General features: G+C 44.9%; 1 long non-coding RNA gene across 1 annotated transcript; it reads right to left on the bottom strand.

The window, feature by feature from the left end:
- Positions 1-47,498: 47,498 nt before the first annotated feature.
- Positions 47,499-114,494, bottom strand: LOC130360828 (uncharacterized). Its single transcript, XR_008890815.1, has 3 exons — positions 114,379-114,494; positions 106,989-107,174; positions 47,499-47,817 (listed from the first exon to the last, which is right to left on the bottom strand). It is a non-coding gene; the product is annotated as an uncharacterized LOC130360828 (long non-coding RNA).
- Positions 114,495-133,468: the final 18,974 nt, after the last annotated feature.

Genomic DNA, 133,468 nt, shown 5'->3' with positions numbered 1-133,468 from the left:
TCATTATTACACCCCCCCCATACTCCTCATCATCATTACACCCTGTCCTCCTCCTCATCATTACACCCCCCTCCCCATACTCCTCATCATCATTACACCCCCCTCCCCATACTCCTCATCATCATTACACCCCCCCCCCATACTCCTCATCATCATTACCCCCCATTACATCCCCCCCCCCCCAAACCTAGCTCTACTCACCTTCCTGAGCGGTGCTGCGGTGTGAAGCTGGAGAGTCTGCTGCTCCTGTCACTGACAGCTGCAGGGGATAAATCGCGCGGGGTCAGAGGCTGTGACAGGTCACGTACTTGCCTGCACTGCTCTCATCAGCCCTCTGCCTGTCCGTCTGACCCTGCTGCAGCAACAGGGCCCGGGCGGTTTTAAAAAAGTGCTGGCAGCGGCGGGCCCGGAACCTGTTGCTACAGCATATAGTATAGTGAAGTGGCAGGGGGCTATGGGGCCCGGTCGCGATTGCGACCCTTGCGACCTCTATAGCTATGCCACTGAATATATCAGGGGACCATACAGAGATTTTTCACATGATGTATTTATACCTAGGACTGTGTCTATAACAAGGGGGCATCCTCTACCTTTAGAGGAAAGAAGGTTTCTACACCAGCACAGACAGGGGGTTCTTTACTGTAAAAGCAGTGAGACTGTGGAATTCTCTCTCGGAGTAGGTGGTCATGGTGAACTCTGTAAGAGTTCAAAAAGGGTCTGGGTGCATTTTTGGAGAGTAATAACATCGCTAGTTATGTAAACTAGATTTATATGTACAGAGAGTTGATCCAGGGATTTATTCTGATGCGATATTTGGAGTCGGGGAGGAATTTTTACCTCTAGAATGAGGGTTTTTTGCCTTCCTCTGGATGGCTGCTTGTCTTTTTTCAACCTTATGAACTATGTAACCCTTTCACTGTATGTGTGCTGTTAGTTAACAGGAATACCTTATGGCCAGTATCCTGGACACAAGAAAATATTAGACATTATAGACATTTGTGGACTGATATTACTGTAAATGCTACAGCCCTAATGTAGATATAGACATATGTACATTATGTAGTATTAGTTAACTATGTGTGACAATTAACTTTATGTGGTTCTTTAATCTTTATACCTGTCTGGGATTTGGCCTTGAGTGGACCATTGGAACCTACGTAGCACCACTTATTGAGAATCAGGAACGCCTACTTCTTCGGGAGCTCTTGATACAACTTGAGTTGAAGCAGGCTCTCTTTCATCCAATTCTAGAGTAGGCAGCTGTTCTGGATTGGCAGGACTTGGACTTGTTGGCAGAGACATTGGTGAGACAGGTGGTCTGGAGACTGGAATATAGACCGGCGCCAACGGTGACAGGACGGGGGCTGGTGTGGCGACTAAGGTTGGTTGCACCGGTCCTGAAGTTGGCGCGATACAAATGATTGCAGTTTGGCTGGGAGAGAACATTGGAATATCCATGGATGGATGGATCCCCTCTCCTGGCATGTACTCCCTTGTGGGTCTGACTGCTGGAGGGGAAGGTACGGGGAGCACAGGTAGGTCTTCTTTGTGACATAGCTTAATTCCATTACATAGTTACATAGTTACATAGTACAATGGACAGCTTGCGGCTCATACCAGAGTTTCAGTACCTCGTACACGTCAGAGTCTGGATAGGGTACGGCCGTCACTGTGTATGGTTCTGTCTCCCAGATAGAGTCCAGTGTGTGAGTACTCTGGAACTTCTGCAGCCGGACTTTGTCACCTAGCTGTAGGGGTTTGGCGACATGACGGTTATAATCTTGCTGTTGTCTTTGTTGAGCCTCGCCCATCTTTTGCCAAAAATCTCTTTTGCTTCTAGGATCCTTCTTTGATGGTCCAAAACCCACTTCATGGAGGCTTGCGGGAAATTATTGAATGGAGCCCGAAGCCCAAACGTCCGGTCTTTCAGCAGCTGCCCATGCCACCCCTTCATCAGGTAGAAAGGGGTGTACCCTGTAGAACAATGGACAGTGTTGATATAAATCTCCAACAATTTGGGCAACAATTGGGGCCACTCTTCATGCTTGGATACAGAAGCTGCTCCCAACATGTGGATGAAGACTTGATTGATGCACTCACAGAGCCCGTTCCCTTGAGGGTGGTGAGCTGTAAGGCATGGAACTGACACAGCTCCTGGAAGAATTGGGCCTTGAAAGCCATTCCACAGTCCGTTAGGACAGACTCGGGGCACCCAAAGGTTTGCACCCAGTTGGAGTAGAACATCTGGGCTGCTGTCTTGGCTGTGAGGTCTTTAACGGGTACCACGACAACCCATTTGGAGTACTGATCCACCATGGTGAGAGCATAATTGTACCCGGACCGAGTAGGAGACAACTTGACTTGGTGACGTTGCAGACTGCACAATCACTGCAACATTTCTCAAAGTCGAATAAATAAGGCAGTGCAGAGGCAGTGCAGCTCAATCAACAATCTACTCCGAGGTTAACTGGTAGGTCTGAAAAACCCCAAAAGACCCAGAAATGCACAGGAGAAAATATATAATCAAAGATAATTATATGACCAGTCCTCAAAAAGTAGTGAAAAGAGAAAAAAGAAAAAAAAAAAAAAAAAAAGGAAAGAACAAAGGATAATGGTGATAGTGATTAGGATAAATATATACAATAATATGTGAGTGAATGAATACAAATTTGAGTGGAAAAATAGGGGTGATGAGAATGAGCTATTAAGGGTGAGTATAAAGGGTTTATAAGATATCAAAAAGAGTGAATGAGTGCAGAGTGATAATCCAAAAAAATGGGGATAATGAAAATATTAGTAATTACTAGATATCAAAGATGAGAAATAGTGTATATAGATAATTAAAATGCCTGCAAAAGATAATAATCTTAAACAATCATATGCATTTATTCAATGATAACAAAATAATAATCAATGCCTGAGCAGGGCCCTTGCTCAGGTATGCGATGTGAATATTACAAATGTATAATGATTAAAAAGTGCCAACTATCTCACAAATGTGGAATTAAAAATAGTCCTTTATAGCCGAAAAAAAAGTCTTATAGAATAGGTTTGTGTGAATAGCAGCAGTATTGAATGTATTGTCCAGCGATCAAAGAGTCTGTTTAATCCAGTAGCACTCCAATGTAAAACACAGTCACTTTCAACTGTAGCAAATATGTTTCAATGTTTCACTTAGAAGATACAATGTGATTGATCACTGTTATCCACTTAAGTCCAACAAGTGTTTGTAGGATACAAGTGTTAGTAGCAAAGTATAGTTACAGTTGCTAAATGAAATCAGGCACAGTACCTTATAGTTGTATTCACCGTGATAGTCGGCAGCTGAATGTCTCCAGAGTTTCAGGCTCCGGGGACTGTGGAAGTCCAGTGCCCACACGGACCAAATCGATCACCACCCTGACATGGGTAGGAAGGTACCTTTAGTGCAGTAATTGAAAGGATGCGATAATCCAGATAAATGAATCGCTTTGGTGTAAAGCACTGGATTGTAGACCGTAGGATAAATATGCAAATGAGCAGGAGTATCGTGCTTAGCACAGCTCAGTAGGCAGTCTGTAGGAAAATCGGCAGCGGCTGTCCGACGTCCTCGTGGCGTGTGAATAGCGCGCTAATTCACAGTGGTCCACTAGTCCGGGTCCTGCAGCGCTGTCTAGGCGGTATTGGCTGATAAATATGTTAAACAAGGTTGAGATAGATATGGCTCATAAATATAAAATAAGGCTAGATGCGTTTCACGACGTAATGTCGCATTCTTCAGTAGCCTGATTAGATTAATCTTTTACACGCTATTTACTCTGCACTCATTCACCCTTTTTGATATCTTATAAACCCTTTATACTCACCCTTAATAGCTCATTCTCATCACCCCTATTTTTCCACTCAGATTTTTATTCATTCACTCACATATTATCGTATATATTTATCCTAATCCCTATCGCCATTATCCCTTGTTCTTTGCCTGACAGTAGCCATGGTCTTGTGGACTCCAAAGTGTCCAGACTGATCATGATATGTGTTGAGGACCATCGCCGCATCTCTTTGGGGAACCAGAATCTGATGAAGTTAATCACCAGAGACCGGATCCAAAGAATTTCGGTACAACAGTCCCTTATGCACAAACAGTCGCTTCCTCTGCCGCCACAGACATTCCAACTCGTAGTCACACTGGGCCTGGCGTAGATGGGTTGATACCTTTTTCATCAGGAGGTAGTCCAACAGATCCCCCATGACTTTCATCTTGGACCTTCTCGGACCTGGGTTCGCCATCCTCAAGGGCAGTCACAACATTCTGATTCACGAACTTCTGTTAAAATGGGGGCATCTCCACATCTTCCCACTCGTCTTCGACAGGTGTTTTTTGCCGGGGGTGATCCGAGACAGTACATCGGTGTTGACATTTGACTTGCCACTCCTGTACTTGATGGTGAAACTGTAATTGGCCAATCTTGAGGCCCAACGCTGCTCGATGGCACTCAACTTGCCAGTATTCAGATGGGCCAAAGGGTTATTATCCATGTAGACATAGAATGCCGTGGCAGCAAAGTAGTCCTTAAACCTTTCAGTCACGAGAAGTTTCAGCTTGAAGGAACTGTAGTTTGCATTGTTTTTTTCTGCTCCTCGCAGGCTACGACTGGCATAGGCTATCAAACACTCTTGCCCTTCTTGCACTTGGGACAGTACAGCTCCCAGACCTTCAAAATTGGCATCAGTATATAGCCAGAACGGCTGACTGTAGTCTGGAAACGCCAGGATGGGTGGTTCTGTCAGCGGACGTTTAAGAGATCGGAATGCTGTCTATTGCTCTTCGGCCCATTCAACAGGTAGTCTTCCACTGCAGTTCTCCTTCATCGTACCCTGCAGGAGCACTGTAAGGGGTTCTGCAATCTGGGCAAAATGGGGAATGAAGCGGCAAACCCCAGGAAGCTTCTGACATCTTTCATCGTGCGTGGGGTAGGCCAGTTCTTGACAACCTCCACCTTTTCAGGATTGGGCTGGACTACCTCGGCGCTGACGACATGACCTAGGTAGTGTACATGGGGCTTAAGCAAATGACACTTCAACAGCTTAATCTTCAACCTATATTTTATCAGAACGTGGAAGACGTCTGACAGATGACTGAGGTGCTCTTGGTAGGACTTGGAATACACAATGACATCGTCCAGGTACAATAGGACACTTTGAAAATTCAGATGGCCCAGGCACCATTCCATCAGTTGCTGGAATGTAGCAGGGGCATTATAGAGCCCAAATGGCATACTTTTAAACTTGAACAGTCTCATGGGTGTCACAAAGGCGGTCTTCTCTAGGTCATCCATGGCCATAGGCACTTTCCAATATCTACTGGTTAAGTCCAAGGTGGAGAAGTAAGCAGCTGACCCAAGGGCTGTGAGTGACTTTTTGATTCTGGGTAGAGGATAAGGGTACTTATGCGTGACATTGCTCAACTTCCTGTAGTCAACACAAAAGCGGATAGTTCCGTCTTTTTTCTTGACCAGAATAAGGGGCGCCGCCCAGGGACTCTGACTTTCTTGAAAGACGTCCGCCTCTTTCATATCGTCCAGCATCTTCTTCAGTCTGATACATGCCTGGCGCGACCGGATGGTGTCTTTCTTTAATAGGTGGGCTGTCGCCGGTTAGGATTCTGTGTTGGATCATAGACATATGTCCAAAGTCTGTAGGGTGTTTACTAAAAGCTTTGTGGTACCTTTTGGTGACGTTGATGACTCCCTTGACTTGATCCCTTAGGGTAGTATCATCTCCTACTTGGAGTTACGCCCACCAGGGATCAGGAGTACTTGCACCGGATCCTTCAGCCAATTGGGCTGCCCGCTGTCAGGCCACCTTGCTTTCTGTTAGGATGTCCCTTTATTCTATGAGATACAGCTGGGCAACTGGGGTGTATTTAGGTAACACAGTAGCAGCATCAGACTGATAGACTTACCGGACTGGGACTCTCCCATTGGTAACTGTGACAAGGCTTCTCACAGCTCGGACAAGGGGATGATCTTTCAGTTGCATAGGTTCCAGAAGGGCTTGATAGTCCAGGACATGCACGGCACCAGATGATGGTCTCTGTGTTAGGTTGCAAGGTCACCGACCTGATGTACCCGCACTCTACAGATTTCACCTTGCTTGTTGGAAAACTTCAGCTCCGCCTGTAGAACTTTCAAGTGGTGCTGCGCAGCCAGCTGGCCTCAAGGAGACATGTAGGGGAGAGAGGCATGCAAGGAATCTACTATTTCAGCAAAACAGTTTTTTATAATGTTCATCCCCAATATAAACTCAGCAGATCCCTTATCTGACACATTAATTACAATCACTCCCTACCCTCTAAGTACAAGTTCTCCCAACTGAATGGTTAGCTCCCAATATCCATGTCTGGATATTGGTTGCCCGTTATCCGCCACTACTCTAAAGTCAACATCATCAAGCTCACACAATAAACTAGCATCCCAGTGCTTATAAAAAAAAAAAATCATTTTTAGGTATAGTAGACACTTGTGACCCTGTATCTATCAGTGCCTCCAACTTTACACCTTCTAAAATAATTTTTACATAGGGGCAGGAGGCGACATAAAGTGCGAGTCCTGACTTAGTTCGTTCTGGCTTTGGACCTGGTGACTGTCTTCCTGAGGGCCGGTCCATGACCTCAGGGGAAATCCATTTAGATCCCAACACTGCATCTGCCAATGTCCTGACGTATTGCAGTAAGTACAAAGGGGCCTTTGAGTCCCCAAGGGCCTATTGGGTGGACAGTTGCGGGGGTTGAAAGTGCGGGAGCAGGAACAGGGACAGGTTTTCTATGTGGGGGCTGTTCACGGTCAGGTGGCCCAGGTGGCAAGCTCCTTCACCGCCTTAGTCAACTGTTCAATGTCCTGCTGAACACTTTGTAGGTCAGAGGCTGAGGGTGACTGGCAAAGCAGATGATAATGGGGCAGGGATCGGTGATGGTGGTGGTATGGGCCTAACTACCGCCCCTAGTGGCTCTTGGACAGTGGTACAAACTTCCTCTAACTCAGTCCCAGACTCAATCACTTAAACAGCCAGTCTCTTAAAAGTGGGGAAGGACAAATTAGGGTACCATGGTTTTGTCCCACTTATTATGAGCCCCATCAATAAATCTGTCCATTAACACCTTGTTGCCCTGCTCAGGAGATATACCATCTAGTTTTTGAACAGTCTCTAGGGCATTTTGTAGGGCTACGGCATAAGCTCTTAAAGTCTCACCTGGCTTCTGTCGCCTTTCATACAGCTGGAGACGTACCTCTAACAGAGAATGTCACTCAAGTACCTGTTACAGGCTTTCAAAGATCTGCTCTACAGTTGCCTTCTCGAAGGCTGGCCAGGTGCAGACTTACTCTAATGATGACCCCTGTAGTTGCCCTGTGAGCAATGGCTCCTGTTGATTAGGAAGGAAAGAGTAAAAGGCAAACAGACTCTGGATCCTTTCCTTGAAATCCCTCAGGGTGAAGGGGCTCCATTGTAGGTAGTGAGGACAGGGTTCCCCATGAATGCTGGTGCTGACGCTGGGACACCCAGGTTGTTGATGTGGACTGCAGGCAGGACTGGTAACATTCCGTCAGCTGGGGCAGCAGATGATCCAGCTGCTGTAGATGAAGGGGCAATGTCACTTGGTTGATCCAGAGAGCTGGGTGCCAACATCCTGTAGACTTTTTGAGTTGCGCTATCACTTTAAGAATAATTGAGTGTGCTGTCACTTTAAGAAGAATTGAGTGCACTGTCACTTTAAGATGAATTGAGTGTGCTGTCACTTTAAGAAGAATTGAGTGCACTGTCACTTTAAGATGAATTGAGTGCGCTGTCACATTAAGATGCTGGCTGAGGTGCTGCAGCGGCCTAGTCTTGGCTGGGGGGAGCACTCTGGGGGCGATGTATCCGGAAATACTGTTGGGCACTAGGGGGTTAACGTGGCTATTTACCAGCACAGGAGACTGGATACTGATGCCCGCAGGTATTTGCAGAGTCTGCGCTGCAACGGGTGCCGGGTAGTAGACAGCAGAGGCGGACGCAGCCGCCGGAACCTCCAATATGGCTGCGCCCAGGGAACTTCCTGTTTCAGTCCGACTGGTAAAGTCTTCCCCTGTAAAACACAGGGTGGATCTTTGGTTCCTCCTCGCAACACTAAAGAGGCGTCACCATTGGGGACTGATGGGGTGGAGCTGCGACTGCTCTCGTGCACGGGAAACAACTGACCAATTAAACCCTTTAAGGTACCGACTCTTTGCACTCCACAGCAGCAAAGTACGGTCTTTCCTTCACCTCCCCCTCCATTTCAGCGCCACTAGTAAAACATTTCTCAATTACAAAGTCCCGTACACTTTCTGGCGCAAACTTCTGTCACATTGGCATGCAATTTTTGCAAACAGCATTGGACACAGTTCAGACTAGGGGGGAGGACTTGTGGCATATGGTGCACACCTGTATCCTGTTTGTAGGACGCCAAAAGTTGTGGTGTCAGTGGGGTGCAATGCAGGGCAGATGTAACCCTGGGGGCAGATGTCATTAAAGGAGATATCCAGTGCTGAAAAACTTATCCCCTATCCTAAGGATAGGATTCAGATCGCGGGGGCTCAGACCGCTGACCCCCTGCGATCTCCTGTATGGGGCCCCGACAGCCCGCGGGAAGGGGACGTGTTGACCACTGCACGAAGCCACGCCGGACACGCCCCCTCAATACAACTCTATGGCAGCGCAAGAGCGCTGCCTTTGGCAATCTCAGTCTCTGCCATAGTGATGTATTGAGGGGGCGTGTTGGCTGCCGCTTCGTGCTGTGGTCGACACCCACTATCTGGCCAGCGAGCCGGGACCCCATACAGGAGATCGCAGGGGCCCCAGCGGTCGGACCCCCCACGATCTGAAACTCATCCCCTATCCTTAGGATAGGGGACAATTTTTTAGCACTCGACTACCCCTTTAACCCCTTCTTGTTGTGACTCCAGGGCGTGGTTTAGCCTTAACCACCCGAAGGTAATATCACTGGTTCTGGGCAAGGACCTCAGGAACAAGAGCTAAGAGCTCCAAGAAGGCTAAGAGCTCCAAGAGATAGATTGCAGTCCCTCCCCTGGTTTTTATAGGGGAGCTTAGCAAGGATCTCATAGGTCACTTGGGGGGTAACCTGGTCACTAGTGCCTCCTGGGTAACAAGCACATGGTATAATATTTAAATCAACAGTACACTAGTAATACAAACATATATACCATAGGGTTTACACTTTAAGGGGGTCCCTGAGGACATGGAGGAACTCTGCCTGACAGGGTAGGAGAAATGTATGGGGACACACCATTCCCTACTGGGCCACCACATATATGTATAAGGATTTGGATGGTATGCTGATCTAAGTCCTTACTAAGGGACAATATTTTCTCCAAACACAAAACTAGACAAATCTGAAAACCGAACATATCTGAATAAAGACCTTTCTTTTTTGCTATGAAGTTATTAAAAAAAAAAAAAAAAAAAAAAAATATATATATATATATATATATATATATATATATGAAAATGAAAAGGTATACCTCAACTATGAGAAACATAATGAGAAAAAAATCCAGAAAATCACATTGTCTGATTTTTAAAGAATTTATTTGCAAATTATAGTGGAAAATAACTATTTGGTCACCTACAAACAAGCAAGATTTCTGCCTCTCACAGACCTGTAACTTCTTCTTTAAGAGTCTCCTCTGTCCTCCACTCTTTACCTGTATTAATGGCACCTTTTTGATTTCATCAGTATTAAAGACACCTGTCCACAACCTCAAACAGTCACACTCCAAACTCCACTATGGCCAAGACCAAAGGGCTGTCGAAGGACACCAGAAACAAAATTGTAGACATGCACCAGGCTGGGAAGACTGAATCTGCAATAGTCAAGCAGCATGGTACTAAGAAATCAACTGTGGGAGCAAATATTAGAAAATGGAAGACATACAAGACCATCTGGGGCTCTAAGCAAGATCTCTTAGTGAATGACCTGCAGAGAGCTGGAACCAAAGTAACAAAGGCAACCATCAGTAACACACTACGCCGCCAGGGACTCAAATCATGCAGTGCCAGACGTGTCCCCTTGCTTAAGTAAGTACATGTCCGGGCTGTCTGAAGTTTGCTAGAGAGAGCTTTTGGATAATCCAGAAGAGGATTGGAAAAATGTCATATGGTCAGATGAAACCAAAGTAGAACTTTTGGTAAAAACTCAACTCGTCAAGTTTGGAGGAGAAAGATTGCTGAGTTGCATCCAGAGAACACCATGCCTACTGTGAAGCATGGGGTTAGAAACATCATGCTTTGGGGCTGTTTTTCTGCTAAGGGACCAGGACGACTGATCCATGTAAAGGAAAGAATGAATGGGGCCATGTATTTGTGAGATTTTGAGTGAAAACCTCCTTCCATGAGCAAGGACATTGAAGATGAAACGTGGCTGGGTCTTTCAGCATGACAATGACCCCAAACACACTGCCTGCGCAACGAAGAAGTGGCTTTGTAAGAAGCATTTCAAGGTCCCGGAGTGGCCTAGCCAGTCTCCAGATCTCAACCCCATAGAAAACCTTTGGAGGAAGTTGAAAGTCCGTGTTGCCCAGCGACAGCCCTAAAACATCACTGCTCTAGAGGAGATCTGCATGGAGGAATGGGCCAAAATTCCAGCAACTTTGTGGGAAAACCTTGCGAAGACTTACAGAAAACGTTTGACCTCTGTCATTGCCAACAAAGTATATAACTAAGTATTGAGATTAACTTTTGTTGTTGACCAAATACCTATTTTCCACCATAATTTGCAAATAAATTCTTTAAAAATCAGACTTTTATGGATTTTTTTCTCATTATGTCTCTCATAGTTGAGGTATACCTATGATGAAAATTACAGGCTTCCCTCATCTTTTTAAGTGGGAGAACTTAAACATTTGGTGGCTGACTAAATACTTTTTTCCTCCACTGTATATCATGCATCCAGCAAACCTTGTATAAACTCATCCATCAGACTGCTCCTACAGCTAGTAGCTGAAGATGCTGTACTGGACCACCATACCTCAAATGTCAGGGGCCTATATCTACGGTCATGAAGCCATTTAGCTGTTGTATCTATAATAAGACCACCTTAGTCTACTATGGGCTCCTATTATGCTTTTTTACATCTCATTTTATACAGTCATACATTCTTAGAAAAACTGCAGTGTTCCAATGCATATTTTAGTACAGTTGCATTCATTACTAGAAATAATAGTATGCTGTGCCTTAAAGTACCTAGGGACATCCTAAGCCTCAGTTCAGTTTGCATGTAGGCATTCTTTGCAGTGTGTAGGAGTCCTATGGGAAATACGCTACAATCATTCCAATATTGACATTAGTTACACATTATATGGCATTGTTACTTAGTTCCTTGCCAAGTGTTGACCATATGCACCAACAACATTGGACATGAAGAGTTGTTCATCTTCATCATGCACCTCCCTTGGTTGCATAACTGGGATTGTTATCAATCTACGGCTCTTCCTAGCTTGCTTGCCAGTTTCCATGCCAGAAAGAGAAAAGAATTGGAAAAAAATCTTTTGATTTCAGGCCAACTAATTTCTACTCTATGGAAAATTCCAAGACTGATTTGTTTAGAGAGTTTATGCACAGCTCTTTTCTACATTACAAAACATGATAACCCTGCTGGCCGCAGGACTGTTTTGTACTGTGGAAAATGGTTTGTAGCAATGGGCACTGCTTAATCTCAAACATTGAGGTTTTTTTTTCATGTACACTTTAAAGTACAGCATCTTACATAAAAAAAAAATGTAATGTACAATGTAAAGTAGCGAGTGCAAAGCCTGTGTAACAGTGATTAATGTTTTGTCCTCTCAAAATATCTCAACATACAGCCATTAATGTCTAAACATTGGCAATAAAAGTGAGTACACACATAAGTAGAAATGTCCAAATTGGGCCATTAGCCATTTCTCTCCCCATTGTCATGTGATTCTTCAATGTTACAAGGTCTGTTGCTGGTGATAAACTGAGCAGTAGTGTCATGTGACGGGCCCTGGCACCAGGAAGAAGGCTGTGCCCTGGTCAGTTACATCACACAAGAGGGGCAGGGCCACCCATGGCTCTGCAAATTTATCATATCTTTTGCGATAACTTTTGAGACTTGTGCAAAAGACTTTAGTGATGAGGATATAGATGTACCTAAAGTCCTTTGTCCTGATCACTGAAGCTTCGTGCAAGTCTCTAACTCAGAATTTGTCAAGAAATGTAATTAATTTGTTGGTCCGTTCACCGGGACCCCTGTAATCTCCTACCCAGCACCCTGGCTCTCACCATGAATGGAGCGACCTCCGCTCTATGCATGGATTACTGTCAACCACCGCACGAATCATGATCAACATGCCCCCTCCATGTATCTCTATGGGACATTTGAACCATGTATCTCTATCGGAAAGCCGAAGCTACACAAGCACAGTATCTCCGTCTCTCTCATAAAGATACATTCAGGAGGTGTATCTGCCACCATTCCGTGCAGTAGTCAACAGTAATCCATGCACAGAGCAGGGTTCACTCCATGCATGAGGAGAGCCAGAGTTCCCCTTTAAGGTCAGACCTTTTCCCAATGTGAACGTGGATCAAGTGGATTGACATTCATTAATAAGGCTTTTATATTGCTCAAAGTTTGAGTTTGCCCATTTGTTGGCTGCTCATTGGGTTTTTTATTGATCATATGGCCAATAATCAGGGAGAACATAAAATCCTTAAGCAGATGTTGTTCTGGCTGCATCTGAACCCAGGTACCTATTGCTGCCAGACAACAGTGGTAAATTTCGGTGACCGGCAGACTACAGCATAGGGAGGAGGAACGCCGGGAGCATGATGATAGCTATTTTGTGCACCAGGTGCACTTCTTCAGATCTTCTTCAGGTCTGAAGAAGTGCACCTGGTGCACAAAATAGCTGTCATCACGCTCCTGGCGTTCCTCCTCCTTATGCTGTAGTCTGACCGGTCAGCCAAAATAAAGCATTACCGTTACCTCTGATGTGGTGAGTGCCATCCTCGCTCTTTTCTTCATATATCCTACACTGAATTCTGAACAGTGCTAAATGCTGAGCCTACGCACAGCACCATAAAGTACAAAGAAGACATGCACTGCATCATACAGTACAAAGAAGACATGCACTGCATAATGCAGTATAAAGAAGACATGCACTGCATCATACAGTACAAAGAAGACATGCACTGCCCCATACAGTACAAAGAAGACATGCACTGCTTCATATAGTACAAAGAAAACATGCACTGCTTCATACAGTACAAAGAAGACATGCACTGCCCCATACAGTATAAAGTAGACATGCACTGCTTCATACAGTACAAAGAAGACATACATTGCATCATACAGTACAAAGAAGACATACACTGCATCATACAGTAAAAAAAAAGAAGACATGCACTGCATCATACAGTACAAAGAAGACATACACTGATTCATACAGTACAAATAAGACATGCACTGCCCCATACAGTACAAATAAGACATGCACTGCACCATACAGTACAAAGACATGCACTGCCCCATACATGGTGGAGCGGGAGCACTGCATCATACAGTACAAAGAAGACAGGCACTGCACCATACAGTACAAAGAAGACATGCACTGCACCATACAGTACAAAGAAGACATGCACTGCCCCATACAGTACAAAGAAGATATGCACTGCATCATACAGTATAAAGAAGACATGCACTGCCCCATACAGTACAAAGAAGACCTGCACTGCATCATACAGTACAAAGAAGACATGCACTGCATCATACAGTACAAAGAAGACCTACACTGCATCATACAGTACAAAGAAGATATGCACTGCATCATATAGTACAATGAAGACATACACTGCACCATACAGGCAAGAGAAGACAGGCACTGCACCATTCAATACAAAGAAGATATGCACTCCTCCATACAGTACAAAGAAGACATGCACTGCATCATACAGTATAAAGAAGACATGCACTGCATCATACAGTATAAAGAAGACATGCACTGCATCATACAGTACAAAGAAGACATGCACTGCCCCATACAATACAAAGAAGACATGCACTGCACCATACAGTAGAAAGAAGACATGCACTGCATCATACAGTACAAAGAAGACATGCACTGCCCCATACAGTACAAAGAAGACATGCACTCTATCATACAGTACAAATAAGACATGCCCTGAATCATACAGTGTAAGAAGACATGCACTGCCTCATACAGTACAAAGAAGAGATGCACTGCATCATACAGTACAAAGAAGACATGCACTGCACCATACAGTACAAAGAAGACATACATTGCATCATACAGTACAAAGAAGACATACACTGCATCATGCAGTACAAAAAAGACATGCACTGCACCATACAGTACAAAGAAGACATGTACTGCCCCATACAGTACAAAGAAGACATGCACTTCACGTCTTCACCATACAGTACAAAGAAGACATGCACTGCATCATACAGTACAAAGAAGACATGCACTGCATCATACAGTACAAAGAAGACATGCACTGCCCCATACAGTACAAAGAAGACATACACTGCATCATACAGTACAAAGAAGACATGCACTGCATCATACAGTACAAAGAAGACATGCACTGCATCATACAGTACAAAGAAGACATGCATTGCACCATACAGTACAAAGAAGACATAGATTGCACCATACAGTCCAAAGAAGACATGCACTGCACCATACAGTACAAAGAAGACATACACTGCATCATACAGTACAAAGAAGACATACACTGCATCATACAGTACAAAGAAGATATGCACTGCATCATACAGTTCAAAGAAGACATACACTGCACCATACAGGCCAGAGAAGACAGGCACTGCACCATTCAATACAAAGAAGATATGCACTGCACCATACAGTACAAAGAAGATATGCACTGCATCATACAGTATAAAGAAGACATGCACTGCATCATACAGTATAAAGAAGACATGCACTGCATCATACAGTATAAAGAAGACATGCACTGCATCATACAGTACAAAGAAGATATGCACTGCATCATACAGTATAAAGAAGACATGCACTGCATCATACAGTATAAAGAAGACATGCACTGCATCATACAGTATAAAGAAGACATGCACTGCATCATACAGTACAAAGAAGACATGCACTGCCCCATACAGTACAAAGAAGACATGCACTCTATCATACAGTACAAATAAGACATGCCCTGAATCATACAGTGTAAGAAGACATGCACTGCCTCATACAGTACAAAGAAGAGATGCACTGCATCATACAGTACAAAGAAGACATGCACTGCACCATACAGTACAAAGAAGACATACATTGCAACATACAGTACAAAGAAGACATACACTGCATCATGCAGTACAAAAAAGACATGCACTGCACCATACAGTACAAAGAAGACATGTACTGCCCCATACAGTACAAAGAAGACATGCACTTCACGTCTTCACCATACAGTACAAAGAAGACATGCACTGCATCATACAGTACAAAGAAGACATGCACTGCATCATACAGTACAAAGAAGACATGCACTGCCCCATACAGTACAAAGAAGACATACACTGCATCATACAGTACAAAGAAGACATGCACTGCATCATACAGTACAAAGAAGACATGCACTGCATCATACAGTACAAAGAAGACATGCATTGCACCATACAGTACAAAGAAGACATAGATTGCACCATACAGTCCAAAGAAGACATGCACTGCACCATACAGTACAAAGAAGACATGCACTGTATCATACAGTACAAAGAAGACATACACTGCATCATACAGTACAAAGAAGATATGCACTGCATCATACAGTTCAAAGAAGACATACACTGCACCATACAGGCCAGAGAAGACAGGCACTGCACCATTCAATACAAAGAAGATATGCACTGCACCATACAGTACAAAGAAAACATGCACTGCATCATACAGTATAAAGAAGACATGCACTGCATCATACAGTATAAAGAAGACATGCACTGCATCATACAGTACAAACAAGACATGCACTGCCCCATACAGTACAAAGAAGATATGCACTGCACCATACAGTACAAAGAAGACATGCACTGCACCATACAGTACAAAGAAGTCATGCACTGCATCATACAGTACAAAGAAGACATGCACTGCCCTATACAGTACAAAGAAGACATGCACTCTATCATACAGTACAAATAAGACATGCCCTGCATCATACAGTGTAAGAAGACATGCACTGCATCATACAGTACAAAGAAGACATGCCCTGCATCATACAGTGTAAGAAGACATGCACTGCATCATACAGTACAAAGAAGACATGCACTGCACCATACAGAACAAAGAAGACATAGACTGCACCATACAGTCCAAAGAAGACATGCACTGCACCATACAGTACAAAAAAGTTATGCACTGCATCATACAGTACAATGAAGACATACACTGCATAATACAGTACAAAGAATACATGCACTGCATCATACAGTACAAAGAAGACATGCACTGCACCATACAGTACAAAGAAGACATGCACTGCTCCATACAGTACAAAGAAGACATACACTGCACCATACAGTATAAAGAAGACATGCACTGCCCCATACAGTACAAAGAAGACATGCACTGCATCATACAGTACAAAGGAGACATGCACTGCCCCATACAGTACAAAGAAGACATGCACTGCATCATACAGTACAAAGGAGACATGCACTGCCCCATACAGTACAAAGAAGACATGCACTCTATCATACAGTACAAATAAGACATGCCCTGCATCATACAGTGTAAGAAGACATGCACTGCATCATACAGTACAAAGAAGACATGCACTGCACCATACAGTACAAAGAAGACATGCACTGCACCATACAGTACAAAGAAGACATACATTGTATCATACAGTACAAAGAAGACATACACTGCACCATACAATACAAAGAAGACATACACTGCACCATACAGTATAAAGAAGACATACACTGCACCATACAGTATAAAGAAGACATGCACTGCCCCATACAGTACAAAGAAGACATGCACTGCATCATACAGTACAAAGGAGACATGCACTGCCCCATACAGTACAAAGAAGACATGCACTCTATCATACAGTACAAATAAGACATGCCCTGCATCATACAGTGTAAGAAGACATGCACTGCATCATACAGTACAAAGAAGACATGCACTGCACCATACAGTACAAAGAAGACATGCACTGCACCATACAGTACAAAGGAGACATACATTGCATCATACAGTACAAAGAAGAAATACACTGCATCATACAGTACAAAAAAAGACATGCACTGCACCATACAGTACAAAGAAGACATGTACTGCCCCATACAGTACAAAGAAGACATGCACTGCATCATACAGTAAAAAGAAGATAGGCACGTCACCATACAGTACAAAGAAGACATGCACTGCACCATACAGTACAAAGAAGACATGCACTGCACCATACAGTACAAAGAAGACATGCATTGCATCATACAGTACAAAGAAGACATACACTGCATCATACAGTACAAAAAAGACATGCACTGCACCATACAGTACAAAGAAGACATGCACTGCACCATACAGTACAAAGACATGCACTGCCCCATACATGGTGGAGCGGGAGCACTGCATCATACAGTACAAAGAAGACAGGCACTGCACCATACAGTACAAATAAGACATGCACTGCCCGATACAGTACAAAGAACACATGCACTTCACCAATTCACCATACAGAACAAAGAAGACATGCACTGCACCATACAGTACAAAGAAGACATGCACTGCATCATACAGTATAAAGAAGACATGCACTGAACGATACAGTACAAAGAAGACATACACTGCATCATACAGTATAAAGAAGACATGCACTGCCCCATACAGTACAAAGAAGACATGCACTGCATCATACAGTACAAAGAAGACATGCACTGCATCATACAGTACAAAGAAGACATACACTGCACCATACAGTATAAAGAAGATATGCACTGCACCATACAGTACAAAGAGGACATACATTACATCATACAGTAAAAAGAAGACATACACTGCATCATACAGTACAAAGAAGACATACACTGCACCATACAATACAAAGAAGACATACACTGCACCATACAGTATAAAGAAGACATACACTGCACCATACAGTATGAAGAAGACATGCACTGCCCCATACAGTACAAAGAAGACATGCACTGCATCATACAGTACAAAGGAGACATGCACTGCCCCATACAGTACAAAGAAGACATGCACTCTATCATACAGTACAAATAAGACATGCCCTGCATCATACAGTGTAAAAAGACATGCACTGCATCATACAGTACAAGGAAGACATGCACTGCACCATACAGTACAAAGAAGACATGCACTGCACCATACAGTACAAAGAAGACATACATTGCATCATACAGTACAAAGAAGACATACACTGCATCATACAGTACAAAAAAGACATGCACTGCACCATACAGTACAAAGAAGACATGTACTGCCCCATACAGTACAAAGAAGACATGCACTTCACCACTTCACCATACAGTACAAAGAAGACATACATTGCATCATACAGTACAAAGAAGACATACACTGCATCATACAGTACAAAAAAGACATGCACTGCACCATACAGTACAAAGAAGACATGTACTGCCCCATACAGTACAAAGAAGACATGCACTTCACCACTTGACCATACAGTACAAAGAAGACATGCACTACATCATACAGTACAAAGAAGACATGCACTGCATCATACAGTACAAAGAAGACATGCACTGCCCCATACAGTACAAAGAAGACATACACTGCACCATACAGTCCAAAGAAGACATACACTACCCCATACAGTACAAAGAAGACATGCACTGCACCATACAGTACAAAGAAGACATGCACTGCATCATACAGAATAAAGAAGACATGCACTGCATCATACAGTACAAAGAAGACATGCATTGCACCATACAGTACAAAGAAGACATGCACTGCACCATACAGTACAAAGAAGACATGCGCTGCATCATACAGAATAAAGAAGACATGCACTGCATCATACAGTACAAAGAAGACATGCATTGCACCATACAGTACAAAGAAGACATGTACTGCCCCATACAGTACAAAGAAGATATGCACTTCACCACTTCACCATACAGTACAAAGAAGACATGCACTGCATCATACAGTACAAAGAAGACATGCACTGCATCATACAGTACAAAGAAGACATGCACTGCCCCATACAGTACAAAGAAGACATACACTGCACCATACAGTCCAAAGAAGACATGCACTACCCCATACAGTACAAAGAAGACATGCACTGCACCATACAGTACAAAGAAGACATGCACTGCATCATACAGAATAAAGAAGACATGCACTGCATCATACAGAACAAAGAAGACATGCATTGCATCATACAGTACAAAGAAGACATGCACTGCACCATACAGAACAAAAAAGACATACATTGCATCATACAGTACAAAGAAGACATACACTGCATCATACAGTCCAAAGAAGACATGCACTGCATCATACAGTGTAAGAAGACATGAACTGCATCATACAGTACAAAGAAGACATGCATTGCACCATACAGTACAAAGAAGACATGCACTGCACCATACAATACAAAGAAGACATACATTGCATCATACAGTACAAAGAAGACATACACTGCATCATACAGTCCAAAGAAGACATGCCCTGCATCATACAGTGTAAGAAGACATGCACTGCATCATACATTACAAAGAAGACATACATTGCATCATACAGTACAAAGAAGACATACACTGCATCATACAGTACAAAAAAAGACATGCACTGCACCATACAGTACAAAGAAGACATGCACTGCACCATACAGTACAAAGAAGACATGCACTGCATCATACAGTACAAAAAAGACATGCACTGCATCATACAGTACAAAGAAGACATGCACTGCCCCATACAGTACAAAGAAGACATACACTGCACCATACAGTCCATAGAAGACATGCACTACCCCATACAGTACAAAGAAGACATGCACTGCACCATACAGTACAAAGAAGACATGCACTGCATCATACAGAATAAAGAAGACATGCACTGCATCATACAGTACAAAGAAGACATGCATTGCACCATACAGTACAAAGAAGACATGCACTGCACCATACAGTACAAAGAAGACATGCACTGCATCATACAGAATAAAGAAGACATGCACTGCATCATACAGTACAAAGAAGACATGCATTGCACCATACAGTACAAAGAAGACATGTACTGCCCCATACAGTACAAAGAAGATATGCACTTCACCAATTCACCATACAGTACAAAGAAGACATGCACTGCATCATACAGTACAAAGAAGACATGCACTGCATCATACAGTACAAAGAAGACATGCACTGCCCCATACAGTACAAAGAAGACATACACTGCACCATACAGTCCAAAGAAGACATGCACTACCCCATACAGTACAAAGAAGACATGCACTGCACCATACAGTACAAAGAAGACATGCACTGCATCATACAGAATAAAGAAGACATGCACTGCATCATACAGTACAAAGAAGACATGCATTGCATCATACAGTACAAAGAAGACATGCACTGCACCATACAGTACAAAAAAGACATACATTGCATCATACAGTACAAAGAAGACATACACTGCAACATACAGTCCAAAGAAGACATGCACTGCATCATACAGTGTAAGAAGACATGAACTGCATCATACAGTACAAAGAAGACATGCATTGCACCATACAGTACAAAGAAGACATGCACTGCACCATACAATACAAAGAAGACATACATTGCATCATACAGTACAAAGAAGACATACACTGCATCATACAGTCCAAAGAAGACATGCCCTGCATCATACAGTGTAAGAAGACATACATTGCATCATACAGTACAAAGAAGACATACACTGCATCATACAGTACAAAAAAGACATGCACTGCACCATACAGTACAAAGAAGACATGCACTGCACCATACAGTACAAAGAAGACATGCAGTGCATCATACAGTACAAAAAAGACATGCACTGCATCATACAGTACAAAGAAGATATGCACTGCCCCATACAGTACAAAGAAGACATACACTGCACCATACAGTCCAAAGAAGACATGCACTACCCCATACAGTACAAAGAAGACATGCACTGCACCATACAGTACAAAGAAGACATGCACTGCATCATACAGTACAAAAAAGACATGCATTGCACCATACAGTACAAAGAAGACATAGACTGCACCATACAGTCCAAAGAAGACATGCACTGCACCATACAGTACAAAGAAGACATACACTGCATCATACAGTACAAAGAAGACATACACTGCATCATACAGTACAAAGAAGATATGCACTGCATCATACAGTACAATGAAGACATGCACTGCCCCATACAGTACAAAGAAGGCATGCACTGCCCCATACAGTACAAAGAAGACATGCACTGCATCATACAGTACAAAGAAGACATGCACTGCCCTATACAGTTTAAAGAAGACATGCATTCTATCATACAGTACAAATAAGACATGCCCTGCATCATACAGTGTAAGAAGACATGCACTGCATCATACAGTACAAAGAAGACATGCACTGCACCATACAGTACAAAGAAGACATAGACTGCACCATACAGTCCAAAGAAGACATGCACTGCACTATACAGTACAAAAAAGACATGCACTGCACCATACAGTACAAAGAAGACATGCACTGCATAATACAGTACAAAGAATACTTGCATTGCATCATACAGTACAAAGAAGACATGCACTGCACCATACAGTACAAAAAAAGACATGCACTGCATCATACAGTACAAAGAATACATACACTGCATAATACAGTACAAAGAATACATGCACTGCATCATACAGTACAAAGAAGACATGCACTGCACCATACAGTACAAAGAAGACATGCACTGCTCCATACAGTACAAAGAAGACATGCACTGCATCATACAGTATAAAGAAGACATGCACTGCATCATACAGTACAAAGAAGATATGCACGTCACCATACAGTACAAAGAAGACATGCACTGCACCATATAGTACAAAGAAGACATGCACTGCATCATACAGTACAAAGAAGACATGCACTGCCCCATACAGTACAAAGAAGACATGCACTGTATCATACAGTACAAAGAAGACATGCACTGCATCATACAGTACCAAGAAGACATGCACTGCACCATACAGTACAAAGAAGACATAGACTGCACCACACAGTACAAAGAAGATATGCACTGCATCATACAGTACAAAGAAGACATGCACTTCACCACTTCACCATACAGTACAAAGAAGACATAGACTGCACCATACAGTCCAAAGAAGACATGCACTGCACCATACAGTACAAAGAAGACATACACTGCATCATACAGTACAAAGAAGACATACACTGCATCATACAGTACAAAGAAGATATGCACTGCATCATACAGTACAATGAAGACATACACTGCACCATACAGTACAAATAAGACATACACTGCACCATACAGTCCAGAGAAGACAGGCACTGCACCATTCAATACAAAGAAGATATGCACTGCACCATACAGTATAAAGAAGACATGCACTGCATCATACAGTATAAAGAAGACATGCACTGCATCATACAGTACAAAGAAGACATGCACTGCCCCATACAGTACAAAGAAGACATAGACTGCACCTCACAGTACAAAGAAGATATGCACTGCATCATACAGTACAAAGAAGACATGCACTGCCCTATACAGTACAAAGAAGACATGCACTCTATCATACAGTACAAATAAGACATGCCCTGCATCATACAGTGTAAGAAGACATGCACTGCATCATACAGTACAAAGAAGACATGCACTGCACCATAAAGTACAAAGAAGACATAGACTGCACCATACAGTCCAAAGAAGACATGCACTGCACCATACAGTACAAAAAAGACATGCACTGAATCATACAGTGCAAAGAAGACTTGCACTGCATAATACAGTGCAAAGAAGACATGCACTACATCATACAGTACAAAGAATACTTGCACTGCATCATACAGTACAAAGAAGACATGCACTGCTCCATACAGTACAAAGAAGACATGCACTGCTCCATACAGTACAAAGAAGACATACGCTGCATCATACAGTATTAAGAAGACATGCACTGCACCATACAGTACAAAGAAGACATAGATTGCACCATACAGTCCAAAGAAGACATGCACTGCACCATACAGTACAAAAAAGACATGCACTGCATCATACAGTACAAAGAAGACATACACTGCATAATACAGTACAAAGAATACATGCACTGCATCATACAGTACAAAGAAGACATGCACTGCACCATACAGTACAAAGAAGACATGCACTGCTCCATACAGTACAAAGAAGACATGCACTGCATCATACAGTACAAAGAAGATATGCACGTCACCATACAGTACAAAGAAGACATGCACTGCACCATACAGTACAAAGAAGACATGCACTGCATCATACAGTACAAAGAAGACATGCACTGCCCCATACAGTACAAAGAAGACATGCACTGTATCATACAGTACAAAGAAGACATGCACTGTATCATACAATATAAAGAAGACATGCACTGCATCATACAGTACAAATAAGACATGCACTGCACCATACAGTACAAAGAAGACATAGACTGCACCACACAGTACAAAGAAGATATGCACTGCATCATACAGTACAAAGAAGACATGCACTTCACCACTTCACCATACAGTACAAAGAAGACATAGACTGCACCATACAGTCCAAAGAAGACATGCACTGCACCATACAGTACAAAGAAGACATACACTGCATCATACAGTACAAAGAAGACATACACTGCATCATACAGTACAAAGAAGATATGCACTGCATCATACAGTACAATGAAGACATACACTGCACCATACAGTACAAATAAGACATACACTGCACCATACAGTCCAGAGAAGACAGGCACTGCACCATTCAATACAAAGAAGATATGCACTGCACCATACAGTATAAAGAAGACATGCACTGCATCATACAGTATAAAGAAGACATGCACTGCATCATACAGTACAAAGAAGACATGCACTGCCCCATACAGTACAAAGAAGACATAGACTGCACCTCACAGTACAAAGAAGATATGCACTGCATCATACAGTACAAAGAAGACATGCACTTCACCACGTCACCATACAGTACAAAGAAGACATGCACTGCACCATACAGTACAAAGAAGACATGCACTGCATCATACAGTACAAAGAAGACATGCACTGCCCCATACAGTACAAAGAAGACATGCACTGTATCATACAGTACAAAGAAGACATGCACTGTATCATACAGTATAAAGAAGACATGCACTGCATCATACAGTACAAAGAAGACATGCACTGCACCATACAGTACAAAGAAGACATAGACTGCACCTCACAGTACAAAGAAGATATGCACTGCATCATACAGTACAAAGAAGACATGCACTTCACCACTTCACCATACAGTACAAAGAAGACATGCACTGCACCATACAGTACAAAGAAGACATGCACTGCATCATGCAGTATAAAGAAGACATGCACTGCATCATGCACTGCATCTTACTTTTTTTGTATAGATCATCACTTTCATCTTCACCAATGGACAATGCAAATTCACCTACTTCAAGAATCACATTTACAACCACTGTTTCTGTTCATGTTATAAACAGATTAATCCTCTTTAACATATAGTGTGAGTGTTTCCTTTTCACAATATTATACAGAATAGATGAATCACTCCCAGTTAGTGTCACAAGAAATATTTCATAAAGAACACAGCCATACGTATTCATCATTTAGGCATTGTGCTGAACTGTCAGAGGAGATGATGTGCATTGTCTAAGGCTGTGGTTAGGGTACTCTGGTGACGGAATCACAACAGAGCAATAACACTCTCATAGGGTCACTTCTGGTGTCTGTGATGTTTAATGACAAGATAGGGATAGTATAGGAAAAGTAGTTAAAAACGAATATATCTATTATTATTATTATTATTGCTACTACTAATAATAAAACATATTTCAATAAATGAATACCCATGTCAGTGATATCTAAGTGAATTCAAGATCTCTTCACGGCATCCAATTTTTTGGGACACCTCTCGACCTTTCGATCATACATGTGCCATAATGTTTCATTTCTGCATTTTTCATCGCATCTGCCATGAAAATCCAAAATGTGATTATACCCTACATGTGCAAACGTCATAAAACGGAATATATTGAAGGTGTCACGTTGCAGGATTACTGACTGATATGCACAGAAAGGCAAAAAGAAATCCTCTCTTTATTAAAAAAAAGTTATGCTGTCAGGCAAATGTCAGTAAAACATGAGAAAGGGTGAGTACTATTTGCAGGATGTTGGTTTAGTGAAATGCATGGTTTTGAAGACTTGTGTTGAGCAGCATAGGCCATTTTAGAATTCACGATATTTAGCGAATATGTGGACGAATATTCGTCATATATTCGCTAAATTCACATATTCGTAATATTTGCATTTTATTTTCGCATAGGTGAAAATTTGCACGCTAGTCTCACACAGTAGTATTAGATCCTTCTTTATACCACACAAGCTGGAAGCAGAGAGGGATGATCACTGTGATGTGTACTGTGAAAAAAAAGAAAAAAAAATGAATATTGGTAATTGCAAATATACAGTGCTATATTCGCAAATATGCGACATTCGCAAATAAAATTAGCATTGCGAATATTTGCGAGCAACACTATTGAAGACTGGGTGCCTATATATATATATATATATATATATATATATATATATATATTTGTATAGTATGCTCTTACAAAGTGCCATTCATTGCTGGTCTCAGCAGAGCACGGCCTTTTAGGACATTGGCAGTCGTCAGCTGTACCTCCGTCCTCCGTCAAGCAAAGCAGCGTCCCGCCTCCTCCCTCAGACCAATCTCCGTCAGGCATCAGCCGCAACTCCCTCCTCCCTCCTTTGTCATCCTAAAGTCTCTTATCCAAAACTCTGTCATCCTAAAGTCTCTCGTCCAAAACTCTGTCATCCTAAAGTCTCTCATCCAAAACTCTGTCATCTCTCAGACGATAAACCTTCCTGCCGTGTAGCAGAGCCGAGTCAGTGTCGACTCCCTGCTATACGGGTTCTGCTGTACATGCTATTCAATGTCGGCTCTGCTATACAGTGCTGTGCAGCGTCGGCTCTGCTATGCGGCAGGAAGTTGCGTCTGAGCGAGAATCGTCTGAGGCATGACGGTGATTTGGATGAGGGACTTTTGGATGAGGGAGTTGTGGCTGAAGGATGAGAGCGATTGGTGTGAGCGAGGAGGCAAGACGCCGTTTTTCCTGACAGAGGACGGAGTTGCGGCTGGCGACTGACGGCGATTGGTCCGAGGGAGAAGGCGGCACACTGTTTTGCCTAATGGAGGACCGAGTTGTGGCTGACGACTGATGGTGATTGGTCCGAGGGAAGAGGCGCGATGCTGTTTTGCCTGAAGTAGGACAGAGTTGCGGCTGATGACTGATGGAGATTGGTCCGAGGGAGGAGGCGGAACGCTGTTTTGCCTGACAGATGACGTAGTTGTGGCTGACAACTGATGGCGATTAGTCTGAGGGAAAAGGCGGGATGCTGTTTTGCCTGACGGAGGTACGGCTGACGACTGACGATGTCCTAAAATGGACACCGTAAGTGCGGAATCAAATTTATGTGTAACGCCTTCAGCAGAAGCCGTAGCTCACTATTCTAAGTTGCTGCCAGTGCCAGTGCCACCTAAAAACCGGGGAGCAGGGACATTTTATTCAGTTCCTCCCCTGCATTGGGACATGCCAGTGTATGTATAGAGAGAGAGAGAGAGAGCTCAGCTCTGATGTCCCTGCTCCATTTAAATCCCCCCCCCCTCTGATCCCCTCAATGCCATTTTAATTCCAAAGAGGTGACAACCCTAGCTGCAGCCAACCGCTTTTCTTGGAGGTCACATGCCATATTTACTGACATGACATTACCCCCAGGATGCAAAGACAGGCATGAGGCAACTGGAGCATTTGCATTAGAGTGGCAAAGGATTTAAAGGGGCTACTTGTATTCTCTATGTGGCTTTTAACGTTACCGCACTCAGCACATGGAGGATGAATGAAAAGCTGGCTGTACTTGCATGCTGTCACTCCATTTCTTTAGAGGAGAGTTGACCGCTGTTCTCATAATTAATGGTATCCTACTAGGATTCAGAACCCTCCGATTAGCTAATTATCCCCTATCTACACCCCTATCTACACTAGACTAGATGGGCCAAAAGGTTCTTATCTGCCAAAACATTCCATGTTTCTATGTTTCTCTCCACAGATCATAGCTGTAAGAAGTTTGTTTCCTGTGCGAGATCCATTGTAATGATATACACTGCTCAAAAAAGTAAAGGGAAAACTAAGCTAACACATCCTAGATCTGAATGAATGAACTAATCGTATTATATATTTTCATCTTTACATAGGTGAATGTTCTGACAACAAAATTACACAAAAGTTATCAATGAAAATCAAATTTATCAACCCATGGAGGTCTGGATATGGAGTCACACTCAAAATCAAAGTGGAAAACCACACTACAGGCTGATCCAATTTTGATGTAATGTCCTTAAAACAAGTCAAAATGAGGCTCAGTAGTGTGTGTGGCCTCCACGTGCCTGTATGACCTCCCTGCAACGCCTGAACATGCTCCTGATGAGGTGGTGGATGGTCTCCTGAGGATGTTTGGTGTCCCAGTACAGGATATTGTCACGTATGGTCCTTCTGTCCTGTCAGGTTGAGTCCCTGCCTGTCCCCGGGCTCTCCTGCAGTTTTCCCCCTTGTGTATATAGGTTTCACATAAAGGGTTTTCACATAAAGAGTAAAGGACCTTTATTGTTAGTCACATGATTAAGTCACATTATGTTTAAGTCACATGTTCATGTCATATGATTGCTACCCAGAGAACGCCACCAGTGACCAGGTCACCTCCCAACTAACCTATGGGTTCCTTGCACAGCCCCCCTATATAATATGGGGAGGAGCTGCAATCACGCTTTTTCATCTCTCTTGTTCCTGAGGTCCAGTGCAGTGCATATGTCTCGGTGTGTGTGTTCAGATCCTGACAGTCTGCAGCCACCTATCAATTGCAAGTAAGCTAAAGTCATCTAATTGTCAGTCATCAAGTCAGTCAAGTCAAGTCTACTGTCTATTCAGCTTGGCCTGCAATATAGTCTGTCAAGTCACTACAAGTCCCACAAAGCCTGCGAGGTCCCCCTGTGCAACTGGCCACTTCTCTAGCATATGGGCTGAACTGCATAGACTGTACCATCTGTCTAACCTCAGTAAAACCTACCGTTACCCTTAACCTGGCCTTGGGCTCTTTATTGCCACTGCCTCATCTAGGACTAGTGGTACTACCTTTGGATGGTTATATAGGAAAACCATGCCCTGGTGTCACAAACCTGAAGGGGTTAATACCATCTACCCCTTGGGCACTAACATCTGCCCAGCATCTACCTCACTACACTTGTGGCTCACCACAGATGTCCTCCCAGACCTGGACTAAAGCATCGGTCAACTCCTGGATAATCTGTGGTGTAACGTGGCATTGGTGAATGGAGCGAGACATGATGTCCCACATGTGCTCAATCGGATTCAGGTCTGGGGAATAGGCGGGCCAGTCCATAGCATCAATGCCTTCCTCTTGCAGGAACTGCTGACACACTCCAGCAACACGATGTCTAGCATTGTCTTGCATTAGGAGGAACTCAGAGCCAACCGCACCAGCATATGGTCTCACAAGGGGTCTGACGATCTCATCTTGGTACCTAATGGCAGTCAGGCTACCACTGGCAAGCACATGGAGGGCTGTGCAGCCCCCCAAAGAAATGCCATCTGTTACGCCGAGCGCTCCGGGTCCCCGCTCCTCCCCGGAGCGCTCGCTTCACCTCCTCCGCTGCAGCGCCCCGGTCACGTCCTCTGACCCGGGGCGCTGCGATCCTGCTGCTAGCCGGGATGCGATTCGCGATGCGGGTAGCGCCCGCTCGCGATGCGCACCCCGGCTCTCCTACCTGACTCGCTCCCCGTCTGTTCTGTCCCGGCGCGCGCGGCCCCGCTCCCTAGGGCGCGCGCGCGCCGGGTCTCTGCGATTTAAAGGGCCACTGCGCCGCTGATTGGCGCAGTGGTTCCAATTAGAGTTATCACCTGTGCACTCCCTATATTACCTCACTTCCCTTGCACTCCCTTGCCGGATCTTGTTGCCTTAGTGCCAGTGAAAGCGTTCCTTGTGTGTCCCTTGCCAGTGTTTCCAGACCTTCTGCCGTTGCCCCTGACTACGATCCTTGCTGCCTGCCCCGACCTTCTGCTACGTCCGACCTTGCTTCTGCCTACTCCCTTGTACCGCGCCTATCTTCAGCAGCCAGAGAGGTGAGCCGTTGCTAGTGGATACGACCTGGTCACTACCGCCGCAGCAAGACCATCCCGCTTTGCGGCGGGCTCTGGTGAAAACCAGTAGTGGCTTAGAACCGGTCCACTAGCACGGTCCACGCCAATCCCTCTCTGGCACAGAGGGTCCACTACCTGCCAGCCGGCATCGTGACAGTAGATCCGGCCATGGATCCCGCTGAAGTTCCTCTGCCAGTTGTCGCTGATCTCACCACGGTGGTCGCCCAGCAGTCACAACAGATTGCGCAACAAGGCCAACAGCTGTCTCAACTGACCGTTATGCTACAACAGTTGCTACCACAGCTTCAGCAGTCATCTCCTCCGCCAGCTCCTGCACCTCCTCCGCAGCGAGTGGCCGCTCCTGGGATACGCTTATCCTTGCCGGATAAGTTTGATGGGGACTCTAAGTTTTGCCGTGGCTTCCTTTCCCAATGTTCCCTGCATCTGGAGATGATGTCGGACCTGTTTCCCACTGAAAGGTCTAAGGTGGCTTTCGTAGTCAGTCTTCTGTCCGGAAAAGCCCTGTCATGGGCCACACCGCTCTGGGACCGCAATGACCCCGTCACTGCCTCAGTACACTCCTTCTTCTCGGAAATCCGAAGTGTCTTTGAGGAACCTGCCCGAGCCTCTTCTGCTGAGACTGCCCTGTTGAACCTGGTCCAGGGTAATTCTTCCGTTGGCGAGTATGCCGTACAATTCCGTACACTTGCTTCAGAATTGTCCTGGAATAATGAGGCCCTCTGCGCGACCTTCAAAAAAGGCCTATCCAGCAACATTAAAGATGTTCTGGCCGCACGAGAAATTCCTGCTAATCTACATGAACTTATTCACCTAGCCACTCGCATTGACATGCGTTTTTCTGAAAGGCGTCAGGAACTCCGCCAAGATATGGACTCTGTTCGCACGAGGCGTTTCGTCTCCTCGGCTCCTCTCTCCTCTGGTCCCCTGCAATCTGTTCCTGTGCCTCCCGCCGTGGAGGCTATGCAGGTCGACCGGTCTCGCCTGACACCTCAAGAGAGGACACGACGCCGTATGGAGAACCTCTGCCTGTACTGTGCTAGTACCGAACACTTCCTGAGGGATTGTCCTATCCGTCCTCCCCGCCTGGAAAGACGTACGCTGACTCCGCACAAAGGTGAGACAGTCCTTGATGTCTACTCCGCTTCTCCACGTCTTACTGTGCCTGTGCGGATGTCTGCTTCTGCCTTCTCCTTCTCTACAGTGGCCTTCTTGGACTCTGGTTCTGCAGGAAATTTTATTTTGGCCTCTCTCGTCAACAGGTTCAACATCCCAGTGACCAGTCTCGCCAGACCCCTCTACATCAATTGTGTAAATAATGAAAGATTGGACTGTACCATACGTTTCCGCACGGAGCCCCTTCTTATGAGCATCGGATCTCATCATGAGAGGATTGAACTTTTGGTCCTCCCCAATTGCACCTCGGAGATTCTCCTTGGACTTCCCTGGCTTCAACTTCATTCCCCAACCCTGGATTGGTCCACTGGGGAGATCAAGAGTTGGGGGTCCTCTTGTTCCAAGAACTGTCTAAAACCGGTTCCCAGTAACCCTTGCCGTAACTCTGTGGTTCCTCCAGTAACCGGTCTCCCCAAGGCCTATATGGACTTCGCGGATGTTTTCTGCAAAAAACAAGCTGAGACTCTACCTCCTCACAGGCCTTATGATTGCCCTATCGACCTCCTCCCGGGTACTACTCCACCCCGGGGCAGAATTTATCCTCTCTCTGCCCCAGAGACTCTTGCCATGTCCGAATACGTCCAGGAGAATCTAAAAAGGGGCTTTATCCGTAAATCCTCCTCTCCTGCCGGAGCCGGATTTTTCTTTGTCTCCAAAAAAGATGGCTCCCTACGTCCTTGCATTGACTACCGCGGTCTTAATAAAATCACGGTTAAGAACCGCTACCCCTTACCCCTCATCTCTGAACTCTTTGATCGCCTCCAAGGTGCCCACATCTTCACTAAATTGGACTTAAGAGGCGCCTATAACCTCATCCGCATCAGAGAGGGGGACGAGTGGAAAACGGCATTTAACACCAGAGATGGACACTTTGAGTATCTGGTCATGCCCTTTGGACTGTGCAATGCCCCTGCCGTCTTCCAAGACTTTGTCAATGAAATTTTTCGTGATCTATTATACTCCTGTGTTGTGGTATATCTGGACGATATCCTAATTTTTTCTGCCAATCTAGAGGAACACCGCCGGCATGTCCGTATGGTTCTTCAGAGACTTCGTGACAACCAACTCTATGCCAAAATTGAGAAATGTCTGTTTGAATGCCAATCTCTTCCTTTTCTAGGATATTTGGTCTCTGGCCAGGGACTACAGATGGATCCAGACAAACTCTCTGCCGTCTTAAATTGGCCACGCCCCTCCGGACTCCGTGCTATCCAACGCTTTTTGGGGTTCGCCAATTATTACAGGCAATTTATTCCACATTTTTCTACCATTGTGGCTCCTATCGTGGCTTTAACCAAGAAAAATGCTGATCCCAAGTCCTGGCCTCCTCAAGCAGAAGACTCCTTTAAACAACTCAAGTCTGCCTTTTCTTCGGCTCCCGTGCTCTCCAGACCTGACCCTTCCAAACCCTTCCTATTGGAGGTTGATGCCTCCTCAGTAGGAGCTGGAGCTGTTCTTCTACAAAAAAATCCTTCCGGGCATGCTGTCACTTGTGGTTTTTTCTCTAGGACCTTCTCTCCAGCGGAGAGGAACTACTCCATCGGGGATCGAGAACTTCTAGCCATTAAATTAGCACTTGAGGAATGGAGGCATCTGCTGGAGGGATCAAGATTTCCTGTTATTATCTACACCGACCACAAGAACCTCTCCTACCTCCAGTCGGCCCAACGGCTGAATCCTCGCCAGGCCCGGTGGTCTCTGTTCTTTGCCCGATTTAATTTTGAGATTCACTTTCGTCCTGCCGATAAGAACATTAGAGCCGATGCTCTCTCTCGTTCCTCGGATGCCTCAGAAGTTGATCTCCCTCCGCAACACATCATTCCACCTGACTGCCTGATCTCCACTTCTCCTGCCTCCATCAGACAGACTCCTCCAGGAAAGACCTTTGTTTCTCCACGCCAACGCCTCGGAATCCTCAAATGGGGTCACTCCTCCCATCTCGCAGGTCATGCGGGCATCAAGAAATCTGTGCAACTCATCTCCCGCTTCTATTGGTGGCCAACTCTGGAGACGGATGTTGGGGACTTTGTGCGAGCCTGCACTATCTGTGCCCGGGATAAGACTCCTCGCCAGAAGCCCGCTGGTTTTCTTCATCCTCTGCCTGTCCCCGAACAGCCTTGGTCTCTGATTGGTATGGATTTTATTACTGATTTACCCCCTTCCCGTGGCAACACCGTTATTTGGGTGGTCGTTGATCGATTCTCCAAAATGGCACATTTCATTCCTCTTCCTGGTCTTCCTTCTGCGCCTCAGTTGGCTAAACAATTTTTTGTACACATTTTTCGTCTTCACGGGTTGCCTACGCAGATTGTCTCGGATAGAGGGGTCCAATTCGTGTCTAAATTCTGGAGAGCTCTCTGTAAACAACTCAAGATTAAATTAAATTTTTCCTCTGCATATCATCCCCAGTCCAATGGACAAGTAGAAAGAATTAACCAGATCCTGGGTGATTATTTGCGACATTTTGTTTCCTCCCGCCAGGATGACTGGGCAGATCTCCTTCCATGGGCCGAATTCTCGTATAACTTCAGGGTCTCTGAATCTTCCTCCAAATCCCCATTTTTCGTGGTGTACGGCCGTCACCCTCTTCCCCCCCTCCCTACCCCCTTGCCCTCTGGTCTGCCCGCTGTGGATGAAATTTCTCGTGACCTTTCCATTATATGGAGAGAGACCCAAAATTCTCTCTTACAGGCTTCTTCACGCATGAAGAGGTTCGCGGATAAGAAAAGAAGAGCTCCCCCCGTTTTTTCCCCTGGAGACAAGGTATGGCTCTCCGCTAAATATGTCCGCTTCCGTGTCCCTAGCTACAAGTTGGGACCACGCTATCTTGGTCCTTTCAAAATTCTGTGTCAAATTAATCCTGTCTCTTATAAACTTCTTCTTCCTCCTTCTCTTCGTATCCCTAATGCCTTTCACGTCTCTCTTCTCAAACCACTCATCCTCAACCGTTTTTCTCCCAAATCTGTTCCTCCCACTCCTGTTTCCGGCTCCTCGGACGTCTTCTCGGTCAAGGAGATTTTGGCTGCCAAAAAGGTCAGAGGAAAAAATTTTTTTTTAGTAGACTGGGAGGGTTGTGGTCCTGAAGAGAGATCCTGGGAACCTGAGGACAACATCCTTGACAAAAGTCTGCTCCTCAGGTTCTCAGGCTCCAAGAAGAGGGGGAGACCCAAGGGGGGGGGTACTGTTACGCCGAGCGCTCCGGGTCCCCGCTCCTCCCCGGAGCGCTCGCTTCACCTCCTCCGCTGCAGCGCCCCGGTCACGTCCTCTGACCCGGGGCGCTGCGATCCTGCTGCTAGCCGGGATGCGATTCGCGATGCGGGTAGCGCCCGCTCGCGATGCGCACCCCGGCTCTCCTACCTGACTCGCTCCCCGTCTGTTCTGTCCCGGCGCGCGCGGCCCCGCTCCCTAGGGCGCGCGCGCGCCGGGTCTCTGCGATTTAAAGGGCCACTGCGCCGCTGATTGGCGCAGTGGTTCCAATTAGAGTTATCACCTGTGCACTCCCTATATTACCTCACTTCCCTTGCACTCCCTTGCCGGATCTTGTTGCCTTAGTGCCAGTGAAAGCGTTCCTTGTGTGTCCCTTGCCAGTGTTTCCAGACCTTCTGCCGTTGCCCCTGACTACGATCCTTGCTGCCTGCCCCGACCTTCTGCTACGTCCGACCTTGCTTCTGCCTACTCCCTTGTACCGCGCCTATCTTCAGCAGCCAGAGAGGTGAGCCGTTGCTAGTGGATACGACCTGGTCACTACCGCCGCAGCAAGACCATCCCGCTTTGCGGCGGGCTCTGGTGAAAACCAGTAGTGGCTTAGAACCGGTCCACTAGCACGGTCCACGCCAATCCCTCTCTGGCACAGAGGGTCCACTACCTGCCAGCCGGCATCGTGACACCATCCCACACCATTACTGACGCACCGCCAAACCAATCCTGCTGGAGGATGTTGCAGGCAGCAGAACATTCTCCACGGCATCTCCAGACTCTGTCACGTCTGTTACATGTGCTCAGTGTGAACCTGCTTTCATCTGTGAAGAGCACAGGGTGCCAGTGGCGAATTTGCCAATCTTGGTGTTATCTGGCAAATGTCCTGCAGGGTTTGGGCTGTAATAATAACCCCCACATGTGGACGTCGGACCCTCATACCACCCTCATGGAGTCTGTTTCTGACCGTTTGAGTGGACACATACACATTTGTGGCCTGCTGGAGGTCATTTTGCAGGGCTCTGGCAGTGCTCCTCCTTGCACAAAGGCAGAGGTAGAGGTCCTGCTGCTGGGTTGTTGCCCTCATATGGCCTCCTCCACATCTCCTGATGTACTGGTCTGTCTCCTGGTAGTGCCTCAATGTTCTGGACACTACGCTGACAGACACAGCAAACCTTCTTGCCACAGCTTGCATTCATGTGCCATCCTTGATTAGCTGCACTACCTGAGCCACTTGTGTGGGTTGTAGACTCCATCTCATGCTACCACTAGAGTGAAAGCACCGCCAGCATTCAAAAGTAACCAAAACATCAGCCAAGAAGTATAGGAACCGAGAAGTGGTCTGTGGTCACCACCTGCAGAACCACTGCTTCATTGGTGGTGTCTTGCTAATTGCCTATAATTTCCACCTGTTGTCTGTTCCATTTGCACAACAGCATGTGAAATTGATTGTCAATCAGTGTTGCTTCCTGAGTGGACAGTGTGATTTCACAGAAGTGGGATTGACTTGGAGATACATTGTGTTGTTTAAGTGTTCCCTTTATTTTTTTGAGTAGTGTACTATGGCTCTGGGTCTCGCACTAAAGATGGATTTCACACAACTAGGATCTGTGGAGAGTAGCAGGGAGCGAGAAGAATGGCACCTCTGCTGAGGTTTTTAAGCACCAAACTCAAAATGAAGATAATTTAGAAAAATGACACGCACGGTGCTGCACAAATGTAATTTGTCATAAAAACATTAGAGTTACACTTTAAAGGAGTACTGTGGTGCCGAACAACTTTTCCCTATTCATAGGACTCCTATTCCGTCTGATCACAAGGGTTTGATCGCTGGGACCCCTGCGATCTCCTGCATGGCACCCTGGCTCTCCCCAGGAATGGACTGGAGCATGTCGACCCTCGCACAAAGCTCTGGCAAACTTGTCCCCTTAATATATCTCTATGAGAGAACAGGAGGTACAGTGTTCGGGTATCTCCAGCTCTTCCATAGAGATACATGGAGTGGGAGTGTCGGATAGCGCTTCTTGGGGAGGGTCAACGTGCTCCATTCCTGGGGAGAGCCAGGGTGCCAAGCAGGAGATCACGGGGGTCCGACCACTGAGACACTTATCCCCCATTCTTTGAGATGGACTAAGTTGTACAGCACCACAGTACTCCTTTAAGAGGTGATTACTGGGGGGGGGGGGGGTCATTATGTCATTTCATTTACTCCTACTTTCACTTTCGGAAAACCCCATTAACCCCTTAAGGACCAGGCCAATTTTCACTGTAGGACCAGAGCGTTTTTTGCACATCTGACCACTGTCACTTTAAGAATTAATATCTCTAAAACGCTTTTACCAAATATTCTGATTCTGAGATTGTTTTTTCGTGACATATTCTACTTTATTTTGGTGGTAAATTTTCGGCGTTACTTGCATCCTTTTTTGGTGAAAAATCCCCAAATGTCATGAAAATTTTGAAAATGTTGCATTTTTCTAACTTTGAAGCTCTCTGCTTGTAAGGAAAATGGATATTTCAAATACATTTTATTTTTATTCACAAATACAATATGTCTATTTTATGTTGGCATCATAAAATGGACATATTTTTCCTTTTTGAAAAAATTAGAGGGCTTCAAAGTAGAGCAGCAATTTTCAAAAATTTCATGAAAATTGCAAAATCTGAAGGGACAGATGTTACAGATCTACAACTCCCAGCATGCCTGGGCAGTCTAGGCATGCTGAGAGTTGTAGTTTGGCAACATCTGGAGGGCTACAGTTTGGGCACCACTGTGACCCCCCAAACTGTGAGCCTCCAAGCATGCTGGGAGTTGCAGTTTGGCCTTCCTAGTGGCTGCCACAGTAAAGATCACTTTACTTTCACTTTCATTAACCCCCCCCCCCCCCCAGTCGCTTCCCCTACCTGAGCCAGGATCCAGCAGTCTGCAGCGACGATCAGCTGTTCACAGGCATCTTCTCCTGCAGGTACCGACCTCCATTTTCTCCCCATGTTCCCCGTGACATCCCACTGTCTTGCTCTGCCATTGGTCAGAATCAGTTCTGACCAATGGCAGGGGATAGGAGGAGATTGCATCACTGCGACCTCACTCCTACCCTGCAAGATGATCTGGGCTGTCACTGACAGATCAGATCATCACTATTTTCCAGGTGATCGGGTCACCAAAGACCCGATCAGGCGGGAATAGCAGAAAATCACATGTCTGAATTGACATGCGATTTTCTGCAATCGCCGACATGGGGGGTCTCAGGACCCCCCTCGGCGTTTGCCTCGGACGCCTACTGAACGATTTCAGCAGGCGTCCAGTTTCGCAACCTGCCCGACGCGCGGTGGGATGCGAAATTCGCCAGGACGTATGAGTACGTGCCTGGTCCTTAAGACCCAGGGCGCAGGGACGTACTCATACATGCCTGGTCCTTAAGGGGTTAAAGGGGTTATCCGGCAAAACCATTTTTTTAATCAATGTGCCCAGGATGCTTCATAAAAAAAATAAACTCTACTTACATGGAGACTAGGTGCCACAATAAGGTGTTTTTTTTTTTTGTTTGTTTTTTTTTTTTTTTTTTTTGTAAATTACACATTTACACATCCTGGGCACTTGTCTTCAAAAAATGTTTTTCACTTAAAGGAGAACTGTAGTGGTACCGTTTTACATATGCCCGTGCCTGGGCCTCAAAAATAAACAAAATGAACTCATACATACCTTCCTATGAGCCCCCGTTGGTCCGGCACAGGCCTCACGGTCCGGCAGTGCTGACGTCATTCCACTTCCTGGGGACGGGGACGCCGCAGAGCCGTCGGCGTATCACCGACCGTAGCGATGTCCCGCCCCGGCTGGTGATAGGCTGAGCCCACTGTCATGTAAGGAGCTCTAGCCGGCATACAATTATAAATCCTCTTTGCTCCCATACTGTATGCTCTCTGTTACTGCCACACTGTTCTAATGCCTCCTGTGACCCCCATAGTGTAAAAATGCCCTGTGACCCCAATGCTGTAATGTTACCCCCTGTGACCCCAATACTCTGATAATGCCTCATGTGGCCCTTGCAAAGTGTAATAATGCCCCTTGTTACCCCCAATACTGTACTAATGCTCAATCCTCACAGATATTATGGGACTTGTAGTTGGAGGGAGGAGACTCCAACAGGAAATAGCCAGTTCACAAAAAGAAAGCTACAGTGTTATGGTGGACTCACAACACAGCCATTTAGCCCCAAGACAAGCACAAATCCTTCCTAAGCATGTCCATTACTGTCTGGCAGGTAAATAAGTACTAAAACCACCTTATGATGGATAACCCCTTTAAGTGCAGCATGGATAAAGACTTTATATACTACTATTAAAAGGTAATATAATAGCGAAGCCCAAAACATCATGGCTAATTCCATAAACCATAGGAGAGTTCTATTGGTAGTCTGCATTAATTTACAGAATATTTTCTTCTATCATCAACTAGCACTTTGCATGGAAATTTGTGATGCACATGTGTTACAATGAATGACTGGCTATACAGTAAAGGACAACAATTGTGTTATAATCATTCTATTACTTCCACTCCATCTCAATCTCATAAAGCTTTTACTAATAACTAGAAACAATATTGTCCTTTTAAATCAGAAAAACTGCATAATTGAATTAGGTGCATTAAATTCACAAAAATATCATTCTGACGTTTGTGAATTTAGCTCAGTTACTGCCCTTTAGAATACCAGTATACAATATATGACCGGTTCGACCTGTGACAGTTGTTATGGATGTTCGCCCGCACCCACGCTTGTGTTTGGCCTTTCTGTACAAAGAATAAACCACCTTGTCACATACTGTAAATGTTACAGGGCCTGGATGTAGATGGAGTGGCGGCTGCCTGGAAGGGCCAATAAATGGGCCTAATTCATGCATTAATGTTAGATGACAGTGTACAGTATACATAGAGAGAGGACTCTACGAAGAGCTGCAAGTGAAACACCTGCTGTGAACATCAATAGACCTTGACAAGGGGTATTTCTAGACTTACAGATGAAAAGTGAAATTACCGTATTTTTCGCCGCATAAGACGCACTTTTTCTTCCCCAAAACTGGGGGGAAAAAGTCGGTGCGTCTTATACGGCGAATACACCCCTATCGCGGCGGTCCCTGCGGCCATCAACGGCCGGGACCCGCGGCTAATACAGGACATCACCGATCGCGGTGATGCCCTGCATTAACCCTTCAGACACGGCGATCAAAGCTGACCGCCGCGTCTGAAGGGAAAGTGACACTAACCCGGCTGTTCAGTCGGGCAGTTCGGGACCGCCGCGATCTCACCGCGGCGGTCCCGAACAGCCCGACTGAATAGCCGGGTTAGTGCTTACAGGACACCGGGAGGGACCTTACCTGCCTCCTCCGGTGTCTTCTCCGTTCTGGGATCCCCTGTATGGCCGGCGCTCTCCTTCCTCGTCATCACATCGTCGCGTACGTGCGTCGGCGTGCGTAACGACGTGATGGCGACGACGGAGAGTGAGGATACCTGGCCGGCAGCAGAGACCTTCCGGAGCGACGGGGACACGGCGACAGCGATGGAGCGACATCCAGGGCAGCGGTGACGGGTCCGGAGCGGCGGGGACACGTGAGAATTACCTCCTATGCAGTGGTCTTCAATCTGCGGACCTCCAGATGTTGCAAAACTACAACTCCCAGCATGCCCTGACAGCCGTTGGCTGTCCGGGCATGCTGGGAGTTGTAGTTTTGCAACATCTGGAGGTCCGCAGGTTGAAGACCACTATTGGGTTAAAAATCTTTATTTTTTTAGATTTTTCCCCTAAAAATTGGGTGCGTCTTATACGCCGGTGCGTCCTATAGGACGAAAAATACGGTATACCTTCCTTTCACCAAACAAGGTGTGGAAAATACATGGCCTATAAATCTTCATAAAATGCGGTCCTTGTAGTTAGGTGCCACCTCACATTCTCAACTTCGACATTACATTGTAACTAAGGAGATATCCAGCCCTTATCTTTGAATTCTAGTAATTAAAGGGGTACTCTGGTGGAAAACAAGTTTTTTCAAATCAACTGGTGCCAGAAAGTTAAACAGATTTGTAAATGACTTCTATTATAAAGTACTTATCAGCAGTTGTGTACAACAGAGCAAGTTGTATAGTTCTTGTCTGACCACAGTGCTCTCTACTGACACCTCTGTCCATGTCAGGAACTGTCCGGAGCTATGGGGATTTGCTCCTACTCTGGACAGTTCCTGATATGATACTTCAAACACTCTACCACTTCCAAGGGATTTTTGGCAGGCGCAAGTGGATTCCAACACAGGCAGGTATTTTATCTTTTTTGTGGGAGTGTCATAAAAATAAACTAAATCATGACACTCCCACAAAAAAAAAAAATATATATATTTTTTGACCACATATAATTGCTCTTCAGGCATGATCCGTAAAGATTTGTCTAAACACTGGCCCATCCTAAAAAAGGATCCAGTTCTGAAAAATCAATTACCTAATAACCCCCAAATCACCTTTAGGAAACTTCCTTGCACCAAGTAAGCTAAAATCATTGAATGATCCTGTGGGAGCAAGAGTTGAACAGCCGAGTATAAAAAAGTGCAATAAAACAAGATGCCTATGTTGTAGTATAATATATGAAGGTTGTACCTGGTCCAAGTCCAATGCATCTAATGAGAACTTCCAGATCAAGGATACCTATAGTTGTGACTTGAGCTATGCCATCTACTTGCTTGCATGTCCTTGTCAGTTGCAGTATGTGGGCCGCACCGTGCAGACGGTGCGGTCCCGCATGAATACCCATCGTTTCAATATCCAAAAAAGTTTTTTTTATCACACAGTGTGTCAAGACATTTTGCACAAGCACATGAAAGGAACCCAGATCTGTTGAAACTTATCATCATAGATGCGATTCCTTCAGAGAAGAAAGATCATTTTTGAAAATTGATCAATAAAGAGTCTTACTGGATTTTTAAACTAAAATCCCTCTACCCTGATGGCTTAAATGAAACCATAAAGAACACTATCTAATTAAATGGCCTCTTTTTGGGCATGTAGTGGTAGAATATTCACTTCTATTTTGAATATTTTTTTCCTTTTCTAAATTATTGGATATTTTATGTAGTTTATATATTTGTCCTTTAAATTATGTTATGCTTCTGTAATTTAGGTATCAATGTAATTTTTTTTTATAAGTATGATTATATTAAGTTATATGATGAAGAGACCAGTCCAGGCCTTGAAACGCGTTGTTCTTAACCCCTTAAGGACTCAGCCCATTTTGGCCTTAAGGACTCAGACAATTTAATTTTTACGTTTTCATTTTTTCCTCCTCGCCTTCTAAAAATCATAACTCTTTTATATTTTCATCCACAGACTAGTATGAGGGCTTGTTTTTTGCGCGACCAGTTGTCCTTTGTAATGACATAACTCATTATATCAAAAAATGTATGGCGCAACCAAAAAACACTATTTTTGTGGGGAAATGAAAACGAAAAACGCAATTTTGCTAATTTTGGAAGGTTTCGTTTTCACGCCGTACAATTTATGGTAAAAATGACATGTTCTTTATTCTGAGGGTCAATACAATTAAAATGATACCCATTATTATATACTTTTATATTATTTTTGCGCTTAAAAAAAATCACAAACTTTTTAACCAAATTAGTATGTGTTACGCCGAGCGCTCCGGGTCCCCGCTCCTCCCCGGAGCGCTCGCTTCACTCTCCCCGCTGCAGCGCTCCGGTCAGATCCACTGACCCGGGGCGCTGCGATTCCGCTGCCAGCCGGGATGCGATTCGCGATGCGGGTAGCGCCCGCTCGCGATGCGCACCCCGGCTCCCGTACCTGACTCGCTCTCCCTCGGTCCTGTCCCGGCGCGCGCGGCCCCGCTCCCTAGGGCGCGCGCGCGCCGGGTCTTTGCGATTTAAAGGGCCACTGCGCCGCTGATTGGCGCAGTGATTCCAATTAGTGTCTTCACCTGTGCACTTCCCTATATCACCTCACTTCCCCTGCACTTCCTTGCCGGATCTTGTTGCCATTGTGCCAGTGAAAGCGTTCCTTGTGTGTTCCTAGCCTGTGTTCCAGACCTCCTGCCGTTGCCCCTGACTACGATCCTTGCTGCCTGCCCCGACCTTCTGCTACGTCCGACCTTGCTTCTGTCTACTCCCTTGTACCGCGCCTATCTTCAGCAGCCAGAGAGGTTGAGCCGTTGCTAGTGGATACGACCTGGTCACTACCGCCGCAGCAAGACCATCCCGCTTTGCGGCGGGCTCTGGTGAAAACCAGTAGTGGCTTAGAACCGATCCACTAGCACGGTCCACGCCAATCCCTCTCTGGCACAGAGGATCCACTACCTGCCAGCCGGCATCGTGACAGTAGATCCGGCCATGGATCCCGCTGAAGTTCCTCTGCCAGTTGTCGCTGACCTTACCACGGTGGTCGCCCAGCAGTCACAACAGATAGCGCAACAAGGCCAACAGCTGTCTCAACTGACCGTTATGCTACAGCAGTTACTACCACAGCTTCAGCAGTCATCTCCTCCACCGGCTCCTGCACCTCCTCCGCAGCGAGTGGCCGCTCCTGGTCTACGCCTATCCTTGCCGGATAAATTTGATGGGGACTCTAAGTTTTGCCGTGGCTTTCTTTCCCAATGTTCCCTGCATCTGGAGATGATGTCGGACCTGTTTCCCACTGAAAGGTCTAAGGTGGCTTTCGTAGTCAGCCTTCTGTCTGGAAAAGCCCTGTCTTGGGCCACACCGCTCTGGGACCGCAATGACCCCGTCACTGCCTCTGTACACTCCTTCTTCTCGGAAATCCGAAGTGTCTTTGAGGAACCTGCCCGAGCCTCTTCTGCTGAGACTGCCCTGTTGAACCTGGTCCAGGGTAATTCTTCCGTTGGCGAGTATGCCGTACAATTCCGTACTCTTGCTTCAGAATTATCCTGGAATAATGAGGCCCTCTGCGCGACCTTTAAAAAAGGCCTATCCAGCAACATTAAAGATGTTCTGGCCGCACGAGAAATTCCTGCTAATCTACATGAACTTATTCACCTAGCCACTCGCATTGACATGCGTTTTTCCGAAAGGCGTCAGGAACTCCGCCAAGATATGGACTCTGTTCGCACGAGGCGTTTCTTCTCCTCGGCTCCTCTCTCCTCTGGTCCCCTGCAATCTGTTCCTGTGCCTCCCGCCGTGGAGGCTATGCAGGTCGACCGGTCTCGCCTGACACCTCAAGAGAGGACACGACGCCGTATGGAGAACCTCTGCCTGTACTGTGCTAGTACCGAACACTTCCTGAGGGATTGTCCTATCCGTCCTCCCCGCCTGGAAAGACGTACGCTGACTCCGCACAAAGGTGAGACAGTCCTTGATGTCTACTCTGCTTCTCCACGTCTTACTGTGCCTGTGCGGATGTCTGCCTCTGCCTTCTCCTTCTCTACTGTGGCCTTCTTGGACTCTGGATCTGCAGGAAATTTTATTTTGGCCTCTCTCGTCAACAAGTTCAACATCCCAGTGACCAGTCTCGCCAGACCCCTTTACATCAATTGTGTAAACAATGAAAGATTGGACTGTACCATACGTTTCCGCACGGAGCCCCTTCTTATGAGCATCGGATCTCATCACGAGAGGATTGAACTTTTGGTCCTCCCCAATTGCACCTCGGAAATTCTCCTTGGACTTCCCTGGCTTCAACTTCATTCCCCAACCCTGGATTGGTCCACTGGGGAGATCAAGAGTTGGGGGTCCTCTTGTTCCAAGAACTGTCTAAAACCGGTTCCCAGTAACCCTTGCCGTAACTCTGTGGTTCCTCCAGTAACCGGTCTCCCTAAGGCCTATATGGACTTCGCGGATGTTTTCTGCAAAAAACAAGCTGAGACTCTACCTCCTCACAGGCCTTATGATTGTCCTATCGACCCCCTTCCCGTGGCAACACTGTTATTTGGGTGGTCGTTGATCGATTCTCCAAAATGGCACATTTCATCCCTCTTCCTGGTCTTCCTTCTGCGCCTCAGTTGGCTAAACAAATTTTTGTACACATTTTTCGTCTTCACGGGTTGCCTACGCAGATTGTCTCGGATAGAGGCGTCCAATTCGTGTCTAAATTCTGGAGGGCTCTCTGTAAACAACTCAAGATTAAATTAAATTTTTCTTCTGCATATCATCCCCAGTCCAATGGACAAGTAGAAAGAATTAACCAGATCTTGGGTGATTATTTGCGACATTTTGTTTCCTCCCGCCAGGATGACTGGGCAGATCTCCTTCCATGGGCCGAATTCTCGTATAACTTCAGGGTCTCTGAATCTTCCTCCAAATCCCCATTTTTCGTGGTGTACGGCCGTCACCCTCTTCCCCCCCTCCCTACCCCCTTGCCCTCTGGTCTGCCCGCTGTGGATGAAATTTCTCGTGACCTTTCCATCATATGGAGAGAGACCCAAAATTCTCTCTTAAAGGCTTCATCACGCATGAAGAAGTTCGCGGATAAGAAAAGAAGAGCTCCTCCCGTTTTTTCCCCTGGAGACAAGGTATGGCTCTCCGCTAAATATGTCCGCTTCCGTGTCCCTAGCTACAAGTTGGGACCACGCTATCTTGGTCCTTTCAAAATTTTGTGTCAAATTAATCCTGTCTCTTATAAACTTCTTCTTCCTCCTTCTCTTCGTATCCCTAATGCCTTTCACGTCTCTCTTCTCAAACCACTCATCCTCAACCGTTTTTCTCCCAAATCTGTTCCTCCCACTCCTGTTTCCGGCTCCTCGGACATCTTCTCTGTCAAAGAGATCTTAGCTTCCAAAAAGGTCAGAGGGAAAACTTTTTTTTTAGTGGACTGTGAGGGTTGTGGTCCTGAAGAGAGATCCTGGGAACCTGAGGACAACATCCTAGACAAAAGTCTGCTCCTCAGGTTCTCAGGCTCTAAGAAGTGGGGGAGACCCAAGGGGGGGGGTACTGTTACGCCGAGCGCTCCGGGTCCCCGCTCCTCCCCGGAGCGCTCGCTTCACTCTCCCCGCTGCAGCGCTCCGGTCAGATCCACTGACCCGGGGCGCTGCGATTCCGCTGCCAGCCGGGATGCGATTCGCGATGCGGGTAGCGCCCGCTCGCGATGCGCACCCCGGCTCCCGTACCTGACTCGCTCTCCCTCGGTCCTGTCCCGGCGCGCACGGCCCCGCTCCCTAGGGCGCGCGCGCGCCGGGTCTTTGCGATTTAAAGGGCCACTGCGCCGCTGATTGGCGCAGTGATTCCAATTAGTGTCTTCACCTGTGCACTTCCCTATATCACCTCACTTCCCCTGCACTTCCTTGCCGGATCTTGTTGCCATTGTGCCAGTGAAAGCGTTCCTTGTGTGTTCCTAGCCTGTGTTCCAGACCTCCTGCCGTTGCCCCTGACTACGATCCTTGCTGCCTGCCCCGACCTTCTGCTACGTCCGACCTTGCTTCTGTCTACTCCCTTGTACCGCGCCTATCTTCAGCAGCCAGAGAGGTTGAGCCGTTGCTAGTGGATACGACCTGGTCACTACCGCCGCAGCAAGACCATCCCGCTTTGCGGCGGGCTCTGGTGAAAACCAGTAGTGGCTTAGAACCGATCCACTAGCACGGTCCACGCCAATCCCTCTCTGGCACAGAGGATCCACTACCTGCCAGCCGGCATCGTGACAGTATGTTTATAATCCCTTTAATTGATGACCTCTAACTTTTTTATTTTTCAGTATAAGCAGCGGTATGGGGGCTCATTTTTTGCGCCGTGATCTGTACTTTTTTTTATACCACATTTGCATATAAAAAACTTTTAATACATTTTTTATTAAAAAAATGTAATAAAATGTATTAAAAAAGTAGGAATTTGGGACTTTTTTTTTTTTTTCGTTCACGCCGTTCACCGTATGGGATCATTAACATTTTATTTTAATAGTTCGGACATTTACGCACGCAGCGATACCAAATATGTCTATAAAAAAATGTTTTACGCTTTTTGGGGGTAAAATTGGAAAAAACGGACGTTTTACTTTTTTATTGGGGGAGGGGATTTTTCACTTTTTTTTTACTTTTACATTTTTTTTTACACTTGAATAGTCCCCATAGGGGACTATTCAAAGCAATACCATGATTGCTAATACTGATCTGTTCTATGTATAGGACATAGAACAGATCAGTATTATCGGTCATCTCCTGCTCTGGTCTGCTCGATCACAGACCAGAGCAGGAGACGCCGGGAGCCGGACGGAGGAAGGAGAGGGGACCTCCGTGCGGCGTTCTGAATGATCGGATCCCCGCAGCAGCAATGCAGGCGATCCGATCATTCATTCAAATCGCGCACTGCCGCAGATGCCGGGATCTGTATTGATCCCGGCACCTGAGGGGTTAATGGCGGACGCCCGCGAGATCGCGGGCGTCGGCCATTGCCGGCGGGTCCCTGGCTGCGATCAGCAGCCGGGATCAGCCGCGCATGACACGGGCATCACTCCGATGCCCGCGGTTATGCACAGGACGTAAATGTACGTCCTGGTGCGTTAAGTACCACCTCACCAGGACGTACATTTACGTCCTGCGTCCTTAAGGGGTTAAATTAATCTGCCTAAACAAGTTTACGTACCTGTCTGTGTTGGAATCCACTTGTGCCGGCTAAAAAATCCCTTGGAAGTGGTGGAGTGTTTGAAGTTAGCTATTGCGCCTGGAGGGTGAACGGATTGGCTGCACCTGGATTATATCTTGTATGTCTTTACCAGTGTTGTGCCTGCTCGCTGCACAACTAAGCGGGTAAGCGCTTCCAGTAATTTTTTTAGGTATATAAGTGACGGACGATTTCAATATGGAGCACTTTTGTATTTGTCAGTTCCTGATATGGACAGAGGAGGCAGCAGAGAGCACTGTTGTCACACAGAAAAGAGCAACTCAACTTCCTCTGTAGTATACAACAGCTGATAAGTACTGGAAGCATTAAGATTTTTTGATAGAAGTCATTTACAAATCTGTTTAACATTCTGGAGCCAGTTGATATGAAAAAAAATGTTTTCCACCAGAGTACTCCTTTAAAAACACTAGTTCATTCCTCCTCTGTACAAACAGCCATAAGAAATAACATATCTTGGGAAATGCTGACGTGTTTCAAACCTAAAGTATGGTTCTAGACTTTTGGGTTTGAAATGTGTCAGTTAACATTTTCTAGGAAGTTTTATTTCTTATGATTTGTTTAAAAGGGGTACTCCCACCCTAGACATCTTATCCCCTATCCAAAGATATCCCGCCACTGGGGACCCCCTTCAATGTTGCATGCGGCACCCACCTGTTTCTTGTCCGGAAGCGCTGGAGGGTCTGGGTTGCCACCACGGGAACGGAAGTCCGTGATGTCAGGACTCCGCCTGCAACATTGCGGGGGTCCCCAGCGGTGGGACACCCACGATCAGACATCTTATCCCCTACCCTTTGGATAGGGGATAAGATGTCTAGGGTGGGAGTACCCCTTTAATAAAGATGAATAAATTACTGTTTTTAAACATATTTAAATGCTGAAAAAAAGCAAGAATTTAAAAAATGTAAGATTTTTCTTTCTTATTTATGTTATGGACCTTTACATTACACCTCAGTCAGTGTCTCATATTCATACCAACAATTCGGGATGGAAAAATTATGCACAATCCTATTGATTTTCCCAGTCTTCATCCAGTTTCATCTGAGTTTGAGCTTGTATCACTTTATCTCTTAGTCGACTAAACTTCTGGGTCCACCATATTAGTAATGACTTGTCTAATCAGGATTGTAATAGGAAGATTGTAATGTTCAGTTGTTTTTCCATCACAGCCTTCAATATCTAACCATGGAAAAACAGGAATAGTATTTTTTTTCTCCCAGTGTTGGTCTCATTTTCAGGCTACAAGAGAGTAATATGTTCAGTTATTACCAAGCCCCCATAAACAGTAGTATATTAAAACATATCTATCGTTTCAGGTGACTTTTCAGGATAAATCTGGCATGTGAGTATATAAGGAAGCGCACTATTTATGGCCATTATATAACTTCTATCTGGCGTTTTTACATGAATTTTGCTCTGCAAACTAAATTTTCAATATTTATTTGCCCAAGGGCTAGTGGGTGTAGACTAGCTGCTACGATATCTCTGATACACTGCACACACACAAAGAGAAGACCCTGCTCTTATGCCTCTTTATATTACACCCTAAGCAGTAGCAGCAGCATGGAGGACATCACAGTGCACCATTGAGCAGTCTATGCTGTGTATAACCTCCTGCAGTCACTGTACCTGCTTCTGGCTCTCTACAGCCATGTCTTCCTCACTTACCTCTTCCCCCTCCCTTATTCCTAGACTTCTATGGGCAGCATGTAAACTAAATCCAAAGTAAGCTGACAATACTCTCGTTCAAGATCAACTTGAGCTGTTTTCTTAGAGTGAATTATGAATTTAGGAGTTAAGGAGGGAGGGTGAGAAGAAAAGATGGTATGTGGAGAAACAGTAGAAAACTGATATATTACAAAGTTTCCTATATTTACTTTACCATCAACTTATACAAAGATGGTTGAAACAAAAAATTCTGAAGAAAGGCCCAGGCAGGATTGCACTTAGATATTTCCAAGTATTGGGTCTGCCACTAGTCTGAAACAAAAGCACTTAAACACATGTAAAACAATTACGTTTTTTTTTATCATGTATTTAGTAAAAAAACCCTTTTGTTATAATTAGAGATCAAAGCCGAGGAAGTCGAATTTCATGAAAAATTTGATTATGAACGAATTTGAATTTCCTCGCGCTTCGTGGTAATGAATCACTTCGTTCACTACTTTTTGTGTGGGCCGGGGGGCTAAAATGGTGGCTACACGTGTGAGGACATGGGGCACGGAAGTCTAGGAAGGTGGGTAGGCGGGATCACCCTGAATCAAATGGCGGCTTGCAGCCTATCAGCAGCCAGCCCTGTGATATCACAGCCCTATATATTCGGCAGCCATTGCTGAAGACGGGCATTTCCAGAGAGCAGAGACTGTGTGTGCGCACTAATCACCGTTACTGACAATACAGATCTTTACAGCGGCGAATCCATTCACCTCAAGAAGGCATTCGTTCTGGCTAGAGAGAGAGCAGACACTGTGTGGTCACTAATCATCATTACTGACAATACAGATCAGCACAGGGGAAATCCATTGACCTCAAGCCCACATCACTGCAGGCAGGCAGGAAGGGAGAGTTTAGAAGTCATTTCATAGTCTGACATTAGAGATCATCACAGGAAGCACTCCCCATTCAAAGACTGCAAGCAACCATAGTGCAGGTAGGGACAGTTCAGAGAGAGAGAGTACGCTTTTTTCTATTGCAACGATACTGGGGTGTATTACTCTAAAAAAATCTCTTTAATCTCTTCAATTGTGATGCCATATGGTCTCCCTACCCTGCTGCTACATCCAGATACTGTCATTGTGCCGCTCTGGGGCAGTGATTCTAATAGCGATGCCTGTAATCTGCATATCATTCTGAATAACAAGTGTTATTTCACTACCCCAGCACACTCCCTATGCGTGTTAGGACAAGGCAAAGTGTTCTACACCCCTATTGAGGCTCTCTGTAGCCCGGAAATAGCCGTTTTTAATAGCAATCGGCAAAATCAAATTTTTGAAAAATTTGCCCATCTTTAGTTATAATCACTGAAGGTTTTTTTGGAGGAAACAGCTCTCCATTTCTCCTTAGAATGAAATATCAGCTGGAAAAATATCCAGTGTTTAGTTGTAGAAAGAAACTGTAAATATAATGTGGGATAAATATATAATGTTTCAAAACTGTGTAAAAGAAAAAAAAATTGTCTTGCTGCCAATTGCAACCAGTCACAACTTTCATTTTACCAAAACAGTTTCAGTAATAAAAGCTGCATTATGATTGGTTACTATGGGCAACAAAGATAGTTATTTTAAGCAATTTTTAAAAATCTGCCCTAATGTTCTCTGTGAAACATGAAGACTGCATTTAATAATCCATATCACCTCCCCAATCACAGGTTGTTATAGATCTAGATCAGGGGTCCATAATCTTTTTAAACGGGGGGCCAGTTCACGGTCCCTCAGACCGTTGGAGGGCCGGACTATAGATTAAAAAAAATTAAGAAAAACATGAACAAATGCCTATGCACACTTATATATCTTATTAGTGGACTACCACTTTAAGTGCACAGCACAGTTCCCCCCACATTAGGTCGGCAGTATTGATCCCTCCACATTAGGTTGTAGTTCCCCCACATTAGGGTTGACAGTAGTGTTGAGTGGCATAGGCCATATTCGAATTCGCGATATTTTGCAAATATATGGATGAATATTTGTCATATATTCGCTAAATTCGCATATTCGCGTTTTATTTTCGCATATGCAGAAATTCGTGTATGCGAAAATCTGCATATGCGAAAATTAGCATAAACCAAAATTAACATTAGCAAAAATTTTCATATGCCAGTCTCACACAGTAGTATTAGAGCCTTCTTTACACCACACAAGCTGGAAGCAGAGAGGGTGATCACTGTGATGTGTACTGTGAAGAAAAAAAATAAAAATAAACGAATAAACATAATTACGAATATATAGTGCTATATTCGCGAATATTCGCGAATTCGCGAATATACAATATTCGTGAATAAAATTCGCATTGCGAATATTTGCGAGCAACACTAGTGATTACTTTTGCAAGGACTTTCTCTGTATCTAGACTTGTTGCAGATACAGAATAGTACACTGCTTTGATGTAGGCATGTGGTATGCACGTATGAGGGCAGACAAATGCACTATAGTCCGCTGAAAAAGAACTTATTTGTGAACAGCAGCAGGACCCAACAGTGCAGCACCACAAAAAAAAAGAAAACAGGGATTAAACCCTAAATTGTACTCTGTCACTCTGTTAGGAATGGTGTGCACTGGTTTTTATACAGTCTACACACAATTCTGAGCAGCAGATGATTTGTGGAGCAAAAAAAGCTGTGAATTGCGCTGATAAATGAGGAGACAAGATGCTTCAGAAAGTTCAGGCTGCTTGGAGATCTGTATGAGGCAGCTGACAGCTATCTGCCCCTCTCTGATGCAATGCTCAATAACGTGAATAGGAGGTTTATGTATCGTAAGATCCTTCTCAGTGAGAACACCAAAGCACTGCACTCCTGTCTTTCCCTAATGCTGATGTGACTAGCAGTTGCAGTGTAATGCTGTGGTATGTGCAATTCACACACACACAGTCCCGTCCTCTCTCTGTATGAGTGCATGCACGAAAAGAAGAGAGGCAAGATGGCAGCCGATTATATAGGGCTGTGACATCACAGGGGTCAATGAATGCTGCATCTCGCATGTGATTCAGGGTCATCCTACCTACCTTCATTCCCGCCGCTGTTTCCCACCCTCCCATAATCCCCTGCCCCATGTACTGACATGTGGATCTGCCATTTTAGGTCTCCTTTAGCCTGGAACGCTGTAAAATGGAGTTTAATGAAGCGATTCGCGCGATAGAATCGCGGCGATATTCGCATTCGTTGCGAATCAAATTTTTCATGAAATTCGTAACAATTCGCGTTAGTCAGCTTCGATTCGCTCATCTCTAATCAGCTCCTTGCACCTTGTTAACCTTTACAGATCCTCTTTGCTACTCGACACAGGGATATCACCCCCCCCCCCCCACATTCCTCCCTTCCCCAGGTTTAATCTACCTTATTATACTTGTGATGCATTGAAATACCTTCCTATCTTCCACCTTGTTCTAGGGTCTGCGTATATATATATATATATATATATATATATATATATATATATATTGCTATTTTTGTATGTTTAATACTTTCATAAAACATAAATGGTTAAAATCACAGGATTTCTATTTTTGAACACAACAACCCACATCTTGTAATGCTCCTCCCCTACAGCATTGCCTCTCATCTCCAAAACTGATGACTAGAGATGAGCAAATCGAAGTTGACGAACCCGAATTTGTTAAGAATTTCATGAAAAATTCGATTTGCAACGAATGCGAATATCGCCGCGATTCGATCGCGTGAAGCGCTTCATTAAACTTCATTTTACAGCGTTCCAGGCTATTGGAGACCTAAGATGGTGGATCCACGTGTGAGTACATGGGGCAGGGGATTATGGGAGGGCGGGAAACAGCGGCGGGAATGAAGGTAGGCGGCATGATCCTTAATCACATGTGAGATGCAGCCTATCAGTATTCATTGACCCGTGTGATGTCACAGCCCCTATATAATTGGCGGCCATCTTGCCTCTCTTCATTTCATCTATGCACTCAGATGGAGAGGACGGGACTGCGTGTGTGTGAATAGCTCATACCACAGCGTTACACTGCAACTGCTAGTCACATCAGCATTAGGGAAAGACATGAGTGCAGAGTGCTGTGCTGTTACTCTGAGAAGGATCATTGATAGCTAAACCTCCTATTCACGTTATTGAGCATTGCAGCAGAGAGGGGCAGATAGCTGTCAGCTGCCTCATACAGATCTCCAAGCTGCCTGAACTTTATCAACCATCTTACCACCTCATTTTTCAGTGCAATTCAGTATTTATTTTGCTTCAGAAATAATCTGCTGCACAGAATTGTGTGAAGAGTGTGCGAATACGTTCTTTTTCAGTGGACTGTAGTGCATGTGTCCGCCCTCATACGTGCATACCACATGCCTACATCAAAGCAGTCTACTATTCTGTATCTGTAACAAGTCTAGATACAGGAAGAGTCCTGACTCCTGGCAAAAGTAATCACCTGCGTATAGTTGCGCATATTACTGCCCTCATCAGTGCATACCGCATAGGTACATCCAATTATTGTACCATTTAGTACCTGTTAATCTGTCAAGGTGCTCCATACTGTCAAAGTCCGCTGGTGTTTTTAAAAAAAAATTAGTTTTTTCTGCGTATAGTTGCGCATATTACTGACCTCATCAGTGCATACCGCATAGGTACATCCAAGTATTGTACCATTTAGTACCTGTTAATCTGTCAAGGTGCTCCATACTGTCAAAGTCCAAACAATAGTAGTCACCGGCTGGTGTTTTAAAAAAATACAGAGTTTTTTCTGCCTATAGTTGCACATATTACTGCCCTCATCAGTGCATACCATATAGGTAAATCCAAGTATTGTACCATTTAGTACCTGTTAATCTGTCAAGGTGCTCCATACTGTCAAAGTCCAAACAATAGTAGTCACCAGCTGGTGTTTTAAAAAAATACAGAGTTTTTTCTGCCTATAGTTGCGCATATTACTGACCTCATCAGTGCATACCGCATAGGTACATCCAAGTATTGTACCATTTAGTACCTGTTAATCTGTCAAGGTGCTCCATACTGTCAAAGGCCAAACAATAGTAGTCACCGGCTGGTGTTTTAAAAAAATACAGAGTTTTTTCTGCCTATAGTTGCACATATTACTGCCCTCATCAGTGCATACCATATAGGTAAATCCAAGTATTGTACCATTTAGTACCTTTTAATCTGTCAAGGTGCTCCATACTGTCAAAGTCCAAACAATAGTAGTCACCAGCTGGTGTTTTAAAAAAATACAGAGTTTTTTCTGCCTATAGTTGCGCATATTACTGACCTCATCAGTGCATACCGCATATGTACATCCAAGTATTGTACCATCTTGTACCTGTTAATCTGTCAAGGGGCTACATACTGTCAAAGTCCAAACAATAGTATTCACCGTCTGGTGGTTTTAAAAAATACTGAGTTTTTTCTGCGTATAGTTGCGCATATTACTGCCCTCATCAGTGCATACCGCATAGGTACATCCAAGTAGTGTACCATCTTGTACCTGTTAATCTGTAAAGGGCCTACATACTGTGAAAGGACAGCCATAATTGATCAACTGCTCCTGTTCTAGGCAAATACTGTTTAAAGAGTAGTGTAGCGTATTGTAATACCCTCATAAACGCACTAAGTATGTCAGGCAGAGAAGTGTCAGGACATGCACAGAGGAGTGGCAGAGGTCTAAATACTTCAGGCAGAGTTGGCAGCAGACTAGGGGCGAGTGGCAGCAGGAGTCACAGCGAGAGGCTTCAGCTCCCGTTATCAGCCAGCGGTCGTGTCTCGACCAGCAACCCATCTGCCTTCGTTGATTGGTTAACACGCTCATCCACATCATCACAAGTGGCATCTGACACCCCCAGTCAATAGTCGGTGGGTTCCTCAGACACAACCCTCAGTTGGCATGGCCCGGAGCAGTCCCTGTCCTCCCATTGCCTTTGTCCTATGCTGTTCCCTCTCCTAATTAAGTATCTTATGCTGTGGGTTCAGCTCCACTATTTACTGAGGACGATCTAATAGAGGACAGTCAGCAGCTACTGGCCAGCCATGAAGGAGGAGGAGACATGCGCCGCTTGTTCCGTTAGGCGGCCAAGTAGTGATGCGGAGAGTGACGTGGGAGGCGGTGTTGCAAGGGTTCAGGGTCCTGAAGCAGACACTGTTGGGGAACCTGAGGAGGACTTCAGTGACGTGCACACACCTGTTGATGATGATGAAGCCGATCACAATTGGGAGACGGGTGCAGAAGGGGCTTCATCATCATCAGGAGAAGAGAGTTGCAGGTTGCCCTTGAGGCAGCAAGGCGATAGCACGGTTGGCAGTAAGCGTGGTGGCAGGAGTGGAAATTCTGGAGCCAAACGTGCCCGGGGGAGACCACCTGCTTCGCGGCAGCCTACCTTTCCGGGAGGTAGTGGAACAGGGGTTCCTGGAGACGGCGCCAGTAGCAGTCAATTAATGCGAACTGTGGGTGGGAAAATCAGTTACTCGGCGGTGTGGCAGTTTTTCATCAGGCATCCGGAGGAGGTTCACGTAGCCACATGCAAGATCTGTCGGCAGAAGGTGAAGCGTGGCCAGGGTCCCAATGTCGGCACCACGGCCCTGTGTGAACACATGCTTCGCCACCATAAAGCGGCCTGGGAGAACCGTGGCTCCGATGTAGGGGTCCTGCCTGCTGCATCACCCAGTGGCCATCCGCTCCCTCCTTCATCCAGCCAAGGCTCCAGCACCTCAGCCGAAGGGAGCATTGTGTAAAACCCTCCTTCTGTCGCTCCTGCTTCTTCCGCTTTTAGTCAGCCATTCCGCCAACAATCCATCGGCGAAGCCATGTCCAAGAGACAACAGTATGTGCCCACTCATCCAACGGCACAGAAGTTGAATGTGCTCCTGTCCAAGTTGCTGGTGTTACAGTCCCTCCCTTTTCAAGTGGTGGACTCTGCACCTTTCAGAGAATTGATGGCTTGTGCCGAGCCGAGGTGGAGAGTCCCATGCCGTCATTTCTTTGCGAAGAAGGCAGTACCAGCCCTGCATAATTTTGTACAAGAGAAGGTGGGCCAGTCCTTGAGCCTGTCGGTGTGTTCAAAAGTGCACGGAAGCGCCGATGTGTGGAGCAGTAACTACAGGCAGGGACAATACTTGTCTTTTACGGCCCACTGGGTAAATGTGGTTCCTGCACAGCCACAACATCAACTTGGACAGGTCACATCGCTTCCTCCTCCATGCTCTCACTCTCAGGCAGTTGGTCCTGTTACAGTTTCGATGCCGCCTCCTCATCCTCCACCATGTCCTCGGCCTCCACTGCACGTCCAAATCTAGGTGGCCCTCCAGCATATCATGTGTGCAGGGCACGGCGGTGTCTCGCTGTTCTTCACGTGGTTTGCCTTGGCGAAAAGTCTTGGAAACAATGGCCGGTCAGGGCAATGGAGACGTTGCGCCTACATCTCACGGCCACATGAGCCCTGTGGGGGCTTGTTATATTTGGTCCTTTGTACCCACATGCTGGGGTCCGGGACACTCAAAGTTTGATTTAAATTTCAAATAAAAAAATGATGGCGCTCCTGGGCCTGGGTCTGGGAATTTCAAATTTTCTCATAGGTAGCACCCACGATCCAAAATCTTTTTGAAACATTTCTAAAATTGTTGTGTTTTTGTGGGGGATTGTGAAGCCCTGCTGTGTACTCGTGCATCAGCCAACTACAGGCTGTGTCATTCAGGCAATATATGGTTTACTGATGCCGCTGCTGGGCCTGGGTCTGGGAATTTCTAATTTTCTCATAGGTAGCACCCGCTATCCAAAATGTTCTTCAAAAATGTCTAAAACTGTTGTGTTTTTTCTTAGGGATTGTGAAGCCCTGGTGTGTACTCATGCATCAGCCAACTCCAGGCTGTTTCATTCAGGCAATATATGGTTTACTGATGCCGCTGCTGGGCCTGGGTCTGGGAAATTCAAATTTCCGGATAGGTAGCACCCGCTATCCAAAATCTTCAGTTAAAATTTCTTAATTCATCTTTTAATATTAGGGATTGTAAATGCCTACTGCCTACTCATGCTGCTGGCAACTCCGGGCTGTTCCATTCATCCACTATATGGTCTCCTCATGCTGCCAACATGTCCACACTGTGTCATACAGCCACTATATGGTGTCCTCATGCTGCCCACACCTCCTCGCTGTGCCATTCAGCCACTATTGTTACAGCGAGCACTCTGGTCATTACCTCCGGAACGGAGTGCCCGCTGCTTCTGCCTGCTGTTACTGGGTCCCGGCATCTCCCGGTCAGATGCACTGACCGGGAGCGCGGGTCCCACAGTAGCAGAGACGCGGCTAGCGTGGCGGCTGGTCCCCGCTCACGCACCGCGTCCCTGTCCTCCTTACCCGCTCCTCGTGTGGTGCTCTGTCCTCCCGTATCCCTGCACGCGCGGCCCCACTCTCTAGGGGGCGCGCGTGCCAGCTTCAGTAAATTTAAAGGGCCAGCGCACCGATAATTGGTGCGCTGGTTCCACACCTTCCACTGGTTCTTCCCTATAAAATGCACCTGCCCCTTCCTGCCCTTGCCGGATCTTTGTGCCCTAGTGCCTTTGAGAAAGTGTTCCACACTGTGTAATCTGCCTTGCCTGTTGCCGTACCCTTGCTACCGTCTACTCGCCTTTGAATCCTTGCCGCCTGTCCTGACCTCTGCTACGTCCGACTACGCTCCTGCCTGCTCCCTGTGTACCACGCCATATCAGCCACCAGTGAGGTCGAGTTGCTACTGGGGGATACGACCTGGTGGTTACAGCCGCAGCAAGTCCATCCCGCCTTGCGGCAGGCTCTGGTGAAAACCAGGAACCACTTTCTGAGCTTAAATGTGAGTGCAGGTGCAGTGACCAAGAAAAAAATAAATAAATATATATATATATATATATATATATATATATATATATATATATATATTAGTACCATTTTTCAATAATAATGTTTTTTTATTTTTATTTTTTTTGAATTACTTAAATAACACCTTTTCCCCCAAAAACTAAGAAAGAAAAGCACAAAAACAGTAAAACTACAACACAATTTCTCGGTAAACTGGACTCTCACCCCTTTGAAAATATCATGTAAAGCAAAAAATATACGTGGACACGCCCACTTTAACAAAACTGACGTGAACGGTGTAAACCGTGGCACAAAGCTCTTTGAAAATGTGTTCGATACTTTTTGCGCCCAAATTTTGGCGCAAAATATATTTTTTTGTGCCGCAAAATTCTTTGAGAATCTCCCCTCTGTGTGCTTTATAAATAATTATGATTTTACTATTATGCAGAGTTTTGTTCTGCTCCAGCACTTCTAGCTATGTGAGCAGTGCTGTGGAGGTAGAGGAGTGCACGGTAGAGCCAGGGGGGTGTTTCTATATTTGTGTAAAATTTATCAAAGGAAGTGCGCAACTTTTGTAAATTTTTGAGCAAGAGTGTTAGACAAGAGGTGTAAAGGGGCAGATCTGTGTCTACAATAGACCCTAATGAAAAATCTCCCCCAATGATTCTATAAACTGGTGGTCGATAAGGAGTATATACTTTATATACATTTTATGTATAGAGTTTTTTTTTAAATATAATAGGAAAGAAATAAAATACATTTTTGAAAAGGTTCCCAATCTCAGTTTTCGTTATTCAATAAAAGAGATTTACACCATTTTATGAACAATATAATTTCAGTTGTATGTATATAAAGTATTCAAAAAAGAAGGTTGCAGCAGCAGCTCTCTTGGTCAAAAAATAGAGGCTCTTAGCGCACTTTTTGATCAAAACGTGTCCCCATCCACCACACGGAGGCGGCCTCTTTTCGGATGAGACCCTAACATGCCTAATCCACTCACCTCTGCTGGGCACATGGCCTCTGACATGCAGGATTCTTTTATATTATGCATGTTATGTATATCAGGGATGTGGAAATCCTATCGCCCGACGCCCGGGACAAGTAGTTTTGGGCGCCGGGCAGGTGAATTGTTCATAGATTTAGCCCTATATCGGGCTAGCAGGGACAGACTAACTTCCCCCTTATTTTTCTTTAGTGCAGTCTGTCCTCACACAGAAATCCTCCCCAGCCCCGAGTATCAGCGGCGAGTGTATGTATGGTGTATATGTATGGTGTGAGTGTATGTGTGATGTGTGTATGGTGTGAGTGTATGTGTGATGTGTGTATGGTGTGAGTGTATGTATGGTGTATATGTATGGTGTGAGTGTATGTGTGATGTGTGTATGGTGTGAGTGTATGTGTGATGTTTGTATGGTGTGAGTGTATATATGATGTTTGTATGGTGTGAGTGTATATATGATGTGTGTATGATGTCTGTGTATATATGATGTGTGTATGATGTCTGTGTATATATGATGTGTGTATGATATGTGTGTATGATGTCTGTGTATATATGATGTCTGTATGATGTCTGTGTATATATATGATGTGTGTATGATGTCTGTGTATATATGATGTGTGTATGATGTCTGTGTATATATATGATGTGTGTATGATGTCTGTGTATATATGATGTGTGTATGATGTCTGTGTATATATGATGTGTGTATGATGTCAGTGTATATATGATGTGTGTATGATGTCTGTGTATATATGATGTGTGTATGATGTCTGTGTATATATGATGTGTGTATGATGTCTGTATATATGATGTGTGTATGATGTCTGTGTATATATGATGTGTGTATGATGTCTGTGTATATATGATGTGTGTATGATGTCTGTGTATGTAATGTACGATGTCTGTGTATATATGATGTGTGTATGATGTCTGTGTATATATCATGTGTGTATGATGTCTGTGTATATATGATGTGTGCATGATGTCTGTGTATATATGATGTGTGTATGATGTCTGTGTATATATGATGTGTGTATGATGTCTGTGTATATGTGATGTGTGTATGATGTCTGTGTATATTTGCTGTGTGTATGATGTCTGTGTATATATGATGTGTGTATGTCTGTGTATATATCATGTGTGTATGATGTCTGTGTATATATCATGTGTGTATGATGTCTGTGTATATATCATGTGTGTATGATGTCTGTGTATATATCATGTGTGTATGATGTCTGTGTATATATCATGTGTGTATGATGTCTGTGTATATATCATGTGTGTATGATGTCTGTGTATATATGATGTGTGTATGATGTCTATGTATATGCGATGTGTGTATGATGTCTGTGTATATGCGATGTGTGTATGATGTCTGTGTATATATGATGTGTGTATGATGTCTGTGTATATATGATGTGTGTATGATGTCTGTGTATATATGATGTGTGTATGATGTCTGTGTATATATGATGTGTGTATGATGTCTGTGTATATATGATGTGTGTATGATGTCTGTGTATATATGATGTGTGTATGATGTCTGTGTATATGTGATGTGTGTATGATGTCTGTGTATATGTGATGTGTGTATGATGTCTGTGTATATATGATGTGTGTATGGTGTCTATGTATATATGATGTGTGGATGATGTCTGTGTATATATCATGTGTGTATGATATCTGTGTATATATCATGTGTGTATGATGTCTGTGTATATATCAGGTGTGTATGATGTCTGTGTATATATCATGTGTGTTTGATATGTGTGTATGATGTCTGTGTATATATGATGTGTGCATGATGTCTGTGTATATATGATGTGCGTATGATGTCTGTGTATATATGATGTGTGTATGATGTCTGTGTATATATGATGTGTGCATGATGTCTGTGTATATATGATGTGTGTATGATGTCTGTGTATATATGATGTGTGTATGATGTCTGTGTGTATATGATGTGTGTATGATGTCTGTGTATATATGATGTGCGTATGATGTCTGTGTATATATGATGTGTGTATGATGTCTGTGTATATATGATGTGCGTATGATGTCTGTGTGTATATGATGTGTGTATGATGTCTGTGTATATATGATGTGTGTATGATGTCTGTGTATATATGACGTGTGTATGATGTCTGTGTGTATATATGATGTGTGTATGATGTCTGTGTGTATATATGATGTGTGTATGATGTCAGTGTATATATGATGTGTGTATAATGTCTGTGTATATATCATGTGTGTATGATGTCTGTGTACATATGATGTGTGTATAATGTCTGTGTATATATGATGTGTGTATGATGTCTGTGTATATATCATGTGTGTATGATGTCTGTGTATATATCATGTGTGTATGATGTCTGTGTATATATGATGTGTGTATGATGTCTGTGTATATATGATGTGTGTATGATGTCTGTGTATATATGATGTGTGTATGATGTCTGTGTATATATCATGTGTGTATGATGTCTGTGTATATATGATGTGTGTATGATGTCTGTGTATATATGATGTGTGTATGATGTCTGTGTATATATGATGTCTGTATGATGTCTGTGTATATATATGATGTGTGTATGATGTCTGTGTATATATGATGTGTGTATGATGTCTGTGTATATATATGATGTGTGTATGATGTCTGTGTATATATGATGTGTGTATGATGTCTGTGTATATATGATGTGTGTATGATGTCAGTGTATATATGATGTGTGTATGATGTCTGTGTATATATGATGTGTGTATGATGTCTGTGTATATATGATGTGTGTATGATGTCTGTGTATATATGATGTGTGTATGATGTCTGTGTATATATGATGTGTGTATGATGTCTGTGTATATATGATGTGTGTATGATGTCTGTGTATGTAATGTACGATGTCTGTGTATATATGATGTGTGTATGATGTCTGTGTATATATCATGTGTGTATGATGTCTGTGTATATATGATGTGTGCATGATGTCTGTGTATATATGATGTGTGTATGATGTCTGTGTATATATCATGTGTGTATGATGTCTGTGTATATATCATGTGTGTATGATGTCTGTGTATATATGATGTGTGTATGATGTCTGTGTATATATGATGTGTGTATGATGTCTATGTATATGCGATGTGTGTATGATGTCTGTGTATATGCGATGTGTGTATGATGTCTGTGTATATATGATGTGTGTATGATGTCTGTGTATATATGATGTGTGTATGATGTCTGTGTATATATGATGTGTGTATGATGTCTGTCTATATATGATGTGTGTATGATGTCTGTGTATATATGATGTGTGTATGATGTCTGTGTATATATGATGTGTGTATGATGTCTGTGTATATGTGATGTGTGTATGATGTCTGTGTATATGTGATGTGTGTATGATGTCTGTGTATATATGATGTGTGTATGGTGTCTATGTATATGTGATGTGTGGATGATGTCTGTGTATATATCATGTGTGTATGATGTCTGTGTATGTAATGTACGATGTCTGTGTATATATGATGTGTGTATGATGTCTGTGTATATATCATGTGTGTATGATGTCTGTGTATATATGATGTGTGCATGATGTCTGTGTATATATGATGTGTGTATGATGTCTGTGTATATATGATGTGTGTATGATGTCTGTGTATATGTGATGTGTGTATGATGTCTGTGTATATATGATGTGTGTATGATGTCTGTGTATATATGATGTGTGTATGTCTGTGTATATATCATGTGTGTATGATGTCTGTGTATATATCATGTGTGTATGATGTCTGTGTATATATCATGTGTGTATGATGTCTGTGTATATATCATGTGTGTATGATGTCTGTGTATATATCATGTGTGTATGATGTCTGTGTATATATCATGTGTGTATGATGTCTGTGTTTCCTGGTCGTCCTTAAGGCGGCACGAATGGGTTAAGCCCTTCTGCTTACCCGGAAGGAAGAAACAAAACTAGCAGTAAAACAGTGAGACAAGTTAATTAGTCAATTACCCAAAACGAGCACACCTGCCCGGAAACCATAAACCTATCCCAAGAACCACAGACACTTGTATTTCTTTTTTTCTTCTCACCTGGAAGAAGACGTGAGGCAAGTGGCTCATACCCGGGGCTTCTGGGTTCCTGAGCTCAGGGGCGGCCGTATACCGGGTGCTATCCCCGGTCCCTCAGCCTGCACCCCAGACATTCCCTGGTCCGGCAGTTCAGGACTTCTTCCTAAGGCTGCCATATGTCCTCGCGCGGCGATAGTGACGAATGGATGCCGGGGATGTCAGCGCTCCGCAGTGCCGGAAGTCGCCGGGGAGAACTGCGCAGGCGCATGACGCACTTCCGGAAGTTCCGGCTCTCGCGTCGGGGACCTGTGAGTGAAGGTCCCACGGACGGTAAGTGCCGGAAAGGCATTTGTTACCTTGTTTGTGGGTTTGGACGCCGGGGGAAGGACTTTTAGGCTGCTCCCTTCCGCTCCTTTCTCTTTGTAGGATTGAAGGGGACTCTAATATGGGACTGGGAGTCCCAGTGCCTTGCCCCACTTCCGCTGCGTCACTTCCGGTTCCGATCTCCAGGTATTTCTGGCCGGCGGGATCTGCAAATGGCTGCACTCAGCCTAGGCAGCAGATCCCTTGGCCGGTCAGAGGTAGGAAAGATGTTGGTTCCTTTTTTCTCCATGACATTAAGTGCATGTATTTCATAAGTGGGGGCTCTTCTGTTTTCTCTTGTTTTCCCAGATGGCTCCTTCTGGAAAGGCAAAGAGAAAATCTAGACACAACGTGTGCAATAAATGTGATCAGCCCCTACCAGAATCCTATGCTCAGGATACTTGTGAATCCTGTCTGAATCCATCTGATAACATGCAGACCAGTTCTTTCCTATCATGGTTTAAAGGGGAAATGTGTAACACCTTTAAAGAGATTAAAGAGTCCTTGGTGCCCAAGAAAAGGAAGAGAGTTGATAGGTACGTTTCCCCAGCTGCATCCGATTCCTCATCCGGGGAATGCAGTACCTCCTCATCCAGTACGGAGATAGTGTTTGACGATTTGGATGACGACCTGTACTTGTTGCCCAAGGATAAATTTCCCAAGTTATTGTCTGCAGTAAAGGACACTATAGAATCTTCTAAAGATGTCTCTGCTAAACCTAAAAAGGATCAGTTGTATTACTTTCCACACATTCCAGATATGAGACTTCCTTCTCATCCCATTCTGAATGACTGGTTCAAGAAAGATTGGGCCAACCCTGATAGGAAATCTGATGCAGGGGCCCGTTTTAAAACCACTTATCGGTTGGACCCCAAGAATTCTGCAGAATGGGAAAATCCACCTAAGCTTGATTTGGCGGCTGCCAGAATGGTCAAGAAGTCTCTATTCCCTTCTGACGAATCCTCCAGATTGTCTGACCCATTGGAGCGAAAGGCAGATAGCTTAGCTAAAAAGAATTATCTAGCAGCAGCTTCTACATCCAAGATTGCGGCATCCTCTGTTCCTGTAGCTAGGGCTCTAAGGATCTGGCTGAGTCAATTATCTCAGCATATAGAGGAGGGGGTGTCCAGAGACTGTCTATTAAAAGGGGTCGATATGATGAAGGCCGCTGCAGAATATTTGTGTGATGCTCCTGTGGATGTACTGAAATTTTCATCCAGGTCCCTGGCTTTATCTAATGCGACCAGGAGGGCGCTTTGGATAAAGCAATGGTCGGGTGACATGTCATCTAAGTTCAGCTTTGTTAACATGCCTTTCCACCCTTCATCGATGTTTGGCCCTCATCTAAAGGATATACTGAAGTCTTACAATGAGGAGAAAGACGCGGCCTTCCCATTAGGGAGAAAGAAGTCCAGCAGGCCATTCTATGGGAGGTCCAGATACTCCCCAAGGAGGAACTATTCCTTTCGGACCAGAAAGTCCAACTATAAGAAAAGGCAAGATTCAGCAGCAACCAAGAAAAAAGCTTTTAACAAGCCTAAAGAATTATGACGCCATCGGCTTTTCTCCTCCGGTGGGTGGCAGGCTGAGGTTTTTTTCGCAGGTCTGGCAAAAGACGTCGTCGGACTCCTGGGTGACAGACATCGTCACAAGAGGGTATTCTCTAGAGCTGAGTTCGTTCCCACCACAGAAGTTCATGCTCAACAAACCCAGTGGTTCTAGAGTTGGTGGAAGAGTTTATAAGAAAGCACGCTCTAGAAAGAGTTCCAGATCACGAAAGATTCCAAGGTCTCTACTCCCCGATATTTCCAGTGTCCAAAGCCTCAGGGGGATGGAGGCTAGTAATAGACTTATCCTATTTAAATCAGTTTTTTGTGAAGCGCAAGTTCCGGATGAAGTCAATCCGGTCTGCCATAATAAACGTAGAAGAAGGAGATTTCCTAGCGTCAATCGACCTTCAAGACGCATACCTGCACATTCCTATTCTCAGAGCACACAGGAAATATCTACGGATTGCTCTCCTGTTCAATCACCAGATACTCCATCTCCAGTTCACATGCCTACCATTCGGCATTACCTCGGCACCTCGCGTTTTTACCAAGGTGGTGGTGGTCCTGACTGCAGCTCTGCGGCTCCAAGGGATATGCGTGACGCCCTATCTGGACGACTGGCTAGTCAGAGCTCCCTCAGAAGCAGTGTTGAAACAACATTTTCACAAGACCCTACAGATGTTGGATGCCCACGGATTCATAGTGAACGAAAAGAAGTCTTCTCTGAACCCTTCTACAGTCATCTCTTATCTCGGATTTACAATAGATACTCTTCGAATGAAGTTGTTCCTTTCAGATCAGAGGGCCACCAATCTGCAAGAAGCGGTGCAAGATCTCCTTCAAGTAGATCAGTGCTCAGTAAGGAAAGCGATGAGGGTGCTAGGAATGATGACATCATCTCTGGAAGCCGTTCCGTGGTCCAGGGCTCATTTCAGGATGTTGCAGACTTGCATTTTGAGCCAGTGGGACAAAAGCAGAGACTCCCTGGAGAGGACTATCAGGATTCCTCTTGGGGTGAAGAAAGATCTCCTTTGTTGGATGCACCCACAACGTTTCCTACAGGGCAAAGCTCTCAAGAGTCCGATTCAGACGGTCCTCACCTCGGATGCCTCAGGCTCAGCCTGGGGTGCCCATGTAGGGGACCATTGGGTACAAGAAGCTTGGTCACAGAAGGAGCAACGAATGTCCTCGAACTTGAAAGAGCTCACAGCGATCAGGAAAGCGCTCATTCACTTCAAACCCAGGATTCTCCACAGGGCTGTTCAAGTGCAGTCAGACAACCTAGCGGCAGTGTTCTACCTGAACAAGCAGGGGGGAACACGAAGCCCCTCCATGCAGAAGGAGTGTGCCCGCATCATGCTCTGGGCAGAAGAGAATCTTTTTTCCCTCTCGGCCATCCACATCAGGGGAGTGGACAACGTGAGAGCAGATTGGCTCAGCAGAAACTCGATTTGCCCAGGAGAGTGGGAGTTGAACCCTTTGGTCTTCCAGAAGATCACGTCCATGTGGGGTCTGCCAGAGTTGGATGTTATGGCCAACTCTCAGAACAAGAAGCTTCCCCAGTTCTGCTCCCTGTCCAGAGTGGGGAATCCGTTGGCGATAGACGCTTTGTCAATAAGCTGGGAGAAGTTTTTCATCTATGTCTTTCCCCCGATTCCATTGATCCCGAGAGTGCTGCAGAAAATTCGGGACGAGAAGGTGAGAGCAGTTGCGATCCTGCCATTTTGGCCCAGGAGGGCATGGTTCCCGCTAGCACTGAATCTGGCGAAGAATCAGGTTTGGAAGATACCCATCCAGAAGGACTTGCTTCTCCAATCAGGGATGCTTCATCCAGACATCAAGAGGCTCCAGCTTGCGGCATGGAACATGAACTCAGAACCTTAACGGATCAAGGCCTGTCTCAGGAGGTCATTGCTACCCTTCTAGCTTCTAGAAAGCCGGCCACCCTCAAAGTCTACAGTAGAGTGTGGTCCCTTTATTCGGCTTGGTGCACCAGAAAGTCATCCTCCCCAGAGCAAGTGGCATCTCTGTTGCAGTTCTTACAAGAAGGCTTCCAAAAGGGTCTGAAGCCGAATACACTCAAGGTGCAGTTGACCGCCATTAACTCCTACCTTAATGGAATCTTTGCAGGAACACCTCTCATCAGCAGATTTTTTAGAGCCATTAACAAGCTGCGCCCATCCTTCCATAACCCGTTACCAGCTTGGGACCTGCCTTTGGTTCTAAGGAGACTGAAATCACCACCTTTTGAACCTCTGGAGAATTCCTCTTTGAAGTTCCTGACTTTCAAGTGTATCTTCCTAGTGGCAATTACATCTGCCAGAAGAATCAGTGAGCTTCAAGCTCTGTCTTCCAAAGAACCCTATCTCAGGTTACTATCGGATGCAGTTGTGCTAAGAACTATGCCGGGTTTCCTTCCCAAAGTCTCCACGGCTGCTAATATTAATCAGGAAATCATACTGCCTGTGTTTGAAGAGGAGTCAGAGGACGAGTTGCATCTCTTGGATGTGAAAAGGACCATCTCCATGTACCTACAAAGAACCTCAGAGTTCAGACAGTCCGAAGCCTTGTTCCTTCAGTTTCAAGGACCAAACAAGGGGAAAAGAGCGAGCAAATCATCGCTAGCAAGATGGATAAGAGACACCATCAAGCATTGTTATTTTTTGGAAGATAAAGAGTCCCCTCTTCTCTTAAGAGCTCACTCCACAAGATCTACAGCTGCGTCCTGGGCTGAGAAGTATCATGTTCCAATGGACCAGATTTGTAAAGCGGCTACGTGGGCTTCACCGAACACGTTCATAAGACACTACAGGATCGATGTAGCATCGTCTGAGGGATCAGCCTTTGGCTCGAGAGTGCTTCAAGGTGCCGTAAACCATTGATGTCCCTCCCGTTGGTTCTTGCATTGCTTTGCATGTCCCATTCGTGCCGCCTTAAGGACGACCAGGAAGTAGAAAATTTATTCTTACCTGAAATTTTCTTTTCCTGTAGTCCGTAGGCGGCACAAGTATACCCTCCCATTAAATAAGTTTATTGCTGCATAAGATACAAGTGTCTGTGGTTCTTGGGATAGGTTTATGGTTTCCGGGCAGGTGTGCTCGTTTTGGGTAATTGACTAATTAACTTGTCTCACTGTTTTACTGCTAGTTTTGTTTCTTCCTTCCGGGTAAGCAGAAGGGCTTAACCCATTCGTGCCGCCTACGGACTACAGGAAAACAAAATTTCAGGTAAGAATAAATTTTCTACATATATGATGTGTGTATGATGTCTATGTATATGCGATGTGTGTATGATGTCTGTGTATATGCGATGTGTGTATGATGTCTGTGTATATATGATGTGTGTATGATGTCTGTGTATATATGATGTGTGTATGATGTCTGTGTATATATGATGTGTGTATGATGTCTGTGTATATATGATGTGTGTATGATGTCTGTGTATATATGATGTGTGTATGATGTCTGTGTATATATGATGTGTGTATGATGTCTGTGTATATGTGATGTGTGTATGATGTCTGTGTATATGTGATGTGTGTATGATGTCTGTGTATATATGATGTGTGTATGGTGTCTATGTATATGTGATGTGTGGATGATGTCTGTGTATATATCAGGTGTGTATGATGTCTGTGTATATATCATGTGTGTATGATATGTGTGTATGATGTCTGTGTATAAATGATGTGTGTATGATGTCTGTTTATATATGATGTGTGTATGATGTCTGTGTATATATGATGTGCGTATGATGTCTGTGTATATATGATGTGTGTATGATGTCTGTGTATATATGATGTGTGCATGATGTCTGTGTATATATGATGTGTGTATGATGTCTGTGTATATATGATGTGTGTATGATGTCTGTGTGTATATGATGTGTGTATGATGTCTGTGTATATATGATGTGCGTATGATGTCTGTGTATATATGATGTGTGTATGATGTCTGTGTATATATGATGTGCGTATGATGTCTGTGTGTATATGATGTGTGTATGATGTCTGTGTATATATGATGTGTGTATGATGTCTGTGTATATATGACGTGTGTATGATGTCTGTGTGTATATATGATGTGTGTATGATGTCTGTGTGTATATATGATGTGTGTATGATGTCAGTGTATATATGATGTGTGTATAATGTCTATGTATATATCATGTGTGTATGATGTCTGTGTATATATGATGTGTGTATAATGTCTGTGTATATATGATGTGTGTATGATGTCTGTGTATATATCATGTGTGTATGATGTCTGTGTATATATGATGTGTGTATGATGTCTGTGTATATATGATGTGTGTATAATGTCTGTGTATATATCATGTGTGTATGATGTCTGTGTATATATGATGTGTGTATGATGTCTGTGTATATATGATGTGTGTATGATGTCTATGTATATATGATGTGTGTATGATGTCTGTGTATATATGATGTGTGTATGATGTCTGTGTATATATGATGTGTGTATGATGTCTGTGTATATATGATGTGTGTATGATGTCTGTGTATATGTGATGTGTGTATGATGTCTGTTTATATATGATGTGTGTATGATGTCTGTGTATATATGATGTGTGTATGATGTCTGTGTATATATGATGTGTGTATGATGTCTGTGTATATATGATGTGTGGATGATGTCTGTGTATATATCATGTGTGTATGATGTCTGTGTATATATCATGTGTGTATGATGTCTGTGTATGTGTGTATGTAATGTATGATGGGGGGCAGCAGCGGGTGTATGTATGATGTGTGCATATGTATGGTGTATATGTATGGTTTGAGTGTATGTGTGATGTGTGTATGATGTCTGTGTATATATGATGTGTGTATGATGTCTGTGTGTATATATGATGTGTGTATATATGATGTGTATATGATGTCTGTGTATATATGATGTGTGTATATATGATGTGTATATGATGTCTGTGTATATATGATGTGTGTATGATGTCTGTGTATATATTATGTGTGTATGATGTCTGTGTATATATGATGTGTGTATGATGTCTGTGTATATATGATGTGTGTATATATGATGTGTATATGATGTCTGTGTATATATGATGTGTGTATATATGATGTGTGTATGATGTCTGTGTATATATGATGTGTGTATGATGTCTGTGTATATATGATGTGTGTATGATGTCTGTGTATATGATGTCTGTGTATATATGATGTGTGTATGATGTCTGTGTATATATTATGTGTGTATGATGTCTGTGCATATATCATGTGTGTATGATGTCTGTGTATATATATGATGTGTGTATGATGTCTGTGTATATATGATGTGTGTATGATGTCTGTGTATATATGATGTGTGTATGATGTCTGTGTATATATGATGTGTGTATGATGTCTGTGTATATGATGTCTGTGTATATATCATGTGTGTATGATGTCTGTGTATATATGATGTGTGTATGATGTCTGTGTATATATGATGTGTGTATGATGTCTATGTATATATGATGTGTGTATGATGTCTGTATATTTATGATGTGTGTATGATGTCTGTGTATATATGATGTGTGTATGATGTCTGTGTATATATGATGTGTGTATGATGTCTGTGTATATGTGATGTGTGTATGATGTCTGTTTATATATGATGTGTGTATGATGTCTGTGTATATATGATGTGTGTATGATGTCTGTGTATATATGATGTGTGTATGATGTCTGTGTATATATGATGTGTGGATGATGTCTGTGTATATATCATGTGTGTATGATGTCTGTGTATATATCATGTGTGTATGATGTCTGTGTATGTGTGTATGTAATGTATGATGGGGGGCAGCAGCGGGTGTATGTATGATGTGTGCATATGTATGGTGTATATGTATGGTTTGAGTGTATGTGTGATGTGTGTATGATGTCTGTGTATATATGATGTGTGTATGATGTCTGTGTGTATATATGATGTGTGTATATATGATGTGTATATGATGTCTGTGTATATATGATGTGTATATATGATGTGTATATGATGTCTGTGTATATATGATGTGTGTATGATGTCTGTGTATATATTATGTGTGTATGATGTCTGTGTATATATGATGTGTGTATGATGTCTGTGTATATATGATGTGTGTATATATGATGTGTATATGATGTCTGTGTATATATGATGTGTGTATATATGATGTGTATATGATGTCTGTGTATATATGATGTGTGTATGATGTCTGTGTATATATGATGTGTGTATGATGTCTGTGTATATATGATGTGTGTATGATGTCTGTGTATATGATGTCTGTGTATATATGATGTGTGTATGATGTCTGTGTATATATGATGTGTGTATGATGTCTGTGTATATATTATGTGTGTATGATGTCTGTGCATATATCATGTGTGTATGATGTCTGTGTATATATATGATGTGTGTATGATGTCTGTGTATATATGATGTGTGTATGATGTCTGTGTATATATGATGTGTGTATGATGTCTGTGTATATATGATGTGTGTATGATGTCTGTGTATATGATGTCTGTGTATATATGATGTGTGTATGATGTCTGTGTATATATGATGTGTGTATGATGTCTGTGTATATATTATGTGTGTATGATGTCTGTGCATATATCATGTGTGTATGATGTCTGTGTATGTATGTAATGTATGATGGGGGGCAGCAGCGGGTGTATGTATGATGTGTGCATATGTATGGTGTATATGTATGGTTTGAGTGTATGTGTGATTTGTGTATGATGTGTGTGTGTATGTAATGTATGATGGGGGCAGCGGCGGGTGTATGTATGATGTGTCTGTATGTATGATGTATGTATGTAATGTATGCTATAGGGGGCAGTGGCTGGTGTATGTATATGTGTATGTATGATATGTGTATGCATGTATGTTTTGTACAGGGGCGGACTGACAAGTGCTGCTGCCAGTTGTGCAAATTTTTTAAAATGTATTTTTAGTGGCTTCTGGCCACCCGCACTGAATTGCACCCCCAGAATCCCACCCACTTCATACTCACCCACCGACCAAGAGCCCCACGGATGCACGCAAACACGCCCGAACCAAAACTACAACTCCCAGCATGTTGCACCGTAACCTAAACTGTAGAACTATAAAGTGTAACATGCTGGGAGTTGTAGTTTTGGTTCGGGTCAGCTGCAGAGCCATAGGCTGTATCAGGGCATGCTGGGTGTTGCAGTTACTAACTGTAATTCCCAGTATTCCTTGACACATCCTATGGCTCTGCAGCTGATACGGAACAAAACTACAACTCCCAGCATGTTACACAATAACCTTAACTGTACTACTATACAGTGCAACATGCTGCAACACTCACACAACCATAGGCTGCATCAGGGCATGCACCACACAAACTGGAGAAGCAGAACCCCCCCCCCCCCCCCGCCCCGTAACACAGCGCTGTTCAGTGTTTTCCAATCAAAAGACTCCGTGTATAAGTCCCTATAAAGACTGAAAAATAGTGTTTAAAATATTTTAAAAAGTGCCTATATATGTGAATAAGCCCCTTTCCTAATAAAAGTTCTGATAATAAATGGTTCTGATAAAAACTACAGATCCCGGCACATAAGATTGCCCTCATACATCCATGTATATGGAAAAATTGGCGTTATAGGGGTCAGATGGGGGGCGCTTGCCTCGGGTGTAAAAGGAGCTACAGCTCTCCCGCCGCTAATAGCCTGGCATGCTGCGATCACCGTGGCCGCTAATAAACCATTAGATCACCGCTGTCTAAGTTGAGAGCATTGTCTAAAGGGACCTTATATCCATCCCTGGTGGTCTAGTGGGGGGGGATCGTAATATTTTGGTTGAAATTATTTCATCTACCAGGACAAGTGGATTTTCTTGAGGGACAAGTAGATTGTGTTCCGCTTTAGTCCCTTGGGCAAGTAGTTTTTTTTTTTCCACACCCCTGTATATATATATATATGCATTGTACCATACGCACTATATCTCTGCACTTTTTATATCTTTTGTATATGTATGTATTGTATTGCATGCTCTATATATTCTTGCACTCTGCTCCTATCCATTTGGTTTTAGTATACATCATTCCTGCACACTAATCAATATTCATTTATACACTTCTATAAATAGATTTTTTTACAAAAATATTTTTCTCATTTTTGTATATGTTGCATGCACTATAATTTTTTTTTACCATTATGCATGTGATCACATCCTTGTCATTTTTTTTATGCTTTCATTTGCTCCCGGATTAATATTGTAATCATTATTGCTATTATCTCTAATGTATATGAATTATTTATAGCCATGTTATTGCCTTCACAGTCCACAGTCAGTTCTCCCACTATATATTTTCATACTTTGTATTATTTAGCCCTGGGTCTGATGTTCAGCTTATTTTGTATATCCCTCTATTAGCAGCGATCTGCGGCCATTTTGGGGAAGCTTGTCTTTCCCCTTAGAATTTTTTCGTGCACGCCTGCGCAGTATGAGTGACTGTGGCCATGTTTTCATGGCCGCACACGCTCTTTAATGTGAATATGCGTTGCGTGCTCCATCACACGAGTGCCGCGGTGTCCAACGTCACTTCCGACCCAGCAGCTTACTATTTGGACAGGTGTGTTATTCCTTTTCTATTGGGTTACTATTATATAAATACCGTACCTGTAGCCATTATTTGCAGCCACATTTTTTAACATATATTGATATATATTTATTTTTTTCCATCTATTTTGTACATTTTATTAATAGAAAATATTTTTTTTCATACATCGATTTGTACTTTATTTGGTGTCGGGGTTACAATGTGTTAGGCTTTTGGCGTTTGTAGGTATATATGTAGAAGGAATAAGTTGCAATATATAGGGGGAAAAAAGAAACATGAGGGTTGGGGTGCAGGTGACCATTCCCAATGAAGCAGAGCTGTAGTGTTCTGATCAATCCGGGAGCTGTGTATTCTTGCCCCACCATCACTTTCCTCCTCCTCCTATTCTCAAAAATGAGGAATCCTCCTGCCAGAACACCCAAATCTGTAGATAACGTTGGACTTTTTGTCAGAATTTTATTATTTGTATTTATATTTGTATATTATATTTTTTTGTCTTATGTTATAAAGTGACGTTCGTTCCTCCGTATAAAGTCACTGACCCCCCAAAAACACCCTACACCCAGAGTTTTCTATACCTTTATTTAATAATAAAAAGCTTATTTCACCCTATAAAACAAATGGATGTAAATGTCCATGTCTACACCTGTCCTCAGAGCAGTGACATTCCGTATGACATCACACATGTGACTTCACAAATGGTGATAGCTGGGAAAAGAGGTGCAGAGCCCCAGGGGCCTTATTCTGAGGACTGCAATCTAGCGAGCACTAGTGTTTCTATATTGTTTCCTTGCGCTTTTTATTTTATTTTATCATGATTCGAGGGGACCACATCAGCAGGGATGAGGTCAATTTGGCCTGTAGCATGTGCTGGACAGTTACCATCCTCCTGGGTTCCCTCTTCACCACCGGCCCGAGTTTCTGGTTTGAAATCACCAGCAACCAACCGAGCCGGAATATCACCTCCAGCCACTTGCAAGGGCAGAACGATACCATCAGAGATCTGCCCAGCTTGAATACTACCAGCAGCGACATGAAGTGTCCCATCTGGAAGAGGACCAGGATCAGAAAGATCACCCCTGTCCTGGTGAGTAATCAAACCTCTGCCAGCAGCGACATGAAGTGTCCCATCTGGACCAGGACCAGGATCAGAAAGATCACCCCTGTCCTGGGGAGTAATGACACCACTGCCAGCAGCGACACGATCAGCTGGGATTCCATTACCAACAACCTGCAGAGCGGGGCGGCCATCATCAAAAACTATCTTGGCTGGATCAGCACTTATGGTGACATGATCATCTGCCTGCTATGCTATATCCCCATCAATAACAACCTGCTGGACCGGTTCATAGATGCTGTTGACGATCTGATCTCGTTTGCTACTACCATCGGTGACCTATTGTCCTGGATAGACACCACCACTCAATTGGTATTCTGGATCCCCACCATCACCAGCAGCTCCCTGCTTGCCTGGATGAACCCAGTCAATGAGTTTGTGACCTGGATTACCACCAACAGCACTATAGAGCTTCTTTACGTGATCTGTAACCCCACCGCCATCAGCTGGATCGGCTTCATCAGTGACAGGCTCACCTGGATCGCCATCACACTCCAGCTTCTGACGTGGGTTATGCCAAGGTGGATAGTGACCAGCATCACCGGACCGATGGACTATATTAACTCGGTCAGACAGTTCCTGGGACGGGTCACCGTTGCCATCCTAATTGTCAATATCCCCGAGATTAAAGGTGTCATTAACATCATCACCAGTATACTATGGGTATTCTTCACCAACCTGTATGTATGAACACTGGAAAAGATGAATAAACATTTTTATTTGACAAATATTCCAATAGTTGTAATTATTGTTATAATAGACAAAGTAGGGAATTTATTATAAATCAGTGTTTTATATGTCAATAAGAAACAAAAATATCTCGGAGTAAGGTGCCCCAAATGTATGAAGCGCCGCAGTTGAATGTGGTTTCACATAACTACAACTCCCAGCATGCCCAGACAGCCAATAGCACTGCTCAGCCTCTGATTGGTGGAGCACTTTGTCGTACGGTAATAACTCAACTAACCCCTTCCTGCAGAAAGCCTTATATAAACAGCGGATTGGGCAGGTCCTTCGCGCATTCTGTCGTTTATAAAAGGCATTCAGTTATACCGGCGATGCGCGGCATCGCATGGGTTAACTGGCAGAAGTCCCGCTGTTACCAGCAGGAGACAACTTCTGCAAGCCCCCCCAGGACCATCTGTGGATGGTCCTAGTCAGCAATGTGATTGGTCCCTGTGGACCAATCACAGTGTCTCAGCTGACTCGGGGTAGGGGTGGGGGGTTTAAAGTTCATTTCCCTCGGTCTGCCCATCCCTAGAAGTCGGGCAGAGCGGGGGAAGATAAGTGCTGCTTGGGGGGACCGCGGTACATACCTGGGACCGGGACCGGCGGCAGTCACAAGTGGAGGAGGCAGCTGTGGCATCAGACGCAGCAGTGAAGATCGCTGTAATGTGATCTTCACTGCTGCTGGGAGTTGTAGTTTTGCAACATCTGGAAGGCCACAGTTTGGAGACCACTGAGCAGTGGCCTCCAATCTGTGCTCTTCCAGATGTTGCAAAACTACAACTCCCAGCATGCGCGGACTGCCCAGGCATGCTAGGAGTTGTAGTTCGGCAACATATGAAGGGCCAAATGTTACAGAGCTACAACTCCCAGCATGTCTGGACTGTCTGGGCATGCTTGGAGTTGTAGTTTTGCAACAACTGGAGGCACACTGGTTTCCTAACTCAGTGTTTCCCAACCCGTGTGCCTCTAGCTGTTGCAAAACTATAACTCCCAGCATGCACTGACAGACCATGCATGCTGGGAGTTGTAGTTTAGCAACAGCTGGAGGCACACGGGTTGCGAAACACTGAGTTAAGTAACAAACTCTCAGTGTTTTGCAACCAGTGTTCCTCCAGCTGTTGCATAACTACAACCCTCAGCATGCACGGACAGCTAAAGGGCATGCTGGGAGTTGTAGTTTTGCCCGCCCCCCCCCCCCCCCCCCCATGTGAATGTACAGGGTACATTCACATGGGCGAGGGTTTACAGCAAGTTTCCTTGCTGTAAACCCCCGCCCTTGTTATGTGTTTTGAGGGGTGTAGTTTTCAAAATAGTATGCCATGTGGGGGCTTTTCTGCTTTTCTGGCACCATAGGCCAGAAAATGTGACCTTCCCCCCCAAAAACCATTTCAGTAAAATTAACTCTCAAAAATCCCATTGTTGCTCCTTGCCTTCTGAGCCCTCTACTGCGCCCACCGAACACTTGACATACACATATGAGGTATTTCCTTACTTGAGAGAAATTGGGTTACACATTTGGGGGGGATTTCTCTCCTTTTACCCCTTGTTAAAATTGAAAAACTGGGTCTACAAGAACATGTTAGTGTAAAAAAATTTAGATTTTGAATGTTTTCCTTCACTTTGCTGCTATTCCTGTGAAACACCTAAAGGGTAAACAAACATTCTGAATGCTTAGAGGTGTGCAGTTTTTATAATGGGATCCTTTGTGGGGTATTTATAATATGAAGGACCTTCAAATCCAAAACTGACATGGTCTCTGAAAAATTCCAATTTTGAAAATTTTGAGAGAAATTGGAAAATTGATGCTGAACTCTGAAGACCTCTGATGTCTTCCAAAAGTAAAAACATGTCAACTTTATGATGCAAACATAATATATTGTATATAATATAATAATATAACAATCTCCTGTATGATGGCAACATAATATATTGTATATAATATAATAATATAACGATCTCCTGTATGATGCCAACATAATATATTGTATATAATATAATAATATAAAGATCTCCTGTATGATGCCAACATAATATATTGTATATAATATAATAATATAAAGATCTCCTGTATGATGCAAACATAATATATTGTATATAATATAATAATATAACGATCTCCTGTATGATGCCAACATAATATATTGTATATAATATAATAATATAACGATCTCCTGTATGATGCCAACATAATATATTGTATATAATATAATAATATAAAGATCTCCTGTATGATGCCAACATAATATATTGTATATAATATAATAATATAAAGATCTCCTGTATGATGCCAACATAATATATTGTATATAATATAATAATATAAAGATCTCCTGTATGATGCCAACATAATATATTGTATATAATATAATAATATAATAATATAAAGATCTCCTGTATGATGCCAACATAATATATTGTATATAATATAATAATATAAAGATCTCCTGTATGATGCAAACATAATATATTGTATATAATATAATAATATAATACTATAACGAACTCCTGTATGATGCCAACATAATATATTGTATATAATATAATAATATAAAGATCTCCTGTATGATGCCAACATAATATATTGTATATAATATAATAATATAAAGATCTCCTGTATGATGCAAACATAATATATTGTATATAATATAATAATATAATAATATAACGATCTCCTGTATGATGCCAACATAATATATTGTATATAATATAATAATATAAAGATCACCTGTATGATGCAAACATAATATATTGTATATAATATAATAATATAATAATATAACGATCTCCTGTATGATGCCAACATAATATATTGTATATAATATAATAATATAAAGATCACCTGTATGATGCAAACATAATATATTGTATATAATATAATAATATAAAGATCTCCTGTACGATGCCGGGCTTGCTGGGAGTTGTAGTTTTGAAACCTCCGGAGGTCCGCAGGTTGAAGACCACTGCGGCCTTCAACATCATCCAGCCCCCTCTCACCCCCTTTAGTTCTGAGTACTCACCTCCGCTCGGCGCTGGTCCGGTCCTGCAGGACTGTCCGGTGAGGAGGTGGTCCGGTGGGATAGTGGTTCCGGGCTGCTATCTTCACCGGGGAGGCCTCTTCTAAGCGCTTCGGGCCCGGCCTCAGAATAGTCACGTTGCCGTGACAACGACGCAGAGGTGCGTTAATTGCCAACGTACTTCTGCATCATTGTCAAGGCAACGCCTCTATTCCGGGCCGGAAGCGCGGAGAAGAGGCGCCCCCGGTGAAGATAGCAGCCCGGACCACCTCCTCACCGGACAGCCCTGCAGGACCGGACCAGCGCCGATGGCTGCCCGGGCTTGCTGGGAGTTGTAGTTTTGAAACCTCTGGAGGTCCACAGGTTGAAGACCACTGAGGGCGAATGATGAGAAGAGGATGATGAAGGGGGTGTGTGGGGATGATGAAGGGGGGTGGGGATGATGAAGGGGGGGGGGGTGTGGGATGATTACAAGGCGATGATGAAGGGGGGATGTGTGGGATGATAAGGGGATGATGAAGGGGGGATGTGCGGGATGATAAGGGGATGATGAAGGGGGGATGTGTGGGATGATAAGGGGATGATGAAGGGGGGATGTGCGGGATGATAAGGGGATGATGAAGGGGGGATGTGTGGGATGATGACAAGGGGATGATGAAGGGGGATGTGTGGGATGATAAGGGGATGATGAAGGGGGGATGTGTGGGATGATGACAAGGGGATGATGATGAGGATGTTAATGACGGGTCTGGATGATGACAGGGGCGGATGAGGTATTTCCCACCCTAGGCTTATACTCGAGTCAATAACTTTTCCTGGGATTTTGGGTTGAAATTAGGGGTCTCGGCTTATACTCGGGTCGGCTTATACTCGAGTATATACGGTAATATAATAATATAATAATATAAAGATCTCCTGTATGATGCCAACATAATATATTGTATATAATATAATAATATAAAGATCACCTGTATGATGCAAACATAATATATTGTATATAATATAATAATATAACGATCTCCTGTATGATGCCAACATAATATATTGTATATAATATAATAATAAAAAGATCTCCTGTATGATGCCAACATAATTTATTGTATATAATATAATAATAAAAAGATCACCTGTATGATGCAAACATAACATATTGTATATAATATAATAATATAAAGATCTCCTGTATGATGCCAACATAATATATTGTATATAATATAATAATATAAAGATCTCCTGTATGATGCCAACATAATATATTGTATATAATATAATAATATAAAGATCTCCCGTATGATGCCAACTTAAAGTAGACATATTGTATAGGTGAATCAATATATAATTTATTTGGGATGTCTATTTTCCTTACAAGGAGTTAAGAATTATGAAATATGGTCATAAAAATATTAATTAGGAAAAATTATCAAAATGTATTATTAGGCAGGTAGTACCCCCAAATTAGACCCCCCAATAGACAGGTAGTACCCCCCAAATTAGACTCCCCCCCCAGTAGACAGGTAGTACCCCCAAATTAGACCCCTCCCCCAGTAGACAGGTAGTACCCTTGGATTAAACCCCCCCAGTAGACAGGTAGTACCCTAAATTATACACCTCCCCCCCCCCCCCCCCCCCCAGTAGACAGGTAGTACTCCCAGACAGGGCCGGACTGGGGCTAAAAACCAGCCCTGGAAAAATAGTCATACCAGCCCCACAGCATTGCGTTATTGTAGCAGTCACTGGCTGCAGGGAAGGGACAAGGAAGCTTGGCACTTGATTTGCCATGCCTCTATAAGAGAACTATGCTGTGGCTGTGCCCTGAAGTCAAAGGGGTGCAGCCTCAACATACAAGACAGTAATGTGGTATTAATGCTATGTAAAATCCACTAGGGGAAAGCAGTAAAAAATAAAAAAATAAAAGCAACCCTTTCTTTTTTGCACTTGCGCTACCACCAGAATCACGGAACTCAGTTCCCAGTGTCCAGCGCTTCTGGGTTAGGTTACCTGTTCTCACACAGCTGCTCATTCAATTACAGGCCGAAGCAATGTCCAGTCTCAGGCGCTGATTGGATGGCTGGCCATGTGACGTCACGTCACCTAACCAAAAGTGCCAGATACCAGGAACAGAATTCCGTCATTTCAGTGGCAGTGTAAAAGCGAGGAATTTAGAGAGGGTTTTGGTTTTTTTTACTGTCCCCCCTCCCATAGTAGATATTACATAGGGTTAAAATACCTTGGGAAGCATAACACTGGTGCAGGCATTGCGACATTGAGACATACCATATTTTTTGCCGTATAAGACGCACTTTTTCTTCCCCAAAACTGGGGGGGGGGGGGGGAAAGTTGGTGCGTCTTATACGGTGAATACACATTAAAACCCTGTCCTATCGCAGCGGTCCCTGCAGCCATCAATGGCTGGGACCTGCGGCTAATACAGGACATCACCGATCGCGGTGATGCCCTGTATTAACCCTTCAGCCACGGCGATCAAAGCTGACCGCCGCGTCTGTAGCGAAAGTGACACTAACCCAGCTGCACCTGGAGGGACCTTACCTGCCTCCTCGGTGTTGCTCTGTGCTGGGATCCCCTGCATGGCCAGTGCTCTCCTTCGTCGTCATCACGTCGTCGCACACGCCATCCCGTCATCCAATAGGAGCGGCGTGCATAGCGGCGTGCGTAGCAACGTGATGGCGGTTGACGGAGAGCGAGGATACCGGGCAGCAGAGACTTTCCGGAGTGAGGGGGCACCCCGGGGATGCGGCGACAGCGATGGAGGGCGACATCCAGGGCAGCAGTGACGGGTCCGGAGCGACGGGGACATGTGAGTATTACCTCCTATACCAGTGGTCTTCAACCTGCGGACCTTAAGATGTTGCAAAACTACAATTCCGGGCATGCTGGGAGTTGTACTTTTGCAACATCTGGAGGTCCGCTGGTTGAAGATCACTGTCCTATACTTTACATTGTATTCTAGATTTTCCTCCTTTAAAATTGGGTGCGTCTTATATGCCGGATCGTCCTATATGGCGAAAAATACGGTAGTTTGAAAATGCTACCAGAATACAGGTAAATAGTCACAGGGGCGGGTCCTGACCAGCCGGCTTGATTGACACGTCTCTCTTGTCTCCAGCAGTGTATAGGGAGACCCTGGAAGACAGTGGTCAGCACTAAAAAGTCCAACACTACACCTTTTCCTGACTTTGCAGGTTCCTGCATACAAATGGGGTGCTCAATCCCAATAGTTTATAGCAGTAAGCATAACAGTCTCACAGTAGAACATTATTGGAAGCACCCACCAATCAACTGGGCAACATTTCCTTTGCACAGGCTTTGATAAATCTCCCCTATGTCTCCAAACTGTGGACTGTTAGGTATTCCAACAACGGTCTGTGCATGCTGGGAGTAGTCATTTTGCTGGGAGTTTTAGTTTAGCAACAGCTGGAGATCCACAGTTTGGAGACCACCGATACAGGGAGAGATGAGTCACGTGCCCTGCTGAGACCCACCCCGAGGACTAATCACCATTTCCGGTGGCATTTACAAACTAAGATTCCTTTGAGTGTCATGGGATCGTGATGCCTGCACCCCTCTGCAGCCCCTAACATCACAGGTCCCCCTCTGCAGCCCCCCCCCCCATCACAGGTGTCCCCCTCTGCAGCGCCTAACATCACAGGTCTCCCCCTCTGCAGCCCCTAACATCACAGGTCTTCCCCTCTGCAGCCCCTAACATCACAGGTCTCCCCCTCTGCAGCCCCCACATAACAGGTCTCCCCCTCTGCAGCCCCTAACATCACAGATCTCCCCCTCTGCAGCCCCCACATAACAGGTCTCCCCCTCTGCAGCCCCTAACATCACAGGTCTCCCCCTCTCCAGCCCCCACATAACAGGTCTCCCCCTCTGCAGCCCCTAACATCACAGGTCTCCCCCTCTGCAGCCCCTAACATCACAGGATCACAGGTCTCCCCCTCTGCAGCCCCCACACAACAGGTCTCCCCCTCTGCAGCCCCCACATAACAGGTCTACCTCTTACCCTTACCAGACCCCCACACACCACATAACAGGACTCCCCCTTACCAGACCCCCACACACCACATAACAGGACTCCCCCTTACCAGACCCCCACACACCACATAGCAGGACTCCCCCTTACCAGACCCCCACACACCACATAACAGGACTCCCCCTTACCAGACCCCCACACACCACATAACAGGTCTCCCCCTTACCAGACCCCCACACACCACATAACAGGACTCCCCCTTACCAGACCCCCACACACCACATAACAGGTCTCCCCCTTACCAGACCCCCACACACCACATAACAGGACTCCCCCTTACCAGACCCCCACACACCACATAACAGGTCTCCCTCTTACCAGACCCCCACACACCACATAACAGGTCTCCCCCTTACCAGACCCCCACACACCACATAACAGGACTCCCCCTTACCAGACCCCCACACACCACATAACAGGACTCCCCCTTACCAGACCCCCACACACCACATAACAGGACTCCCCCTTACCAGACCCCCACACACCACATAACAGGACTCCCCCTTACCAGACCCCCACACACCACATAACAGGACTCCCCCTTATCAGACCCCCACACACCACATAACAGGTCTCCCTCTTACCAGACCCCCACACACTACATAACAGGTCTCCCCCTTACCAGACCCCCACACACCACATAACAGGTCTCCCTCTTACCAGACCCCCACACACCACATAACAGGACTCCCCCTTACCAGACCCCCACACACCACATAACAGGTCTCCCTCTTACCAGACCCCCACACACCACATAACAGGTCTCCCCCTTACCAGACCCCCACACACCCCATAACAGGTCTCCCCCTTACCAGACCCCCACACACCCCATAACAGGTCTCCCCCTTACCAGACCCCCACACACCACATAACAGGACTCCCCCTTACCAGACCCCCACACACCACATAACAGGTCTCCCTCTTACCAGACCCCCACACACCACATAACAGGTCTCCCCCTTACCAGACCCCCACACACCACATAACAGGACTCCCCCTTACCAGACCCCCACACACCACATAACAGGACTCCCCCTTACCAGACCCCCACACACCACATAACAGGACTCCCCCTTACCAGACCCCCACACACCACATAACAGGACTCCCTCTTACCAGAACCCCACACACTACATAACAGGTCTCCCTCTTACCAGACCCCCACACACCACATAACAGGTCTCCCCCTTACCAGACCCCCACACACCACATAACAGGTCTCCCTCTTACCAGAACCCCACACACTACATAACAGGTCTCCCCCTTACCAGACCCCCACACACCACATAACAGGTCTCCCCCTTACCAGACCCCCACACACCACATAACAGGTCTCCCTCTTACCAGACCCCCCCCCCCCCCCCACACCACATAACAGGTCTCCCCCTTACCAGACCCCCACACACCACATAACAGGTCTCCCTCTTACCAGACCCCCCCCCCCACACCACATAACAGGACTCCCCCTTACCAGACCCCCACACACCACATAACAGGTCTCCCCCTTACCAGACCCCCACACACCACATAACAGGACTCCCTCTTACCAGACCCCCCCCACACACCACATAACAGGACTCCCTCTTACCAGACCCCCCCACACACCACATAACAGGACTCCCTCTTACCAGACCCCCCCCCCCCCCACACCACATAACAGGTCTCCCACCCTTTCCCTTACATAGTAATAACATTTGGTTCCCTTTTCCTCTCACCCAGTATAGTAGATCTTCCCCCGAGCAGCTGCAGTCACTGTGCCGACAGGAGGAGGGGCCAGGAGCAGTGAGGGTAGAGGGGAGTGTACTGTGTGTACAGCTCCCAGTACAGACTCTGTACCCCAGACCTCCGGACCTCCGCTCATTGTATCAGCCTGTCAGGAGCCTCAGACCTGTGTGTGATGCTGCAGCTGCGGTGCACACAGGTCCAGACACTGCTGACAGACTGACACAGTGACCTGTGGGGACTCAGGCAGCCTGCGCTCCAGCCAATTGGACCGCCCCTTTCTGAAGTTTGCCGAAGCTAGAAGGGGAGGAGCAAGTGTGTCGAAGCTACAGCGGGGAGGAGCGAGGGCAGAGCGGGGAGGAGCGAGGGCAGAGCGGGGAGGAGCGAGGGCAGAGCCATGGGTTTGATTTTTTCACCGCACGTGGAGGGCAGAGACATGGGTTTGATAATTTCACCGCACGTCTGCAGATAATTCAGCCACGCCCCCTCACCCCCTTCCCGGAGGATGGAGAGCGCCAGAGCGCAGCTCTGTATAATACAGGACAGTGCAGGGGGAGAATGAGGACGTCCACAGCTCCTCCCCCCCTCTGTACACACAGGACCTAAGATATCACGGGGAGGTTTGATGTTATCACGGGGGAAACACAGAGCTCGGGAGGGGAGAGGGGACATGCAGAGCTCCTCACCTCCATAATGACTGCTTTGTGTGAGGAGACACTGGGGATTAGAGGACATAATACACGGGATAGGGATGTATAGACTAGGGATCGACCGATATCGTTTTTTTGGGGCCGATACCGATAATCGGTGGAGGTTAGGGCCGATAGCCGATAACTTATACCGATATTCCGGTATAAGTTATCGGCTATTTATCCCCCCTCGACACCGCTGCAGAGCATTGATTTAAAGTGGGCGCTTTAAATCAATGCACTGCAGTGGCTTTTGCGGTGCCATAGGCCGCCGCCACCACCCGCTTCTCTCCCCTACCTGTCAGGGTGGTCCGGGCCATCCATCCTTCCTTCCTGTAGTGTCCGGGGGCGTTCCGGGTGGAGGGTGCATAGACGTCGCTGCGCAGTGACGCCCGTGCGCAGCGACGCACCTGACGTCACGGCGTAGCAGCGTCTATGCAGCGTACTAGGCCGGAGCCTGCCCAGAGTGGAGAAGAGGACCCCCGGAGAAGGATAGCCCGGACTGGTGCACCCTCCACCTGGAATGGCGCCGGACACTACAGGAAGGATGGATGGATGGCCCGGACCACCCCCATTACGGGTAAGTTTCTTTTTTTTATTGACTTGGAGGGTGGGGGAGGGACCCGACTGGTATAGCAGTATGGACAAAAATCCATACCGGTATACCGCCCAGCGCTACGGTGGGGGGGTGCGACGCGGTGGGTCGGGGGGGGCGGTCGCAGTGTGGTGCAGCGGGTCGGGGGGGCGGTGCGGTGGGCGGGGCATTATCGGCAAGGTAATTGCCGATACCGATAATGCCCAAAATCGTGATTATCGGCCGATAATATCGGCCATACCGATAATCGGTCGATCCCTAGTATAGGGATTCCCAACCAGGGAATGCTGGGAGTTGTAGTCCCTGCTATGTGTGTATATGTCAGTGATTCCCAACCAGGGCATGCTGGGAGCAGTAGTTTTGCAACATCTCTAGGCACCCTGGTTGGGAAACACTGGTGTATGAACTACAACTCCCAGGAGAATACTGATAAAATATAGGTGTTGGTGAACTACAACCCCCAGGAGACTACTGAGATACAATAGAGGTGTTGGTGAACTACAACCCCCAGGAGACTACTGAGATACAATAGAGGTGTTGGTGAACTACAACTCCCAGGAGACTACTGAGATACAATATAGGTGTTGGTGAACTACAACTCCCAGGAGACTACTGAGATACAATATAGGTGTTGGTAAACTACAACCCCCAGGAGACTACTGAGATACAATAGAGGTGTTGGTGAACTACAACTCCTAGGAGACAACTGAGATACAATAGAGGTGTTGGTGAACTACAACTCCCAGGAGACTACAGAGATACAATAGAGGTGTTGGTGAACTACAACTCCCAGGAGACTATTGAGATACAATAGAGGTGTTGGTGAACTACAACCCCCAGGAGACTACTGAGATACAATAGAGGTGTTGGTGAACTACAACTCCCAGGAGACTACTGAGGTACAATAGAGGTGTTGGTGAACTACAACTCCCAGGAGACTACTGAGATACAATAGAGGTGTTGGTGAACTACAACTCCCAGGAGACTACTGAGATACAATATAGGTATTGGTGAACTACAACCCCCAGGAGACTACTGAGATACAATATAGGTGTTGGTGAACTACAACTCCCAGGAGACTACTAAGATACAATAATGGTGTTGGTGAACTACAACTCCCAGAAGACTACTGAGATACAATATAGTTGTTGGTGAACTACAACTCCCAGGAGACTACTAAGATACAATAATGGTGTTGGTGAACTACAACTCCCAGAAGACTACTGAGATACAATATAGTTGTTGGTGAACTACAACTCCCAGGATCCTTTCTGAAGCAAAGACAAGATTGGCATGTGCTTGTTCCTGGATGTGTATATAGGCCATACATGTGATGGCAACTAAATTAATCCCTCTGTCGGTCAAAGATTTCTTCAAAAAAATCCTATTAACAATTGAAAAAAGGATTGGCTTATCTACTGGTCACCAGAAAGATAAGCTGGTGCAAAACATGGCGAATTACATTCAATGGAAAGTGCCAAAACATGATGTCACGGAACATAAACCCATAACCCGATGGATACAGTTTCAGCTTGTCAGTTTGTTTTGTACATCATGATATTGTTTGTAATCATGATATTGTCTTTGATTATTATGTATCTGTCAATGACACAGGTAGCTATGTGTACAGGGAAACATGTTTGATCGATATGTTATATAATTTATGTTGTTACATTGATAGGAGTGTGAATGTAAGTGAAAGGTGTGATGTTCATGTATGCCCAGTCTCATAAAAACTGTTACATCTACCAGTGTGGCCCTGAGGAGGTTCCAGAAGGTTAATGGACTGTCATAATCCAAAGGTTCCTGCAGGACAGTGTGGACTTCATTCTGGGTGTTGCCCAAGTGTTTGTGTGCCATTCAGGCACAAAGGGGCGTATGTTGGATAGAGATGAGTGAACTTTTGAAAAATTCGGCCGAATTTTCCGAAAAAGTTTGTTTTGATCCAAATTTTTTCGTGGCAAATCTATATTAAAAAAGGCTATTTCTAGCCTACAGACAGCCTCAATAGGGGTATAGAACACATTGCTGTGTTCTAAAACGCATATGGAGTGTGCTGGGGTAGTGAAATAATACTGTTATTCAGAATAGCATGCAGATTACCGGCATCGCTTTTAGAATCCCTGCCGCACAGCAGCACAATGACAGAGCATGGTGGTGGCATCAGTGTGAGGAGACCATATAGTGATTGAATGACACAGCGTGGAGGTGTTGGCAGCATGAGGACACCATATAGTGGCTGAATGGCACAGCGTGGAGGTGTTGGCAGCATGAGGATACCATATAGTGGCTGAATGGCACAGCGTGGAGGTGTTGGCAGCATGAGGAGACCATATAGTGGCTGAATGACATAGCGTGAAGGTGTTGGCAGCATGAGTAGGCACTAGGCCTTCACAATCCCTAAGATTAAAAGATGAATTTAGAAATTTAAACCGAAGATTTTGCATAGCGGGAGCTACCTATGAGAAAATTTAAATTTCCCAGGCCCAGCAGCTGCATCAGTAAACATATATTGCCTGAATGACACAGCCTGGAGTTGGCTGATGCATGAGTACACACCAGGGCTTCACAATCCTCCCTCCCAAAAACACAACAATTTTAGAAATCTTTGAAAAAGATTTAGGATGGCGGGTGCTACCTATGAGAAAATTTGAAATTCCCAGACCTAGCAGTGGCATCAGTAAACCATATCTTGCCTGAATGACACAGCCTGGAGTTGGCTGATGCACGAGTACACAGCAGGGCTTCACAATGCCCCCCAAAAAACACAACAATTTTAGCAATTTTTGAAAAAGATTTTGGATGGCGGGTGCTACCTATGAGAAAATTAGAAATTCCCAGGCCCAGCAGCACCATCAGTAAACCATATGTTGCCTGAATGACACAGCCTGGAGTTGGTTGATGCATGAGGAAACCATTGAAATGTCTGATTTTTTCATTTGAAATTTAAATCAAACATTGATTGTCCCGGACCCCAGTGTGTGGGTACAAAGGACCAAATGCAACAAGCCCCCACAGGGCTCATGTGGCCGTGAGATGTAGTCGCAACGTCTCCATTGCCCTGACCGGCCATTGTTTCCAAGACATTTCGCGAAGGCAAACCATGTGAAGAACAGTGCGACACCGCCGTGCCCTGCACACATGGTATGCTGAAGGGCCACTGAGACTTGTCCAAGCAGTGGAGGCTTAGGACACAGTGGAGGATGTGGAGGTAGAGTCGCACACTTTCACAGGACCAACGGGCTGACAGAGTGTAGCAGGAAGCAACATGAGTACACACCAGGGCTTCACAATCCCTAAGAAATAACAACAATTTTAGACATTTTTGAAAAAGATTTTGGATAGCGGGTGCTACCTATGAGAAAATTTGAAATTCCCAGACCCAGGCCCAGCAGCGGCATCAGTAAACCATATATTGCCTGAATGACACAGCCTGGAGTTGGCTGATGTATGAGTACACACCAGGGCTTCACAATCCCCCCCAAAAAACACAACAATTTTAGACATTTTTGAAAAAGATTTTGGATAGCGGGTGCTACCTATGAGAAAATTTGAAATTCCCAGACCCAGGCCCAGCAGCAGCATCAGTAAACCATATATTGCCTGAATGACAGCCTGGAGTTGGCTGATGCACAAGTAAACAGCAGGGCTTCACAATCCCCCCCAAAAAACACAACAATTTTAGAAATTTATAAAGAAGATTTTGGATAGCGGGTGCTACCTATGAGAAAATTTGAAATTCCCAGACCAAGGCCCAGCAGCACCATTAGTAAACCATATATTGCCTGAATGACACAGCCTGGAGTTGGCTGATGCACGAGTACACACCAGGACTTCACAATCCCCCCAAAAAAACTCAACAATTTTAGAAATTTTGGAAGAAGAATTTGGATAGTGAGTGCTACCTATGAGAAAATTTGAAATTCCCAGACCCAGGCCCAGCAGCAGCATCAGTAAACCATATATTGCCTAAATGACACAGCCCGGAGTTTGCAGCAGGGCTTCATAATCCCCCCCAAAAAACACAACAATTTTAGAAATTTATGAAGAAGATTTTGGATAGCGGGTGCTACCTATGAGAGTTGGCTGATGCATGAGGAGACCATTGAAATGTCTGATTTTTTAATTCAAAATGTAAATCAAACTTTGAGTGTCCCGGACGCCAGCGTGTGGGTACGAAGGACCAAATCCAACAAGTCCCCACAGGGCTCATGTGGCCGTGAGATGTAGGCGCAACGTCTCCATTGCCCTGACAGGCCTTTTTTTGTACCTTTGTTTAAGAACAAGCGCATATCCAAGAGTCCAGAAGACTCTATAATGCAGGGTGGTGGACCCAAAAAGACATTCTTCTCTAAAGTACTGTTTTCTGAAATAAAGAAGCAGAGTTCATCCATTTCCGTATTATTTTGGAAAATTTTAATTAAAAAATCACACACAACAAGCATTCAATGGTGTAATGGTTATTCTTCTGGAAAATTCAAGTCTATTACTGAGAAAATTATCAGAAAATTTGAAAAAAACAAGAGGGTTTAATAACCCCATACATTGCACCATAAATGCTGAAATTTAAATTAAGCATGTATGTATCCATTTCAAAATTCCTAAAATTAAAGGCCCAAGCCCAGAAGCATCATGAAGGCAAGTAGTTCCTGAAAGACACAGGAGCAGTCAGAAGTAGGCATCACCAGTACCCAAGAGGCTTTCATAACCCCTTGCATTGCATGATCAATCGCGAGATCGAGCAATAACAGGTGTGTGATGCCCTCAGATGTCCGGGGCTGTACGCGCGCTACACTGAACGGACCAGCATGTGTCTATCCTTCACTGACAAGTGCGGGTAACCTGCTGAACCCCGTCAGTGATAGGGGATTGCAATTATTTGCAATGAAAGAAGAATTCCAACTAAGTGCAGGTCATAAGCTCGGGTTCATTAAGTCCCTGCCCTTTGTACACACCGCCTGTCTCTACTACTGATTGGATGGTTTAGTGAGGTCCTCGGATCGGCCCTGGTGGGGTTGGCAATGGCCCTGGCAGAGTGCCGAGAATGTAAAGGGGTACTCCGGTGGAAAAACAATTTTTTTTCTTTTTTAAATCAACTGGTGCCAGAAAGTTAAACATATTTGTAAATCACTTCTATTAAAAAATCTTAATCCTTCCAGTACTTATTAGCTGCTGAATGCTACAGAGGAAATTCCTTTCTTTTTGGAACACTGATGACATCACGACCACAGTGCTCTCTGCTGACATCTCTGTCCATTTTAGCAACCGTGCATAGCAGATGTATGCTAAGGGCAGCATGGTGGCTTTGTGGTTAGCACTGCTGCCTTGCAGTGCTGGGGCTTTGGGTTCAAATCCCACTAAGGACAACAAGGACAACAAAAAATAAAGACTTATTATTATTGTTATAATAACATCAGCAGAGAGCAGTGTGTTCGTGATGTCATCAGAGAGCATTCCAAAAAGAAAATAATTTCCTCTGTAGTATTCAGCACCTAATAAATACAGGAAGGATTAAGATTTTTTTAATAGAAGTATTTACAAATATGTTTAACTTTCTGGCACCAGTTGATTTAAAAAAGAAAAAAAAATGTTTTTCCACCGGAGTACCCCTTTAACCCGTACAGGACCTAGGGCTTATGCATACGCCTTCTGTACCTGGGTCTTAAGGACCCAGGGCGTACAGGTACGCCCGTGGGAATTCCAGTCCCTGCCGCGCCCGGCAGGGATCGGACTGGGGTGACTGCTGATATCAATAAGCAGGCACCCCGCAAAAATGCCGTGGGGGGTCATTAGACCACCCCATGTCGGCGATCGGTGCAAATCGCAAGTGAAATCGCACTTGCGATTTGCGCAATTCCGGGTCTTACGGGTCACGTGTGACCCGATGACCCAGAGATACAAGATGATCGGGGGTGTAGAATACACCCCCTATCACCTACTGTATCTATGGGGAGGTGGCGATTTCGCCACCCCCCAGGAGAGCTGCTATTGGCTGGACAATCGTCCAGTCAATAGTAGCCGGCAGGGGAGGGGTTAACCGCATCCTCCTGCAGCTCCCGCGACTGGCTGGGTTCAGTCAGCGGTCAGAGCTGCTGGAGGAAGACCGGGACCCCCCTCTGCTGAGATCGGAGCCCCCACAGAAGGAAAGAAGCCCCCCATAGATCAGGGAAAGAATACAGCCCAGGGAAAGGTAGGGTAAAAAAAAAGTAAAAAAAAGTAAAAATCCCCCCCCCGACCTCCTAAAAGGGCTCAAGAGTACGCCTCATCTTTTTTTTAGCGTGTTCAGGGCGCTGCGATTTGTTCCCCCCCCCCCCTTTTTTTTTTGCTCACATAACGGTGTGTGATTACTAATCACACACCGTTATACATAGTTACAACATAATAACAAAAGGAAAGCAAAACAGCTCCAAAAAGAGTCACTTTGATGAAAGAGTAAAAACTAATTTTATTGGTATGCACTAAAATTAGATACACACAAAGAGGAAGATAATGCATCACAAAAAACGGCACCACCGGATATCCTGCAGGGGAGATGGTGGTATGGGGGTATTGCACATAAATCCGTAATCAAGCAGTACATATAAATATATATATAAGCACCATTATAAGTAAAAGTAGCATATATACAAACAGTATGAAAAGTGCAACACTGCAAGTCAATAAGGGGCTATATATTATGGTGTATAGACAATCTATACATCAGAATTGAAATATATAATAGTGCAAATAATGCTAGCAAGATACCCACAACAGATATGGCAGTCACTAAGAAGCTGCAGGAACCGGGGTGCCGCCACTCCAACGCGCCTTTCGGCACGCTGACCTTCGTCCGGATATATATAATGGTGCTTATATATATATTTGTGGTCGGTGCTCATAGAAATAGCGAGCCTACCTAACAGAACCTCATACCAAACTCCTATTCCTATTAATCCTGTAACCTATCTAGGCAGTTAGATGTGTGCCATATACTGCCGCGTAGGAGTACACCTGAAAAATAGAGGGCATACCCTGATGTGTAATGATAGTCATGGAGTGAAATGATATTGAGGGAGGGTTGGGTGGAACGTGAAGAACCCGCGGCGTCAGACACAGGAGCTGCCGCGGGTTCTTATAGCGAAATCCCCGCCCCTCCCACAAATACAGGCTAATAATAATTAGCCTTCACACTTGTGGTCGGTGCTCATAGAAATAGCGAGCCTACCTAACAGAACCTCATACCAAACTCCTATTCCTATTAATCCTGTAACCTATCTAGGCAGTTAGATGTGTGCCATATACTGCCGCGTAGGAGTACACCTGAAAAATAGAGGGCAAAACTCATAATGAGAACAAAGCGCTATTAACTCACATAGTAATCACCACACCGATGACTGAAATGCATCATCCATTTCTGACTATGGACTGGGGGTGCAGTGCACGTAATAATGGATTTCTAATGCCCCCTATTTCTTATTCACGTAAGCTGGCACATCATGACGTGGCGTTGGAACAGCTGCCCCAAAGCCTGGCGAGTGGCTGAATACAACGGACGGATCACAACCAGAGGATTTAATAAGAATACGTACATGTTTGACAAACCGCGTAGTGGTGGTGAGTGCCGCCCCCCTAAACAACAACAGCGGCGGCAGCTCCCCGTCGAATTCTTGACGTGCTGAAAGCAAGCTGCAACACTCGAGCTGAGCGCCACTTGTGTAATTTGGAAATACCGTATGATGATAACTTGACCGAGCAATGACGTTTCGCTACTACACAATTTCAATGTGTAATGATCTGCATCCCAACAAAGTGCATGTAACTTCTGCCATGCACCTGCAAGTAAATTCCTCAGGCCTTAACTTTAGCCGTCCGATAGCCAAATGGGGAATTACCTAAGGCTACAGCTAACCAACCAGCCAAAATCTTGCGAACCTCCCTCTTTGTGTACCCATCAAGGCAGAATGATGCATGGGACACAAACAATGATGTCCTGTCAGGGCAAAACAATGTGGTATTATTCTGGATACCTTGAAGAGTGGCAAAACCCGATGAATACAAATAGGAATGGAATGGCATGCGAGACATCATCTGGGTATCTATTGCAAAAATGTCGCGTGAGTATTCCAGGCTGCGTGTAGGAGGCTCTCTGTGAGCTGTAGACATGACAAGCCTAAGAGAACAAACCCTATGCCCGTATGCACCACGTCAAGTGCCAACTTTTTTTTTTTTTTTTTTAAATAACTACCTAGTCGCCAACCTAGACCTGTGACAGGTTGTCACTGTAACCAACCTGTGGATGTGATCGGCAATGCGACCACTTAAGCCGAAAACGTGACGATGAGACTCAACCAACATGTAATTACTACCATCGTCTACCTAAACCGATACAAACAAAGCTCTACTGAACTGAGCGAGCATATGTAGTGAAAAATTATGAGAAGATACACCGAACAACTTAAATCAACTACAAGAGCATATCCATAGAACAGATTAAGTGAGTATGCACAAAACTTTGAGCATGTGCACTTGACAACTATATAACCGAATATACAGAACAAACTATTTGCGCGCACGCACAGGACTAAATCAACATATGCCAAAACAACTATGCTCGTATGCATAGAACTAAGTGAACATATGCCGTACAAATGTGTGCACGTATGCATAGAATAACTCGGAGCGTACATACAGAACAAGCTATATGGGCATAAGCACAGACTAACTATGCGAACATGCAGGGAACAAACTACATGCTGGTATGTACGGAACACACTATGTGGGCACCTAATAATTATGTGAGCGTACGCACCGTACAATATTATGTGCGCGTATCCAAAAAATGAACTATGGATGTATGCCCGAACTACTGTGCACATATACACCGGATGACCCGTATGCGGGTATGCAGGGCTGCCACGACAACTCAAGAACAGGGCGATGAGAGTATGCACTGAAACCCTGAGCGTATAGACCGAATGAATTATGTGCGAATACACAAACAAACTATATGAGCGAACGCCCAGAATAAACTATGCACATAAACCCGGCGCTACTATATACAAATATGCACAGAACAATTATGTGCATATGTACAGAAACTATGTCGTAAAACAGCTATGAGCGACTGTACCAACAAACTTGACGAACTTATAGTCATGCTAACCACATGCGCACATGCACAACCAAAGCGCATGCACGTTTGGTCAACACCAATAACCAACGATATGCATGGATGCAGTAACTATATGACCACATGCCTACGCACAAGACAACACTCCATGCACTGTACGAGCATGTGTGTGGTACAAATGCTACAAGCCCAATAACCCGCGCAAACACTGCAAGTGTATGTAGCACTCATGCCACGAGCGCACGCACAGCATGGCTCCCACGAACACCCGTGCAATACAACCCTACGAGCGTGCACCATAAAAACTTACGAGCGTGTGTACCGTACAACACCTACGAGCGAGTGTACAGTATAAATACTACGAGCGTGTGTACCGTACAACACCTACGAGTGAGTGTACAGTATAAATACTACGAGCGTGTGTATCGTACAACACCTACGAGCGTGTGTACTGTCTAAATCCTACGAGCATGTACAGTACAAAACCCTACGAGCGCGTATACAGTATAAACCTACAAGCGTGTGAAGCATATATATATCCTACGAGCGTGTGTACTGTATAAATCCTACAAGCATGTACAGCACAAACCCTACGAGTGTGTGTACAGTATAAACCTACGAGCGTGTGTACAGTATAAACCTACGAGCGTGTACACAATATAATTCCTACGGGAATGTGTACAGAATGAACCCAACAAGCACGTGTGTAGTATAATCCTACCAGCATGTGTACAATATAAACCCTACAAGCATGTGCAATTGTGTACAATATAAATCCTACAAGTGTGTGCAAGCGTGTGTACAGTATGAATCGAAGGAGCGAGTGTACAATATATATGCTATGAGCGTGTGTGCCGTATAAATGCTACGAGTGTCTGTACAGTATAAATGCCACGAACATGTGTACAGAATGAATGCTACTAGCGTGTGTACAGAATAAATGTTGCTAATGTGTGTACAGTATAAATGCTACGAGCGTGTGTACAGTATTAAAGTAGTGAGCGTGTGTACAGCATAGATGCTACTAGCGTGTGTACAGTATTAATGCTACTAGCGTGTGTACAGTATTAATGCTACTAGCGTGTACAATATTAATGCTACGAGCGTGTACAGTATTAATGCTACGAACGTGTACAGTATTAACGCTACGAGCGTGTACAGTAAAAAATGCTACGAGCATGTACAGTATAAGTGCTACTAGCGTGTACAGTATAAACGCTACTAGCGTGTGTAGTGTGTAAATGCTACTAGGGTGTGTACAGTATGAGAACTACAAGCGTGTGTACAGTATATAAGCTACTAGCGTGTGTACAACAAAAAATGCTACGAACGTGTGCACAGTATTATTGCTAGGAGCGTGTGCACAATATATAAATTCTACGAGAGTGTGTACAGTATAAATGCTGCAAGCGTGTGTACAGAACGCCCACTGCAACCTAACAATAACCTAACTTACACAATCAACTGACAAAAGCGAAGATCGCACCACGATGGAAAGACCACCTACTAGCGCCCCTCCTTTTTTTTCCCATACCCCTACTGTAACGTGCAAAGCGGAGCAGTCAGAGAGCGGGCTGACATATAATTAACCCCTTACAGTAATGCGCATAGCGGAGCAGTCAGAGAGCGAGCTGACATATAATTAACCCCTTACAGTAATGCGCAGAGCAGAGCAGTCAGAGAGCGAGCTGACATATAACTAACCCCTTACAGTAATGCGCAGAGCGGAGCAGTCAGAGAGCGAGCTGACATACCATAAACCCTTACTGTAACGAGTAAAGCGGAGCAGTCAGAGAGCGAGCTGACATATAATTAACGCCTTACAGTAATGCGCAGAGCGGAGCAGTCAGAGAGCGAGCTGACATATAATTAACCCCTTACAGTAATGCGCAGAGCGTAGCAGTCAGAGAGCGAGCTGACATATAATTAACCCCTACTGTAACATACAGAGCGGAGCACAGTACTACCAGCGTCCACGCAGATACTACAAGCGCATGCACTACATGAACGCTACTAGCACAACATTGTGACGTGGCCTGAACCAGCCCATATGTGAATGGCATAGCCCTAGCTGGCTATCCAGCCCCAGGCCCTGTCATATAACAAAACATTATAGCATGGCCCGAGCTGGTGACTACCCCACATTGAATGCCGTGTTTATGTAGCGTGGCTCAGGCTGGCAACTACCCCACATTAAATGCCGCGTTTGTGCAGCGTGGCCTGAGCTGGCAACTATCCCATATTAAATGCCGCGTCTATGTAGCGTGGCCCAAGCTGGCAACTACCCCATATTAAATGCTGCGTTTGTGTAGCGTGGCTCGAGCTGGCAACTAACCCATATAAAATGCCGCGTTTGTGTAGCGTGGCTCGAGCTGGCTACTAACCCATATTAAATGCCGCGTTTATGTAGCGTGGCTCAAGCTGGCAACTAACCCATATTAAATGCCGCGTCTGTGTAGCGTGGCTCGAGCTGGCAACCAACCCATATTGAATGTTGCGTTTATGTAGCGTGGCTCGAGCTGGCAACAAACCCATATTAAATGCCGCGTTCATGTAGCGTGGCTCGAGCTGGCAACTAACCCATATTAAATGCCACGTCTGTGTAGCGTGGCTCGAGCTGGCAACTAACCCATATTAAATGCCGTGTTTATGTAGCGTGGCTCGAGCTGGCAACTAACCCATATTAAATGCCGCGTTAGTGTAGCGTGGCTCGAACTGGCAACTAACCCATATTAAATGCTGCGTTTGTGTAGCGTGGCTCGAGCTGGCAACTACCCCTTATTAAATGCCGTGTTTATGTAGCGTGGCTCGAGCTGGCAACTAACCCATATTAAATGCCGCGTTAGTGTAGCGTGGCTCGAGCTGGCAGTTATCTATTTACTAAACACTGCGATATGTAGCGTGGCCCGAGCCGGCAGCAGAATGGGCCGGGCTGAACGGGGGGACCCCTGCGCTCTGACTTACCTTCAGAGCAAAAGGAAGGCCAGGATTCGCTACCCCCGCTCAGTCCGGCCGCTTAACCACACCTCTAATAATCGAGCCCCCAGAAAATTATAAACACCAGGGCTGGACTGACTGAGGTCCCCCCGAAGCTGCGGCTTACCTCCGGAGCGAGGAGGGCGCCGCCGCATGCCTCAGTCAGTCTCAGCCACTTACCCACGCCAACTCGGAGCGAACTTCCGGTCAGCTGACCCGACAGTCAGCTGACCATCGATGACGTGAAGAACCCGCGGCGTCAGACACAGGAGCTGCCGCGGGTTCTTATAGCGAAATCCCCGCCCCTCCCACAAATACAGGCTAATAATAATTAGCCTTCACACTTATATGTACTGCTTGATTACGGATTTATGTGCAATACCCCCATACCACCATCTCCCCTGCAGGATATCCGGTGGTGCCGTTTTTTGTGATGCATTGTCTTCCTCTTTGTGTGTATCTAATTTTAGTGCATACCAATAAAATTTGTTTTTACTCTTTCATCAAAGTGACTCTTTTTGGAGCTATTTTGCTTTCCTTTTGTTATGTTTAGTTCTGAGTCACATTTACGGGTTTAATACGTTTAGGGAGGGTGTTACAGTGGTACATTATTGATTTTTGTTATCACACACCTATTATTCTCCCCCACCTTTTTGGTCTTTTTCTTGCATTATTATAGTTACACCAAGCACTCACTACACACTCCCCCGCCCCCCCCCCCCCTCTTCTACCAGACCCCGCTGAACAGTATGTCCATGGACACGTAAGCTGTTCGAGGCTATTTGGAAATGCCTTCATTATGCAGATAATGAGGCATGTCCACCCCGAGGTGATCCCGCCCATGACCGGCTTAACAAAGTGAGGCCGGTCATCGATCACTTTGGGGCCAAATTTTTGGAGGCCTACGTACCGCTTAGGAAGCTCTCGGTTGATGAGTCTCTTATCAGATTTAAGGGGAGACTCATTTTCCGCCAGTATATTCCCTCGAAGCGGGTGTGGTATGGCGTTAAGCTCTATAAACTTTGTGAGAGTACCTCCGGATACACTCTCAAGTTTAGGGTGTATGAGGGACGAGATTCCCGTATTGAACCCCCAGATTGTTCCCCCACTCTGGGTGTTAGTGGGAAAATCGTTTGGGACCTTATGTACCCATTGCTGGATAAGGGTTACCACGTGTACGTGGACAACTTTTATACCAGCATCCCTCTCTTCACATCCCTTGCCGCCAGATCCACGTCTGCTTGTGGGACCGTGCGGAGAAACCAGAGATGCCACCCTCTAAATTTGATCCAGACACCTATTCCCAAGGGTGTGTCCCGTGCCCTTAACTATGAAAACCTGTTGCTGGTCAAGTATAAGGATAAGAGGGATGTCCTTATGCTGACCACTATTCATGGTAACGGCAGCTCACCATTCCCTGTGCGAGGTACCACAACAACGGTCCTCAAGCCTGATTGTATTCTGGACTACAATCAGTATATGGGGGGAGTTGATCTCTCAGATCAAGTCCTCAAGCCATACATGGCCATGCGGAAAACACGTGTATGGTACAAAAAAGTTGCGGTCTAAATGGTACAGGTTGCCATGTACAACTCTTTTGTACTGTACCGGAACGCTGGCAACACAGGGACATACCTCCAGTTCCAAGAAGAAGTCCTAAAGGTCCTGATCGTTGCTGACCGGGAAAGAGCAGGCCGGACTTCCCAAGAAACTGGAGTTATAGGTGCCAGGATCGTCCCAGGCCAACACTTTCCAGGTGAGGTCCCCCACACTGGATAGAAGGGAAGATCCCAGAAAAAATGCAGAGTGTGTAACAGGAGGGGCATATGGAAGGACACTACCACTCAGTGTGACACTTGCCCCGATCATCTGGGCCTCTGCATTAAGGACTGCTTCAGGGAGTATCACACTTCCATGGAGTACTAAATTTTCCCTTTTCATTTAAATTTTCTATAATTTGACCCCAATGTACCAAGTCCAGAGTACATTCCAAATTTTAACCCCATAAAACCAATAAATTGCCCCAAAAAACTATTTCATAAAAAAAAAAAAAAAAAACTGATAAGACCTGATTTTCCCCAAAAATGGTCATGGATCACTGAGTCACTATCATCGGGGACTTTTTATGTTACCTCAAATGCGCAGCGCTCTCTCTCCACCTGAGCGGGTGCGCATTTGAGGCAACAGGTTAGGGACAGCAACACACGTCACATTCCCAAAATGATGATTCAGAGCATAGGGTTTGGAGTGGGCATATTTTTTTTTAGTTTTGGCTATGCTCTGGGTCATCAATCTGGGAACATAACCTGTTTTATAATTTTATGTCCTACTGTACCCCTTGTTAGTTATTAGTGTACCCCATATAATGCCCCTTGAGGGGGGGGTCCCACTGTTCTGGCTCCATAGGCAGCTGTCTAGAAGCTGTGTTTTTTTTTTTTTTTTTTTGCTGTCCTGGCACCATAGTGGCTTCCTAAATGGGACATGCCCCCCCAAAACCATTTCAGAAAAATTAGATTTGCAAAAGCCAAATATGACTCCTTCTCTCCTGAGCATTGTAGTGCGCCAACAGAGCACTTGACATCCACATATGTGGTGTTTCCATACTCAGAAGAGATGGGGTTACAATTTTTGGTTGGCATTTTCTCCTATTACCCCTTGTAAAAATGTAAAATTTGGGGGGAAACTAGCATTTTAGTGAAAAAAAAAATCATTTACACATCCAACTTTAATGAAAAGTCGTGAAACACCTGTGGGGTGTTAAGGCTCACTATACCCCTAGTTACGTTCCTTGGGGGGTGTAGGTTCCATAATAGTATGCCATGTTGTTTTTTTTTTTTGCTGTTCTGGCACCATAGGGGCTTCCTAAATGGGACATGCCCCCCAAAACCATTTCAGCAAAATTAGATTTGCAAAGGCCAAATATGACTCCTTCTCTTCTGAGCATTGTAGTGCGCCCGCAGTGCACTTGACCTCCACATATGTGGTGTTTCCATACTCAGAAGAGATGGGGTTACAAATTTTGGGGGGCATTTTCTCCTATTAACCCTTGTAAAAATTTTAAATTTGGGGGAAAACTAGAATTTTAGTGGGAAAAAAAAGAAAATCATTTACACGTCCAACTTTAACGAAAAGTCGTGAAACCCCTGTGGGTTGTTAAGGCTCACTGGACCCCTTGTTACATTCCTTGAGGAGTGTAGTTTCCAAAATAGTATGCCATGTGTTTTTTTTTTTTTGCTGTCCTGACACCATAGGGGCTTCCTAAATGCAAAATGCCCCCAAAAACCATTTCAGAAAAACTCACTCTCCAAAATCCCTCTGTCGTTCCTTCCCTTCTGAGCCCTCTAGTGCACCCGCCGAACACTTGACATACACATATGAGGTATTTCCTTACTCGAGAGAAATTGGGTTACACATTTTAGGAAGATTTCTCTCCTTTTACCCCTTGTAAAAATTAAAAAAATGGGTCTACAAGAACATGCGAGTGTAAAAAATGAAGATTTGAATTTTCTCCTTCAATTTGCTGCTATTCCTGTGAAACACCTAAAGGGTTAACAAACCTTTTGAATGTCATTTTGAATACTTTGAGGGGTGCAGTTTTTATAATGGGGTCATTTGTGGGGCATTTCTAATATAAAAGCCCTTCAAATCCACTTCAAAACAGAACTGGTCCTGAAATATTTTGATTTTGAAAATTTTGTGAAAAATTGGAAAATTGCTGCTATACTTTGAAGCCCTCTGATGTCTTCAAAAAGTAAAAACATGTCAACTTTGTGATGCAATCATAAAGTAGACATGTTGTATATGTGAATAAATATATATATAATTTATTTGGAATATTCATTTTCCTTATAAGCAGAGAGCTTCAAAGTAAAAAAAAATGCAAAATTTTCAATTTTTTCATCAAATTTTGGAATTTTTCACCAACAAAATTTTACCACTAACATAAAGTAGAATATGTCATGAAAAAACTATCTTGGAATCAGAATGAAAGGTAAAAGCATCCCAGAGTTATTAATGCTTAAAGTGAAAGTGGTCAGATGTTCAAACAATGGCCGGGTCCTACAGTGAAAATTGGCTGGGTCCTTAAGGGGTTAAAGATCATTGTTGAAATTAGCATTAAGCATGTATTAGCTACTGCTAAATTTCAAAAAATTAAAGGCCCAAGGCCAGAAGCATCAGTGAGGCAAGAAGTTCCAGTAAGGCAAGAAGTTCCTGAAAGACACAGGATGAGTCAGGAGCAAGCATTCACAGATCAATGTTGAAATTTGCATAATGCATGTATTTAGCTACTGCTAAACATCCAAAAATTAAAGGCCCAAGGCAAGAAGTGTCAGTGAGGCAATTAGTTCCTGAAAGACACAGGATGAGTCAGGAGCAGGTATTTGCAGTACCAAAGAGGGTTTCATAACCCTAACTGATAACCCAAGAGGGTTTCATAACCATAATTGGGAAGTGTTGGTGTAGCAGCATGGTTAATCTACTCTGAGGCATCTGGCATTGGTGGCTGGAAATCCTGGCTGATCCATCCCTCATTTATCTTGACAAACGCCAGTCTCTCCGCATTTTTCGTGTACAGACGAGTTTGCCTTGGGTTGACTATGGCCCCGGCCGCACTAAACACCAGCTCTGATGGCACACTACTGGCCGGGCAGGACAGCTTTTCCAGGGCAAACTCTGCTAGTTGCATCCATAAATCAAGTTTGGCTGCCCAGAAATCCAGCGGATCTTCAATGTTTGTTGGCATGGCCATGTCAAGGTATGCCACCCCCTGCTGGTTCAGGTCCTGCTTCATGTTTACCTGCTGCTGATGAGTTGCTTCACTATGCGGGTGAAGAAAGCTACTCATCAGCAACTGTAGACTCAGGCTGCTGCTGATTGAGCTGGTACTGCTCCTGCCACTCCTCCCCTCCTTACCAGCCATGGCAGTGGAAGGTGAGCGCAGAGGGCCCCCCGAGTCAGACCTGTGAGTGTATGGACCATGCTGCCGATAGGCATCAGCCAACTGACTACATAGGATCTCTCTGTAGTAGGTCAGTTTGTCCACCCTCTCAGTGGGTGTAAAAAAGGCCCCCATTCTGGGACGGTAGTGAGGGTCCAATAAGGTGGAGATCCAGAAGTCATCCCGATGATTAATTTTGACAATTCGGGGGTCACTACGCAAGCAACTGAGCATGCATCGTGCCATTTGCGCCAGTGACTCGGAGGGACTACCTGCCTCCATCTCCACTGCATACTGCCACGGTGTGTCTGGGTCCTCTGTCTCGCCTTCCTCATAACCCTCCAGCTCCTCTGGCTGCTCCTGCTCCTCCTCTCCTGTCCGATGACTAGAAACACAGGCCATCTCATCCAACCTAAACTGTGCTCCACTCTGCCCCTCATCCTCCTCCTCCAGTTCAGCCCCCACAGGGCTCATGTAGCCTTGAGGTGTAGGCGCAATGTCTCCATTGCCGTGACCAGCCATCGTTTCAATCATTTGTTGTAGGAAACGTAGGAGTGGAATTACGTCATTCCGCCATAATCCAGGCGACTTACAAATAGTGTGGCTTCCTCAAAGGGCCTCAGCAAACGGCAGGTGTCACGTATGAGCTGCCACTGGTTCACATTGAAGTTACACAGGGGAGTACTCCTATCTGCTTAAATCATCAATAAATCGGTGATGGCTTTTCTTTGCTCGTATAGTCTGTCCAACATATGGAGGGTGGAATTCCAATGTGTGGCAACATCACTAATAAGACTATGTTGTGGGATACCGTTCTGACGCTGCAGCTCAACGAAGGTGTGTTTGGCGGTGTACGAGTGGCTGAAGTGCATGCACAGTTTCCTTGCCAATTTCATGATGTTTTGCAAATGGGGAGAAGACTTGAGGAAGTGCTTGGCAACCAGATTCAACACGTTTACCATGCAGGGCTCATGTTTCACACAATGTTCTTCCCGCTGTCGGTCACCATGGTTCCCATTTCCAGATTTCGTGGAGTAAGCCATACTCGGATTTCTTTACGAATGAATTTTAGCAGTTCCTCCCCTGTGTGACTCCGTTCGCCAATGCAACCCATGCGAAGAACAGCTTGACACCGCCGTGCCCTACACACGTGGTACAATGAAGCGCAACCGAGATTTCTACGTGCAGTGGAGGCCGAGGACACGGTGGAGGATGAGGAGGTGGAGTCGCACACTGACACAGGGCCAACTGCCTGAGAGCGAGAGCGTGGAGGAGGAAGCGGTGTGACCTGTCCAAGTTGCTGTTGTGGCTGTGCAGGAACCATAATACCCAGTGGGCCGTAAAAAAACAAATATTGTCCCTGCCCGTAGTTACAGCTCCACACATCAGCGCTGCCATGCACTTTTGAACACACCGACAGGCTCAAGGACTGGCCCACCTTTTCTTGTACAAACTTATGCAGGGCTGGTACTGCTTGGGACTCTCCACCTCTGCTCGGCACAAGCCATCAATTCTCTGAAAGGTGCAGAGTCCACCACTTGAAAAGGGAGGGACTGCAGCACCAGCAACTTGGACAGGAGCACATTCAACTTCTGCACCTTTGGATGAGTGGGCGCATACTGTTATCTCTTGGACATGGCTTCGCCGATGGATTGTTGGCGGAATGGCTGACTAAAAGCGGGAGAAGCAGGAGCATCTGGAGCGACAGAAGGAGGGTTTGACACACAGCTCCTTTCGGCTGAAGTGCTGGAGCCTTGGCTGGATGAAGAAGGGAGCGGATGGCCACTGGGTGATGCAGCAGGCTGGACCACTACATCGGAGCCACGGTTCTCCCAGGCAGCTTTATGGTGGCGAAGCATGTGTTCACGCAGGGCCGTGGTGCCGACATTGGGACCCTGGCCACGCTTCACCTTCTGACGACATATCTTGCATGTGGCTACGTGAACCTCCTCCGGATACCTGATGAAAAACTGCCACACCGCCGAGTAGCTGATTTTCCCACCTACAGTCCGCACTAATTGACTGCTACTGTCACCATCTCCAGGAACCCCTCCCGGAAAGGTAGGCTGACGCGAAGCAGGTTGTCTCCCCCAGGCACGTTTGGCTCCAGAATTTCCACTCCTGCCATCATGCTGACTGCCAACCGTGCTAGCGCCTTGCTGGCTCAGCTGCTGCCTCGAGGGCAACCTGCAACTCTCTTCTCCTGATGATGATGAAGCCCCTTCTGCACCCGGCTCCCAATTGCGATCGGCTTCATCATCATCAGCAGTTGTCTGCACGTCACTAATGTCCTCCTCAGGTTCCCCAACAGTGTCTGCTTCAGGACCCTGAACCCTGGCAACACCGCCTCCCACGTCACTCTCCGCATCACTACTTGGCCGCCTAGCGGAGCAAGCGGTGCATGTCTCCTCCCCTTCTTGGCTGGGCAGTAGCTGCTGACTGTCCTCTATTAGATCATCCTCAGTGAATAGTGGAGCTGAACCCACAGCATAAGATACTTCTCTAGGAGAGGGAACAGCATAGGACAAAGGCAATGGGAGGACAGAGACTGCTCCCAGGCCATGCCAACTAAAGGTTGTGTCTGAGGAACCCACTGACTGTTGACTTGGGGTGTCAAATGTCACTTGTGATGAAGTGGATGAGCGTGTTACCAATCGACAATGGCAGATGGGTTGCTTGTCGAGACACGACCGCTGGCTGATAACGAGAGCTCAGGCCTCTCACTGCTACTCCTGCTGTCACTTGCCCCTAGTCTGCTGCCAACTCTGCCCGAAGTATTTAGGCTTCTGCCACTCCTCTGTGCACGTCCTGGCACTTCTCTGCCTGACAAACTTAGTGCGTATATGAGGGTATTACAATACTATGAGGAGGTGAGCTCCAGACTGGACCAGGGGCAATTGCTGGATGTCGTATATTTGGATTTTTCCAAAGCATTTGATACGGTGCCTCATAAAAGGTTGGTGCATAAAATGAGAAGGATGGGGCTAGGGGAGAATGTGTGTAAGTGGGTAAGTAACTGGCTCAGTGATAGGAAACAGAGGGTGGTTATTAATGGTACTTATTCTGATTGGGTGACTGTTACTAGTGGGGTACCACAGGGGTCCGTCCTGGGTCCTGTTCTGTTTAATATATTTATTAATGACCTTGTAGAGGGGTTGAATAGTAAAGTAACAATCCTTGCAGATGATACTAAATTCTGTAAAGCGATAAACACTATAGAGGACAGTGCACTGTTACAAATGGATCTGGATAGGTTGGAGGTTTGGGCTGGGAAGTGGCAAATGAGGTTCAACACTGATAAATGTAAGGTAATGCACATGGGGAGGAAAAATCTGGGCTGGGGTTATGTATTAAATGGGAGAACACTTGGGACAACTGACATGGAAAAGGACTTAGGAGTCTTAGTTAACAGTAAATTTAGCTGTAGTGACCAGTGTCGGGCAGCTGCTGCAAAGTCAAATAACATCATGGGGTGCATCAATAGGGGCATAGATGCCCACGACAAGGAAATAATTCTACTGCTGTACAAATCACTAGTCAGACCACACATGGAATACTGTGTAAAGTACTGGGCACCAGTGAACAAGAAAGATGTAGTGGAGCTGGAGAGGGTTCAAAGACGGGCAACCAGAGTAATATGAGGAATGGGAGGACTACAGTACCCAGAAAGATTATCAGAATTAGGGTTATTTAGTTTAGAAAAAAGAAGGTTTAGGGGAGACCAAATAACTATGTATAAATATATCAGGGGACAGTTCAGAGATCTCTCCCATGATCTATTTATACCCAGGACTGTATCTATAACAAGGGGGCATCCTCTACGTTTAGAGGAAAGAAGGTTTCTACACCAGCACAAGGTTTCTTTACTGTAAGAGCAGTGAGACTGTGGAATTCTCTGCCTGAGGAGGTGGTCATGGGGAACTCTGTAAAAGAGTTCAAAACGGGTCTGGATGCATTCTTGGAGAGTAATAACATCGCTGGTTATGGATACTAGATTTATAGGGACAGAACGTTGATCCAGGGATTTATTCTGACTGCCATACATAGAGTCAGGAAGGAATTTTTACCTCTAGTATGAGGGTTTTTTGCCTTCCTCTGGATCAACTCAGTAGGGACTCATTAGGGATATAGGTTGAACTTGATGTACTCTGGTCTTTTTTAAAGCTCATGAACTATGTTACTATGTTACACTACTCTTTAAACAGTATTTGTCTAGAACAGCAGCAGGTGAATACTTATGGCTGTCCTTTCACAGTATGTAGGCCCTTGACAGATTAACAGTTACAAGATGGTACAATACTTGGATGTACGTATGCGGTATGCACTGAAGAGGGCATAAAAATGCGCTACAATGAGCCTAAAAACTCTGTAATTTTTGTAAAACACCAGCCGGTGAGTACTATTGTTTGGACTTTCACAGTATGTAGGCCCTTGACAGATTAACAGGTACAAAATGGTACACTACTTGGATGTATGTATGCGGTATGCACTGATGAGGGCCGAAATATTTGCATCAATACGCACAAAAAAATCTGTATTTTTGTTAAACACCAGCCGGTGAGTACTATTGTTTGGACTTTCACAGTATGTAGGCCCTTGACAGATTAACAGGTACAAAATGGTACACTATGGAAAAAAATCTGTATTTTTGAAAAACACCTTCAGGTGATTACTAGTGCTGAGCGGCAGAGGCCATATTCGAATTCGCGATATTTCGCGAATATATGGATGAATATTCATCATATATTCGCTAAATTTGCATATTCACGTTTTATTTTCGCATATGCGGAAATTCGCGTATGCGGAAATTAGCATATGCGAAAATTAGCATAAACCAAAATTAACATTAGCAAAAAATTTGCAGATGCGAAAATTAGCATATACAAATTTTCGCATATGCGAAAATTCGCACGCCAGTCTCACACAGTAGTATTAGAGCCTTCTTTACACCGCACAAGCTGGAAGCAGAGAGGGATGATCACTGTGATGTTTACTGTGAAAAAAATAAATAAATAAACAAATATTTGTCATTACGAATATATAGTGCTATATTCGCGAATATTCGCGAATTCGCGAATATGCGATATTTGCGAATAAAATTCGCATTGCGAATATTCGCGAGCAACACTAGTTGACAGTACAGTTCTCCACATTAGGTGCTGTATAGCTAGACCACATTAGGTGCAGTATAGCTCCCCACATTAGGTGCAGTTTATTCCCCCACAGACATACAGCCTCCAGCCATACAGTGTATGGCTGGAGGCTGTATGCCTGTGTACTGCCCCACTTCAGTGCTCCGACCACCGCTCCTCCGGTCCGGCCATAGCAGTAAGTCCAGGGTGGTCAGAGCACCGAAGCTAACGTGCCGTTGGTTACACTTACCAAGCTGGCCAGCGCATGTCCTCATCGTTGCTCCGCTCCTCTGCGTTCCGTTGCTATGGGCGCACACATAGACATCAGTGACTTCCCTGCGTGCGCCACCTTCCCGGAGGCCCCTGCGTTTTTTAAGTAAATGCGGGGCCGCTGAGAGCGCATCCCTGTGTCCCGCGGGCCATAGTTTGAGGACCCCTGATCAAGACAGATGATAGATAGATAGATTAATAGATAGTATTTGCAACATTTTCCAGGCAGCCATGATTTGGTGACTGTAACTCCAACATGTGATTCTGACCTCTGATGCTGACATGTGACACTGACAACTGATGCCTAAATGACATCTTACTCTGATATCTGACTGTGACCAATGAAGAAAAGCAGAGGTGAGAGTCAGATGTAATTTGAGACCCAGGTAGATAGCACATATATCTTATCTAATGCTCATTCTGACTCTGAGCAGTAAAAAAAAAAAAAAAAACAGGGATGATTCAAGTATAAGGGGTGATAGTCAGGTATCAGAGTCAGATATCAGTATCAGAGTCAGATATCGGTATCAGAGGTCACAGTCAGGTATTAGGGTCAGATATCAGTATCAGGGGTCATAGTCAGGTATCAGAGCCAGATATCAGAATCAGGGGTCACAGTCAGATATCAGTATCAGAGGTCACAGTCAGGTATCAGAGTCAGATATCAGAATCAGGGGTCACAGTCAGATATCAGAGTCAGATATCAGTATCAGAGGTCACAGTCAGGTATCAGAGTCAGATATCAGAATCAGGGGTCACAGTCAGATATCAGAGTCAGATATCAGTATCAGAGGTCACAGTCAGGTATCAGAGTCAGATATCAGAATCAGGGGTCACAGTCAGATATCAGAGTCAGATATCAGTATCAGAGGTCACAGTCAGGTATTAGGGTCAGATATCAGTATCAGGGGTATCAGGGGTATCAGGGGTCACAATCAGGTATCAGAGTCAGATATCAGAATCAGGGGTCACAGTCAGATATCAGAGTCAGATATCAGTATCAGAGGTCACAGTCAGGTATTAGGGTCAGATATCAGTATCAGGGGTATCAGGGGTCACAGTCACGTATCAGAGTCAGATATCAGAATCAGGGGTCACAGTCAGATATCAGAGTCAGATATCAGTATCAGGGGTCACAGTCAGATATCAGAGTCAGATATCAGTATCAGAGGTCACAGTCAGGTATCAGAGTCAGAAATCGGTATCAGAGGTCACAGTCAGGTATTAGGGTCAGATATCAGTATCAGGGGTATCAGGGGTCACAGTCAGGTATCAGAGTCAGATATCAGAATCAGGGGTCACAGTCAGATATCAGAGTCAGATATCAGTATCAGAGGTCACAGTCAGGTATCAGAGTCAGATATCAGAATCAGGGGTCACAGTCAGATATCAGAGTCAGATATCAGTATCAGAGGTCACAGTCAGGTATTAGGGTCAGATATCAGTATCAGGGGTCACAGTCAGGTATCAGAGTCAGATATCAGAATCAGGGGTCACAGTCAGGTATCAGAGTCAGATATCAGTATCAGAGGTCACAGTCAGGTATCAGAGTCAGATATCAGTATCAGAGGTCACAGTCAGGTATCAGAGTCAGATATCAGTATCAGAGGCTACAATCACTGCTACGGTTGTCAGTGTCAAATGTTAAATTCAGATATCAGAGTTAGGCTGGGTTCACATCACGTTTTCTCCCATACAGGAGCGTTCTCCCCCTGCCGTATGTGCTCCCGTATGGGAGAAAACGTGATGTGAACCAGTGTGAGATGGCAGAGTGAGGGGTCAGATTCAGATATCAGTGTCAGGAATGAGAGTCAGGAATCAAAGTCAAGGGTCAGGTAAAATAATTAGGTGTCAGTTTTGTTTAATTGGTCTCAAAATGACATTACAATGATGTTTGGCATCTTAGTATGTCCTAATATGGACACTATATATAAGCACTAATGATAACAATCTTAATCACACTTACAATAGGTATAATTTGTATGTGATGTACGCCAGGTTCATAATGTTGTACGGACTTTTATGAATGTGCTGTAAGAGGTGTGCTTTGAATAACCATTCTACAGTGTATGGCCAGATCCTTTATACATATACAGTAGGGGGAAATTTATTAAAACCTGTCCAGAGGAAAAGTTGCCCATAGCAACCAATCAGATTGCTTTATTAACAAGGCCTCTGCAAAATGAAAGAAGTGATCTGAAATTTTCCTCTGGACAGGTTTTGATAAATCTCCCCCATACGGTCCATGTGTCGAAGCCAAGTCCAACAAAACTGAAATAATGTCTGGCATTTTTGTCATAGGTCATGTTGTGCTTAAAATGCTGAGTCAGAAGGAACTTATGCCAGAAAAGGAAATTGGAAATGTGATAGAATAAGACAAATGCGGATGCAGAGCTTGTCACATTATAGTGTGTCGCAATGTAGTGTTCCCCTACTGAAAAATGCCAAGTTCCTTTATTGTGGTGGGAAATTCACAGTTCAGAAATAATGTTCTGCCACCAAAGGCCATAGCCCTTGTGTGGGCTTGTGTACAGATAATTTGAAATGTGTGCCATCTCTTCAGAACCAACGCATTTTTATAGTAAAACATAAAAGTACAGTGGTATATTTTTATCAGAGTCAATTGTGGTATTTTCTCACTTATCTTGTCCCTCCTTGACTCTATGCATCAGTCAAAGAGGGTCTGGGAGGTGACAACAAGCAAGGAGGTGCGCCAGGATGTGGCACTTAAACAGCTTGGCTCCGCCTCCTTGACACTTGGCTAAGAACTATGCAACAAATAGAACTTACAGATTACCTTGACATTTTTTTCATAGGACACTTTTTGGTATGCAATTACCCAATAGGAGCCTATAGTAATATTACAGTATGCATTTGTATCCATATAACATACATAAATCCAGATCCAGATGCCATTGTGTATTCAAACCCCCAGTAGCTTGTACTGCCGGCTCCTTTGGAAACCATTAAGTGCTGTGTAAGACTGAAAGAATCCTTGATCCCAGCACACCTAGTATATGATGCATCAACCTACCTTAAGGTGAGGGATTGCACTGAGCAACAATGACCTCATAGCTCTCAAATGATATATTGTTCTCCAGACACATTTTATATATGTTTTCCCATCATTTCAGACACACCTTTAGTCAGGCCTGGACTGGCAATTTGGATATTTCAAAGTTTAACGTAGGGAATGGTGCAAATGACTTAGTCAGGTATGTGGAATTGTATTACGTTGTACAATTTGTCAGGATACCAATTTTATAAAATGTTGTGTCATTTAGTAAAAAAACATACAATTATTATTTTTTAAATGGAAGCCTATGGGTGATGGAAGACCAGTGGATGGCTAACAGGTGACATCCCTCTAGCATTGTTTAAACATTAAAATTTTTACATGTTTGCACCATTCATCTCAGCATTAACCCCTTAAGGACCAGGCCCATTTTGGCTTTAAGGACCAGAGCGTATTTTGCATATCTGACCATTGTCATTTTAAGCATTAATAACTCTGGGATGCTTTTACCTTTCATTCTGATTCCGAGATAGTTTTTTTGTGACATATTCTACTTTATGTTAATGGTAAAATTTCATCGATACTTGCATCATTTCTTGGTGAAAAATTCCAAAATTTGATGAAAAAATTGAAAATTTTGCATTTTTATTACTTTGAAGCTCTCTGCTTATCAGGAAAATAGACATTCCAAATAAATTATATATTGATTCACATATACAATATGTCTACATTATGATTACATCATAAAGTTGACATGTTTTTACTTTTGGAAGACATCAGAGGGCTTCAAACTACAGCAGCAATTTTCCACAAATTTTTCTAAATCAGAATTTTTCAGGGACCAGTTCAGTTTTGAAGTGGATTTGAAGGGCCTTCATATTAGAAATACCCAATAAATGACCCGGTAATAAAAACTGCACCCCCAAAAGTATTCAAAAAGACATTCAGTGTGTTAACCCTTTAGGTGTTTCACAGGAATAGCAGCAAAGTGAAGGAGAAAATTCAAAATCTTCATTTTTTACACTCGCATGTTCTTGTAGACCCAGTTTGTGAATTTTTACAAGGGGTAAAAGGAGAGAAATCTTCTTAAAATTTATAACATTTATAACCCAATTTCTCTCGAGTAAGGAAATACCTCATATGTGTATGTAAAGTGTTCGGCGGGCGCAGTAGAGGGCTCAGAAGGGAAGATGCGACAGTGGGATTTTGGAGAGTGAGTTTTTCTAAAATGGTTTTTGGGGGGCATGTCACATTTAGGAAGCCCCTATGGTGCCAGGACAGCAAAAAAAAAAAAAAAAAAAAAAACACATGGCATACTATTTTGGAAACTGCACCCCTCAAGGAAAGTAACAAGGGGTACAGTGAGCCTTAACACCCCACAGGTGTTTGACAACTTTTCTTTAAAGTTGGATGTGTAAATTAAAAAATTTTTTCACTAAAATGCTGCTTTTCCCCCAAATTTTACAAGGGGTAATAGTAGAAAATGCCCCCTAAAATTTGTAACCCCATCTCTTCTGAGTATGGAAATACCCCATGTGTGGACGTCAAGTGCTTTGCTGGCACACTACAATGCTCAGAAGAGAAGGAGTGCCATTGAGCTTTCGGAGAGTGAATTTGTTTGGAATGGGAGTCAGGGGCCATGTGTGTTTACAAAGCCCCCCCCCCCCCGTAATGCCAGAACACTGGACCCCCCCACATGTGACCCCATTTTGGAAACTACACCCCTCACAGAATTTAATAAGGGGTGCACTGGCATTTGACAGATCTCTGGAATAGTGGGCTGTGCAAATGAAAAATTTAATTTGTCATTTTCACCGACGACTGTTCCAAAAATCTGTCAGACACCTGCAAATGCTCACTGTACCCCTTATTACATTACGTGAGGGGTGTAGTTTCCAAAATGGGGTTACATGTGGGGGGGGGTCCATTGTTCTGGCACTATGGGGGCTTTGTAAACACACGTGGCCTTCAATTTCAGATAAATTTTCTCTTCAAAAGCCCAATGGCGCTCCTCCTCTTCTGAGTATTGTAGTTCGCCCACAGAGCACTTTACATCCACACATGGGGTAAATGGGGTTACAAATTTTGGGGGGCTTTTTTCCTATTTTCCCTTGTGAAAATGAAAAATTTAGGGTAACACCAGCATTTTAAGGAAAAATGGGGTCACATGTTGGTATTTTTTTTTTTGCGTTTATGTCAGAACTGCTGTAAAATCAGCCACCCTTGTGCAAATCACCAATTTAGGCCTCAAATGTACATAGTGCGCTCTCACTCCTGAGCCTTGTTGTGCGTCCGCAGAGCATTTTACGCCCACATATGGGGTATTTCGGTACTCAGGAGAAATTGCGTTACAAATTTTTGGGGCCTTTTTTTGCTTTTACCGCTTGCGAAAATATAAAGTATGGGGCAACATCAGCATGTTAGTGTAAATTTTTTTAATTTTTTTACACTAACAGGCTGGTGTAGACCCCAACTTTTCCTTTTCATAAGGGGTAAAAGGAGAAAAAGCCCCACAAAATTTGTAGTGCAATTTCTCCCGAGTATGGAAATACCCCATATGTGGCCCTAAACTGTTTCCTTGAAATACGACAGGGCTCTGAAGTGAGAGAGCACCATGCACATTTGAGGACTAAATTAGGGATTGCATAGGGGTGGACATAGGGGTATTCTACACCAGTGATTCCCAAACAGGGTGCCTCCAACTGTTGCTAAACTCCCAGCATGCCTGGACAGTCAGTGGCTGTCCGGAAATGCTGGGAGTTGTTGTTTTGCAACAGCTGGAGGCTCCGTTTTGGAAACACTGCTGTACAATACGTTTTTCATTTTTATTGGGGGGACATTGTAAGGGGGTGTATATGTTGTATTTTACTCTTTATTATGTGTTAGTGTAGTGTAGTGTAGTGTTTTTAGGGTACATTCGCACGGGCGGAGGTTTACAGTGAGTTTCCCGCTAGCAGTTTGCGCTGCGGTGAAAAATTTGCTGCAGCCCAAACTTGAAGCAGGAAACTTACTTTAAACCCGCCCGTGTGAATGTACCCTGTACATTCACATGGGGGGGGGGGCACACCTCCAGCTGTTTCAAAACTACAACTCCCAGCATGTACTGACAGACCGTGCATGCTGGGAGTTGTACTTTTGCAACAGCTGGAGGCACACTGGTTGGAAAACCTTCAGTTAGGTTCTGTTACCTAACTCAGTATTTTCCAACCAGTGTGCCTCCAGCTGTTGCAAAACTACAACTCCCAGCATGTACTGATCGCCGAAGGGCATGCTGGGAGATATAGTTATGCAAATGCTGGAGGTACGCAACTACAACTCCCAGCATGCTGAGACAGCTGTTTGCTGTTTGGGCATGCTGGGATTTGCAGTTTTGCAACATCTTGAGGGCTATAGTTTAGAGACCACTGCACAGTGATCTCCAAACTGTGGCACTCCAGATGTTGCAAAACTACAAATCCCAGCATGCCCAGACAGCAAACAGCTGTTTGGGTATGCTAGGAGTTGTAGTTTTGCAAGATCTAGAGGGCCATAGTTTAGAGATCAATGCAGCTGTTGCAAATCTACAACTCCCAGCATGCCCAAACAGCTGTCTGGGCATGCTGGGAGTTGCAGTTTTGCAACATCTGGAAGGCTACAGTATAGAGACCACTGTTTAGTGGTCTCAGACTGTAGCCCTCCAGATGTTGCTAGGCAACTCACCGGCTTCCGTAGGATCCAGGGAGCCGCATAGCCATCCTCTTTTGCCGCTTGCTGCCACCACCGATCGCTGCCCTCTGCCATCGCCGATGGGTAAGTGGACTTCGCCTCCGGTCCTCTGTCGTATCCCTGTTCTGCCCCACCTATTGTGGGTGGGCAGGACGGGGAAAGTGAAAGTTAATCCCCCAACCCCGGCCCCCGATCTGCTATTGGTTGTCGCGTCTTGACGACCAATAGCAGGGATAGGAGGGGTGGCACCCATACCACCTCACTCCTATCCCTTCAGGGGGATCGTGGGTGTCTTAGACAACCGCGATCCCCCCAATATTCCGGGTCACCATAGACCCGTATGACCCGGAATAGGCGCAAATCGCAAGTGTGAATTCTCTTGCGATTTGTGACGATCGCCGACATGGGGGTCTGATGACCCCCCTGGGCATTTGCGCGGGGTGCCTGCTGATCGATATTAGCAGTCACCCCTGTCCGGTCCCAGCCCGGCGCATGACGGGGACCGAAATTCTCCATGACGTACGCGTACGTCCTTGGCCCTTAACAGGTTAATCAGGTTTTTATTGGGGCCTATGGGGACAAATTGCTGATGAATGACACATGGTTAAAGGAAATTTGCCACCTGAAAATCACCTATATAATTGCTGACCTAGATAAATAAGTATTAGGTATTAGTGCAATAAGACCCATATGTCCTTAGTGCCAAATGGGTAAAAAGGGGTCTTTTGTGCTGCAGTGAAGTGTCAAAGTGGTATCTTTACGGGGGAGATTTATCAAAACCTGTCCAGAGGAAAAGTTGCCTAGTTGCCCATAGCAACCAATCAGATCGCTTCTTTCATTTTTAACAAGGCTTCTGCAAAATGAAAGAAGTAATTTGATTGGTTGCTATGGCCAACTGGGCAAGTTTTCCTCTGGACAGGTTTTGATAAATCTTCCCCTATCACCTTTCCCATATACACAGTTAGTTAATGATCATACACCCGATAGTGCTATATGCAATAAACACTGTAGGGGTGTTACTACTGGACTGACGGCAAACTCTGTCAGTTAAATTAGTCATCTTCAGGTGGCAAGTTCCCTTTAACCCCTTAAGTACCACAGGATTTTTCATTTTTGCACTTTCATATTTTCCACCCCACCTTCTAAAATGATAACGCTTTCAATTTTCCACCCACCTATAGACCCAAATGAGGGCTTGTTTTTTGCGCCACCAATTGTACTTTGTAATTATCTCAATCATTTCACCACAAAATCTACGGTGAAACCAAAATAATGTTTGTGGGGCCAAAAAAAGAAAAAAAGAAAAGAAAAGAAAAAAAAAGGCTATTTTGTAAATTTTGGGGGCTTCCAAATGACACCTTATGTTTATTCTGTAGGTCCATATGATTAAACTGATACCCAACTTAACTTTTTTTTTGTTTTACTTCTTTTAACCCCTTAAGGACGCAGGACGTAAATGTACGTCCTGGTGCGGTGGTACTTAACGCACCAGGACGTACATTTACGTCCTGTGCATAACCGCGGGCATCGGAGCGATGCCGTGTCATGCGCGGCTGATCCCGGCTGCTGATCGCAGCCAGGAACCCGCCGATCTCGCGGGCGTCCGCCATTAACCCCTCAGGTGCCAGGATCAATACAGATCCCGGCATCTGCGGCAGTGCCCGATTTGAATGAATGATCGGATCGCCCGCAGCACTGCTGCGGGGATCCGATCATTCAGAAAGCCGCATGGAGGTCCCCTCACCTTCCTTCGTCCGGCTCCCGGCGTCTCCTGCTCTGGTCTGTGATCGAGCAGACCAGAGCAGAAGATAGCCGATAACACTGATCTGTCCTATGTCCTATACATAGAACAGATCAGTATTAGCAATCATGGTATTGCTATGAATAGTCCCCTATGGGGACTATTCAAGTGTAAAAAGAAATGTAAAAAAATGTAAAAGTAAAAGTAAAAAAAAGTGAAAAATCCCCTCCCCCAATAAAAAAGTAAAACGTCAATTTTTTCCTATTTTACCCCCAAAAAGCGTAAAAAATAAATTTTATAGACATATTTGGTATCGCCGCATGCGTAAATGTCCGAACTATTAAAATCAAATGTTAATGATCCCGTACGGTGAATGGCGTGAACGAAAAAAAAAATCAAAAATTGCTACTTTTTTAATACATTTTATTAAAAAAAATTATTAAAAAAATGTATTAAAAGTTTTTTATATGCAAATGTGGTATCAAAAAAAAGTAAAGATCATGGCGCAAAAAATTAGCCCCCATACCACCGCTTATACGGAAAAATAAAAAAGTTAGAGGTCATCAAAATAAAGGGATTATAAAAGTACTAATTTGGTTAAAAAGTTTGTGATTTTTTTTTAAGCACAACAATAATAGAAAAGTACGTAATAATGGGTATCATTTTAATCATATTGACCCTCAGAATAAAGAACACATGTCATTTTTACCATAAATTGTACGGCGTGAAAACGAAACCTTCCAAAATTAGCAAAATTGCGTTTTTCGTTTTAATTTCCCCACAAAAATAGTGTTTTTTGGTTGCGCCATACATTTTATGATATAATGAGTTATGTCATTACAAAGGACAACTGGTCGCGCAAAAAACAAGCCCTCATACTAGTCTGTGGATAAAAATATAAAAGAGTTATGATTTTTAGAAGGCGAGGAGGAAAAAATGAAAACGTAAAAATTAAATTGTCCTTAAGGCCAAAATGGGCTGACTCCTTAAGGGGTTAAAGAATTATAACTATTTGTACTAAAATTTGCATGTTTAACCTCTTAAGGACCCATGACGTACGTCATAAGTCCGCTCCCGATTTATAACGCGGGGCCATGGCGGGTTGGGCCCGGCCTCTAACAACAGGCGGGACCCGTGGCTAATAGCGCGCGGCATTGATCGGGGTACCGAGCGCTATTAACCCTTGAAATGCAGCATTCAAATTTGAACGACGCGTCTAAAGTGAAAGTGAAACCATGCCGGTTAGCTCAGGGAGCTGTTCGGGATCGCCGCGGCAAAATTGCGGCATCCCGAACAGCTTACAAGACAGCTGGAGGATCCCTACCTGCCTCCTCGCTGTCCGATCGCCGAATGACTGCTCAGTGCCTGAGATCCAGGCATGAGCAGTCAAGCGGCAGAATCATCGATCAGTGATTTCCTATGAGAAACCATTGATCAATGTAAAAGATCAGTGTGTGCAGTGTTATAGCCCCCCTATGGGAGCTATAATACTGCAAAAAAAAAGTGAAAAAAAAAGTGAATAAAGATCATTTAACCCCTCTCCTAATAAAAGTTTGAATCACCCCCTTTTTTCCCATAAAAAAAAAACCAAATAATATAAATAAAAATAAACATATGTGGTATCACCGTGTGTGGAAAGGTCCGAATTATAATAATATATTGTTAATTAAACTGCACGGTCAATGGCGTACGTACCAAAAAAATTCCAAATGTGTCATTTTTTATATCATGAAAAAATGAATAAAAAGCGATCAATAAGTCCTATCAATGCATAAATGGTACCGCTAAAAACTTCAGATCACGTCACAAAAAATTAGCTCTCATACTTCCCCATACGCGGAAAAATAAAAAAAGTTATAGGGGTCAGAATATGACAATTTTAAACGTATAAATTTTCCTGCATGTAGTTATGATTTTTTCCAGAAGTACGACAAAATCAAACCTATATAAGTAGGGTATCATTTTAAACGTATGGACCTACAGAATAAAGATAAGGTGTCATTTTTACTGAAAAATGTACTGTGTAGAAACGGAAGCCCCCAAAATTTACAAAATGGCGTTTGTTTTTCAATTTTGTCTCACAATGATTTTTTTTCTGTTTCGCCGTAGATTTTTGGGTAAAATGACTGATGTCATTACAAAGTAGAATTGGTGGCACAAAAAATAAGCCATCGTATGGATTTTTAGGTGCAAAATTGAAAGAGTTATGATTTTTTAAAGGTAAGGAGGAAAAAACGAAAATGCAAAAACGGAAAAACCCCGGGTCCTTAAGGGGTTAAAAATGCCCTCTTCTGACCTCTATAACTTTTTTATTTTTCTGTATACAGTTATGTATGAGGGCTTTTTTTCCGTGCTGTGATCTGAAGTTTTTATTGGTACCATGTTTGTTTTGATGGGAGTTTTATGATAGCTTTTTATAAAAATTTTTATGGTTTACAAAGTGACCAAAAATATGCAATTTGAATTTTGGATTTTTTTTTTACATGTACGCCATTGACTTTTGCGGTTTAATTCATGTTATGTTTTTATAGTTTGGACATTTACGAACGCAGCGGTACCACATTTGTTTATGTTTATTTGCATATTTTTAGTTTTTCAACCCCTTAGGGACTCATTTTCACCTTAAAGGGGTACTCTGGCCCTAAGACATCTTATCCCCTATCCAAAGCATAGGGGATAAGATGTCTGACCGCGGGGGTCCCACCGCTGGGGACCCCGCAATCTTGCATTTAGCACCCACCTCGGGGAGCTGCACGCCGCACTGCCAGCTCAGAATCTGCAGTAATGGATGCAAGCGTTAGGCCCTTTTCACATCGCAGAATTTCCTCAAGCGGAATTCCGCTTGAGGAATTCCTCCTCACATGAAAGCTTAAGGCTGGGTTCACACTTTGGAATATCTGGGCAGAATCTCTGCCAGAGATAGAGCCGGCGGCACTAGGACCGAGCGGACTGCATTACCCCATAGACGGCAATGTATTTCTGGGTGGATCTTTTGGGAGAGCTGGTCAGAAATGCATTAACAACTATGGGGACAGCAATGCAGTCTACGTGGTCCTACTGCCGCTGGCTTGATCTCTGGTATAATTTTTGCCCAGAGATTCCACAGTGTGAACCCAGCCTAATACACTTCTAGGGGAGTCCACACTCCCATTCACACTTCTGCAGAATTTCCGCTTGGATTCCGCACCAATTTGGCACAAAATCATGAAAAGCGGAATTGGGGCGGATGAGCGGAAATTCTGCTATGTGAATAGGTCCTTACAATTGCCTCTACTACCAAAAATATTCTATGCCAGTGATTCCCAAACAGGGTGCCACAAGCTGTTGCTATACTCCCAGCATGCCTGGACAGTGGCTGTCCGGCAATGCTGGGAGTTGTTGTTTTGCAACAGCTGGAGGCTCCATTTTGGAAACACTGCCATACAAGACATTTTTTATTTTTATTGGGGGGGAAAGGGGGGGGGGGGCAGAGTGTAAGGGTGTGTATATGTAGTGTTTTACCCTTTATTTTGTGAAGTGTAGTGTAGTGTTTTTAGGGTACATTCGCACTGGTGCGCACTGCTGCGTCGAAAAATTTGCTGCAACTCAAACTTGAAGCAGGAAACTCACTGCTGTAAACCCGACCGTGTAAATGTACCCTATACATTCACATGGGGGGGGGGGGGGGGGTCAAACCTCCAGCTCCAGCACTGACATGTGCATGCTGGGAGTTGTAGTTTTGTAACAGCTAGAGGCACACTGGTTGGAAAACCTTCGGTTAGGCTCTAGATGTTGCTAGGAAACAACTCACCTGGCTTGCTCAGTTGCAGGATCGCCACCGTCCTTCTGTAGGGGACCTCCACCGCTGCTCCCAGCACAGTTCCCCTGATCTGCCCGGACTACCGTGGTAGGGAAGAGCAGGGGGAAGCGAACTTTAACCCCCCGCTCCGATGTGCTTCTGACCAACCAATAGCAGGGATAGGAGGGGTGGCACCCCTGCCACCTCACTCCTATCCCTTCAGGGGGATCGGAGCTGTCTTGGACAGCCCCGATCATCCTTATTTTCCGGTTCACCGGAGACCTGTATGACCCGGAATCGCCGCAGATCGTCACCAGATCCCCCTGGCGTTGGCACGGGATGCTTGCTGAATGATTTATACACTGATTGCATACACTGAAAAATGCTATGCCATAGCATAGCATTGATCAGTGTGTTATCAGTGCTCGACTGCTCCAGCTTGCTGAGGCTGACTGGAGCATTGAGGGATAGATTGGACTGTGAGGAGGCAAGTAAGGGCCCTCCTGCCATCCTCTAAGCTGTTCAGAATGCCCGCTGAGCTAGCCGAGATGACTTTTCTCCGTTTTAGATGCCGCGATTAACTTTGATTGCGGCTTCTAAAGGGTTAATACCAGACATCAGCCTGATCAGTGATGTCCGGCATTAGCCGCGGGTCCTAGTTGCTGATAGCAACCGGGACCTACTGGGTATGAAGCTTTATAAAACAGGAGCGGGCAATGGACGTAAATATACATCCATTGTCCTTAAGGAGTTAAACCAAACATCAACCATTAGCTTCCATGTTAAAGACAGCATACAGTGCTTTGCAAAAGTATTCACCCTCTTGACTTTTTGGGGATTTTGGTGCATTACAGACTTAAAATCAATGTTTTGTGTGATAGATCAGAACACAATAGTCTAAGTTGATGAAGTGAAATGAGAAACATATATATAAAACTATTGTTTAGAAATAGAAAACAGAAAATTGGCATGTGCGTATGTATTCACCTCCTTTGTTAGGAAGCCGATAAAAAGCTTTGGTGCAAACAATTACCGTCAGAAGTCACATAATAAGTGAAATGATGTCCAGCCGTGCAATCTAAGTGTCACATGATCTGTCATTACATATACACACCTTTTTTGAAAGGCCCCAGAGGCTGCAACACCTAAGCAAGAGGCATCAGTAAACAAACACTGCCATGAAGACCAAGGAACTCTCCAAACAAGTAAAGGACAATGTTGTTGAGAAGTACAAGTCAGGATTAGGTTGTAAAAAATATCCAAATCTTTAATGATCCCCAGGAGCACCATTAACCCCTTAAGGACCAAGCACGTATGAGTACGTCCCCGCGCCCTGGGTCTTAAGGACCAGGCACGTACTCATACATCCGTGGGAATTTTGCATCCTGCCGCGCACAGGGCAGGTTGCGAAACCGGACGCCTGCTTAAATCGTTCAGCAGGCGTACCAGGCAAATGCCGAGGGGGGTCCCGAAATCGCGTGGGCGATCTGCAGTGATTTCGGTCATTCGGGTCAGTGGTGACCCGATGACCCCGGAACTAGATGGTGATCGGCGGTGTACGATACACCGCCAATCACCTGCCGTTGCTGGGGAGAGGTGACAATACTGTCACCTCCTCAGCAACGCTGCTATTGGCCGGCGATCGTCCAGCCAATAGCAGTGCGGCAGAGGAGGGGTTAACGTTCCTTTCCCGCTGCTGCACCCGCTCTCTGTGTTCAGTCAGCGGGTGCAGCAGTGAGGAGAAGACCGTGAATCCCCCCTCGGAGCTCCGGAGTCCCCTCAGGAGCCTTAGAATAGGGACAGCGGATTGCAGGGACAGGTAGGGGTTAATAAAGTTGAAAAAGCAAAAAAAAAGTATAAAAAAAAGTGCCCCCTTCCGGTGACCCTGTCTGGAGCCCCCCAGAGGGTTATCAGCCACGGATTCCTGAGTTTGTTGGTGACTCAGGAATCCGGATTGACACGGCTGGCTTCACTGATCTGGACTTTTTAAAGTTTTTTTTCAGTAACAGCCTGGTCAATCACATGGTGGAGCAAAAAAACTTGTATGCCCAGCAGTTCATTGCCCACCACCCGATTCAATTTTGGCCAGGCCCAATGAATGGCGAGCCATTGATGCAGCGGAAATGAGGACATTTTGGGGCCTCAAGCTGCATATGGGCCTGGACAAAAAAACAAGTGCTCATCATTACTGGAGCGTCCTCTATCAGACCCCACTTTACAGTATGGCGATGACACAGAGGCGGTTCGAGGCCATTCGGAAATGCCTGCATTAAGCAGATAATGAGGCATGTCCGCCCCGAGGTGATCCCGCCCATGACCGGCTTTACAAAGTGAGGCCGGTCATCGGTCACTTTGGGGCCAAATTTTTGGAGGCTTACGTATTGCTCAGGGACCTCTCGGTAGATGAGTCTCTCATCAGTTTTAAGGGGAGACTCATCTTCCGCCAGTATATTCCCTCAAAGCGGGCGTGGTATGGCATGAAGCTCCATAAACTTTGTGAGAGTAACTCCGGGTACACTTACAAGTTTATAGTGTATGAGGGACGAGATTCCCGTATTGAACCCCCAGAATGTCCCCCCACTCTGGGTGTTAGCGGGAAACTCGTTTGGGACCTTGTGCCACCATTGCTGGATAATGGTTTCCACGTATACGTGGATAACTTTTATACCAGCATCCCTCTGTTCAAATCCCTTTCCGCCAGATCCATGTGCGCTTGTGGAACCGCGCCGAAGAACTAGAGAGGCCTCCCTCTAAATTTGGTCCAGACGCCTATCCCCAAGGGTGAGTCCCGTGCCCTGACCCATGATAACCTGCTGTTGGTGAAGTATAAGGATAAGAGGGATGTCCTTATGCTGACCACTATTCATGGGAACGGCAGCACCCCTGTCCCTGTGCGAGTTACCGTGGGACCGGTCCTCAAGCCCGATTGCATTCTGGACTACAATCGGTATATGGGGGGGAGTTGATCTCTCAGACCCCCATTAACGCTCCTTGAGGGGGGGTTCCCACATCCTCTTCTATGAAAAGCTCAAGGCCTCTGACTGACCTCATGCCTATACCAAGACCTGGTGTGCACCAGCGGAGCCAAAATCATCCAAAAATCAGGTATGTCCTTACTCCAAAGAAATGTATTTACAAATTGTGGGGTGTCTTTTCTGCTATTAACTAGTGTTGAGCGGCATAGGCCATATTCGAATTAGCGAATATTCGCGAATATATGGACGAATTTTCGTCATATATTCGCTAAATTCGCATATTCGTAATATTCTCGTTTTATTTTCGCATATGCGAAAATTCACGCATGCGGAAATTAACATATGTGAAAATTTACATATACATAAATTAGCATAAGAGAAAATTCGCATATGCGAAAATTAGCATATGCAAATTTTCACATATGCGAAAATTTGTACGCCAGTCGCACACAGTAGTATTAGAGCCTTCTTTACACCACACAAGCTGGAAGCAGAGAGGGGTGATCACTGTGATGTGTACTGTGAAAAAAAAAAAAAATATTCGTAATTACGAATATATAGTGATATATTCGCAAATAAAATTTGCATTGCGAATATTCGCGAGCAACACTACTATTAACCCTTGTAAAAATGTAAAATTTTGGGGACCTAAAATTTTGTTACGTTCCTCAAGGGGTCTAGTTTCCAAAATGGTATGCCATTTTTTTTTTTTTTTTGCGGTCCTGGCACAATAGGGGCTTCCTAAATGCGACATGCCCCCCCCCCCCTCCATTTCAGCAACATTTGCAAATGTGACTCCTTCTCTTCTGAGCACTGTAGCGCTCCCGTAGTGCATTTGACGTCCACTTATGGGGTATTTCCATACTCAGAAGAGATGGGGTTACAAATTGTGGGGTGTCTTTTCTGCTATTAACCCTTGCAAAAATTAGAAATTTGGGGGGAAACACACACTTTAGTGAAAAAAATATATTTTTTTTACATATGCAAAAGTCGTGAAACCCCTGTGGGGTATTAAGGCTCACTTTATTCCTTGTTACGTTCCTCAAGGGGTCTAGTTTCCAAAATGGTATGCCATGTGTTTTTTTTTGCTGTTCTGGCACCATAGGGGCTTCTTAAATGCGACATGCCCCCCCGACCAAAATTTGCTCTCAAAAAGCCAAATATGACTCCTTCTCTTCTGAGCATTGTAGTTCGCCCGTAGTGCACTTCAGGTCAACTTATAGGGTACATCCATTCTCAGAAGAGATGGGGTTACAAATTTTGGGGGGTGTTTTCTGCTATTAACCCTTGCAAAAATGTGAAATTTCGGGGGAAACACACATTTTAGTTTCCAAAATGGTATGCCATGTGTTTTTTTTTTGCTGTTCTGGCACCGTAGGGGCTTCCTAAATGCAACATGCCCCATAAAACCATTTCAGAAAAACGTATTCTCCAAAATCCCCTTGTCACTCCTTCGCTTCTGAGCCCTCTAGTGCACCCGCCGAACAATTTACATAGACATATGAGGTATGTGCTTACTCGAGAGAAATTGGGCTACAAAAACAAGTATACATTTTCTCCATTTACCGCTTGTAAAAATTCAAAAATTGGGTCTACAAGAACATGCAAGTGTAAAAAATGAAGACTGTGAATTGTCTCCTTCAATTTGCTGCTATTCCTGTGAAACACCTAAAGGGTTAAAACGCTGACTGAATGTCATTTTGAATACTTTGGGAGGGTGCAGTTTTTATAATGGGGTCTTTTATGGGGTATTTCTAATATGAAGACCCTTCAAATCCACTTCAAACCTGAACTGGTCCCTGAAAAATATTGAGTTTGAAAATTTTGTGAAAAATTGGAAAATTGTTGCTGGAATTTGAAGCCCTCTGGTGTCTTCCAAAAGTAAAAACTTGTCAATTTTAGACATATTGTATATGTGAATAAAAAAAAATTATTTGGAATATCCATTTTCCTTACAAGCAGAGAGCTTCAAAGTCAGAAAAATGCTACATTTTCAATTTTTTCATCAAAGTTTGGAATTTTTCACTAAGAAACGATGCAAGTATCGACAACATTTTACCAATAACATAAAGTAGAATATGTCACGAAAAAACTATCTCGTAATCAGAATGATAGGTAAAAGCATCCCAGAGTTATTAATGTTTAAAGTGACAGTGGTCAGATGTTCAAAAAACGCTCTGGTCCTAAGGTGTAAAATGGCCTGGTCCTTAAGGGGTTAAATCTATCATAACCAAATAGAAAGAACATGGTACAACAGCCAACCTGCCAAGAGACGGCCGCCGACCAAAACTCACAAGGAGGGCATTAATCAGAGAGGCAGCACAGAGTCCTAAGGTAACCCTGGAGGAGCTGCAGAGTTCCACAGCAGAGACTGGAGTATATGTACATAGGACGACAATATGCCGTACGCTCCATAGAGTTGGGCTTTATGGCAGAGTGGCCAGAAGAAAGCCATTACTTTCAGCTAAAAACAAAAAGGCACGTATTGAGTTTGTGAAAAGGCATGTGGGAGACTCCCAAAATGTATGCTGGAAGGTGCTCTGGTCTGATGAGGCTAAAATTTTACTTGTCGGCCATCAGAGAAAACATTATGTCTGGCGCAACCCCAACACATCATATCACCCAAAGAACACCATCCCCACAGTGAAACATGGTGGTGGCAGCATCATGCTTTGGGGATGTTTTTTAGCAGCCGGGACTGGGAAACTGGTCAGAGTTGAGGGAAAGATAGATGGTGCTAAATACAGGGATATTCTTGAGCAAAACCTGTACCACTCTGTGCATGATTCAAGGCTAGGATGGAGGTTCACCCTCCAGCAGGGCAATGAACCCAAACACACTGTTAAAGCAACACTTGAGTGGTTTAAAGGGAAACATGTAAATGTGTTGAAATGGCCTAGTCAAAGCCCAGATCTCAATCCAAAAGAAATTCTGTGGTCAGACTTAAAGATTGCTGTTCACAAGCGCAAACCATCCAACTTGAAGGAGCTGGAGCAGTTTTGCAATGGGCAAAAATCCCAGTGGTAAGATGTGGCAAGCTCATAGAGACTTATCAAAAGCAACTTGGATATGTGGTTGCAGCAAAAGGTGGCTCTACAAAGTGAATAAGGGGGTGAATAGTTATGCACATTGACTTTTTCTGTTATTTTGTCCATTTGTCAGGGACTGACTTGGGGGACAGGGAGAGTGAGCCCTAAACTGATCCTAAAACTGCTCTCCCTGCCTACTTGCCGTTTCACCGTAAACGATGGATCGACAACTGGGCTCCGGTTCCTTCCAGTCGGTCACAGCCCAGAAACGGAAAACAACAAGACAACTGTCACGATGCCGGCTGGCAGGTAGTGGATCCTCTGTGCCAGAGAGGGATTGGCGTGGACCGTGCTAGTGGACCGGTTCTAAGCCACTACTGGTTTTCACCAGAGCCCGCCGCAAAGCGGGATGGTCTTGCTGCGGCGGTAGTGACCAGGTCGTATCCACTAGCAACGGCTCACCTCTCTGGCTGCTGAAGATAGGCGCGGTACAAAGGAGTAGGCAGAAGCAAGGTCGGACGTAGCAGAAGGTCAGGGCAGGCAGCAAGGATCGTAGTCAGGGGCAACGGCAGAAGGTCTGGAAACACAAGCAAGGAACACACAAGGAACGCTTTCACTGGCACAATGGCAACAAGATCCGGCAAGGGAGTGCAGGGGGAGTGAGGTGATATAGGGAAGTGCACAGGTGAACACACTAATTGGAACCACTGCGCCAATCAGCGGCGCAGTGGCCCTTTAAATCGCAGAGACCCGGCGCGCGCGCGCCCTAGGGAGCGGGGCCGCGCGCGCCGGGACAGGACAGACGGAGAGCGAGTCAGGTACGGGAACCGGGGTGCGCATCGCGAGCGGGCGCTACCCGCATCGCGAATCGCATCCCGGCTCGCAGCGGAATCGCAGCGCCCCGGGTCAGAGGATGTGACCGGGGCGCTGCAGCGGGGAGAGTGAAGCGAGCGCTCCGGGGAGGAGCGGGGACCCGGAGCGCTCGGCGTAACAGTACCCCCCCCCTTGGGTCTCCCCCTCTTCTTAGAGCCTGAGAACCTGAGGAGCAGACTTTTGTCTAGGATGTTGTCCTCAGGTTCCCAGGATCTCTCTTCAGGACCACAACCCTCCCAGTCCACTAAAAAAAAAGTTTTCCCTCTGACCTTTTTGGAAGCTAAAATTTCTTTGACAGAGAAGATGTCCGAGGAGCCGGAAACAGGAGTGGGAGGAACAGATTTGGGAGAAAAACGGTTGAGGATGAGTGGTTTGAGAAGAGAGACGTGAAAGGCATTAGGGATACGAAGAGAAGGAGGAAGAAGAAGTTTATAAGAGACAGGATTGATTTGACACAAAATTTTGAAAGGACCAAGATAGCGTGGTCCCAACTTGTAGCTAGGGACACGGAAGCGGACATATTTAGCGGAGAGCCATACCTTGTCTCCAGGGGAAAAAACGGGAGGAGCTCTTCTTTTCTTATCCGCGAACCTCTTCATGCGTGAAGAGGCCTGTAAGAGAGAATTTTGGGTCTCTCTCCATATAATGGAAAGGTCACGAGAAATTTCATCCACAGCGGGCAGACCAGAGGGCAAGGGGGTAGGGAGGGGGGGAAGAGGGTGACGGCCGTACACCACGAAAAATGGGGATTTGGAGGAAGATTCAGAGACCCTGAAGTTATACGAGAATTCGGCCCATGGAAGGAGATCTGCCCAGTCATCCTGGCGGGAGGAAACAAAATGTCGCAAATAATCACCCAAGATCTGGTTAATTCTTTCTACTTGTCCATTGGACTGGGGATGATATGCAGAAGAAAAATTTAATTTAATCTTGAGTTGTTTACAGAGAGCCCTCCAGAATTTAGACACGAATTGGACACCTCTATCCGAGACAATCTGCGTAGGCAACCCGTGAAGACGAAAAATGTGTACAAAAATTTGTTTAGCCAACTGAGGCGCAGAAGGAAGACCAGGAAGAGGGATGAAATGTGCCATTTTGGAGAATCGATCAACGACCACCCAAATAACAGTGTTGCCACGGGAAGGGGGTAAATCAGTAATAAAATCCATACCAATCAGAGACCAAGGCTGTTCGGGGACAGGCAGAGGATGAAGAAAACCAGCGGGCTTCTGGCGAGGAGTCTTATCCCGGGCACAGATAGTGCAGGCTCGCACAAAGTCCACAACATCCGTCTCCAGAGTCGGCCACCAATAGAAGCGGGAGATGAGTTGCACAGATTTCTTGATGCCCGCATGACCTGCGAGATGGGAGGAGTGACCCCATTTGAGGATTCCGAGGCGTTGGCGTGGAGAAACAAAGGTCTTTCCTGGAGGAGTCTGCCTGATGGAGGCAGGAGAAGTGGAGATCAGGCAGTCAGGTGGAATGATGTGTTGCGGAGAGAGTTCAACTTCTGAGGCATCCGAGGAACGAGAGAGAGCATCGGCCCTAATGTTCTTATCGGCAGGACGAAAGTGAATCTCAAAATTAAATCGGGCAAAGAACAGAGACCACCGGGCCTGGCGAGGATTCAGCCGTTGGGCAGACTGGAGGTAGGAGAGGTTCTTGTGGTCGGTGTAGATAATAACAGGAAAACTTGATCCCTCCAGCAGATGCCTCCATTCCTCAAGTGCTAGTTTAATGGCTAGAAGCTCTCGATCCCCGATGGAGTAGTTCCTCTCCGCTGGAGAGAAGGTCCTAGAGAAAAAACCACAAGTGAGAGCATGCCCGGAAGAATTTTTTTGTAGAAGAACAGCTCCAGCTCCCACTGAGGAGGCATCAACCTCCAGTAGGAAGGGTTTGGAAGGGTCAGGTCTGGAGAGCACGGGAGCTGAAGAAAAGGCAGACTTGAGTCGTTTAAAGGCGTCTTCTGCTTGAGGAGGCCAGGACTTGGGATCAGCATTTTTTTTGGTTAAAGCCACAATAGGAGCCACAATGGTAGAAAAATGTGGAATAAATTGCCTGTAATAATTGGCGAACCCCAAAAAACGTTGGATAGCACGGAGTCCGGAGGGGCGTGGCCAATCTAAGACGGCAGAGAGTTTGTCTGGATCCATCTGTAGTCCCTGGCCAGAGACCAAATATCCTAGAAAAGGAAGAGATTGGCATTCAAACAGACATTTCTCAATTTTGGCATAGAGTTGATTGTCACGAAGTCTCTGAAGAACCATACGGACATGCTGGCGGTGTTCTTCTAGATTGGCAGAAAAAATTAGGATATCGTCCAGATATACAACAACACAGGAGTATAACAGATCACGAAAAATTTCATTGACAAAGTCTTGGAAGACGGCAGGGGCGTTGCACAGGCCAAAGGGCATGACCAGATACTCAAAGTGTCCATCTCTGGTGTTAAATGCCGTTTTCCACTCATCCCCCTCTCTGATGCGGATGAGGTTATAGGCGCCTCTTAAGTCCAATTTAGTAAAGATGTGGGCACCTTGGAGGCGATCAAAGAGTTCAGAGATGAGGGGTAAGGGGTAGCGGTTCTTAACCGTGATTTTATTAAGACCGCGGTAGTCAATGCAAGGACGTAGGGAGCCATCTTTTTTGGACACAAAGAAAAATCCGGCTCCGGCAGGAGAGGAGGATTTGCGGATAAAGCCCTTTTTTAGATTCTCCTGGACGTATTCAGACATGGCAAGAGTCTCTGGGGCAGAGAGAGGATAAATTCTGCCCCGGGGTGGAGTAGTGCCCGGGAGGAGGTCGATAGGACAATCATAAGGCCTGTGAGGAGGTAGAGTCTCAGCTTGTTTTTTGCAGAAAACATCCGCGAAGTCCATATAGGCCTTAGGAAGACCGGTTACTGGAGGAACCACAGGGTTACGGCAAGGGTTACTGGGAACCGGTTTTAGACAGTTCTTGGAACAAGAGGACCCCCAACTCTTGATCTCCCCAGTGGACCAATCCAGGGTTGGGGAATGAAGTTGAAGCCAGGGAAGTCCAAGGAGAATTTCCGAGGTGCAATTGGGGAGGACCAAAAGTTCAATCCTCTCGTGATGAGATCCGATGCTCATAAGAAGGGGCTCCGTGCGGAAACGTATGGTACAGTCCAATCTTTCATTATTTACACAATTGATGTAGAGGGGTCTGGCGAGACTGGTCACCGGGATGTTGAACCTGTTGACGAGAGAGGCCAAAATAAAATTTCCTGCAGATCCAGAGTCCAAGAAGGCCACGGTAGAGAAGGAGAAGGCAGAGGCAGACATCCGCACAGGCACAGTAAGACGTGGAGAAGCAGAGTAGACATCAAGGACTGTCTCACCTTTGTGCGGAGTCAGCGTACGTCTTTCCAGGCGGGGAGGACGGATAGGACAATCCCTCAGGAAGTGTTCGGTACCAGCACAGTACAGGCAGAGGTTCTCCATACGGCGTCGTGTCCTCTCTTGAGGTGTCAGGCGAGACCGGTCGACCTGCATAGCCTCCACGGCGGGAGGCACAGGAACAGATTGCAGGGGACCAGAGGAGAGAGGAGCCGAGGAGAAGAAACGCCTCGTGCGAACAGAGTCCATATCTTGGCGGAGTTCCTGACGCCTTTCGGAAAAACGCATGTCAATGCGAGTGGCTAGGTGAATAAGTTCATGTAGATTAGCAGGAATTTCTCGTGCGGCCAGAACATCTTTAATGTTGCTGGATAGGCCTTTTTTGAAGGTCGCGCAGAGGGCCTCATTATTCCAGGACAATTCTGAAGCAAGAGTACGGAATTGTACGGCATACTCGCCAACGGAAGAATTACCCTGGACCAGGTTCAACAGGGCAGTCTCAGCAGAAGAGGCTCGGGCAGGTTCCTCAAAGACACTTCGGATTTCCGAGAAGAAGGAGTGTACAGAGGCAGTGACAGGGTCATTGCGGTCCCAGAGCGGTGTGGCCCATGACAGGGCTTTTCCGGACAGAAGGCTGACTACGAAAGCCACCTTAGACCTTTCAGTGGGAAACAGGTCCGACATCATCTCCAGATGCAGGGAACATTGGGAAAGAAAGCCACGGCAAAACTTAGAGTCCCCATCAAATTTATCCGGCAAGGATAGGCGTAGCCCAGGAGTGGCCACTCGCTGCGGAGGAGGTGCAGGAGCTGGCGGAGGAGATGACTGCTGAAGCTGTGGTAGTAACTGTTGTAGCATAACGGTCAGTTGAGACAGCTGTTGGCCTTGTTGCGCTATCTGTTGTGACTGCTGGGCGACCACCGTGGTGAGGTCAGCGACAACTGGCAGAGGAACTTCAGCGGGATCCATGGCCGGATCTACTGTCACGATGCCGGCTGGCAGGTAGTGGATCCTCTGTGCCAGAGAGGGATTGGCGTGGACCGTGCTAGTGGACCGGTTCTAAGCCACTACTGGTTTTCACCAGAGCCCGCCGCAAAGCGGGATGGTCTTGCTGCGGCGGTAGTGACCAGGTCGTATCCACTAGCAACGGCTCACCTCTCTGGCTGCTGAAGATAGGCGCGGTACAAAGGAGTAGGCAGAAGCAAGGTCGGACGTAGCAGAAGGTCGGGGCAGGCAGCAAGGATCGTAGTCAGGGGCAACGGCAGAAGGTCTGGAAACACAGGCAAGGAACACACAAGGAACGCTTTCACTGGCACAATGGCAACAAGATCCGGCAAGGGAGTGCAGGGGGAGTGAGGTGATATAGGGAAGTGCACAGGTGAACACACTAATTGGAACCACTGCGCCAATCAGCGGCGCAGTGGCCCTTTAAATCGCAGAGACCCGGCGCGCGCGCGCCCTAGGGAGCGGGGCCGCGCGCGCCGGGACAGGACAGACGGAGAGCGAGTCAGGTACGGGAACCGGGGTGCGCATCGCGAGCGGGCGCTACCCGCATCGCGAATCGCATCCCGGCTCGCAGCGGAATCGCAGCGCCCCGGGTCAGAGGATGTGACCGGGGCGCTGCAGCGGGGAGAGTGAAGCGAGCGCTCCGGGGAGGAGCGGGGACCCGGAGCGCTCGGCGTAACAACAACCAGATATACCAGACAGAATACAAATACTAACAGGGCAGAATATAAACTCACAAACAGCAGAATGTAGTGAATTAACAAACAGTTCATAAACCGGATATCAGATAAACGGCAGACATGATAAGATGAACAAGATTAGGCAAGATATGAGTATACAGCAGAATCCAGGAGATGAAGGGGATAAACAGAAGAACTGAGAGCCAAAACACTAAACTGAACAGGTAACATAAGACACTGTTCACAAACAGGTACAAGTACAAAGTACAAAGATCAGATCAACCAAACAGGATATAAATATAGGACACTGTTCACACTTGGACACAGAACATACAAACTGGACACTCCACTTAACTATAGGAATAGCCATTAATAATAAATCCAAATAGACTACTGGCCAGCGGCACACTCCACCGAGGTCAGGATGCTGGCCCAGTAGGAAAACAGAAATATACAACAGAACTTCACATAAATGGATACACGGATACTAGAACAAACACATTGTGAACAGATACATAGCAGAAAGGACATACAAATCCTTAAAGGGGTTATCAAGGAAAAAACTTTTTTATATATATATCAACTGGCTCCAGAAAGTTAAACAGATTTGTAAATTACTTCTATTAAAAAATCTTAATCCTTTCAGTACCTATGAGCTGCTGAAGTTGAGGTGTTATCTTCTGATGCTCTCTGATGACATGTGTCTCGGGAACCGCCCAGTTTAGAAGCAAATCCCCATAGCAAACCTCTTCTACTCTGTGCAGTTCCCGAGACAAGCAGAGATGTCAGCAGAGAGCACTGTTGCCAGACAGAAAAGAACAACTCAACTTCTGCAGCTGATAATTATTGAAAGGTTTAAGATTTTTTAATAGAAGTAATTTACAAATCTGTTTAACTTTCTTGAGCCAGTTGATATAAAAAAAAAGTTTTTTCCTGGAATACCCCTTTAAACCGACTAATCTAAGGCTGCATTCACATCTTGTTTTGTACATACGGGTGCCGGATCCAGCTGGGGGAGGGGCAAACCGGGCGCTCCCATACCCCAGCCGGATCAGCCCCTTACTCCATTTACTTTAATGAGCAGACCGGAGTCAAACGGTGACTCTGGTCAGCTCAGTTTTGACCCGTATGCGGTTTCCTGACCGGACCCATAACCGTAGTGTACTACGGTTTTAGGTCCGGTCCAAAACCGCATACGGGTCAAAACTGAGCTGACCGGAGTCACCGTTTGACTCCGGTCGGCTCATTAAAGTAAATGGAGTAAGGGGCTGATCCGGCTGGGGTAAGGGAGCGCCCGGTTTGCCCCTCCCCAGCCGGATCTGGCGCCCGTACGTACAAAACGAGATGTGAATGCAGCCTAACACAGACTAAAATACAAGGAGCATGCTATATAACCATGGCTAAAAACCCAGATAAAATTACAAGATAAATACAAGGTAAATGCTCAAGCAGACATAGTCAGAATATAGCACAAACAAACATAGTAGTATTGCACTCAATAACCAGCACCAGAATGCAGGAGAACTCTGGTTAAGTAACTTCACCCGAGTTTTCATTCGTTCAGAGCATTAACTATTTCCTATCCAGGAGGAATAGCAAACTGCTCTGAACAAACTAGTGTGTGAATACACACCTAAACAGAAAAATACAAAAACAAATAAACAGACGTTACACCTTTGTTGTTTGCTTCACAATAAATAAATAAAAAACATCTTCAAAGTTGTGGGTATGTTCTGTAAATTAAATTATCTAAATCCTCCAACAATCCATGTTAATTTCAGGTTGTGAGGCACCAAAATATCAAAAAAGTTAAGGAGATGAACACTTTTGCAAAGCACTGTATGCTTGAAGGGAATCTGTCAGCTGCATTTCACACTCCAAACTGTTGAAACTTGATACATTTCTGTGCTTCCATAAACTATATCATGTTTTTATTCTCTGGTGTCAAGTGACATAGAGGCATTCCTAAGCCCAAAAAGTGCTGATGATTTGAATGTTTCCTCCCTCCCCTGCTTGATTGACAGGCCGCTGGAAGCCAAGCCCTGTATCCAATCTCAAACCTGGGAACAATTTGTATGTACATTTCGGGAACAAGAATTTGTAACAAGACTTGGATGAGGATTGGAGGGGGATTGAGGAGTTGTTATAGCCCACAGCACTTCAGGGACTTGAGAACACCTCTTTTTGGTCCCAGAAAATAAGAACATTTTTCTACATTATGAAAGCGCAGACAGGAATACAGGAATATGAAAGGTACCATGTGTCTCCTTGCCCTAACAGCTAACATGTGTCCGCAGTT

Source organism: Hyla sarda, chromosome 3 (genome assembly GCF_029499605.1).
Source record: "Hyla sarda isolate aHylSar1 chromosome 3, aHylSar1.hap1, whole genome shotgun sequence".
NCBI classification, from domain to species: Eukaryota; Metazoa; Chordata; class Amphibia; order Anura; family Hylidae; genus Hyla; species Hyla sarda.
Note: the sequence above shows the minus strand (reverse complement) of the source record. Positions and strands in the feature narration are given on the sequence as shown.